Source organism: Gossypium hirsutum, chromosome A02, assembly GCF_007990345.1.
Source record: "Gossypium hirsutum isolate 1008001.06 chromosome A02, Gossypium_hirsutum_v2.1, whole genome shotgun sequence".
Taxonomy (NCBI): domain Eukaryota; kingdom Viridiplantae; phylum Streptophyta; class Magnoliopsida; order Malvales; family Malvaceae; genus Gossypium; species Gossypium hirsutum.
Window position 1 is genome coordinate 3,437,075 of NC_053425.1, and position 121,611 is coordinate 3,558,685.

General features: G+C 31.9%; 7 protein-coding genes, 1 long non-coding RNA gene and 2 pseudogenes across 8 annotated transcripts; 2 read left to right on the forward strand and 8 right to left on the reverse strand.

The window, feature by feature from the left end:
* Positions 1–6,858: 6,858 nt before the first annotated feature.
* Positions 6,859–10,171, reverse strand: LOC107957058 (probable glutathione S-transferase). Its single transcript, XM_016892486.2, has 2 exons — positions 9,648–10,171; positions 6,859–7,459 (listed from the first exon to the last, which is right to left on the reverse strand). Exons 1-2 carry the CDS (start codon positions 9,954–9,956, stop codon positions 7,097–7,099), a joined length of 672 nt encoding a protein of 223 aa, XP_016747975.2. The 5' UTR covers positions 9,957–10,171; the 3' UTR covers positions 6,859–7,096.
* A 1,969-nt stretch (positions 10,172–12,140) lies between these two features.
* Positions 12,141–16,238, reverse strand: LOC107957059 (probable glutathione S-transferase; annotated as a pseudogene).
* Positions 16,239–18,004: 1,766 nt separating this feature from the next.
* LOC107957060 (glutathione transferase GST 23) lies at positions 18,005–19,278 on the reverse strand. The gene is made up of 2 exons (XM_016892487.2): positions 18,821–19,278; positions 18,005–18,474 (listed from the first exon to the last, which is right to left on the reverse strand). The coding sequence occupies exons 1-2, from the start codon at positions 19,127–19,129 to the stop codon at positions 18,154–18,156; spliced, it is 630 nt and encodes a 209-aa protein (XP_016747976.2). The 5' UTR covers positions 19,130–19,278; the 3' UTR covers positions 18,005–18,153.
* Positions 19,279–21,719: 2,441 nt separating this feature from the next.
* On the reverse strand, positions 21,720–22,518 carry LOC107957056 (non-specific lipid-transfer protein 1). The gene is made up of 2 exons (XM_016892485.2): positions 22,105–22,518; positions 21,720–21,984 (listed from the first exon to the last, which is right to left on the reverse strand). Exons 1-2 carry the CDS (start codon positions 22,437–22,439, stop codon positions 21,975–21,977), a joined length of 345 nt encoding a protein of 114 aa, XP_016747974.1. The 5' UTR covers positions 22,440–22,518; the 3' UTR covers positions 21,720–21,974.
* Positions 22,519–26,591: 4,073 nt separating this feature from the next.
* Positions 26,592–29,187, reverse strand: LOC107957055 (PHD finger protein ING1). The gene is made up of 7 exons (XM_016892484.2): positions 28,996–29,187; positions 28,773–28,844; positions 28,393–28,580; positions 27,623–27,686; positions 27,409–27,505; positions 27,068–27,227; positions 26,592–26,968 (listed from the first exon to the last, which is right to left on the reverse strand). Exons 1-7 carry the CDS (start codon positions 29,024–29,026, stop codon positions 26,858–26,860), a joined length of 723 nt encoding a protein of 240 aa, XP_016747973.1. The 5' UTR covers positions 29,027–29,187; the 3' UTR covers positions 26,592–26,857.
* Positions 29,188–31,305: 2,118 nt separating this feature from the next.
* Positions 31,306–34,951, forward strand: LOC107960471 (beta-glucuronosyltransferase GlcAT14A). The gene is made up of 4 exons (XM_016896815.2): positions 31,306–32,158; positions 32,262–32,337; positions 32,597–32,712; positions 34,177–34,951. Exons 1-4 carry the CDS (start codon positions 31,561–31,563, stop codon positions 34,689–34,691), a joined length of 1,305 nt encoding a protein of 434 aa, XP_016752304.2. The 5' UTR covers positions 31,306–31,560; the 3' UTR covers positions 34,692–34,951.
* A 361-nt stretch (positions 34,952–35,312) lies between these two features.
* Positions 35,313–39,334, reverse strand: LOC107957054 (protein PAM71-homolog, chloroplastic). The gene is made up of 10 exons (XM_016892483.2): positions 39,004–39,334; positions 37,979–38,135; positions 37,582–37,765; positions 37,156–37,203; positions 36,926–37,022; positions 36,196–36,359; positions 36,055–36,120; positions 35,903–35,953; positions 35,702–35,806; positions 35,313–35,607 (listed from the first exon to the last, which is right to left on the reverse strand). Exons 1-10 carry the CDS (start codon positions 39,125–39,127, stop codon positions 35,542–35,544), a joined length of 1,062 nt encoding a protein of 353 aa, XP_016747972.2. The 5' UTR covers positions 39,128–39,334; the 3' UTR covers positions 35,313–35,541.
* Positions 39,335–68,388: 29,054 nt separating this feature from the next.
* LOC107961140 (uncharacterized) lies at positions 68,389–69,230 on the reverse strand. The gene is made up of 2 exons (XR_001701192.2): positions 68,870–69,230; positions 68,389–68,756 (listed from the first exon to the last, which is right to left on the reverse strand). It is a non-coding gene; the product is annotated as an uncharacterized lncRNA (long non-coding RNA).
* Positions 69,231–84,865: 15,635 nt separating this feature from the next.
* Positions 84,866–85,898, forward strand: LOC107957053 (glycine-rich protein 23). The gene has a single exon (XM_016892482.2). The coding sequence runs from the start codon at positions 84,910–84,912 to the stop codon at positions 85,642–85,644; it is 735 nt and encodes a 244-aa protein (XP_016747971.2). The 5' UTR covers positions 84,866–84,909; the 3' UTR covers positions 85,645–85,898.
* A 2,696-nt stretch (positions 85,899–88,594) lies between these two features.
* LOC107957052 (probable leucine-rich repeat receptor-like protein kinase At2g33170) lies at positions 88,595–102,507 on the reverse strand (annotated as a pseudogene).
* Between the last annotated feature and the right edge of the window lie 19,104 nt (positions 102,508–121,611).

A 121,611-nucleotide genomic window follows, 5' to 3' on the forward strand; every position in this document is an offset into this window, starting at 1 on the left:
TTACTTATCTTATATAACACATGAACACATAATTAAAAAATCATAAAATGTAAATTTATTTATAAAAGTTAAAAAATTATGATGAAGTATACGTGGATTGTCATGTGAGTTGCCTTGTTTAAATTTTTAACGGTTTAGTCAGTGTTTCTGTTAAAAATTCAATTTGACTATGTTTAAAAGATTGATGATCAAATTCGACTCTTTTCAAAAAAATTTAAGCCAAAAAAAGAGAAATTGACAAAAATTGTAGGCCCCTAAAAGTTAGAATTTGTCATTAAGACTTTTTTATACAAAGATGAAGTACTATAAAAGATTTTATATAATAATATAAGGTAATGTCATACATGATGCAATATAAGGTAAGGTAATGTCATGCATGATGCATCTTTATTAATTGCTTTTTTTCGTTTTTAGAAATAAATTCGTGGTTGGTTGGTTGAATTGATTAGGTCATTAGTTCGTCGATTTGATAAGTTCGATAAAGATATAATAAGAAATTCATAAAAAAGAATAATTAAGAAATCCAATTCAACTGTCAATTTAATTGATTTTTTAACCGGTTCAATCGGTTCGATGTCTTTTTTCGAACCTATATTCCAACCTGTTTCTAGTCCAACCGAACAATCCAATCTAATTTAAAAACAAGTAAAAACCCCATATATAATTTTGAACTCCATATATAATTGAATATATATGTTTTTTTTATAATTAATGTATCATATATATTTATTTTACCGGTGTGCTGATTTGATGATTAGAGTGTTCACTGTCTCAGATGTGCTCTGGGTTCGAGTCACGCTAATCGCGCTACTGTTAGGACTTTGCTCTCCTCTTATAATTCACCAAAAAAAGGTAATTCATCTTTAATGTTTTACAAACGGATCATCATGTCGAGGGAGCATTTAACTATAAAATCAAACCGTGCTACTGTGTCGATATGTAATAAGTGAAAAATATTTTAGGATTGTTTTAGAACTAACTACTACTTAAATTATTCGAAAATTCTATTTTATTATATATTATATGTGTATGTATGCTAACATATATAATAAACAAAAATAAAATAAGATTACTTCTTTTTTCATGTTTCTTACTCGATGAATTTAGTAATAATTCGGTTTTTCGTAGTGTCGGAAAGTGAAATATCGACACTTTATTTTCGTAAATTAAACTCGTAAATTTCATTATTAAATCACGCCCAACAATTTTGGGACCTTGAGAATTTTATTTTATTTTATTTTTTTAACTTTTGAAATTGGCATGTTAAATAGTTGTTTCTTCATGTGGGAGACGCTCAAAGTGGTAAAGGCAAGGAGCAAGCTTGTGCTTGGGACAGCAACTTGGGGAAGATTTCGGTAAGTTTCCCTTGAAATTTACACACTTACTAGTTTCCTTAATTGCCAGGTTGAAGTAAACTAGTTGGTGACTCAAGTTGTCTGAATTTTATGAATAAACTGTGAATTAGCTGCTGTTGATTTTCGTTATGTAGCAAATAAAACGTGCTAGAAATTTGAAGAAATGGTTGTCCAAAATGACTGTTGTTTTCATGATATATCATGTCTGACATATGAAGAAATGATTGCCTAAAATGGATGCTGTTTCCAGAATTTATTATGTCTGACATTTGAAGAAATGGTTGTCCAAAATGACTGTTGTTTTTATAATTTATTATCAAAGCTCACCACCAACTCAGTCAGTGGCCTAAAATTTTGGGCATATCAGCAGATGAATTTGTTTCAGTAAAATTGTTGAATGGTTAGCTAAAATCATGATTTAATATCTGATTGTGATTTTGCTTTTGAGTTATCCTATTTTTTAGCTAAAGTTGTTTTAATTTCAGCCTATATAAAGGATGTAAATCAGTGAATAAAATTTGTCTCGAGTTCTTATTTCTCATTGAGTCTCTTGTATACAATTCAATCTTCCTATTTAGTCTAACATTTATTATGTCTGACATATGAAGAAATGGTTGTCTAAAATGGCTGTTGTTTCCAGAATTTAAATTTTAAATTAAAAGTTTGAATTAATCAAATTATTCAGATCAACTTGAATAAAAAATTAAATTTTTCGGTTTAATTTGAATATGAACTTGAATATGAATTACAAAATTCGAGTTATCTGAAAATCTAAATGAGAAAATACAAAATTACGTCATTTTGATAAATATTTACTTTCTCTAAAGTTAAAAACCAAAACTATTAAGTTAAAAAGTAAAAGTACGTTGTTTTGATAAATGTTTATCCATCAGCCTTATTTTCCTTCTCAAACCCCCCACTTTCCCTTTTTTCCTTTACGCAAAATTAACTTAAAAGTTTGTACTTCGTCTACTAGTTAAATGATCGGTCTGTGTAAACGCCATATTGTGTATAAATAATATGATTCGTTAATTCAACTCGATTCGACTCAATTTGAAAAAAAAATAAAAATTGAATTGGGTTGCTAAAATAAGATTCGTCAACTCGACTAACTTGAAATTTTTTTACTCGATTGAATGCTAACCTCTACTAGTAAGTTTGATGAAAATTGAGGGAAAAATTTTGATGATTGTTAGTTGTTGAGTGAGCTGTCGTGGTATGCAAACCCCATGCTGTCCGACCATGACTTATTGTTATGAAAATAATGTCCTGCTACTGGAGTTGATTAAATATTAATGTCCTAAGCTACAATTAGAAGATGTCATAATGTTGTATCGTGATTAAAATGTGAGTATTTATGTTGTCTTAAAACATTATCTAAAGTGGATTAATTACCATAATTTAAACAGTCTTAATAATGAAATTGTGATATCTTAAAGCTGTAAATTGAGAGGAGTTTATCGTACTTTGATGCCGTGGTTAAAATGTATAACTCTGGGAGTAAATCGAGTTTTATTTGTGGGATGACATGTTATTTTAGAAGTACAAATTGAGTGTTGCTAATGGTGAGTTCTTTCAGTTTTTATTGATTTATGTGTAATGTTTAATTGAATTTTTGAGTTTACAGGTCGGGAATTTGAAGATAAATATGTGACAACCAGTTGGTATGATTACAAATGTGATATGAAAGGCTCATATTCTATTATTATAAGTTAACATGTTAAACTGCTTACGAACTTTTAATTTTTATTTATGTCCTTACATAATTTATGTTTTGTTATAGTATTAGTTATAAAAATGTCACTGAGTTGATTACTTAGTGTAGAAGGCCCAAAATTGCCTGGCCCAATTTCAACTACCAAACCCTAAATCAAAAAAAGCCCAATTGCCCATTAAGTTAAATTAGGGTTTCAGAAAAGCTAAAACCCTAGCCACCTGTTCCACCGCCAAGCTCACCTCAGCACCGCCCATGTCAGCCACCTAACTCCAGCAAGTTGCACCTGCAAAAAAATTGAAACGGAAAGGACAGAAATTAATAAAAAAAAACCATGTACATGGCTATAGAAGCCAAATCGAAAATCAATGTAAGGGGGGATTGGATTGAATACAAAGAGATTGATTTTAGCATTCCAATAATAAAGAAACAACGAGCAGTTGAAGAGAAAAAGAAAAACAAGTCACAAACAACCTAAGGTTTATTGTTTTTGTTTCTCTTCTTCCTTTTTTATTATTTTTTCTTTCTTTTCAAAATTAAATATATACCTATATTTCTCTTTTTAAAACTATTTATCTATATAAAAATATATTAAAAAGGGAGAGAAGAAGAAAACTTATCTTTTTTGCTCGGAAAACATGACTTTTGGCCTTCCTACCGCTGCATACGGTGGCGTCGACGCCGACGAACGACGGTCGAAGCGGTGGCCGATGGCCGGAAACCTAGGCCGGCGATGCCCTGCTGCAGAGAAAAAGGGAGCTCTCCCTTTTGTTTTATTTAGAAGAATGAGGAGGAATGAAGATTTTAAAAAAAACTTAGCTTTTATACCCTTTTAAAATGACGTAGTTTTGGGTTTGAGGTTCAGACGTCAAAACGACGTCGTTTTGAGCCTTAACCCGTGACCCGACCCGCTCCAAGCCTAGGATCCGCGTGTTTCTAAAAAAGGGGGTATTTATTTTTTAGGTCCTTCCACTTTTTTATAGTTTTGAAATTAAATTTTTCATTATTTCTAATTTTACCCTAAAATTTATTTTCGTCTTCATTTTGGTCCTATGTGGTGTTGCGTGTTTTAGAGAGAGGGTTTATTGCCTGATTGGGTCCCTCCTTTTTGTTTGCACATTCGAAATGGTCCTTTCCTTCTTCATTTATTTTCAAATTGTCCCCGAACTTTCATTTTAGGTTCGATTTAGTCCTTTTTTTATTTTTTTTAATATTTGAATTAAATTAATTGGTTTAATGTTATTATATTTACTATTATTATTTTACTATTATTATATAATATATTTTTATTATCATAATTTTTATTATTTTACTATTATAACTTAACGTATTATTATTACTATTATTTTTATTTTTATTACCATTATTATTATTATACTTGTATTTATATTTATTTTATTCTAATACCATTATTGTTATTACTTCTATTATTTTTTTAACTATTATTATTTATATATATATTATTATTATTTGTATCATTGTTATTATTACTGTTATTAATATACTTATTATTGCTATTATTATTTTTATTATTGTTACTATTTTATTTTTTACTTTTATTATTAATATTATTATTATTATCATCTTATTTTATTACTATTATCATTGTTGTAATTACTATTACTAGTATTATTATTTTTTTAACTATTATTATTATTGGTGGTAGTATCATTACTATTATTATTTTATTTTATTTTATTTCATTTTTTTTACTTATACGTCATTATCATTTCTATTATTTCTTTTTATATCTATATACCTCATGTCTTTAAGTACATTTATTTCATCTTACCCCATCATTTTATTATTTATTGATCCATACCCCTATTATATTTGTTATTAATATTAGTATATGTTTCATTACATATGTATATATCTTTTAATATATATATATGTATATATTTATGTAATATTATTAATAGTTGTTTTTTTAACATTATTAATATTTCTAATATGTATATACTATGTAAATATTTTAATATTATATTATGTATAAATTTTTTATATATACTACGCATATATATCTTTTAATATTGTACTATTATTATTATGTATATATATATTTCTTTTATATAGTTCTTATTACTTCTATTATTACGTATGTACCTTAATAAATATATGTATGTACTTTTATATCATTATTATCGTTTTCGTTATCATTGTCATTTTATTTTGCCATTTTTTATATTTATTTATTTATTTATTTGCTTGCGTATTCGATTATTTCATTTTCCTCACGTATGTGTTTACATTTATATGATACTTAGCCTCGTTATTGTTTCATCTTTTATAATTGCTCATATTATTGTTTTTGACACTATCACACCTATCATCATGTTATTATACATATTAATACCCTAATTTGCTTTATGTTTTACTATAAATCACGTTTTTTACTCAATATATTAAAACAATTCTTTCATAAAAGCAATATCCTGTATTCGGTAATTCGAGATAATCGTGCCCTAACTTACTAGGTTCCGATTTTTCTCATCTAACCTAAATAACGGAATATTCTTTTAAATCATAATGCGAATCTTAAGAATGCTTATTTTCGGAGATACAAGGTGTGGTGCCCTAACTTACCTGGTATGACATTTTAATACCTCGAAATAAGAGCTTTTGCAAATAAAGGCAATGTTCGGTGTTCGAAAATTCGAGGAAACGTTCCCTAATTTACGGGGTTTCGATTTTCCTCGTTCACCCTAGCTAACCGAATATCTTTTTGAAAAGTAGTTAAAATACACGGATTCTTAAGTAAAAGGCAAGCTCATTCTCAAAAGTTCGAGATGTTGTGTCCTAACTCACTGGATATGACATTTTGTTGCTTCGAGACGAGAAGGTCTTTAACGTTCAAATGTTTTTTTACAAAAAGAATGCTAGTATTTCAAAGTATTTTAAGTTTTCAATTTTCGACACTAAGACGCTAATTAACCAACTAGGTACCAATTTTTGGGCATATCGAGGGTGCTAATCCTTCCTCGTGCGTAATTGACTCCCGAACTCATTTTCTGATTTTCGTAGACCAAAAATTATCGTTTTAGTAAGTCTTAACTTTTATTAAAATGATTAATTTGAGGTGACCCGATCACACCTCATCAAAAAGGATTGGTGGCGACTCCTCTATTTGTTTTCATTTTCAAAATCTAAGTTGATTCTCCCGTTTTCAAAAAAATGGTTACGACACTTAGCATTCAGTTTGCTTTCCGTGCGCAGGTTAAATTCAATTGTGTGCACTCATTGTTATCAACATCTAGCAGAAAATCTTGCACTCAGCGAGTTGGTGAAATTCTTGCTATTTTGGTTGGCATGTACCTATAGGTTTTTATGGTATATTAAGTTTAGTTAGAGAATTATTTCATACTTTGACAGATCTTATAAATAGACAAGTTAATTAATGACTTTGAATTATCTTACTATAAACAAGGAATCGCTCGAAAATTAATTAATGACTTTGAATTATTATTTTATTAAATAATTGAATTTCGAGGTGAAATTTTATTAATACATCATCGTGGTTTCATAAGGATAAGTTAATTAAATTATTTTGTTCATAGATTTTAATCAGTAAAGTTGTCATGAGTTTAATGAAATTAGAATTGGGCTGAGAAAATAATTTAGTTAGTTTAATTAATTAAAAGAATAAATAATATTTTGTGCAAAAAAAAATATTTATTGGACTAAAAATTATATGAGTTGGTTTAAAGACAAAACAACACATATAATTGACTTGATAAATGAAAAGGCCCAAATAGACCTGATATAGGAGGGAAGGGATGCAAACCAGTATGGACCCATTGAACTGGATTTTTATTATTTTTTAATCTTGATGATTTATTTAAACGAACCAAACAGACCAATCGAAACTATTAGACCAACAAATCGATAACTTGATCGGTTCGAATTTTGAAAACTTTGGATAAATAACATAAGTGTTCAAATACTCTCAAATATTGGATTACATCTTCAACCTTATGTGGAACATTTAACACTTCCATGGGAGAAAATGCAATCAATGTTCCAAACCCTAATTCGATTTTGATGTCAATAACATCTCTTTACGACGCTTCAAGTAAGCAACTATCTTATCAGTATCAGGCAAGTTGTCTTTGATTATAGGGACTGATTTGAAATTTTGAATCCACGAGCTCACTTGAGGGAATTTGTGTGGCTCAAAGACTTTAAGCCCTGCTGTGTCTTCGAAAACCCCGAGCCAGTGAGCAACCATGCAAAATGCAATGTCCACCATGTTTATCTCGTCTCCACCGAAGAATTTTTTCCCTCCGATCAGTGCATGTTCTTCCATGGCTTCCAGCATTTCCAACCACTCATTCACTACTGCCTGTTGTTCTTCACCTTCGGTTTGATAAAGCTTTGCGATTATAGGATTCTGTTTTAAACAGAGATTCTAGTATCAGCCATCAAAATTTATGTACAATACAAAATTTCAAACTACAAAGAGCTAGAATCTTAATTTCAAATAGGTTAAAATATGTTACAAGTCCTTGTATTCTCTGTATGTTTGCAATTTAGTCTTCCTATTTTTTATTTCAAGAAACTTAATCCCACTACTGTTAAATTTAAAAAGGGTTAAATCACTTTATGGGTCTGGAACTTAGCAACTACTCCCACATTGGGGCTTGAACTTTTTTTGTTCAAATTAGTCCTTGAATTTGGCGATTGTTCTCACGGTATGGCCTAAACTATTTTTTGTTCAAGTTAATCCCTAAACTTAACTATTATTCTCACATTGAGGTCTGAACTTTTTTTTGGTCCAAGTTAGACATTGTTTGATAAACCACTAAAAAATTTTAATCAATTAAAAATTAACATTTTCAATGATTAATATTTTACACACGTTTAATAATCCAATAGAATTTTTTCAATAAAAAAGTGTGAAAATGATGAGTAAATAAAAATTAATTATCACTTAATGGAGAATATTTTCAATTAACTTAATTTTATTTTATTTATTTTAATACTATGTTATCCTATAAAAACTTAATGTTTAAAAATATAAAAAGACAAAAATATCTATATAATCTTATAAGTTACTTAGCAAATTAAATATTTTTTTAGCAAATTAAATATTTTTTTAGTAATTTCCTAAATTGGGATATGATTGGTGGGTGACACCGACTCAGTAAAAAGCTTAATAAATAACTAGAAATTATATCACACACGTATGCATGTGAAAACTACAAATTTCGAACGCAAATGTATGTTTAAAAAATAACGTACAATAAATATTGAAACATATGATTTGAAACTAATTAAAAACAACATATGAAATATAAATGGTGTTAAAATGAAAAAAATAAACTAACGTTGTTTATCGTTTTTTTGTCCTCAATCTTGAGTCAGTGTCGAGTTAACTTGTTATATCAACTCAGTTAAAAGCTTTATTAATATTAACTATATATACAACTGGCGGGGGTAATAAAGCGTGCATAATAAAATAAAAATGTATAAAAATATCAAAATAAAACTTTACTTGAATGGTAAATTAAAAACTTTAATGATACAATTGGCATGGGTTTAATTCCTACCATTTTTTAAAGTGACAAGACTAAAATAACCTTGAATAATATTACTTATTTTAATTACGTAAAGGCCTTCTCGTAATTTCATAGCCAAGTTGGTGCCCGGTTGACTTGTGACACCAACTTAGTCAATGCTTTATTAATATTGGAAATCCAATCACATGCGTATGCGTGTGGAAACCACAAATTTAGTACACAAATATGTGTTTAAAAATAACATACAATAAATAATAAAATGTATAGGTTGACACTAATTAATAATAGTAACACTTAAAATATGTAAGATATTAAAATGAAAAAAAAATAGATTAAAATTGTTTATGATGGTGTTGACATCAATCTTGAGTCGGTACCGAATTAAGTTGAGACACCAGTTCAGTCAAATATATATATAATTGATTGGGGTAAAAAAGTGTGCATAATACAAATTGAAATGTTCAAAAATATTAAAATAATACTATAGTTGAGTGATAAATTAAAAGTTTTTCTAACTCAATTGACCCGTTTTCAATTCCCATAATATGTATTTTTTATTAATTTTTTTAAATAGAAAAACTAAATTATCCTCAAATATATAAATTATTTTAATTATAAAAAATTATTTTCGTATTTTTTCTAATTTAGTTGGTACCACGCTTATCAAGTCAATAGAACACTTCAAAAATAATATTGACTATTTATTCAAAAAAATTGACTATTGATATAGATAAATAAATATAAATAAAAAATTAATAAATGGGAAAATCACCATATGCATCAATAAATAAATAAAAAAAGGTTTAATTCCAAAATTAGGATCTAAACTATGTCAATTTTCTCATTTTTACTACATAAATTTTTTGGTAAAAATTATGCTTACACTATTAAATTTGTTATATTTTATCTAAAAAGTGTACGATGCCAATAAAATTAACCGTTTAAATATCATTTTTGCAAAAAAAAACTCTTAGACACCTAAGTGGTAAATACGATATAGTTTGAGGGTTAATTTTGTATTTAAGCCAAAAAAAAAAAAAGAAAAGAAGAGGATTTTACCTTGTCATCGGCAAATTTGATCCAAAACAGAGCAACGGCTCTGTCATAGGGATTAGCCGGCAGCAAGGGATTTTGCGGCCAAATTTCATCGATATATCGAAGGATGACGGTGGATTCGTAGATCGGTTTTCCGTCATGAACGAGCACCGGGACTTTCTTATGAATTGGATTATATTGAAGAAGCAAAGGACTTTTGTTGGAGAGATCTTCTTCGATGTATTCGTAAGGTATGCCTTTGAGTTTCAGAGCCCAAATTACTTTGTAAACGTACGGACTAAGCCAAGCTCCGAATAGTTTCACGACCGCCATGGTTGGGAGATTAGTCGATTTTCTGGTAGATCCTGAGAGCGGTGAGCGTAAATTTATAATAAGATTAGTAGTCAAAGCTTTGATTAAGGTAAAGATGAAGTGTTAATAAAAGGAATTAAGCAAAGGTGGATAGAAATACTTTTATATAATAATATAAAGTAATGTCATGCATGATGCAACTTTATTACTTGGTTTTTGTAATTTGAATAAATATTTTTAGAATACGTGTTTAAATCGGTCAGGTCATTAATTTATCGATTTGATAAATGTAATTGTTCAATAAAAATAAAATAAATTCATCAAAAATATTTTAAAAATTCAGTTCAATTCTCAATTCAATTAACTTTTTAATCGGTTTAAGTTGTTCAATACTCTTCTTCAAACAAATAAATTTGACCAACCGGTTTGATTCATATATATTTCCTTAAAAATATGTTTTTTTCTTATATGGTTAATGTCTCATATATATTTGTTTGGTAAATTATAAAAATAGTTATTTTTGTTCGCCTCATATTATATTTTAGTCAGCTATGTTTGAAATATTACATTATAGTCACTTACATTATAGTTTTGATACGAAACGGTCACTCTGTCGTTAACCTCCGTTACCTCTCTAACAACAATCCTATGTGGCAATCCGGATGGGTTCTAAATGCCGACTTGGATGTCTCACTGGGACGAGAATAGGTTTTTAATTAATTACACCTTGAATTGGAAAAGAAAAACTGTTCGTCTCCTTTTTCTTTTAGTTTTATTTTCCATTTTGACCGAAAAACTATTCTTATCCCAGTTAGATATCCAAATTGGCATTTAGAACCCATCCGGATTGCCACATAAGATTGTTGTTAGGGAAGTAACTGAGCTTAACGGCAGAGTAACTACTATGTAACAAAACAATAACATAAGTGACTAAAACGTAACATTTTAAACATAATCAACAAAAATGTAATCTGGGACAAACGAAAATAACTATTTTTATAGTTTATCCATATTTGTTTTGCCATTTGTAAAGATGATTTGTGATTATTCTTTTCAATAATACCATTTTTAAAATTTTAACTCGAAATCTCTTCTCAAAAGTAGAATATAACTTACTATTACACTTAATGATTAGATAAGATAAATTTTTAAATACAAAAATGATAAAAATATATATATAAACATTGTTGTATATCATGATTAGTGAATATAATATATTATATCTTTTAGGTATTTAAAATTATCTAATTTAAATATAACCTAAACTCTATCTAGTATGTTCGATGTTTTACGTAAGCAAACATGTCATCATGTTTGATTCCAAGAACTTGCTAGAAATTTTTGAGTCATTGTGAATATATTTATACACTAATAGTAATTATATCTTATGCGTATGAAAATCATAAATTTAAAATACATATGTGGGAGACTTTAGATGGTCTGCTTCTTTATCACAAGCGAGAACTTGATAAAATAACGATATTCATTGATAGTCTAAACACGGGCAATTGATAATATCAAAGTCTTCAAATTTTAAAGCGTATTGAATAATGGAGGTTAAGACATGTTCCTAATGAAGAGAATAAATATGCACATTTCCTAGCTAAAATAGCTTTAGACAAGAATGAAGGTGTTCAGGTTTTCGATGAAGCTCTTGGGGAGCTCATACTAATTTAAAATGTTTGATTTGGTAATTTGATTTCGTTTTCATAACTAATTGAATTGATAGTATTTAGTCATTCTCGTGACTTATTCTTAACTAAGGTCGTTTATTTTGAAGTGATCATATTTTTACAATAGTTATTTTTTTTTTGTGATAAAAAAAATTACATCAAATTTCCTTGAAGAAAAGCTTGGCTACTTTGATCACGTTGCAACATCGCTAAGACTGCATCAGGAGGGTTCTCGTAAATCTGTAAACTTATCTTCCATTCTAGACTCATCTTTGCCAAGCAATTGGCCACTGAATTAGCTTCTCTAGGAACATACCTTATCCACCACTGCCCTTCAGATTCTAAAATTCGTTTAACTCTCCTAAGCATTGTAACTCCTGAGTCGTCCCCCCACGCTCTTGTAGGGCTTTGACCACCTCCGGATTATCAATTTGAACTATTCTTTATTTTATGTCTAACTATTGTAAAACATATGTAATAAATAAGTATTTTCCTCGTGTTCTTACACTAATAACCAAAAGAGACATTATTATTTTATCCCACATCACTTAGATAAGGGTTTTGAACTTTGTTTAACTATTATTTAACACTTCCATGGGAGAAAATACAATCAATGTTCCAAACCCTAATTCGATTTTGATGTCAACAACATCTCCCTACGACGGTTCAACAAAGCTAACATCTTATCAGTATCAGGCAAGTTGTCTTTGATTACAGGGACTGATTTGAAATTTTGGATCCACGAGCTCACTCGAGGGAACTTGTGTGGCTCAAAGATTTTAAGCCCTGCAAAGTCTTCGATAAGCCCGAGCCAGTGAGCAACCATGCAAAATGCAATGTCCACCATGTTTATCTCGTCTCCGCCAAAGAATTTTTTCCCTCCGATCAGCGCATGTTCTTCCATTGCTTCCAACATTTCCAACCACTCATTCACTACCGCTTGTTGTTCTTCACCTTCGGTTCGATAAAGCTTTGAGAGTAAAAGGACTCTATTTTAAGCAGAGATTCTAGTATCTGCCATCAAAAGTTATTTACCATAAAAAAATCCAAACTAAAAAGTGTTAAAATCTTAATTTCAACTAGGTTAAAATATGCTATAAGTCCTTGTATGCTTTGTATATTTGCAATGTAGTCCTATTTTTTATTTCAATAAATTTAATCCCACTACCGTTAAAGTTAAAAAGGGTTAAATCACTTTACGGGGCTAAAACTTAGTAACTACTCCCACATTGGGGCCTGAACTCTTTTTTTGTTCAAATTAGTTCTTGAACTTGGTGACTGTTCTCGCGATATGGCCTGAATTATTTTTTGTTTAAGTTAATCCCTGAACTTGACAATTATTCCAACATTAAAGCTTAGATTTTTTTTGTCCAAGTTAAACATTGTTTGATAATATTTTCAATGATTAATATTTTACATAAGTTTGATACTCCAATAGAATTTTCTATAAAAAAGTGTGGAAAATGATGAGTAAAGAAAATCTAATTATAACTTCATGGAAAATATTTTCAATGAACTCAATTTTATTTTATTTATTTTAATATTTTGTTATCCTATAAAAACTTAATGTTTAAAAAACTTGATTTTGGTTTAGAATAAAGTAAAATGTTTAAAAATTAATTATAACATGTAAACTATAATTTTATATAATTCAAAATCTATATTTATAAAAAAAATCTAATTTTATTCCATAATTAATTTTAATTAATGTATCAAACAAATTTTATAACTTAAATTCCGCACTTCAATTTTCAATAATAACCCTTATTTTTTCAATACTTAATTTTCCAATTTATCAAACAACACCTTAATCCTTAATATTTCCTTAAAACCCTAATGCTCAAGCCTAGTTCAAGCACTAACATGAGATCAATTACCAAGTTTAGGGATTAACTTGAACAAAAAAAAGTCCATACCCCAATGTAGGAACAATTACCTAGTTCAAGCCTTAACATGTGAACAATTGCCAAGTTTATAGATTAATTTGGACAAAAAAAAGTTGAAACCCCAATGTGAGAATTATTGTCAAGTTCATGCCTCAAATTATGATTTAACCCATTTAAAAATGTAAATATAACCGTAAACACAATTAACTCTTTATGTTAAATTCGAGTTCATAACTCCATTTTTTTTGGTTATATGACTATTAAATGAGTAACTTTTTTTTTATTTAAAAATATCGCACCAACAAATTTAACAAAAAAAATTAACTGTGTTAACAATTAAATATAAATTTTGATATATAAAAAGTAGAGAAATTAAATTCTTGGAAATAAAAATAGATGACTAAATTCTAAATATATGAAGAATATGGGACTTAAGAGTGTATTTTAACTTTTCAACTATCATTAACTATTTAATACTAGATTATAATAAAATTGTCTATCATTTTGTTGTCCTCGATCTTGAGTCAATGTCGAGTTAACTTGTGACATCAACTCAATTAAGGGTATTATTATTAACTATATATAACTGGTGGAGATAATAAATCGTGCATAATAAAATAAAAATGTATAAAAAATATTAAAATAAAACTTTAGTTGAATGGTAATTTAAAAACTTTAAGAATGCAATTGGCATGGGTTTGATACCTACCATGTTCATTTTTTTTAATGAAAATATTAAAATACCTTCGAATAATATTACTTATTTTAATTACATTAAAGCCTTCCCGTAATTTTCTAACCGAGTTGGTGCCCCGTTGACTTGTGACACCAACTTAATCAGGTGCTTTATTAATACTAGAAATCCTATCACACACTTATGCATATGGAAACAACAAATTTAGAATACAGATGTGTATTTAAAAATAACATACAATATATAATAAAATGTATAAGTTGATACAAATATTAATAATAACACGTAAAATATGTAAGATATTAAAATTTTAAAAAATAGATTAAAATTGTTTATCGTGATATTGTAATCAATCTTGAGTTATGTCGAGTTAAGTTAAAACACCAGTTCGATCAAATACATTAATATATGTACTAGAAATCCTCTCTATATATAATTGGTTGGGGTAATAAAGCATGCATAATAAAAATTAAAATGTAAAAAATATTAAAATAGTACTTTAATCGAGTGATAAATTAAAAGTTTTTCTAACCTAGTTGACTCGTTTTCAATTCCCCCATATGCATTTTTATTAATTTTTAAAATAAAAAGACTAAATTACCCTCAAATAAAATACATTATTTTAATTATAAAAAAACATCTCCGTAATTTTTCTAATTTAATTGGTGCCACCTAGACCTGTTCATGGGTTAGGCTATTAGCTCAGGCTCGAAGTCCCACTTGAAATTTGAGAGGGTTTGGACAAAAATATTAGGTTCGAAAAAAATTAAACCGGTTTAAAATATGAGTTGGGCTCGAGCTTGAACATTCAAAGACCCAATCCCAATCTGTTTTAAGTTTATAATACTTTATATTATGTTATTTTTATATATTATATAATTTAGAACACTTTAAAAAATAAGCCTATACTAAATATATAATACTATTATAATGTAAACATTAAAATAATGTTAAAATCACTATATAAAAAAATTTAAATAAATAAAAAATATAAAAAATTATTAATATTAAAATAAAATAAAATAAATATACTTTTTTAAAAAAAATTAAAATTAATATGGGTGAGCCTAAAATGGGTTTAGATTAGTTTATTGCAAACATAGGTGAGTTTGGGCAAAATTTTAAGCTTATATTTTGATTTAGACAAACATAATGTATGTTAATATCACGTTTATACTCAATTCGAACCCGACCTAACCCAAGAGCACATCTAGTGCCACCCTTATCAACTCAATACAACACTTAATAAATAATATTCACTATTGATATAAATAAATAAATATAAATATAAAAAATCAATAAATGGGAAATTCTTCATATGCATCAAATAAATAGAAAAAGGTTTAACTGCAAAATTAGTGTCTAAACTAGGTCAATTTTCTCAATTTAAGTACATAAATTTTTTGGTCAGAAATATGCTTAAACTATTATTTTCGTTACATTTTATCTAAAAAAGTGTACGATGCCAATAAAACATGGTGCTATATTTTTTTTGGTAAAATAGGATAAAATTAACCGTTTAAATATCATTTTTATAAAAAAAAACTATTAGGCACCTAAGTGATAAATACGATATAGTCTGAGGGTTAACTTTGTATTTAAGCCAAAAAAGAAAAGAAGAGGATTTTACCTTGTCATCGGCAAATTTGATCCAAAATAGAGCAACGGCTCTGTCATAGGGATCAGCAGGCAGCAAGGGATTTTGCGGCCAAATCTCATCGATATATCGAAGGATGACGGTGGATTCACAGATCGGTTTGCCGTCGTGAAGGAGTACTGGGATCTTCTTATGAACTGGATTATATTGAAGAAGCAAAGACTCTTGTTGGAGAGATCTTCGATGTATTCGTAAGGTATGCCTTTGAGTTTCAAAGCCCAAATTACTCTGTAAACGTACGGACTAAGCCAAGTTCCGAACAATTTCACGACCGCCATGGTTGGGAGATTAGTCGATTTTCTGGTAGATTCTGAGACCGGAGAGTGTAAATTTATAGTAGGATTAGTAGTCAAAGCTTTGAGTAAGGTAAAGATGAAGTGTTAATAAAAGGAATTAAAGAGAGTACATAAAAATATTTGTATATAATAATATAAGGTAATGTCATGCATGATGCAACTTTATTACTTGGTTTTTGTAATTTGAATAAATATTTTGAGAATCGGATTGGTAGTCGTATCAGTCAGGTTATTAACTCATCGATCTGACAAATTCGATTAGTTCGATAAAAAAAATAATAATAACTTCATTAAAAATATTTACAAAAATCTAGTTCAACCGTAAATTCAACTAATTTTTTTAACTAATTCAATCGATTTAATACTTTTCTTCGAATAGATATCCTAACTTATTTCCAATCCAATCAATCAATTCGATTATTAGTTTTTGATTCAATAAATTGATCGATTGTGACAACATTAAAAATATATCTACATATTTTATTTTGCGTTTTGAATTTTGTATATTTACCGCCTAATTTCAAATAGAAATATAAATATGAATTATTATATATGTCTTTTCTTGTATAGTTAATGTATCATATATATTTAATTTACAATTTATGAACATTGTTTATGGAAGAAGGTATCATTTCTCCCGTTTATGGTTACTCTTTCTAACAACATCATATTTAAAATTTTAACCTGAATTTTCTTCTTAAAAATACAATATAACCTACTATTACACTTAAAATTATTAAAAACAATATATATAAAAATATATTGTCGTAATCATGATTACATGAATATAATATATTATTTTTTATGGTATTTAAAATTATCTAATTTAAATAGAACCTAATCTCTATCTAGTATGTTTAAAATAGTTTATCTTTGATGTTTTACCTAAGCAAACATTTGTGATCATGTTGTGGAAGCACTTCTTTGATTCCAACAACTTATTAATATTTATTTATGAAAAAAAAATTAAAATTTGTTTTACTCAACGGTGGTGTCAGCCTCCGGCCATCAATCCTTTCTTTCTTATTCTCATTCATTACACATGACTTCTCTCTTTTCAGTTTGCAGATCTATTTTGGATGTATCTTTATTGTTTTCACAAGTTGTGATGGACAGATGACGGTGTCTGTCATTTGCTAAAACTTCATCGGCCACCAGTGCCTCTTCGTCAACTTATTACTATGTTTAGGAGTATTTCATAATAATAAATGATTTCACGAGTTGATTTGGCCCATGTTGTCACGAGTTTTATAAGTCTTCAGTTTTAGAATTTTTTTCTACTCTTGTAACACGTTTTTTAGTCTTGCTTATGCATATAATCTTAGTTTTACAAGTGATTTTAGGGATGATTTTGTTGTCGTCCTCTCTAGTTTGGTGAATGCTCGATTCTTTTTTCAATTTTTCTCGCTGCTTTGGGCCATCCGGGGCTGATTTCCTTATCGTATTAAGTGCTTGCAACCACTCCAAATATGTCGTACTTGAATTGTGACAAAACCAATTGCCAACGTGTTATAATGTTCTATTGATGATGATACTAAAGTCTTTGTTGTGTTGATAGAACTTGTCTTTCACTATCTTTAAAATTTTTATATTTTCATTTTTCAAAAATCATATTTAAAATTTCAACCAATCACATTTCTTTAATTTTTTTCATTTTCTAAAAACAAAAACAAAAACAAAAATGAAAATGAAAATGTTCTTTATTTCTTGAACAAGAAGGAACCTAATCCTTTTAGGATTTGATGCTACCTCTCCGAATAACATCCTTTCAAAAACTAAAGCAATTTAATTTCTTATTTTTTTTGCCAATTGAGTCTTACCTCGATTGGCATTGGTATTTTTACCAGTATAAGAGGACATAAATTTGAGTGCGCTGAAGCGTATTATTCTCTTATTTAAGAGTTAAGAAAAGACTATGAGTAGTTCTAAGTATTGTATCAAAAAGAACAGATAATACACAAGCTTACTATCATTCAATGGGCTCTTTTGGTTTTGAATTCTCCTTGGAATCATTAATGAGTTGCTGGTGACATTTCCCTTTGACACCTTAAGTAAGCAAGCATGGCATCAAGGTCAGGGAGATCTTCTTTGATGACAGGAACTTGCTTGAAATTTTTGAGCCATACATGCAAACGATGGAGCTTATGAGCTTCAAGCAGTTTCTCCCCTTCCAACCAATGACCAAGTCCCAACACTATATCCAACATGTTAATGTTGTCCCCTCCAAAGAATTTCTGGTCTCCCAGTGCTTTTTCTTCTATAATTTTCAGCATCTCCAAGCTATCTTGTTCTGCTTTATGTTGCCCTTCACCAACCATCCACATTGATGGACCCTGTAAAGATCCCCAAGGAAAGGGAAAACATTTTCCAAGTTAGAAAAAAGGCTTCGCCTTGCTAATTCAATGTGAAAAAAGAAAACCCTTCTGGACAAAAAATGGCTTATAAATCAATTCATCAATAATTTAAAGTTTTGAATTAGATAAATTTTAGGCCCGTTTAATAGATTTAAGGCTAGCCTAAAATTTTACCTAAACCTAATTCGGATAAAAAAACTAAAATTTAAGTCCGACCGGCCCATATTAATTTTGTTATGTTATTGAAACCGAACCATTGCGGAACGATGTAACTGCATCTATAACTAATGAAAAATTTACAAAAACAATTAAAAAAAATACGTACCTTAGCTTCAGCATACTTTATCCAAAACCGAAGCATGGCTCTCTCATAAGGATCAGTTGGCAGCAAAGGATTATGCGGCCATATCTCTTCAATGTATTCAATAATAACAATTGACTCGTAAATGGGTTTCCCACCATGAAAGAAAACTGGTACCTTCTTGTGAATGGGATTATATTGAAGAAGCAAAGCACTCTTGTTGCAGAGATCTTCTTCTATATAGTCGAAGGATATGCCTTTCAATTTCAATGCCCATTTGACTCTGTAAGTGTAAGGGCTTACCCATGTGCCAACCAGCTTTACTTCACCCATGTTTGAGGTTCGAACACTGAGATCTATGGAGTTTTTTTTTTTTTAAAGCTTGGACCAATAACTTGAAAGGGGAAAGAGTACAATTGAAAATTGGGTTCATTGATAGCTCCTGTCGAATAAAGTCAACAATAAATTCAAACTTGGTGGCTGAACCAATCTTTGATTGGGTGGATGTAGGGATTTTGAAATAAAAATAAAGAGTAAACTATTAAAATAATTATTTTTGTTTATTTTATGTTACATTTTAGTTATTTATGTTTAAAATATTATGTTTTAGTCAGTTATGTTATCGTATTGTAACATTTTGTCATGAAACCGTTAATTGTCATTAATGGTGTAACGGTAAGCTGACGTGGCACCTTAAATCATTATTTCAAACAAAAATTTTAAGTTAATTTATACAATCAATCTTTATATTTTTTTTTATTTTGAGCAATTCTTTTCTTTTATTTTTTTTTAAGTTTCCTTTTTTACTCACCCAATAAATCTTAAAGAGCTTACTTTCTATTAGGAGTCCGATTCAGTTTGATTTTAAATTTAATTGAAATCTAATATGATTATCGAATATTAAAATGTTTCTTTTTGAGTTTTAGTAATACATAAAAAGATAAATATAATAAAATATTTAGAATTTAGAATAATTATGGGCAAATTATCCTGTTAAGCATTCTAAAATTAAGTCGTTCTTATTTTACTCACCTAATTTTTTTAGTCACCAAATTGGTCAAATTAGTCACTCCATTGTTAAATTTAATGGAATGGTTTTCCCCTTTTTTTTATTTCTTTTTCTTTAATTTTTCTTTCTTTCTTTCTTATTTTTTTTTCATCTTCTCCCTCCTAACTTAGAAACCCTAGCCATCGTTTCTCTTAAAAATGTTGCCACTTCCTTCGTTCAACCATCGTTGATGAGCGTTGTCATGTAAATGAATGATGACGAGGAACGCTTCTTTCTCCTTATTTTCCTTCTCCTTTCTTCTCCTTACCCATAGCCATCACTTCTCGCTGTCGCTATTGCAATTGTCCAAAGTCAACCTGTTGAGTCAAAACCACCAAAGTAAAGTCCAAAGCATCTACTTCAAATCTATAGGATCAGATCTCTAAAAAAACCCTAAAAACTTGTGAGGTTACTTCTAAAACTTTAGAATTTTTGTGCTTTGATCTCCTAATTCTGCCATTAACATGACTTGATTTTTAAATGTCCTTTTACTTTGAGCTTGCTGGCAATGGTTCGACAGAAGCAGCGACAACATCTTTAAGGGTGGTGATGGCTAGGGTTCCTTGGTTAAAAGGAAGAAAATAAAAAAGAGAGAGAAGAGAGAGAATAATGGAAAAAAATAGAAAAATTTTAAAAAATAAAATAAAAACTTAATTTAACAGTTGAGCCACCAATTTGATCAATTTCTTTAACAAAAGTAATCAAATTAACCAAAAATATTTGGAGTGATCAAAATAAGAATAATCTAATTTTAGATTGATTAGTGAGGTAGTTTACCCTATAATTAGGGATACATTAACGATAAATTTTAATGTATTTAATTTATTGAATGCTAATGATGTTTTTTCAATATATAGAGGCGAAGCCAAATACACTGCAAAAACCCTCGTCAAAAAATATGGCGATGCTTTTCTTTAAGAAATGCCTCTAATGTTTAGAAGGTTTTTTTTTTCCATTAAAATAGTAGCATTCTCAAGTCGGGATGGCAATGGTGAGCAAGGCGGGGGCGAATATTGCTAAATTCACCACCGGCCCACAGTTGGAATGTTTTGCTCCACTATGAATGTATAATATTGAAAATCACTACTACCTCCATGAATGTCGAACACATCCATCCCCACCCCCCCTCGCTTCGCTTTAATTTAATTTTTAGTATTTATTTTTACTATTTTCAATCTTTTTAAAATAAAAAATGCAAACATAATTCTTCAAAAAATATTTAAATATAAAATATATAGTGTTTTTTCTATATTACATTAATACTTTTTTACCCTTGTAATAGTTTATAAGTACCTCATTCCTTTTATCGAGCATAATGACACGAATCGAGCTTTAACGAGTTCTAATATGCAACGTCAAGCAATTCCGCTTTCTCATTTCGAGAAGTGCATTATTGGAACTGGGTTGGAACACCAAGTGGCTCTAGATTCAAGAGTTCCTGCTACAGAGAGAAAGATCATTTCTATCGATACTGACAATATTATTTTATCGGGCAATAGAGATGCTGTAGGCATTCCATTAGTTATGTATCAACGTTCCAACAAAAATACTTGTATGTATCAAAATGCTCGGATTCAGCTGGATAAATGCATTAAAAAGGTTAAATGATAATTTCATATAGTTAAGTAGGTCAGGGTGGGACAATTAATTACCATAACCGCACTATACTCACTATCCAAAAGAAAAAATCTAACTCACCCCATCCCGTATCTACTTTTCAGACAAAAATCCACTCCATTTTAAACTAATCGGAGATTTTTGGATTCTATCTGTTTGAATTATTTGAAGTTTAAATAAATTTCCATAAATTCTTTGACTTCCCTTTTATCAATCTACATTAAATTTAATAGGGGTCAATATTAAAACATATTAATCTGATTGACAAAGCATAAACTTTAATTCATTAAAACATTAAAATAGCCAATACATAGAGGATATAAAATTAGAGCCAACATGCAGGGACCAAAACATAAAACAAAATAAACAAAGCCTCACTACACTAAAGTGGAGACTAATTTTGGATTTTGAAAATTCCATCCCAAAATCCTTATTCATTCTTCTTCTTCTTCTTCTTTTTAATCATATATTTTATCTCCTGCAAGCTGCTGCAAAACCCTCTCTTCATCCATCTCACTTCACACTGTAACATATTTCAAAAACAAAAAAGGATAATATTAGCACTGATAGTATATTAGAGGGATTAAAACTGTAAATAAACCAATAAATAAAAGGTAAAAGGAAAGGGATGTAAGTTTAGTACTTTTTGCAGTTAGTGGAAGTGCTGATCTTGTAAGGGATGTTGACACTACATTTGGCTGGGAGGGTCTCAGCCAAGTTGCCTTTAATTTTGACAGCCTTAGCGGCAGCTTGCAAGCACCCACACACGGTTTGGCGGTCAGGGGTGGTTCGAGCCATGTTGTTCAGGGACCGGATCCCGTCGCAGCAAGCCTTCGGCACGTTCCCTCCGTTCTGCAAGTATGATAAGCAACCGGCCACTTTGCTTGTCACATCGCCGCATGTTATGGTGGTTGTGGCAATGGGCTCAACCACCAACATGCACAACACTAGAGCACAAACTAGCTTAAGAGCAGCCATGGGGTTTTCGATAGAAGAGACAATGAAGCTTTTTTGGTCACTGGAGAAGTGTTTTGAAAGGTGATGAGTTTCAATAGCGAAAGGCTTGGGGGGTTTATATAGATGGAGAGTTGGAACGATACAGCTTAATAGGTGAAATTGTGGTTTTGGTCCTTCTAATATGTTGAAATTTGGATTTAAGCCATTACCATTTTTTTTATAACTAAGGTATCCTCTATATCTGTATTACAGTCCATAGAGTTTATTACTTTCGGGGTTCGTGGCTACCCCTCCTAACAATATTGTCTTCAAGTAGTGGTGAATCTTGGCATTAAGTTTAGGGGCCTAACTAGATTTTTTAAAAACTTCGAGGGTTTTAGTGAGAATTTTCAAAAAAATTTTGTAAAGTCTAACTGAATTTTTTAAATATTTTCAAAGGGTTAATAATAATTTTAAAATTTTTTAGGGAGCCTAATTAAAATTTTCAAAAAATTTGAGGGGGGAGGCCTTTGTCTCCGAGGTTTGAACCCAATGTTCCCCTTATGAGTGCAATGTGCCTTATTATTGCACTCAATAATTTGGTATAATTTAACTACTTTAATAATATAATTAGTTAATCCGAAAAATGAACACAATTAACTACTTTAACCAAAATGCAAACATGAATTTTTTTAAAAACACCAATTCCGACCACATTGACATAATTTAACCAAAATTGGTGTTTTTCAGAAAAATCTGCATTAACATTGGAATAATTAATATTAATGACATTATAAAAGCAAAATCATTAAATTATGCTAAACTATAGGGACTAAATCTTTGAAATGAAACACAGAAAAGGAACCAAATAATAATTTGACCAACTTAATTAAATAGGTGTTAGTTGGTAGTTGGGGTTTAATTGAAATTGAGTTATTGCATCAAACTTCTCTTATGGTTTCCATTCTCTGCATGCAGCTTTGATTACAGAGCTGACATATGATCTTCAATGTCCATTAATAGGATAGTAATGACAAATATCCTTGTTTTTTTCTTCTTCTCTTCTTATTTTTTAAAATACCCAAACAACCATACAAACCTTATATTGGAATGAGGTATGTAATTTCAGTTTAAATTCTAAGCTCAATTGGTATAAGTATTTTTATCAATACAAGTAGATTAGATTCGAATATGCTGAAGCGCATTATCCTCCTATTTATAGATTAGGAAGGGGCTATGAGTAGTTATAGGTATTGTGTCAAAAAGAATAAATATGACTAGAATCTATAAAAAATTGTTAAAAAATAATTAAGGTAGCTAATATCGTATTGATGGGTATATGTGTAGTATTTTATATTTATCGATGTTTTTAAATATTTTTCATATACATGTGTATTTATATAATTTAAATTTTAGTTTTTTTTATAAATTATATATACATTTAAATATTTTTCACATGTATATTTATCGATAATTTTTAGTTCCTTAATAAATTATATATTATATATACATGCAAATATATCTTAATTGCATCTATATAAATATATTTATATGTAAATATAAGTTTTAAAACTATTAATTAAGTTCAATAATTTAATTTAATAATTTTTAATTTTAAATATAATTATAGAAAAATGAAAATGAGTAAGATTAAAAATTTTAAAAATGGGTTTAAAATATTAAAATTTTGCACTAACAACTACAAGCCAATATGCACCGGTACAAATTGAAACACACCAAACAGGATAGTAAAGGTAAATTTGTACTTTATCCCCCTTAAAAATGATAAAATTTGTACTATAGCAAAAATTACAATTTAATTTCTATCACCTAAAAAAATGTTCTAGTTTCCCTTGACACCACAACGGGTCAAAACACACTGAAATGACAGAAATACATGAAATTTTGATCGGAACTAAACATAGAATATTTTATATCATTTTAAGATTGAAATAGTACGTATCAACCAATACGATTGATACTGATTATCATGGTTCAAACTCTAAACAAAGTATCAACGAACAGAAACAAAGTTAGAAATTTTTTTAAAAGGATCGGGTTTGAATTATAATTTTTTAAGAGTGTTAAATATAATTTTAATATTGTATATGCATGGTTTAATTTGCATGAAGATAGAGTTTATTTCTTCGATGCTTGGAAAGGGTCATAGATTTCAGAGCATAGAGATAAATATGGGGCACCAATTCACTTCCCAAGATGTGATGGTAGTTTTTGTTTATATTATGCATCATAACTCATCATACACAATTTTATTGGAATTTTTTTTATAAATGTCATGATTTTGTTTTTAAATCTGATTTGATTTAATTCTAAATTTAATCGAGATTTAAAATATAAAAAAAATATTCTTCCCTGAAATAGTTAGGAGAAAGGGATATATTAAAGTCATAATTGAATTTAACTATAAAAGTGCAGTGAATATGTTAAATGATTTGCTAAGGTCATCATCAATAATCTTAATTTGAAGAATAAAGGAGGAATGCAGACGTAGTTAGACTGTCAAATTTCAACATGTGTTTCGTGAAGTAAATAAAATAACTGATTACATAACTAAATCTTGTTTTAAGAATAAATATAATCTCGAAATTATTGATTTCCTTATGTTTGATATTAGACAACTTCTTTGAGACTTCCATTTTATTACGTGTGTATATTTACTATATAAATAATATAAAATGATAAAAATACATTTAAAATAATGTAATTTATATTATAAAGCGATGGTGTTTTCGTCTTTTCTCAAAATAATACAAAATATATACCAAATATAGAATTATGAGTGTTCCTTTTTTTGGACTCTTTCTTTTATGTAAAGTACAAAAGTCAACAAAATGGGAAAGGCAATGGGAAATGGGTAATGGCAGGCGTGTGGAGTGTGGACCCAAAACAGTGATGGGTGAACAAACCCCCGATTTCCCATAGACTGAGCATCGATGCCGACGCCGACGCTATTCATAGACGATGACACGTGTTGCAGTACTAAATTCTCCATTTATTTCGATATTTATTTAGATATTATAAGATGAAATTCTTTCTCTTTCCATGGAATTTGGGTTGAGATTCAGCTTTTATCTAATCTCTTAACAAAATTTATAAAAATCTCTTTTTTTAAATTTTTTTATCCAATTTTATATATTTTATTTAGATAATTTTTATTTTTACACTGTTTTATAATATGAATATGTACTTACTTTTACACATTTTTAAGTATTTTACTTGAGAAATTATTTTATGAATCTTCCCGTCATACCATTTATAGTTCATTTCTAATTATTTAATGACATTTCAACAATTTTTTTCATGTCATTTATATATAATTTTAATAATTTTTTTATCTAGAATCTCAAACCCAAAATATTAAACTACAAACCTAAAACATAAACTCGAACATTAAACCCTAAGCCTTGAACCTTTGAATCTAAAACCTAAACTTTGAACCAAAATCCCAAAACCCAAAACCTCAAGATTTAAGGTTTAATATTCACGGTTCAAGTTCGATATTCAGGATAAAAGAATTACAAAAATTATGTGTCAATAAAATAAAAAAATTGTTGAAATGTCATTAGATAATTGAAAAAAGACCATGTATGATGTGGTGAGAAAGGTCAATTAAATAATTTCTCGTTATACTGAGATGATGTTACGGGCCAATCGAATACCATTACAAAAATATTCTTTTACATATAAATTAAGTTATATTTTTACAAAAGTATTTTTATCTTTTTTATATAACAAATCAATAAAATCATAATGAGATTTAAACTCACAAAATTATATATAATAAACAATTAACTTTACCATTATAACCAAAACATCAAGTAATTTTTATATGAAATTTTAATAAATATATTTATTACATCATGATGTGTTATAAATCTAGTTTTATTTAATTTCGTAAAAAAAAACATTATTTAATATTTCCATGCAGGTTGGGAGTAAGAAAATTTTTCTTTTTCTTCAAGTTAGGTTTGAATATTAGAATTTTAAATAAAATAAAGTTTAAAATGATGTTGAAACAATATTTATAACAACTTATTTAAACCCTACATACGATAATATTAAACACGATACGATTACACGATATAAACTTTACGAAAAAAAATAACTAAAATGCGACAAAATTAAAAATAAAAACAAAAACATAAATATAATATGAATGTCTCAAAATCTATATAATATGAAACAAAATAAAATTAATTAGCCAAAAACATCTTACACTTAGAAATCTTCAATACAGATCAAAGCTCTAAACAAATTACAGTAATTCATTTACAGGCAAAAAGCTTTTAAACAAAATGGTAGAAAAGCATCCTAGTAGCTAACATATATCATCAAACACAAGTTCCTAATGCAAGCAAACGTTACATTTTGCAGTAAGGCTGCCCAAATACACTATCACAGGCTTCTCCATAAGAAAAAAAGATAATAAACATTCAAAATTATCTGCCTTTACGACGATTTTTCACGGCCGCACAATCCGGACAATACCATTTCCCTTTCGGTTGTTCTTTCAGACCGACACAGCCAAAGTGGAACCACTCTATCTTGCACTGTTAAAAGGGGGAAAGAGAGTTTTCATCAGATCAAAATTAGGAAGTGAAATCGGAAATAGTATCGGAGAAAGATATGTAAGGGACTTGGTTACGTACATTGGGGTTATCACATGCTACCATCTCTCCATAGCTAACTTGGTTGCACAAACAGTACGTCGGCTCATTAGGATCCACCGGCAAGTCTAATTCCACACCAGTTGGATTTGCTGCTGATGCTGCCACTTCTGTTGCCGCAGCTGCTGTTGCTAGACGTGTTCTACAGAAATACGTAACTCCGATGATATCATGTATCTAGTGAAACATTTTGCATATAGATGTAATAGAAGGAAGTAACAGTCGAAATTAAAGGAGCATTCCTTGAAGCATGAATCCAAAATGGATGACCATTGAACAACATAAAAGGAAATCTAATGAGCTAATGTATAATAGGTGCATACTTTTTACGCCCTCCTCTTCCACTTTCACCAGACCTTCCGGATTTAGTGGTAGCATCGGGAGTTTGAGTAGGCGATGCAGTAGCAGTATTCTCTCTTTCTGTTGAAAAAAAAAAAACATAATTAGAGTACGGTTTAAATATGCATTACAGAAGAGAGGCTTAAAGTAACAAAGGCTACGTTAAATAGGGGTGGAAGCAGAAAATTAACAACATACCACGCCGTAGCTCTTCACCAGACTTTTTCAAGTAGTGATCAAGTTGTTGTATATGTGAATCCACCTGAAACGTGATTACATCAAGCACGGAACAACTAATAAGGCTCGAACCTAGTTCCATCCAGCATTGAAATCTTAATATGCTTGGTGTCACAAATTTGACAACTCCAAACATATATGAACAACCTAAGATAATAACAAATACTTTCTTCATGAATAGGAGAACCATCCACCATTTTATTGATATGATTTTGCATTTGCAACTCTTAGATCACTAGTTCATGAAACAGGGTAGGAAGAGGAAACACCGAATCATGGATACTATTACCCTCAAAAACACACTCATTCAGAATATTGTAGGTAAAAGTATCATGAAGGACTTTGTATTAGTCAACTAGCATTTTGCCCCCTCTACTAAAAAAATGGGTAAAGTAGTCCTCGTACATTAGATCAAAAAGCAAATCGGTCATTTTTGTTAAAATTTTCATCCATTATACTGTTAAAACTGACATTATTGATGAAATAACCGGACACTGACATATGGTGTGCCACATATACAATATGTTGACATATTGAGACCCATTTTTAAAAGTAAAAATGGATAAAATATTTTACAAAAGGACTAGTTTGCTATTTGATCTAAGGCACTAACTTACTGAGTAGAGGGGGCAAAATGCAATTACCTGTCTCAGTGATAGCCATAGCATATGAATCGGATAACAAAGTGCAGGGATCAAACATCAAAGTTCAAAGGGAAAAAGCCAACGCACCAAATCATATGCTTGAATTGCCAGGGCAACCTTTTCATCTGCAATCCTAACACTATGCTTTTGTTCATCAAGTGCTTCTTCGGAGAATCTAAGAAGCGAAGTATCAGGCGTAATGTTGCCAGCCCTCAAGCCTCGTTTCATATCCTCTATTTCTTGTTCACATCGTTGTTCATTTTGCCTAACAATTTCTGCTCATATCAATCAACAAAACAGATAGTATTTTACAACCAAATGAAATAGGATTTCACTTCATTGCATTCATTGGCTTTAAATTCAATATCTCCAAAGTTATCTGTTCAAATTAGATAGTTAACAACTTGAATTTATAACATTTTCAAATAAACCCCCAAAAAGATTAAAATTAGGGTTTAAAGGAATACCTTGCAAACTTTTGTCAAGATCACGCATCAAAGCATATTTTTTCTGAAGAATATTGGGCAATGCTTCCAAGTCTGTAAAATTTCAATATGTCATAAATCGTAGCGGAAAATCCTTAATTAGGGCTCCTTTTTTTCTTCTCAAATTTAGACTATAAAAGATAGGAATAAAATGCGAAAGAAATTAATTTAGAAAAAAATTTGACAAGGAGAAAGGAGAAATTACCTGCTTGAAATTCATCAATGAAGAAGGACATTTTAGGAATTTAGTTTTTTTTTTTTTTTAATTTTTGCAATTGAATTTCGATGGGTAGTTTTGCTGATACGTTCCCGCCACTGCTAAAACAAACGAACTAGAAGCCTTAAGAAAAGCTGAAATTGGGTTACTTTTATATGCCGAATGACGTATTTAGCCTTCACTTTTCAGATACCTTGGAATGAACCTTGATTTATTGTTCTAGTTAAATTCTGCCATTAGTCCCTGTACTTCAAAAAATTTACGGATTTAGTCTATATACTATAATTTGGTCATTTTTAGTCCTTGCACTTTTAAATTTTTCTAAATTCCAGTCCTTACTAAACGATAACCGTTAAATTCATTATGCTAAACTCTGCTATTTCTAAAATTTGATGTGGCAAAAAAATTATTATGTGTAATGTCATGTCAACCTGTTATTTTCACATATTATTAATTAAAAATATAGTTTATGGATTAATGACGGTCATTTGTGCCAAGATCAGAATTTCAAATTTTGAAAAATATAAGGTCTTAGAAAAATTCAATCAGAGAATATGAACTAAATTTACAATTGTTTGCATAGTTCAAGACCAACAATTGAATCTAACCAAATAGATTTAATCGCTACTGTTTAGGTTAGGACTAAAATTTTAAAATTCATAAAGTATAGGGACTACAATTTACCAATTCAAAAAGTACATGGACTAAAAAGATATGCTAATTTGGAACAAGGCATGCATGATGAGAATTAGATTCCAGTGAAAGTTGGCTCCCTGTGGGTGCCTAAGATTGAGATGTATGTATTAAAAAAGGTTAGTATTTGGCATAAAAACATTTCTAGTTAAAAAGATGAGATAATTCTCTAAACACTCTTAAACGGGGTCATTGCCAATAGTAGAATGGTGGAGTTACGCTTAATTCATCAACTTCTATATTGCCATATCCCAATATCTTAGGATGAAATTGTTGATCGCATGACCAAAACTGCTACTACTAGATTCATAAGTTTACAACTATTTGAAGAATCTCCAATATCTGATCGCAATCATGCTTTTACACTTCTTTAGTTTTATGCTTAATGTTGTAATCGTTTAGTATTGTTATTTTCTACTGAAAAACAAAGAAGTTGAACTGATTGTTGTAAATCGGAGAAATATAAGTTCCTTCAAAAGCAAGTAAAATCTAAGAGATGTAAGGCACAAGAAAGATAAGATCTCTTGACATAAATTTATATGGGGAGACCTTTCAATTCCTTTCATTTCTTGGTTAGCTATACAAGATAGGCCCCAACTAAAAGTAGGCTAATTTCCTAAGGTTATCATGTGGATCATGTCCGTTGATTATGCAATGTAAACGGTTGGTTCGGTTAATATCCAAATTAAATTATTCAAAATGTAAAAATATTTAATCGTTAATCAAATCAAATTTTTTTTAAATACATTAACTGAACCAAAATATTTTGGTTAATTCGGTTAGTTAACCTAATTACTCAAAATTTATATGTTTTTTTATATTTTGATTAAAATAAGTATAAAATATATAAAAAATACATTGCTAATGTTCGTTTTTTTACTAGTTTAAAAAACTTTAAATGGTGGTGAAAATAAAAAATAAGACATTAGAAACACTATATAAATCTTGAAAGTTAACAACCAAACAAAAAGTTAATAATTATATATAATATATATTATTTATTTCGGTTAATTGGTTAATTATGTTAAATATTTGATTTCAAACTGAATTAACCGATAACCGAAATTTTAAAAAATTATTAATTGACCTTCAACCAAACTAAATTCAACCACTGTCCGATTGACCGAATTAGTTCGATTCGGTCGATTAATTCGATTTTAACCAAACTATGAACGTCCCTAGAATAGAAATAAAGCATTGGGTCGAACTCTTCTTTGGTGTTAAGTTAATAGCTATGAATAGTCATCAACTCTCCTAAAAGGGTAGAAAAATGTGACCTATTATGAGACATACAATGCATTATAGGCATATAATCATTATGCTTTAATCGGGTTATTCTATTCCATCTCTTAGAACAAAAAGAACTTAAATCAAAATACTTACCAGCATGTCAATACATTTATACAAAACTTTTACCCCAAGCATACACAATAAAACTGTAGACAGTCAAGTGAAATTCAATCCACGGAATATACGAATTCTTGTCGGAAAATATGAAGTTGGGTGTGGTGAAAATCTTTGCCTCCTACAATCATGTGCTTTGACTTTTTAAAACAAATTGGGGTTGTTTTGCAATTTAGTTAGAAGAATTGTCAAAGTATGTGAATTTGTTGAGGGTATGGAGGGCAATTTTTTTGTAATAACTTATTCCCAAAAAATAGAAAAAAAAAGTTGTAAAATTACATTTTTACACCTTGCATTTGAATAATACTTAACCATGGTGAATGATGGACAGGCAGCCAAACAGGGTCTTATTACTTATGGTAAAAAAAAAAGAAAAAGGACCGCTCCATTAACCCAACAAAAATAGATTTCAAAAGATAGCTACCAAAACTCAAAACCGCTGCCGCCACCGCCACAATGCATAACAACCACCAACAAACGCCGCCGGCATCGCCGTATAATTCTAACGCCGCTTCGACAACCACCGCTTCAAAAGACAACTCCAAAGCTACCGTTTGTATAATCTTAGCCACCTCTTTTTTTTCCTTCCTCTTTATCATCGCCCTCCCTTCCACTAGCCCAATTCGACCCTTAACCATAATCCGACCCGATCCTGCTCTTTTCCCCAATCAACCCATTTCCCTAACCGAGATCCCTTCCGCACCCACCCCTCCTTCCATTTCTTACTTCATATCAGGATCCGCCGGTGATTCGGCTCGGATCCTCCGGCTACTCTTAGCTTCTTATCACCCGAGAAACCATTACCTTCTTCACCTTGATCTATCTGCTTCGCAAACCGAGCGTGACCGGTTGGCCATTACGATCCAAGCGATACCCATTTTTAAAGCCGCTCAAAACGTCGATGTTGTAGGGAAATCAGATTATGCTTACCCTAGAGGGCCATCGGCAATCTCTTCTACTCTTCACGGTGCCTCGATTTTGCTACGTTTAGCTTCGGATTGGAATTGGTTTATCTCCCTCAATGCCGGCGATTACCCGCTTGCTACTCAAGATGGTAATTTTAAAAATAATAATAATTTTTTTTTGGGGGGGGATTTAATTCTCTGGGTTTTGTCTTTTGATTGATCTTCTTTTCTGGGTTTTTGTTGATTTTGCAGATATTCTTCACATCTTGTCTTACTTACCTAACGATCTCAACTTTGTGAATCACACAAATTATATTGGCTGGAAAGAGTATGTTAACTTCATTTCCATTTCTTTACTTTTGCAAAATGCACATTTATATACAAAATCAAATTAGTATCGTTGTTAGAATTGGTGTTTCACATCAGTCATTTGTTCATTTTTAGTAATCAAATTATGATTTTGCCTTTAGAAAGCAACTTCATTGCATTTTAAGCAATTTCCTTTGCTGGTTATTAGATTGATGTGGTTTAAGGTGATGCATGTTGTCTAATATTTAATTTTATGTTTCGGGGTTTCATTTATTTAGGTCCAAGAAATTGAAACCGATAATTGTCGATACGGGGCTTTATCTTTTGGAAAAGGAAGAGATATTTTATGCTACTCAGAAGCGGGAACTGCCGACTGCTTTCAAGTTGTTTTCAGGTATGTGTTCGTACGTTTTTGGTTAATTCCTGCTCTTTATTCTTTTCATAATGTTTTAGGTAAATTGATGTTGCTAAATAAGGGAGCAAATATGAAATGTATGTGTATTCTGAGCTTCTTAATTATTGGATTAGATGATATCAATAAACAAAGATAGCATAGATTTAGATTGGTGGACCCTGCAATTTCTGAGTTGATTAAGAATGTGATTTGAATATATAGGTTTATATATTTGTGTGAGATCATAGATTTGCATAGTTTGTGTGAATGCAGTCGTCATTATGCTATTTCTTGATGGAATTAGAGTCACTGAGTGTATGGTGCTATACTGTATAGGTTCAAAATCTTATATCACCTATTAGAGGTACTACTAGAATGTTGTTTGTGGAGCATGCAACTCAATAGGACCAATCAGCTTGAAACCAACTCTTACTTCTCTGCATCATCTTATAGTTATTCTTCTAATTACTGTCTTGGAGATGTGACGAACATCAATTCATTTAGTATAAGCTGGTGTTTTCGTTTTTCTTGCAAGTTTAGGAGTATAATTTGACAGAGCAAGTGCAATGAGCATGTGTGTTCAGAATATCAAGTTAGGCCATAGATAATACCTAGTAAGTTAATGGTGGTTCCTCATGGTGTTAAGGATGCATGCAGGAATAGAATTTCATATGGAATGCATTAATTCAATCCATTTTCATAAAGGCTATATAGTTTAAAGAAACAGAGGGAGGAAGGAGAGATAGTCCAGTTTAGCATCGTCTGTGGTTTACATTTATTTCAAAGAACAGAAATTTTGTAGAAATAAAGCTGAATTTTTTTTTTGAAGCCTTTATTTCTGAACATGGATATCCTCGTTGCCGTTCTATAAAGTCCTGTCCAACCTTCTGCTTTGTGTAGTTGGTTGAAATTATTATGGACTGCTCAAATAATACTGCTAGCAACATTTTTTTTTATTGATTGTAAATACTCTTCTATTAAGTTAAATCGCAGTAAATACTCTTTTAATGTAGTGTGGCCTGAGCTAAATGCATAAAGTAAGGCAGTTTTGTCAGTGTTCTGGGGAACTGTGAAGATGGATTCACTAGTGAATGGCCTTATGTGCTATTTACCCACTAGCTCCATCATGCATGTTATGGATTGAAACCATTTCTCAATTATGCATGATTAAAGTTATAGTAAGTTTGTCGTGGGTGTCCCTTTTCTTTGGAGAATATCTCTATTGATGAAATGCTCATGTGGAACATTTCTATAAGGATCATTATTCTAGACAACTGCTACAACATAAAGTTCCTCATTTTGCCAAGAGTTACTTTTTAATGGCCAATTAGCTCCCTGAAGATTACTTACTTTCTTAATTATATACTGTTGCAGCCATGGGAGGTATTATAAGCCATTTGTTTTACTGAGATTTTTTTTTCCAGCAAGTTGTGAAATAAAACTAGAGATCTGGTCTTTTTGCAGGTTCTTCGTTTACGATGTTAACTCGTAGTTTTGTTGAGTTCTGCATCCTTGGTACCGACAATCTTCCGAGGACTTTGCTCATGTATTTTACAAACACGCCTTATTCCTACTCCAATTATTTCCCTACTGTCCTTTGTAACTCTGACCAGTACAAGAAAACTGTGATAAACCATAACCTACAGCATGTAGCCTTCAACAAAACCATTTCAACAAAGCCTCTCTCACTCAAGCCTGAAGAATTCGATGCTATGATTCAGAGTGGAGCTGCTTTTGCGACACATTTCCAGTTTGACAGTCCAGTACTCGACCGTATCGACCGAGAAATTTTGAAACGCAGCCCCGGAAAAGTTGTACCAGGTGGATGGTGCTTAGGTGAGCCTGCCAATGACACATGTTCAGTTTGGGGAGATGCCAGTATCTTGAGGCCTGGTCCAGGAGCAAAAAGGCTCAAAAAGCGAATTGTTGACTTACTTGCAGATGATAAGTATCGATCCATGCAATGTCGAGATGAATGATGTAATGGATCAATCTACATGGAGATATATGAAATTGGGGAAACAAAGAGGTAACTGATGCGGATCACTCTTAAAATTTGGCCCTTACATTCTTTATAGGAGTACTAAAATTTTATCAAGCATCTAGTTGTACCATGATTGTTGTAAAGTAAAAGTTATAATTCATTTGTTCTTGTACTCGACATTTTTTATCAGCTTTAGAATGTAGTTTCTATGGTTAACATGATGGGATTCTATTTATATGGTTTAATTCTGTGTGCTATGCCCCATTCTTTGGAACTTTGAATATTTTCAATGTTTACCACTCTTTTGATATCTTACTTCTAAGCAAGGCTTGTATAAGGGGGACGGGGAAGGGGATGATATGGTTTGAATCGTGTCATTTAAGTGTTGTTATTATTTTAATTTTTTTTAAATTATGTCACATTAATGTTTTTAATAGTAAATGAAAGAACTCGTTTGCTCTTATAATAACCTAACTCGAGATTAATTTTGGATTTAATTGAGATAAAATTGAACATCAGAAATTTTGGACCGACAAAAACGTCAAGTCCATAGTTCATGTTAATTATTATTATTCATTAAAAAACAAACAAACAAACAAATATTGAAGGAAGAAAATTGTAGCAAAAACATGTCAATCATGTCTTCAATATTTAGCTAAAAGCTACAAAGAAATCATGTAAGTCCACATATAATTCTAAATACAATAAACCGTTCTAAGAACTAACATGGCAGCCTCTTAATACCCCTAACTGCAACATTTTGCCCTAATTGTTTTCTCAGCATTTTATCACAACATTTGCGCCGGAAATTAGCCCGACATTTGCTCTATGTTCTGTATAATCAATCAGAAAACTCCAAAAAATGTGGCCACTGCAAACACAAGAAAAAGCGCTCCGCCCAAATAACCAACCTGATCGAACATACAGCAGTTCCTTAGTAAGTCAAAATGCATGTACCTGAATATGTCCGTATTACTATAACACGATGGAAGTTTCGGGTCTTACCAGTTTCTCAGAAATATAGTTGGCAAGAAATGCTCCTCCGAGAATTGCAATTGATGTTGCAAGTAGGTGTCCGGCAATGGCTCCACTTGCCACACCCCATGGTGACTGTAGAGACAAGGTAGCCAAGACCGTTGAACTATTCTGATTTAGAAATATATATATACGTATAGAAAATAAGAAACGAAGTTAGTGAAGTTGCACCTGTGCGGCGCCAAGCGCGATTGTTGCAAGCATTGAACGGTCTCCCCATTCCTAAAAGTTATAGTAAAGTTATAAATCAGGAGTTATCGAAAACAACCAAAAGTACAGCCTTTTGTTTCGGAGAGAGAAAAAGAGGATAATGAGATGCTTACAGCGAAGAACACAAGGCTGAATGACTTCCAGACAATTTCGAGTGGATTCGAGAGTTGTTTTGATGCCTGAATACGTTAAAAATAGAAGTCTCTATTAGCTTTTTCTTTTAATAAAATAAGACATGTGAAGCAGCCGATTACCTTTTCTTTCACGAGTTCCTCAGCTTCAGCAAACTCATCAAGTTCAGGGCCTCCCTCAGCACCTTTCTTTGCTGCCGTCGGTGGAATGTCCCATGCATCTTTTATAGATTTTAAGCCAAAGAACACGAGAAGAGCTATTGCTGCATATTCTCCGAGCGGCAAGGCTGCACAATAAATGAAAAGCATTAATGTGCACATCAGAAACTTTACAATAGATACATTCATTACGAAAAATATATAGATTCAAGGGTAAACAAACTTGATAATACATCATGAATATCTTGGGCTCAAGGAAACAGTAGGGTTCTATGTTTCTCTAATTCCTTATTTTGTTTGATGTGCCCTTGTCCAGCACATATTCAAACATAGGTATAGGAATACAATCCTCGAAGGACTGCCCGAATACACGGATAAACTTAGTGTTAGAGACACATACCATAATCCAACACTCACGCTTAAGCCTAAGTAACGAAGGTGTAACGTGTTAGACAATTTAGCATAGAACTATTACATGCCAATGGCTAAACAGTTGGTTGAACTAAATCAAATTCAAATGAATGTTTATATCTATCAAAAGGCTAAAAAGAAAGTCGGCACATATTGCAGTGTTAATACTACTTCTATGTAGAAGCCAATATGCTCATAATCGCACTTCTTAAATCATCGAAAACAGCAATTCTCATTAGAAATTCTTGACGAGACAAGGGAGATGTGAGGAGTAGGAACTTACTGGTTTGGAATTGAGCAGGGACTGACTGAAAGATCCGTCCGATTATTACTGACAAGATTGTCATAAGAGAAAGAGCACCCATCGAGCCCAACAGAACCTTTCCAATGATTTAATAAATGTCAAGAAAATAGATTTAGTCCAAGAAAGAAAAAGCGTTCAGTAATACCATAAAACTGAAATTAATGAATGAATGGAAGCACGCATAGATAAGCATTTAGGAGAGAAAATACCAATCCTTTCTCGTATTGCATGGCCAAGAGTGCAGCGATGAAAAACGTCTGGTCAAGAGATGAAAAACATAACTTGAATATCAGGCAAAGGTTTCAAAAAGCACAATCAAACGCGTATGAAAAGAACAAAGATTTATATTCAAAAGTATATGTTCAAAAGAAGAGTCAGATCCATTCAATCAACATAAAAATGAAATGGAGTAATAGGCCTCGAAAAAGGACAGAGAGACAGGACAACAAATATTTATCTATAAAATAATCATAAGCCTTATTCAAACTTATCGGCTTTTGCAACATGATCTTTCCACCTCAATCCATCATTAGTTAGGATCATTCTCGGAATGTTTCAAAACATCGGACCATAGCACTAATGAGCAGCGATTAACAGGTGAAAATACATGAAGTTATTTACGACAAATGTGTTACCTTGTCTCCGATTTCAGAAACAAAGATCAATGTGAAAGCAGCCGTGAAGCCTGATTTTGCTATTGCTGCTAAGAGTGATGCAGGTCCACCTTTTGCAAAGGCAATTAGTGACAATACTAAAGTACATCCCAATAGCACACCAGCAACGGAAAGAGGGTAAGGAATTTGACTCGGAGGCTTCAAACTGCAAAAATGAATAGTATTAGATGATATATAAGACATCAAACTAGAACCTCACTTCATCGTAAATTTATGAGCACTTCGGTGCATATATGTTGTTACGTGAAAAAAGCTATGCATCTATTGAACCACGAGGAAAAACCACAATAGAACTATAGAGAAACCGAAATGCTGTTTGAAAAGTCCAAAATACTAGCATCTACCGGACATCACTTACGCTTCTGATGAACTGTCACTGCGCGGGCCCTTCACAATACTTTGGTCTTCTCTTTCATCCTTATCTTCATAGCCCCCGGATCCAATACCTACATTGGATGCTCGTGTTCTAAACGTGCTGCACGTTGAACTCAACCTTGATATTTTTCTACATTGTACTAGAAAAAAAAGTTGCAGAACAAGTTAACAAATGCTGCTGTGTCTAACAAAACCGGATTAGAATCAGTATCGTGTACGGACATAAATATGAATGCACAAAGAGTAAAACAGTAGTAAAACTGAACAGAAATCAAAACTATGTAGAGCAAGCTGATAAACAGGACATGATTCGGTTACCATAATATCAAGCCAAAGAAACTGCTAAGAGCATTTTGATCCTTAAATCTAATCTTATAATCAAAATTCAAACTCCAGTAACATAAACTTCAAACAAAGGCATCCCGAGTGCAATGCAATAAAACAATAGCCTAAGAGAAGGGGTCGTAGATGTTGAGACTGAACCCCGGATTTGCAGACTTGTTGAGGTGACTGCATAAACTAACTAATCTAAGCTCTGGGATTGCCGGAAAACAATCTTTGGATTGCTCACTTACTAAATAAATACAATACAGAGTTCCTTTCCAAAGTTTTTTTTTTCACAAATTCATAAAAATTTGGAAGATTATCATCGGTCGAAACTCGAATATAACCCGAATTCATCTCTCACCTTTAACTCAAAAACACAATCAGAGACCACACAAAATTCCAGTCTATTTATGCATAACTTTAAAACTGGTTCATTTAACTCCCACTTAGCTCCAAAATTAAAACCTCAAAAACACCAGCTAAATTCATACCCTGGTTTCATCTAACAGTTAATTTCACTAATAATAAACACCCTTCCAAATCTATTCAATAAAAATGAACCCTAAAATTCAACTTAATTCATAAAAATAAAGCCACCCAAAAAGATTCCATGAATCCCATCACAAAAAAAAATGTAAAATTCACCAAAAAAAAGGGAAGAAGATAGAGAAAAAAACTTACATGAAGGAGAAATGGGTAGTCTTGAAACACTGTCAAAAGATGGAAATGAATCCACAACAACCAATAAAGGAAGTTTCCTTCTTGAAATCACTGGGGGTCTATGATGGATAACCAATCTCTGCATTTTAAATAGTTAGAAAAAAAAACTAAGTAAATTAAAGTATATATATATAAAATTTGCCTTCTACAAGTTCATTTCATCTCTTTGTTCTAATTCTTGAATACAATGAAGTACAAGAAAGTATCTTTTGGGGCCTTTTTTTTTTTTTGAAGAATCTGGAGCGAAGAGAGTTGATGATAGAGATTGAAAAAAAAAGAACAGTTGTTTGCCTGGTTAGAAAGCTTTGGTTTTATGCCACGTGTGTTTTTGTGTTAGATAAAAGGGTAAATTTCCCAGCAGGTCACTTTAAAATAGCATTATTTTTATTTTGGTCACTCTAATTTTTTTTATCAACTTAGTCACTCTAATTAAGATGATTGCTCGAATCGGTCACTGTCGTAAAAAAATCCGTTAATTTACTAACGGATTACTGACATGATATTTTTTTTAAATTTTAAATAAAATTAGGATCTCTTTATAACGTATTTTTAGTAAAACAATGAGCACATTTTTTTATATTTTAAAAATTATTTTTAAAATTTTCAATTAAATATGTTTATTTTAGTTTTTTTTTTGAGAAAATGAAATAAATATTTATTTTTTAAACCAAACAGAACATAAGGGCTTTAGATCTATTATTTTTCTTATTGATTAATTGCATTTAATGTACTTAAAATATAGATTAATATAGATTAATATTGTACAGCCCATTTGCCCGGGCCCAAGAAAGAAATAAAAGGCCCAGCACCCTGGCCCAACAGCCAAGCCCACATCAGACTAGGGTTTCAGAAACTGAAACCCTAGTATCCCACTTGCCGCTGCTCTCTGTCAGCCGCACGTCCCATCGCCATCTACCGCCACCAACTCCACCATCAGCCCCTGCAACAAAGAAGCAAACACGCAAGCAGCAATAACAGAGAAAAGTAGAAGCAAAATCAGTTATAAAGAGGCCGAATATCATCTTTATAGGCTCTCTCCGATTTTTGTAAAAAAAAAAACACTTATTGGCAGAAAGAAATGAAATAAAAAAAAGGTTGATTACAGTGCATCTCTTTCTTATTTTTTGTTTACGTTCCTTTTTTATTTTATTTTATTTTGTTTCTTTTTCTACAAAGATTTCAAAAGCAAAACAAAACGAAGGGAAGAGAGTTTTACCTGATTTCGGCGGAGGTGAGAAGGAAGAACTGAAAGGTCTCTTCCGATTTCGGCCCTTTTCGCCAGGATTTTGGCTTTTCTAACTCCGGATATGAACCCAACTCGAAAAGAGGGGTAAAATAGGCCTTTTTGGACTTTTCCGGCCACCGCAGACGGTGGCACCATCGCCGACGGCCGGTTACTGGCGCGGTGGCCGACGGTCGGACCTTAGGCATGAGGCCGGACTGCCCAAAAGGGCTTGAGAGAGTTTTTGAGTTTCTTTTTTAAGAAAAGTGAAGAAAATGAGAAATCTGAAAAAAAATTTGATTTTTATAGCGCCTGGAAACGACGCCGTTTTGGCCAGCTTCATCTGGCCCCAAAACGACGTCGCTTTACTCCCTAGCCCGCGCGTCGACCCGACCCAACTCAGGGGATCCGCGTGTTTTCTATCAAGGGGTTATTTGTGATTTAGGCCCTTCCGCATTTTCGATTTGATTCAATTTAGTCCTTTTACGACTTTTCTTCATTTTTTAATTTGGATCGAAGATTTTTCCCGTTTTTTTATTTGGTCCTCAATTTGTTGGACCCCTGGGGAGGGGACGCTTGGCCTGAAATTGGGTTTATTTCCCATTAGGTCCTTCGCCCTTTCGCGCCTTTCCATTTTGGTCCTTATTTGCGCATTTATTTACTGTACAAATGCCCTTAAATTTTTTTATCCCAATTGGGTCCATTTCGTTATTATTATTATTATTTGTACTTATATATTTTTTTTATATATTACTATTATTATACCATTAGTTTAATATTATTGTTGTATTTTATTTTATATTCGCTTATTTAAATTTTGAATATATTTGTCCTATTGTTATTAATATTATATTTAGTTATATATCTATATATCTTATTATATATATCCATATATCTTAATATATATATGTGCATATATGTACATTTCTCTTTATAAACATTTTTTAGCTTATATATACATATACGTGCACACATTCTTATAACTTTATCTATATATATATATATATATATGCATTTATACATACTTATATTTTATATTTATAATTTATCTATACATCTATATATATACCTATATACATACTTTTCTTTTTCTTTTTCTCACGAATATACATATATATACTTAAATTTTTTATAACTTCTATATACATATACATGTAGATATTTATATTTTTATATCTCCTAATACATATATATCTTTCATATTTTCGTAATTCTATGTATATACATACATATGCATATTTCCCTTAAATATACATGTACATATACATGTTCATATTTTATAATTTTCATCTATTTTCCTTTATTGTTTTGTATGATCATTTACTATGTATTTATATGTCTATTTTTTATGCTTCAGTTTATTTATTTATTTATTTGCTATGGAATGTATGATTTATTTATTATTCGTTTTGTTCATTTTTTTATTTACATAATCATGTTTATTATTCCGCCATGCACATGAATATCATATTTTAAAAAAGGGAAATATTTCCAAATAAGGCGATATTTTGCGTTTGGAAATTCGAGGAACGTGCCCTAAGGTACTGAGTTTCGATTTCTCGTTCGACCAAATAGCTAAATATCCTTTTAAAAACTTTTCAAAAATAAGGCAATGTTTTGCGTTTGGAAATTCGAGGAACGTGCCCTAAGGTACTGGGTTTCGATTTCTCGTTTAACCAAATTGTCAAATATCCTATTGAATTTAAACTCATTCCATTCGAATTTTTTTTAAAAAAAGGATCGTATTTTAAATTTCTTTAAAGTTTTCAATCTTCGACATTAAGACATTAACTAATCAACTAGGTACCAATTCTGGGCGTTACGAGGGTGCTAATCCTTCCTCGTACGTAACCGACTCCCGAACCCGTTTTCTAAATTTCGTAGACCAAACTTGTTGTTTTAATAAAATTAAATTGTTTATTAAAAACAACCGCTTTTAAAGGTGACCCGATCACACCTTATCAAAAAAGATTGGTGGCGACTCCCATTTCCCGTTTCATTTTTCAAAACCCAAGTCGACCCCGTTTCAAACAAAAAATGGTGTCAACAAATATTTTTAATTTGATCCTTAAATTTCAAATTCTTCTTATTGAATGCTTAAACTAAAGTATCATTCCAATCAAGTCTTTCCATTAATCTTGCCCTCTCCCCTTTGTATTGTTTTCATAAAAAAATTAATATTTTTATACTTAAAAAATAATACAAAATTATTTTAACACTAAAAAAATTATAATTTAACTTTTTATCTTAGGTCCCAAAAGTTCTTGCTTCATGTCCGAGTATAGCCTAAACTTTTTAGTTAAATGTCAATTTGGATTTAAAATGACTCTTTTTCTAAACACATGTGAAGAATAAATTTTAGAACATGTTTGTTAGGACCTTAGTTGTTTTTGTGTCTGAAGTTGTTCCACATGTCCGAACATTACTTTAAACTGCAAGTTTGATCATTATGTTTAGACAGATCTTTCGATAACAATATGGACATGCTTTCAAGACAACTAAGTACAATATAAAGTTGGCATTTTTTTTTACTTTGATCTTCATAATGTGTTACACAATTGGCAAATGATCCTCAAGCCATGTTTTAGGTTATCATTAATGTTGTTGATCGAATTTGGGTAAAGAAAAGAAGAACAAATCGAACTTGGAGACCAAACTTACCTATTTTACTTGAAGGGACAATTATTGAAGATTGTTCAAGAGATAAATTCAACCATGAGTTTTACCTTATCAAAACTACTTGGAGAAGTTGTCGATTTTTAGCCTATAAATAGGCTACATTGTCGCATATCCTTGGTGTGCTTGTGGAGCTTTTGGTTGTTTATTTGCTTATCTTTGTTTTGTGTTTTTACGTTCTTGTGTGAAGCTCTCATTGGAAAGCAAAATCTTATTGTAAGTGAGGTTATTTGTGGCGAGTATTTGTAACAATTGGGTTCATTATTGGGTTTGCAATTACTTATTTAGGTAAGGGTAGATTAGACTAAAGCCAATAGGTGATCCAGATAATTTTTGAATAAAATCATTCACTAAGTGAGGGTTTGCATAGTAGAAATGGTGAATTCGAGTTGCGTTAATAAATCTCTTGTGTCTATTTCTCTTCTCTTATTTGTTGATTGCCTTTGTTCTATCCACACCTCTATTCAAACATATGTCTGAACATCAAATTGGACAGAAAGTAATTCGAGACTCTAACAATTGTTATCAAAGCTTGACTTCAGACATATTTAAAAGGGATCTTGAGCTATGATTTGCAATAATGAAGTCTAAGAAGAAATATTGTTATATCTCACGTCTACCTATGGTGATTAAAGCATTAAATTCAAACAATGACAGTGATGTTCCTAGCAACAACCTACAGGATGCATTCAGTCATATGTTGAAGAACATGAAAGCACTGTGTCAATTGAATAAGCCCTTAAGGGAAGAAATTATCATTTTCAGAGGAGAAAAAGAAAGGGTCAAAACCGTGCTCAAAAAGAAAAATGATGTGATTTTTTTATTTGGAAAAGGTTAACGAGATGCTTGATGAAACAATCAAAGAAAATGATAAGATGATTGTTAAAATGGATGTAACTTTGAATCCAAACGAGAAAAAGTTAAATGATGTCAAAGCCACTCTCAAGAAATATGAAAACCAAAATGATGATATCTCTGATGTTGGGAGATTGGAACCTGGTTGTAATGAACATGTTAAGAAACTTATATCTCCCACGAATTTTATTAAATCTAAAGAGATGGTTACTACTTCTCCCTTTGAGACAGGTAAAAAGATGAATAGAAAACATGTTTATACTATTGTGGAAAGGCCAGACAAATTAGATCTCGTTGTTACAAGCTAATGAAAAATCAAATGTGGAGACAAACAAGTCTTGTTCAATGTAATGTTGTAACATTGATCAGAACATCACCTAGGCAGCATCATATATGTGGCAAGAAGGAAGGTAAACACATATGCTTTTATTGTGGGGGAAAAAAAGGGCACATCAAACCTCACTGTGTTTAAAAGGATTCAATATTAGAAGTTCATATCAGAATGGAACAAGAAGACCACAAAAAAAAAAATGGGTGAGAAAAGATCGATCACATTTGAGCTATGAAGATCAACAAGTTATTGATGCTCATGTCAAGCATAAGGTTACAACTTAAGTGGATCATATTGAGAATATTTCAAAGATCAAACATACTTCATTTTGTGGAGAAGGTACTTGTTGTTCCACAAGCTACAATCTCTATTGTTGAAGATGTAGCACCTCATCCCCTTAAATAAATTTGAAGCAAATGAGCAAGGGGAGGATAGAGTGAGGGGGGAGTAAGTTTGTTGATTTTGATATGGTTTGGTTTATGTTTATGCTAATTATGGTTTATGCATTTGGGATGATTTAACTTGGGGGTTGTTTTTATTTAGCAAACATTCGAATTTGATGATTGGAAGTACATGTAGATAAATTTCTATTCATGGTTTGAGGCTCATTAGTACTATTTTGGAAGAAGAGGTTGAGCTGAAACATACACGGATGTTCAAAATCCTATTCAACCAGAGACTGGAACAGAATAGAACTGACAAGGGGAGTCTTTTGGCCTTTTGACAAAAAGGGGGAGATAAGTTGATAATTTGCTGGTTTATTGATGATTATTACTACCAATTTTTTGTTGTTGTTGTCATCATCATCATCGTTTTACTATTTCCATTTTTGTTGTTGCTTTGAAGTTTTCTTTCCTTGATATCTTTATTTTATGCATGGTGAAAGGTAAAGTTGTTTTAGTCATTTGCCGATAAATTTTGTCAAAAATCCAAAGTGAGAGATTGTTAAGAGCTTAGTTTTTTTTTCTCCTCAACCAAAATAAGAGTTTAGTTGTCCTAGTCTATGAAGTTGCTCCTCATGTTCGAACATTTCTTTAAACTGCAATTTTGATCACCATGTTCATTCTTATGTTTAAACAGTTGTTTGGACAAACTTTTGGTGTATCGATACAACTATGACAGAACAATATTCCTCCCCTATTTTAACTTGTTTCGACCCTCAGAGACATTTAATCGATCTCAATCACCTCCAAACACTTAAAAATTGTTTTAAAACTCTTAATGAAGAATTTAATCAATTGAAGTAGCTTTATAAGAATGGATTCATGTTCGATTTTCACTTTGAATTCAAGGTATAAGTTAATCTAAATTGCCCTGACAACAAATATCGTATCTCACATTCAAAGTATAATATTCTTATCAAACGTAGCATCAATATTATAAAAAAAAATGCATATACTCACATACAACACACTAACTTCTTAGGCTCTTATGCTATATATGATCCTTCTTATTGTATTCTCGATGGCTTCTTATTTACAGCATGTAGTGCCTCCCCCTCCGCTTGGTGGGCCATATGTGCTAGGAGGGTCATAATACCCAAGAATCTTTCGTCCTACATGCAAATATCATCATCATTAATATTATTAGCATGGTTTGGATTAATTTATTATTTATTAATTTAAATTATAGTATAAAAATTTAAAAATTATAATTTGTTCAATTTTTTTATACTTTTCGTATATTTAGAATTAATCTCTATACTTTTATTTTTAAGAATTTAGTTTCTCTATTTTCAAATTTAAAAATTTATATCCATTTGTTAACAATGTTAGAATTCTTTTGTGTTGGTGTGACATTTTGAAAAAAATAAAATACACTTGGTATTGACGTAACAAAAAAATAATATTTTAGGACCTGAATTTAATAAAGAATTTTAACAGTGTTAACATTCTTAAAAATTCATATAATCATTTTAATTAGAATAAAGTATTTAGATTAACTAATAACATTATAAAACTTGACGTAACGTATTAAGCCAAATTTAAAGTATATAGATTAAGTCTCAAATGTAAGCGAAATATAAGGATTAAATTAAAATTTAACTACTCTTAAAATCTAAAAAGTAGAAGGATTGAAATTGAAATTTACCCATAATATTCTCAATATGGAAGGCTTTAAAACTTTCCTTTTATATATAATTATTCATATGTAGGGATAACAAAACGATTTTTCTTATATTACTATATATTATAAAAATTTAAATTTTAATTAGAATATATTAAAAGAAAATTTATTTAAAATATATTAAAAAAAAGTTAAAATGTTCTTAAGTAAATTAAATCTAAATTCAACTCAACACGACATAGAGACAGAACGTTATTGGAGCTAGAGAGTCTTGTTCCACCTAACCCTAATTTTAGAAAAAGAGCCTCTAACTCTATTTTTTTTTTGAAAATTTTTATTAATCACTAAAATTTTGAAAGTTCTATAATTATTGAATCGGAGGCGACCATAGTGAGTGTTGGCCGGCGGTCCATCCTTAAAATGTAAAATTTCACTTTTGACTCTTTAAATTTTACAAGACTTTAATTTGAAAAATAGTAAAATTTTGCATTCTGACTTTTTAAAAATGATAAAATTTTGATTTAATTTTTTAAAAAACTATAAAGATATAAACTATTAAAAGATGAAATTGCATTTCAACTCTCATAAAATTATACAACTTAATTCTGACCTATCAACATAAAAACAATAGAAAAATGAAGAAGAAGAAGAAGAAAATTTCAGAGACCCTAGCTATAACATATAAGAAGAACTAACCGAGATTGGAAGGTTTGAGAATCAAATCGTGAGGGGTAACAATGGCGGCAGCAAATGAGATGAGGACCATCATGGCTATGAACAGCAGCATCATCTTCGCCTGTGTTAAACCCATTTTTAAGGCCGAATTCTGATAGTAAATGAAATCTTCAAATGAATGGAAAATTGGCAATAGGATGATGATGGAGAAGAATGGGATTTTGTAGCATAGTATTTATAGACTGATATGTTTAAAGCCATGAGTTCCATTACATGATAATTAATTAATAAAAGACTGCTGAAAATTTGAAATTTAAAGTCACAGCCTACTCGATGTTGAAAGGTTTACTGAAAAAAGAGTGAAGAATTCAATCGATGACTGGGTCTTGGGGTTAGTTACTCACTTGTCCTACCTATGACGTATCTTGTATGTGTATTATTTGCAAAGGGAAAAAAAAATGAAATATAATATTCTTATATTTAATGTTTTAATAACCACATCGATTATCGAATCGATCAAATGATCGATTTTTAGTTTGATTAGTTTGATTCATGATTAAATAATAACTAATTAAATTTATAAAATCAGTTCAATTGATCATTCTTTTGTCTTAATTTTTAGTGTTTTTACGGATTTCAAACAGTTTGCTTATAAGTCGATTTAACTTTTTTTGTTTGGTTGAAATATTGATTGATTTTCACTCCAATCAACTTGTCTAATTGATTTGATCGAATTCCAATCACAATGCTTACATTCATTTTAGAATGCACAAATTGTTTCTAACGTATTTGTTTTTAATCCCAATAGCTAAGAAGGACAGTTAGTATCAACGTTGTTGAAACCGAATCAATTGGCACACCAATTCGGGGAAAAAAGTTAAACTTATTAATTTATTTAATCAATTCAGTCAAATCGAAAATTAGTAATATGACCAATTCAACCACCTTTTCAGCTGTAGAAACATTGATTAGCACATACAAATCCATTGATTTAACAACAATAATAATAACATACACCGTCACCAACAAATGTTAAGTACATGTAGTAGTAAAACATATTACACTCCAAAAAAAAAGGTGTTTAAATTTTAGAAACAATCTTATTAGAAGGGATAATTACGGATATCAAACATGTACAATAAAATAGACATCCTCGCACAACAATTACTAAATAATTATATGTTTATTAAAATATGGATGACATGTAAAATTAGTTAGATTTCATAATCGGGTGTATTATAAAAAAATGAAGGTAAATGTGATTAATTCAAAAATGCTTTGTCAAAAATATCTAAAAATAATAATAAGTTGAAAAAATTGAAGAAAATAATGGTTTCATCTTATTGTTGAATCCGTAAAAATAATATTAATTTAAGCTTTTTATCTTTTGTATTGTAGTAATTATAAAACGATTCCCCAAAACAGCCAAAATTCTAATATTTGTTGTAAAAATATACGGTTAATACTTTATTATACTAGAAAGACACGCGGTAGGATGTGACGCCACCTGTAAAATTAACATTTTACTAATCAATCTCCGCAATTAAAGGTGACTAAAACTTGATTCAGATTCGAAAAAAATTTAAATTTTGAGTTAATTGAATTGGGTTATTCGAATGATTCAAGACAACTCAAATAAGTAATTCGAGTTTCGAGTTCGAACCAAGTTAAATTTTACAATTCAAATAACAGATTAGTGTAAATACTCTTTGATCCTTATCAAGTTTGAAAATTAATACATTGGTCTCTCTCAACAAAAATTACAAAATTATTCAAAATAAATTTTAAATTTCAAAATATTTATAAAAATCCCAAATTTTATATGTTTTCAAAAAATTCTAAAAAAATCTAAAATATATATAAAAAAAGTTAAAACATTAGAAATTCTCCGGAATAATAATTTTGGGGACTTAAATAAGTTAATTAATGATTCAAGTTATTATATTAAAATATATTTTTTATTTTGCTTTGAAAAAGTTTCAAAATATATATGGTTTTAAATTTATTTGCTCTAGCTAACATAGAATTAGTTATATTGTAATAAGATTTTAATTCGACATGTTTAATTTTTTAATTTAACTCAAACAATTTCATTCGATTCAACTCGAATTTCATTTCACTCGACTCAATTCGAAATTTTTTTAAATTAAATTAGTAAGATAAAATAGGATTTATCGACTCAATTAAATCGAAATTATTTCACTCGATTCCATCTAACACTTATCCGTAACCTCAACCCAACGTTTAGAAAGTTTGAAAAGTGAAGCAAGTGAACCTTAAACCTCTGGCCATGAGGGTATTTAAAGGGATTCTTAAAAACAATTCGATTTAAGCCCGACATAATTAACATTTCACCGACCAACCTCTATTGAACAAGTGTTTCACGAAAGGATCTCAAAATCTAGCTCCATCGTTGACGTAGCTTCCTACCCGTAATGTTCTATCATTAGTGCATCCATTCCAGATCTTTCGATGCATCCTTCGTTTTCTAAAATGTCACCAACATGCACAAAACAATGCAACTTTCCACCTGTCAAACCCTTTGCAGCATAATTCATATGTTTTACTCTTTGTTTGTGGTAGTTGTTCGGAAGGTCTTGAAGCAAGTCATTTTATAATCTATAGACCACCCTTCACTAAGAACGACCAATATACAAACTCTCCTTGACTGAGGACCGTTTGAGACGATCCCTTGCCTAAGATTGTCTATAGGAACCCTCCTCGTATCCTAGTGGAATTAACTTAAAGATGATTCGCTATGCACCTTTATAAAAACTATTGAGAGACCACTTAATGTGTACCTTCTATAGGGATCACTGAGACATAACAACATCATAAAGTCTCAAGTGAGAGAATGTCAAAGTAGGACTACACAATACACTATATGACTTGACAACTAACATATAATGACCTTGCCACCTAGCTGACCACACCATCTTACTTACCTCTTGTATTGTCAACTACCTGACAAGAAGTGACCCCCTATATCTACCCCAGAGAACGAGTGACGGGAGATCTTTCCTGTCCAAAAAAAACCTAAGTGGTAGCTTAGTCTCCTATTTCTCGTTCTCCTTCCCTTGAATACCTAGTAAAGACAAAAGGCATATATTGATCAATACCTTTTATTATCAGTGCCTAATGTAACACGACTGTGGTTGTTGCAGAGAAATGAGGCTCAGCACTCTTTGACTTTTGTTCATTTGGTCAACAGTATGCTCAAAACCCTAATTCATGGCACATCTAAGAACTAAGAAGGAAATTCATTACACCTGGTTTTGTTCTTTTTTCAACTGTTGTAGGCCAATTTTGGCCCCTTTATATTAAACTCCAAAACCCTTCATACTAAACCCCAAAACCTAACACATTAAACTAAAACCCAACAAATTAAACCCAATTTCACCCAAACCCAAATAGCCCACTAAAGCTTAACCCAAAACTAAACCTAATTACCTAGCCCAAGCCCAATACCCATTATACAAAATTTTTTTGAAACCCTAATCTACCCTAGCCGCCTCTGCCCTTTGACCAACTCTCTGACTCCTCTGTCACCACCCACTCCTTCACCGGCCATGCCTACAGCACACCACTGACGTCAGCCCTCTACTGCTTCCAACCACTACCAACTTGCACCTGCAGAGAGAAGAAATAATCATCAACTAACACTTGTAAATGGTTATAAAAACCAAATGGAAATTCTTTGTAGGGTTTTTTTTTCGGCAACTCTAAAAAATATATACAAAGAAAAGCATTCGATTTTTAAGCAAAAAAGATAGCGATTCCATCAATATTCAAGAGAATATCACCAAATCAAACACAAAATCAGAGAAACAGAGAACAAAAATCGAAATCAAAGAACGAAGGTGATTTCTTTTTTTTTTATATATTTTCGAATAAATTATTTTCTTTTTTTCTTTTCCTACTTATAACCATATACATATATATATTATATCATTTAGCTTAAAAATAAAAATAAAAAAATTTACCTTTTTCGGCCACCGTACACGGTTGCCGGCGCCGGCGCTGGCGACGGTCCGACGACCGGACCGGTGACCGGTCCACCACCGGGAATCCCTTCCCCCTTCCCCCTTCCCCCTCCCTTCTCTCTTCTTTCTCTCTTCTTCTTTTTTTTTTTCTTTCTCTCCTCACCAAATGATTTTTTTGTCAAATTTTGGCCTTATATAGCCCCCCAAAACGACGTCGTTTTGGGGGCTGCTCTTTAACTCCAAAACGACGTCGTTTTAAGCCTACCTGACCCGACCCGATCCAAACCCGCATAGGATCCTCGTGTTTTTAATTAAAGGGGAAATTGCGCGCGCGGTCCTTCCGCATTTTTGGTGTTTTATGTAACGCCCCAATTTTCGGGAATTCTGTGAATGTTGGCATAAGTTTAATTATGTTAGTGGGCCTCTAGAAAGCCAAGCTTAAGATAAAACCCGACAATTTTAGTTAATTTTTGTTCCATAAGAAAAAGGGGGTGAAATTATGAAATAGAACCTATGTGAAAATGTTTGAAAATGCTATAGGCTAAATTGAAGTGGCCAAATAAATAGGAGGATTTGCATGTCAAACCTCCCATTTTACATGAAGTGGCCAGCCATCATGTTGTTGTAGACAATATGAGCACTTGATATCCATAATTTATAGTACAAATTGATACAAATTGATAATGGGTTAGGTAAATGTTTCATGATAATGGATTAGGTAAATATTCCATGATAATGGGTTAGGTAAATGTTCCATGATAATGGTTTAGGTAAATGTTCCATGATGGGAATTTCATTTCTTTTGTATTAAAGAATTAAATGGATGAAATATGAAATTTTATTAAAAAAAAGGGGTGAAAAGAACAAAGTTTTGTCCATCTTTGTTCATCATAGCCTAAAGTTAGAGAAGAGAAAGGAGAGGAGAAAGCTCTTGAATGTTCGGTCACTTGGGGAAGAAAATTGAAGGTAAGTTCATGGTAGTATGCTTCTATCTTGATGTTCATGAGTTCTTCTTGATTCTACCTTAACTCTTGAAGCATATTTTGGTTTTTAGTTGTGTTGTGAGCATTTAGTCATGAATTAAAATGAAGGAAATGGTTGTTGTTTCATGTTCTTTTGATGAAAAATGGAAGATAGGTGAAGTTGAGCCAAACAAATGAGCATGCATATGCCTTAGATGCTAAGGGGAAAAATCGGCTAACATGTTGTGCTTTAAAATGATGAAATGGAGATTATACTTAAGTAAAATCATAGATATGTGATGATTGATTGGTGATATACATGTTTAAATAACAAGCATGCAAGTTAGGTGTGAAAGAGTGATTTGGTAATAAATCTGCTTGGGACAGCAACAGTAACGTGACTTTGGAAAATCACCATAAATTGTGAGAGATGAGTTAGAAGCTGCATAAATTATGTAATTAAATCTTAATGAGTCTAGTTTCAAATGGAATAAGCGAGAACATATTTTGAATTCTTTACAATGAGAAATTTGATTCGTAATGAAGAGTGGTCAGATTAGTCAAACAGTGAAACATGGGAAACTTTAAGAAAAATCTGGTATTGATTGGCCATACCAAAAATTCTGAAAATTTTATGGATAGAAGATATATGAGTCTATTTTCAGGGAAAATTAACTGCACTTGATTTGAAGTTTCGTAGCTCCAGTTATAAATAATTTAATTTAGTGACTGTTGCTTAGGAAGACAGCTTGTAGTGAAATTATGATTATGTGGTAAACATTGACAAAAATTTGTTAATGAGTTGCTTATTGATTTCTTATAAGCTTACTATGATCTGTAGGTGTGGTTGGCCGAATATTGTAAGGGGTTAATACGTAGTTTGTATTTGAATAGTTAGATTAACGTGTTAGTAATCCAATTGTAGGCGGTTCGCGTGTGGATCTCGTCAGCATATCGTCGCAAACAGGTGTGTAACTAACACCCTCTTTCTTAGTCTGGATCGGCAAAAGTCGAAAAGCCGAAATGCCGAAAACCGGTATTTTGTAGATTTGCGAGTGTGCAAATGCTTGTGAGGTAAATCGATTAATGTTTTCGGTAAGCTGCAAAATTTGGACTGCAAAGTGCATGATTTCTGTGCCCTTGATATTTTGGGGCTTAATGGGCCAAAATTAGAATGATGGGCCAACGGACCCAATTCGGTAAGAACCCTCGGTACGTGATTCTGTTAGTACGTGAAAAGTAGGAATATCCATGAAAAACCATAAAATAGATAAATTACTGAAATACCTTTAAAAGTGGAAAATTTACAGTTTTACCCCTAGAAGATAAATTACCAAAATACCCCTAGGGTTAAATTGACCTAAATGCATGTTTGACTGTTGTTATTTACTGCATGCCATGTTGTTATTATCTGATGCATGGGATTGGGATATTGACGGAGGAAGTACTGAAAGTGGCTTGTCCACGTACTGGAGGCTTTGCCTCAATTTACTGTTAACTGAGCAGCAAGGCTGCAACTGTGGAGTGTTGGGCTGGGTGGGTTGAGCTATTCCCCACATGGAGTGTAGGGCTGGTACGGGTGGAGTGTAGTGGTTGGTGGGTTGAGTAGTCTCCCCAAATGGGCTTGCATATGTTATTGACGTTGCATGTATTTTGAAATGGGCCTATGGGCCATACTGTTATCTGAATAAAGGGCTAAGGCCCAGTTTATTGTAATCTGAAAAGGGCTCTGGTCCAGTAACACAGCTACCTGAATGGGCTTAGGCCCAATAGGCTTGAGCTGACTTGGGCTTTGAATGGGTTTTCCTTACACACTGAGTTTCCCCAAACTCACCCCTTCTTTAACTTTGCAGGTGAGCCTTGATGTGGGTGACTTGGAGCCGGAGGGGATTCAGAGTGACCATGGTGAATACTTTTGGGTTTAAAAAAGGGACTGGTTTTCTTAAGTTATTTTTAATTGCTATTTAATTTTTGGGTTGTAATAAGACCATTTTAACTTTATTTTCTTCTTTGATTTTTCTGGGATTATATTATTAAAAACAACTTTAAATTGATGGATACTAATTCAAATGGGCTAGACTTAGGGCGTGATTTCAAAATGATACTTGTTTTTTTAAAAATAACACGACGTCACGAATATTCGATTTACCAAAGATAATCACTCAAAGAAATTTCAACTTGTTATAACCAAGTGTGGCAATGGATGTGGGCATGTCTAGGATTGGATCCAATCGGAGAGCTTGGTACTTAAGCAGCCTTCATGGCTCACATTCTCTGTTATAGATACCTACCTGGTGCCCAGCTTCCATTCACTTGGTTAGTTTGACAAAAGTTGGCTTTTTAAAACACTAAAAAGGGAACATGGGTTTTTGACTTCAAAGTGGCACGCCAGATTCGGCCTTAACGACTGGGCTAGGTTTGGGGTGCTACATTTAGTGGTATCAGAGCCTAGGTTGCAACAACTCGGCTGTGGATCGGGTCCAAAAAGGGTTTTCAAAACTTTATGCCAAAAAAAGGGTATTTTTGGAAAAACCTGACTTTTGAAAATTTCCTGTTTAAAAGAGATAATCTCCGAACTTGTTTTTTTTTAACACAAATGTTTGGAAAATGGATTTCAAAAAGTCTAAATCTTTTGAGTTTATCTGGAAACTGATGAGGTGGCACACTGAATCCCCGGCACCAAGGCTGTAAGTACTATTCTGTTTTATATACTGAACTATAGTTAGTACTAAACCTTAGAGATAGTACTATAGATAATATAGCGTAAAGGCTACAAAACTGAGACTGTAGGATAAACTAAGCCCTAGGAAACTGAAACTATAGCTAGACTTCGATTCTGCGAAAACAAACTCTGAACTACTGTCTAATTCATAAAACATCTGTAATAAACATTAGAATATTAATTGATGTATAAAAATTCGTAATCAAGATAATACGATATGAGTACAAGAGGCCGTGGACGGAGCTGAGGAAGTGCTCGAGCGAGATCTTTATCTTCGAGACATATACCGGTGGTGGATGCACCGATACCACCGGCAACAGAGGTAGAGTCTCATGACCGCGGTGCCGAGGATGATGCCATGTCACAGGCAATGCTTCGTGTTCTAGAAAGGGTTGTCGGGGCAAGTACAGGCAATAGAGTTCGGGGATCTATTTCTGAACGACTTCGGGCTAACGGAGCGGAGATCTTTAAGGGCGTGTTTGGTATAGCCCTGAATGTGGCGAAATATTGGTTGGAGGCCACAGAACGGATTATGGACAACTTGGACTGCTCTGAGGAGATTGTGAGTGGGGTATCTGTACTAAGTCCTTTGGGTCACTCGGTTAGGGTAGACAAACTGTATAGGGATGTACCCTTGGAAACTCAAGGTAAGATTTTCCCTGGAGATCTGATGGAGTTACCGTTAGGGTAGACAAACTGGCTTATTAAGCATAAAGCGACTCTGGATTGTGCTGCTAAACGAGTGGTGTTAAGGACCACAAAGGATGAGGAGGTTATGGTGATAGGTGAGCGAATGAATTATTTGTCCAATGTGGTGTCGGCATTAAGAGCCGAAAAGTGGATTCGGAAAAGTTATGAGGTCTATTTGGCATTTGTAAGTCAGTCAGAAGAGGAGGGACTGACAGTGGATAAGGTTAGGACCGTAAAAGAGTTCCAAGATGTTTTTCCGGATGAGCTTCTAGGATTGCCTCCGAACCGAGAATTTGAGTTTGGAATAGATTTGTTGCCTGGAACGGCACCTGTGTCCATTGCACTGTATAGGATGGCACCGAAGGAGTTAGTGGAGTTAAAGGCTCAGATTCAAGAGTTATTGGATAGGGGCTTCATTAGGCCAAGCGTGTCTCCATAGGGAGCATCGGTGCTATTTGTGAAGAAAAAGGACGGGACAATGTGCATGTGCATCGATTACCGCCAGTTGAACAAACTGACGATAAAGAACAAATACCCTCTGCCAAGGATTGATAATTTATTTGACCAACTTAGAGACCAACTTAGAGGAGCTTCGGTATTTTCCAAGATTGACCTTCGATCTGGATACTATCAGTTAAGGGTCAAGGAGGCGGATATCCATAAGACGTCATTCAGGACTCGGTATGGTCATTACGAGTTTCTGGTTATGCCATTTGGATTGACGAATGCTCCTGCAGCATTTATGGATCTGATGAATCGTGTGTTCCAACCATTTTTTGATCAGTTCGTAGTCGTCTTTATTAACGATATCCTGGTATATTCTGAAACTGAAGCGAAACATGATGAGCATCTCCGTATAGTGCTGCAAGTGTTAAGGGAGAAGGAACTCTTTGTGAAGTTCAGCAAGTCTGAACTTTGGTTGAGGGAGGTAACCTTCTTAGGACATGCGGTCTCTGCTGAGGGGATTAAAGTGGACCCTCGAAAAATTAAAGCAATTTTGGAGTGGAAGCCGCCTAGGTCAATACGGAGTTTCCTAGGGTTGGCAGGATACTACAGAATGTTTATGGAAGGTTTTTCTGTGATGGCAGCACCTCTGACAAAACTCATAAGGAAAGGAGTACCGTTTGTATGGACTGAGAAGTAGCAGGAAGCTTTTGAGAAGTTGAAGAAAGTTCTAACTGAAGCACCTGTGTTGATTCAGCCGGAGTCTGGGAAGGATTTTAGTGTGTACAGTGACGCATCATACGTGGGTTTGGGCTGCGTGTTAATGCAAGAGGGTAAGGTGGTTGCATATGCATCACGACAGCTTAAGCCTCATGAGGGGAACTATCCGACTCATGATTTAGAGTTGGCAGCAATGATATTCGCACTTAAGATTTGGAGACATTACTTGTACGGAGAAAGGTGTATTATATACACTGACCATAAGAGTCTTAAGTATTTGTTGACTCAGAAAGAGCTGAACCTTAGGCAAAGGAGATGGATTGAGTTGCTTAAGGATTATGACTGTTCGATCGAGTATCACCCAGGCAAGGCTAATGTGGTAGCCGATGCTTTAAGTCGTAGAACCGTATCTGATCTGAGATCAATGTTTGCTCGTTTGAGTCTGTATGATGATGGTAGTTTATTGGCTGAATTGCAAGTAAGGCCAACCTGGGTGGACCAGATTAAGGAAAAGCAGTTGGAAGATGAGTCTTTGGTTGCTCGTTTTCAACAAGTTAAGGAAGGAGAAACTTCTGAGTTCGGTTTAAATGGTGATGGAGTTCTGTGTTTCCGAGGAAGAATTTGTATTCTGAAGGATTCTGACTTGAGACAGTCAATATTGAAGGAAGCTCATGGGGGACTTTGTGCCATGCATCCTGGAGGGAATAAGTTGTATCACGACTTGCGAGAACTGTATTGGTGGCCTGGGCTTAAACGAGAAGTAACGGAGTTCGTGGGGAAATGTCTGACATGCCAGCAAGTGAAAGCTGAACATCAATATCCTTCTGGATTACTGCAACCAGTGAAAATTCCATTGTAGAAGTGGGAGAGAGTCACTATGGACTTTGTGAGTGGGCTACCTTTGACACCCACCAAGAAAGATTCTGTGTGGGTAGTGGTGGATAGGTTAACAAAATCTGCCCATTTCATACCAGTTCGTATTGATTACTCCCTGCAAAAGTTGGCTAGGTTGTATGTGGCAGAGATAGTGCGACTACATGGAGTGCCAGTGTCGATTATTTCCGACCGAGACCCTAGGTTTACGTCTCGATTCTGGAAGAAGTTGTAGGTGGCATTGGGTACACGTTTGGATTTCAGTACTGCCTTTCACCCACAGACAGATGGACAGTCGGAGAGGGTTATTCAGATTTTGGAGGATATGTTAAGGGGTTGTATCATCAATTTTCGTGAGAGTTGGGAGGACTACTTGCCATTGGGGGAGTTTGCATACAATAACAGCTACCAAGCAAGTATTCAGATGGCTCCATATGAGGCACTTTATGGGCGGAGATGTCGTACGCCTACGTATTGGACAGAGTTGGGTGAATGACAAGTGCTTGAACCGGAGATGGTGGCAGATACTGAAAGTAAGGTTAAGTTGATAAGAGATCAATTAAAGGAGGCATCTGATAGACAGAAGTCGTATGCGGACCTAAAGCGCAAAGAGATAGAGTTCACGGTTGGGGATATGGTTTTCTTAAAGGTTTCACCTTGGAAGAAGATCTTGAGATTCGACAATAAAGGCAAATTGAGTCCGCGATTTATAGGGCCTTATCGAGTTCTTAAGCGGGTAGGGCCAGTAGCGTATCAGTTAGAATTACCACCAGAGTTAGACAGAATCCATGACGTTTTTCATGTGTCTATGTTAAGACGATATCGATCAGATCCCTCACATGTTGTACCAGTGAAGAAGATTGAAGTAAGGACTGATTTGACCTTTGAGGAAGAACCTATACAAATTTTAGATCGAGAGGTTAAAGTTCTAAGAAGGAAGTCGGTTCCGTTGGTAAAAGTACTGTGGCGTAATCATGGAAGGGAAGAAGCTACTTGGGAATCAGAAGAGACTATGCGTCAACAATACCCTCAACTATTTGGATCAGGTAAATTTCGAGGCCAAAATTTCTTTAAGTGGGGTAGAGTTGTAACGCCCCAATTTTTGGGAATTCTGTGAATGTTGGCATAAGTTTAATTATGTTAGTGGGCCTCTAGAAAGCCAAGCTTAAGATAGAACCCGACAATTTTAGTTAATTTTTGTTCCATAAGAAAAAAGGGGGTGAAATTATGAAATAGAACCTATGTGAAAATGTTTGAAAATGCTATAGGCTAAATTGAAGTGGCCAAATAAATAGGAGTGCAAAATAGGAGGATTTGCATGACAAACCTCCCATTTTACATGAAGTGGCCAGCCATCATGTTGTTGTAAACAATATGAGCACTTGATATCCATAATTTATGGTACAAATTGATACAAATTGATAATGGGTTAGGTAAATGTTTCATGATAATGGATTAGGTAAATATTCTATTATAATGGGTTAGGTAAATGTTCCATGATAATGGTTTAGGTAAATGTTCCATGATGAGAATTTCATGTCTTTTGTATTAAAGAATTAAATGGATGAAATATGACATTTTATTAAAAAAAAGGGGGTGAAAAGAACAAAGTTTTGTCCATCTTTGTTCATCATCGCCTAAAGTTAGAGAAGAGAAAGGAGAGGAGAAAGCTCTTGAATGTTCGGTCACTTGGGGAAGAAAATTGAAGGTAAGTTCATGGTAGTTTACTTCTATCTTGATGTTCATGAGTTCTTCTTGATTCTACCTTAACTCTTGAAGCATATTTTGGTTTTTAGTTGTGTTGTGAGCATTTAGTCATGAATTAAAATGAAGGAAATGATTGTTGTTTCATGTTCTTTTGATGAAAAATGGAAGATAGGTGAAGTTGAGCCAAACAAATGAGGATGCATATGCCTTAGATGCTAAGGGGAAAAATCGGCTAACATGTTGTGCTTTGAAATGATGAAATGGAGATTATACTTAAGTAAAATCATAGATATGTGATGATTGATTGGTGATATACATGTTTAAATAACAAGCATGCAAGTTAGGTGTGAAAGAGTGATTTGGTAATAAATCTGCTTGGGACAGCAGCAGTAACGTGACTTTGGAAAATCACCATAAATTGTGGGAGATGAGTTAGAAGCTGCATAAATTATGTAATTAAATCTTAATAAGTCTAGTTTTAAATGGAATAAACGAGAACATATTTTGAATTCTTTACAATGAGAAATTTGATTCGTAATGAAAAGTGGTCAGATTAGTCAAACAGTGAAACATGGGAAACTTTAAGAAAAATCTGGTATTGATTGGCCATGTAAAAAATTCTGAAAATTTTATGGATAGAAGATATATGAGTCTATTTTCAGGGAAAATTAACGGCACTTGATTTGGAGTTTCGTAGCTCCAGTTATAAATAATTTAGTGACTGTTGCTCAGGAAGACAGCTTGCAGTGAAATTATGATTATGTGGTAAACATTGACAAAAATTTGTTAATGAGTTGCTTATTGATTTCTTATAAGTTTACTATGATCTGTAGGTGTGGTTGGCCGAATATTGTAAGGGGTTAATACGTAGTTTGTGTTTGAATAGTTAGATTAACGTGTTAGTAATCCAATTGTAGGCGGTTCGTGTGTGGATCTCGTCAGCATATCGTCGCAAACAGGTGTGTAACTAACACCCTCTTTCTTAGTCTGGATCGGCAAAAGTCGAAAAGCCGAAATGTCGAAAACCGGTATTTTGTAGATTTGCGAGTGTGCGAATACTCGTGAGGTAAATCGATTAATGTTTTTGGTAAGCTGCAAAATTTGGACTGCAAAGTGCATGATTTCTGTGCCCTTGATATTTTTGGGCTTAATGGGCCAATACTAGAATGATGGGCCAACTGACCCAATTCGGTAAGAACCCTCGGTACGTGATTCTGTTAGTACGTGAAAAGTAAGAATATGCATGAAAAACCATAAAATAGATAAATTACTGAAATACCTTTAAAAGTGGAAAATTTACAGTTTTACCCCTAGAAGATAAATTACCGAAATACCCCTAGGGTTAAATTGATTTAAATGCATATTTGACTGTTGTTATTTACTGCATGCTATGTTGTTATTATTTGATGCATGGGATTGGGATATTGACGGAGGAAGTACTGAAAGTAGCTTGTCCACGTACTGGAGGCTTTGCCTCAATTTACTGTTAACTGAGCAGCAAGGCTGCAACTGTGGAGTGTTGGGCTGGGTGGGTTGAGCTATTCCCCACATGGAGTGTAGGGCTGGTACGGGTGGAGTGTAGTGGTTGGTGGGTTGAGTAGTCTCCCCAAATGGGCTTACATATGTTATTGATGTTGCATGTATTTTGAAATGGGCCTATAGGCCATACTGTTATCTGAATAAAGGGCTAAGGCCCAGTTTATTGTAATCTGAAAAGGGCTCTAGTCCAGTAACACTGTTACCTGAATGGGCTTAGGCCCAATAGGCTTGAGCTGACTTGGGCTTTGAATGGATTTTCCTTACACACTGAGTTTCCCCAAACTCACCCCTTTTATTTTCATCCACGCAGGAAATCCCCAACCATAGTGGGCTTGGAGCTGTGAGGGAATTCGGAGTGGCCACCCGTTTTGAAAGTTTGATTTTCTTCTGGTGAACTGGACATCCTTTTATTTACGTTTGAAGTTTTGGGTTTTTAAATGTAATAAGGCCGCTTAATTATTTTTGATGGTTTTAATATGTATTACTAAGATAGGTATTACTTATTTTAACTGTTGAAATTGGATAGCTTTAGGGCGCGTTTTCAAAAATAACAATTGATTTCAAAATAACACGACAACAAACAAAGCTTCCGCAATGAAAGTATTTTCCAAAATTAATCACTTTTCCTAAAAATGACTTAATCAAATCAGTTTTCTAGAAATATCCATGACGTTAAGGTGTGGCAATGGTGGTATGCATGTCTAGGATTGGATCCGAAGGGAGCTTGGTACTTAAGCAGTCCGATGGACTCACCACCTCTTTTCCGGTTTTCTACCTGGTGCACAGCTTCCATTCACTTTAACCTATAATGAAATTATCTTTTAAAACATTAAGTAAGTTTTTCTGGACCAACAATATAAAATGTTTTAAACGCTTCAATGTGGCATGTCGGATCTGGTCATAACGTCTGGGCCGGGTTTGGGGTGTTACATTTTAAATCAAGTTTATATTTATTTATAAATTGGCCTTGAAATTCGTTATGGTTCTCAAATTGATCCCCCATGATGCGCACCGTTTTAAAGGCGTTGGAAAATTGCTCTTTTGGCCCTCACTGTTTTCATGCGTGTTCTAATAAGCCCTTCCTTTTTTTTATTTGCAAATCCACCCCAGAATTCTGTTGTTAATTTTTTTAATCCTTTTTTGTTTATTCTCACTTCTTTTATATTAGATTAAGTTTTTATTATATATTGCTATTTTTTATATTATTACTATTATCATTATTATTATTTTATATTATTATTATGTTATATTTAGTATTATTTTTTAATATTACATTTTTTACTATTATATTACTATTATCTTTGTTATTTTCTCTATTAATATTTATTACTCTATTTTTAACATTATTATTATATTATATTTTTTTATATCTTATTATTATTGCTAGTATTATTATTATTATATACAATATTAGTGTATGTTATATTATATATATACTTATACATGGTATTATTTTTAATCACTTTATTTTAATATTTTTATTATATTATATTTGTTTTTTTGTTATTATTACTATATTTATTATTAGTATTAATGATAGTGTATATTTTATATGTAAATGTATATATTATGTTTTTTAATACTATATTTTTTAATACCCTATATATTGTGTATATTCTTAATACTATATAGTGTATGTATTTTCTTAATAACTATATTATATGTATATATATACTATGTACGTATTTTTAATATCGTTATGTATTTTTTTAATACATATATATAGGTACATATTTATGTGACCTTATTAATAGATGTTTCCAACATTATAATTACGTATGTATATATTATGTAAATATTTTAACATTATATTATTTATGCATTTTTATATATTATGTATATATATACCTTTTTAGTGTTGTATTTTTATCATGTATATATTTCTAATACCATATTATATTTTTGCATATTATCATGTATATATATTTTTCATACTAGTTATACATATTTTTACTACTTTATGTATATTTCAAATATTATATATTAAGTATTTCTAATATCCTTATTATTTATACCCATATACGTACGCATCTATGTAGCTTCTTAATAAATTCATTTATATTGTTATCATTTCTAATGTATATGTATATATCATATATGTGTTATATATATCATGTATATATTTTCAATATTATTAGTTATACTTTTTATATACTATTCTATGTACATATTTCCATATCATCTTATATATATTCTTAAATACTATTATATGTGTATGTATATTTTTAATACCATATTGTGTATATATTATTATTACATTTATTTTATTCCTACTATATTTATTATTAATATTATTACATATATTTTATTATTCTTACATACATATTTTATATATAGTATTATTTTCGTACCTCATTTTATTTATTATTATACCTATTATTTTCAGTATTATCACTTATTGTATTATTTTAATATTATATATACATTTTTCATATATGTCACGTACATATATTGTTTAATATTTATTTTACATATATATGTATATATTGTATATATATTTTAACATTACTAACTATATTTTATTATCTTAGGCATATATTTCAAACACTGTATATAGTATATTTCTAACATTATCACTATTCATATATATATATTACGTACATACTCTTAATATCATTATTGTGTATATATATTCGTTGTTTCCATTTCATATTTAATTCTAGCATTACGTGTAATATCGCATATATCTTTATTGTTTTTAAAATCATTATCACATTTATTATTTGCTTCAATATATTTCTAGTTCTTTCATTCATTTATTTTTATCAATATTGCTTTGCATTACTAAAAAATAATATTCGTGTTTTCTAATCAATTTTAATAAATAAGATAATGTACTGATTTAACATTAAGCCATAGATTTCATCGCTATGTTGGATGAAATTTGCCAGCTCGTGTTAAAAACGGAACACCCTTCCAAAAACTGAAAAACTAAAATTTATCGTCTTTTCAATCGGATCACTATTAAATTTCAAATTGAGTTAGTATTTTTGAAAATCAAGACAACACGTGTTTAACAAGATACCAATTTTGGGCATTGCGAGGGTGCTAATACCTTTCTCGCGCGTAACCGACTCCCGAACCCTAATTTTTCTCCGAATTTTGACGTAGACCTAAACTCGGCCTTTTTGTTATTCACAAATAAATTTTTCTTTGAAAAAGAGGATTCATTAGGTGTCCGATCACACCTAAGAAAAAGATCGGTGGCGACTCTCTTTTATTTCGAAATCAAACATCGGTCTTTAAACTTTCAATCAAACACCCTAATTAGCGACTAAGCTAAAAAAATTTTACGTCGCTACATCAACTATTATCAATTGAAAAACAAGAGAATATATTAGTTTAATTTTGATTTTCATCCCTTTTTTATAAAAATTGAAAATTTAACCCTTTTACGTTAATTGACAATCATTGTAGTTTACGAAAAATGAGAAGGTAATCAAATTGAATAAGTGTTAAATCACTAGAAAATTAGCACTTGAATAACATATACGTAGGAAATTAATAAAATTCAATAATACAACAAATTTACATGTAAGAAATTAAAAAAAATTAATAGTTCAATTTTTTTATTTACTAGTAATTGGATTTATTTCTCAATTTTCATAAAAAATATTTCATTAAAGTTTCAATTACTATGTAATTACATTAAATTTATAATATTAACTAAAATAATACAAAAAAATTAACAAATTAAAAAGAAATCCCCCAAATCTAAGTAATCCATCTGTCGAAACCATTTTTATTTTGAAAAACGGAGGTCAACTTTAAAACAAAAATGGAGTCACCACCAATCCTTTTTGTTTAGGTGTGATCGGGTCACCTTGTGATCGATCATTTTAATAAAGTATTTCGGTTTATTAAAACAACGTTTTTGGTCTAAGAAAAACTAGAAAACAGATTCGGGAGTCAGTTACACGCGAGAAAGGATTTGCACCCTCGCAACGCCCAAAATTGGTACCGTATTGATCAATTAACGTCCTAATATTGAAAATTTGAAAGAGATTTTAAAATACAATTCCTTTAAAACGTTTGGATAACTAAAATTGGATATTGAGATTCTCTCGCTTAGAAGGAATAAAATATCATATCCAGCACGATAGGACACAACATTTCAAACCCTCGATACAAGACCATCTTATAATTTCCAAAACTCATGCATTTGAAATTTCAAAAGGATACTTGGCTATCTGGTCAAACGGTAAGTCGAAACCCAGCACGATTGGGCACGATTTCTCGAATTTCCAAACACAAAATATTGCCTCTTTTTAATTTAAGAAAACATGGACGAAATTTCAAAAGGATATTCAGTTATTCGGTTGAACGAAAAATCGAAACCCAGCACGGTAGGGCACGATTTCTCGAATTTCTAAACACGAAATATTTTCTTATTTTGAGAGTTTTTTTTTAAAATGAGGATGATTATAAAAGCGATCTAAAGTATATAAAATAATTTTAAAAAAATAGTATCCATTCAAGATAAAATAATATATAAAACTCTTTAAAAATAATATATAAACAATTCAAAATATATAATGTGTAAAAAAAGTTTGAAATATATAATATATGAAAATATTAAAGTAAATAATGTATAAAAATTTGAAATGAGCATTATATAAAAGTTAAAATAGATAATAACAAAAAAGTAAAAAAATAGATAAATAAATAGAATGTTAATAACAAGAGTGAAAAACATATATAAGAAAAATAATAATGAAAATAATATTAGTATATAAATAGAAATAAAAATATAATAAATAGAAATATAATAATAGTAGAAATATAAATAGATAAATAAAAATAGTATTAGAATAACAAAATAAATAGAAATAGAAACATAAAAACAAAGCCCTCTTAGCAAAATGGAGATGGCACTTTATGATAGATAAAAATGCGATGTGGTATAAAGTGATTTTTGCAAAGTATGGTTCTAATGTGGCCCGATGGAGATTCAGTGCGAATAATTTAAAAGATATGTCAAAGGTGTGGAGAGGAATTGTTGAGAATTCATTGGATGCTAGAGTGGTACGATGGTTAGGGGATAAAAATTTTAGTTGGAAGATTGGGAATGGAAAGACCACGTTATTTTGGGAGGATAAATGGTGCGGTAAGGACCCATTAAAAGTGGATTTCCCTAGGCTTTTTCGTTTAGCTAAACTCAAATATGCTTCAGTGTTTGATTATTCATCAAACTATGGTTTTAGCAATGTAAATTGGGAAGATATTTTCGTCAGACCTCTTTTGGATAGGGAGATGGGGATCCTTAGCCGGCTTATCGATAGGGTGAGTTGTGTTGTTCTGGTTCCGGAGGTGGAGGATAGGATTTTATGGGATCATGAAAAGGATGGCGAGTTCTTAGTAAAGCAATTATCCAAGCTTCTGAGTAAGGGTGAGGGGGAGGGGCCAGTCTTTGTCTTCGATAAAATATGGAAGCTAAAAGTTCCTCCACGGGTGCGGAGTTTTCTTTGGTTATTGGCCATTGATAGAGTCCCTATGAAAGGTTTTCTAATTAAAAGGGGGGTGAAGATTCATGACAGCTTGAACGTGTGCCCGTGGTGCAATAGGGAGCTGGAGAGGGCGGATCATGTATTTTTTAATTGTAATTTTATTGCAGGATTCTGGAAGAGAATATTCAACTGGTGGGACATCGAATGGTTAGCGGTTAGCAACTTTGAGGAATTTTATATGCTATGTTTCAAGGCGAAGATTATTGGTTCTTGTAAAAGTTTGTGGCTAACTTCAATCGCTGCATCTTGTTGGTCGATTTGGTTAGCAAGAAATGAGATTATATTTGATAATAAAGTGTTGACAATGGACACTTTGATTTTCCATTCCAAAATGAGGGCTTTACTATGGGTAAGGGCTGCTACTGAAGAGTGCAGGTTTCAAGAGAGATTATGGTGGTTATGTCTGTATAGATGTGGATTATCTAATTCAGGGTCAGCTGGCTGGCGCTCTCCTCCACTTGGATGCTTGAAATTTGATGTAAGTGGTGCTGCTCTTGAGGGTGAATCTGGCGTTGGAGGGGTAATGAGAGACGAGGAAGGTATTGTTAGAGCTCTATTCTCGGGTCCGAGTGTTGCTTGTGATACGGAGTCTACTGAATTGGAAGCAATTATCATAGCTATGGATGTTTTTAATGACATAGGATGGAAGGCTTCATGCTCTCTAATTATTGAGATGGGGTCGAGGAAGGTTTTTAATTGGATCTTAGAGAAATCAAGTAGACCTTGGTCGCAATATTCTGTTTTTGCAGAAATTGATAGGAGGGCCTGTGCTGGAAAGTTAACATTTTTTTTTTGCTGAGGAGGGTGGAAATGAAATGGCAGATGCCTTAGCTTCTACTGGTATGAGTAGACCTTGTTTGTTTAAGGCTTGGTGGTGAGTTTGGTCTATGAATATTGTGAGCTTTTCAAGGTTTGTTCTCACGGTGACAGGTATGCAAAGGAAGACGCTGCTGGAGGTTTGTTACTGCTGATATGTTTTGATCAGATACTGTTATAGGTTTTTTGGAATTGAGTAATGTTTCTTGATGTTTTTGGTTTAGGTGATGTGTCCGGCTGTTTGGGTATGATCTGATTGTAAAAGCTTTGTTGCATTTGTCAGTGTTGCCTGACTATGTGCTTATGTACTCTTTTACTGAGCGAAAAAAAAATAATAGCAATAATATATTAAATTAGTTAATTTGATAATAAAATAGCGAAAATAAAAAAAAAGATTAAATCGAACCTTAAAGCAAAATTCTGGGGCAAATCAGAAATAAATAAAAGAAATGGACCAATTTGAACGTGCGAATAACAAGGAGGAACCAAAAGGGAAATAATCCCCACCCTCCAAAACACACAGCTTCAAGGAAGACCAAAACGTAGTCAAAACAAATTTTAGGGCCAAAGTTAAGAATAATGAAAACTTAATTGCAAAACAAATAAAAAAACAGAAGAGCTAAAAGCAATCGGACGAATTTAGAAAAAAACAAAGAAATTGAAATGAAATGGAAAAGAAAATAATTCAATTCCAATAGAAATAGGAAAAGAGAATAATTTAATTCCAAATTGGAGTAAGAATACCAAAAGTCCTATAAAAAATAATTGGTTCCCTTTCAAAGAACAAAATACTCCTATTTATATACACGGGGTTTACTAAAAATAGCTTAAATAATTTAATAATAAAATAAAATAAAATTCATATCTTCCTATTTTTAGCCATTTACCAAGTCAACGAATTTTGATAACTCCTTGGCTTTCTCCATCTTTTTTATTTGGCCACAATTTAATGATTGTCTTTCAATTTAGCCATTTTTTAACTTGTTTCCGACTGATTACATCCTTTGACTTTCGTTATTATTTTTTTGGGGCCCAGACCAAAATGCCTATTACACCATTGACTCAAATTAAAGAAAAGTATCACCCATGAGCCATTTATCTTCTATAGTTAGCCAACTATACATACCCACTTTTGATTGTTTCATAGAGTTCCCATGAAGAGACTAACCCAAATGAACAACTTCACATGCATTTTTTTCATTGCAATCAAGTTATCCACTACCGACAATAGTGAATAATCTCTTCATTATAAGTATTTTCCGAAAAGGTAATTGATCATAAAATATGTTTCATTTCTATGAACAAGAATCAAAATCTCTATTACATGGTGAAGAGATAAAATGTAATCACCATACCACTACCAACCTCCTTACATTTGTTTAGTTTCTAGTTTTACTAGTAGTAAGAATTGGGGAAATTTTTCTTAGAAATACTTTGCATTTTTTATGATTTTTTTTTCATGACTCAATAAATACAACACGTAAATTAAACCTATCGTATTAATCATATTTAAATATTTATTGTATTTTTTTCTAATATAATATTAAAGGAGGAAGATAAGATCATATGGTTTAAATCCGTATTAAATAGAAGTTTAACAAAAGGTTTGATCATCATCTCCTATAATCATCTCATATAAGTAAAGACATGTAAGAATAAAATTTTGGGGACAAAAAGTCAACGCATTGACGCAATATGGTAAAGATATCTGTTCATTTGATAAATATTGTATGGTGAAAGGAATTTATGGTTTCAACACTGCCTTTGTCTTCGACATTTATTAAGAAAATTTTCCAAACAACATAGATGATCTTTTTCCCCAACAGATCAATGTCTTTATCATTTACAGCATGGATAGCTTCCCCCTCCATTACGACCAGCATATGCAGTGGGAGTGCCATAATACTTTGCTAATAGCTTCCTTCCTACATGCAAATTATATCCACAAATTTAGAATTTAGTTTCTATACTTTTATTTCGAGAAATTCGATCATTCTATTTTTGAGATTTCAAAATTCAAGTTAAACTGATAACTAACCGAGATTGGAAGGTTTGATGATAAAATCCTGAGGGGCAACAGCAGCTGCAGCAGATCAGATGAGGACCATCATAGCTATGAACAGCAGCACTATCTTTGCCTGAGTTAAAGCCATTTTAAGGCCAAATGCTAATAGTAACCCAAATCTTCAAATTGTATGGAGAATGGCAATAGGATGATGATGGACAACAATGGGGTTTTGTAGCTTACTATTTATAGACTGATATTGATTACAACCATGAGCTCCATAAGATGAGAATTAATTATCCATGACTGCTGAAATGTCAAGATCTGAAATTTAAAATTTAAAGTCAGTCTATTCGGTATGGGAGGGATTTGCTAAAAAGAGTAAAGTATTCAATCAACGACTGGGTCTTAGGGCTAGTTGCTAAGATTATTCTTTGTATATCGTTATAGAAAAATATGTTAAATTATGGTTTTCGTCCTTGTACTATATTTGATTTGGAAATTTAGTCCCTCACTTTAATGTATAGGTATAGGACGGATTATAAACAATGGTTAAAATACTACAAGAAAGCAAAAGAGTGAAAAGGATACTACCTTAAGAGTAGTATCCCTTCTGAACAAATTGGCAGTAATTACAACACTAGTGCCACGTGCATCCAAGCTCGTTACTATTAGACTACATTGAGGAAAAACTTTGATCAACCAATATGATAATACTAAAGGGTTTAAAAGATCCTTCTGCTTCGGTGATGCACAAAACCAATTAACATATGGTCCAATCTTTTTCTTATCATCTTAGAAACTAAAATAAAATATATTAGAATTAAACAACGAAAAGAAACTAAAATTAAAATTAGGGAAACCACCGCGACTTTTAAAAAAAGCACAACAGACTATCACCAGTATTACTTTCAAAGAAAGTAGAATGAATTTTTATTTATATACATGCTTTCACTGGTTGTACCTAGAGGATCTCGTCTGTTGTGACCCATGAGAACAAGTTAAATACAATTTAACACGTGATGTGATGTTGAAAAATATATGAAAATTAAACCTATAAATTAAATACAATTTGTTTTCTCTCCCTTTTTTATTTAGGGTCCATTTCCTTGTATTTATAAGGTATGGTCCTTTGATTTAATGTGCTAGATATAAATAAGTCTCATGTATGTCAACACGTATCTTCTTCTAAAATCAACACGTGTCGTCCTTACATGAGTTCACCAACATGTTGAAGAATTGCATGTTAGTGAAGCTCATAGATGAACTGCATAGCATGAGAACTACATAATCATAAGCAAGAATATGTCGGGTTGATCTTAACCAAATAGTGGGTCAGATCAAGACGGATGATGGCTATCACTATAACATAATTCATAAACGAAAAACCTAATTTCATCTAAGAAAAATAATAAATACAAGAAGGATTGAATAGCAAATAGAAAAGGTTTAAAATTTCTAAAGTTAGTTGTTCATTTCACGTCTTATTTATTTTTATTTTTATTTGTAAATCTCAATTATTGATCAAACAAATTAAAAATATTTCTTTAAAACTTGCAAAAATCACAATGAACCCAAATCAAAATACATACGAAACTATTTGAGTTTGACTAAATACGGTCAAAATTAAAAAAAAAACCCCTTCAAAATTGCGTATATGATGTTGAAAATAATTTAAATTTTATGTGTTTTTTTAAATAATTATTTTAAAAAATATTTTACTGTACTTTATACGACACTTGTCAAACTCTTATTCTATTTGTGATATCTAAAAACTTCACTATCCGATATTTTCCTTTAAAATATACCTTTATTATGTATCAAAAAATTATATATTCTCTTGTTTTTTATGATAATTATTTGGCTACGCAAAGAAATGATACGATAAATAGAATATAAATACATATTTTTTTAATCATACCATTATGATAAAATATACAAAATATAAGATATTGAAATATAGTTAAAAATAAAAAAATTATTATTAATAAGTTATACTAAATATGAAAGGAATATATAATCATATTAAAATATTAAAAAAATCAAATTATTCGGTTATTAAAAAAAGTTGGTATTCAATCTCAACGCTTATAAGATTCTGTTCCTTCAATTTTTTTAATATATATAAAAATTCGATTCGCCCGACAAACAAAAATGAAAAATAAAAATTTTATTTTTAATATTTAGAATTTAATCATTCTATTTTTATTTTAAAAAATTTTCTTATATTTTTATATTTAAAAAATACTTAAAAATTCAGGTTTAATTATTAAAATTATACTTTAAGATTAGGTTAGTGTAATATTTTAAAATTTATAAAATATTAATTTAATAGTTATGTAACAAAAAATATGTCATTGTAATCAAGGTTTTTAGAATTAGACTAATAGACAAACCGGTCAAATCACCGATTTACTGATTCGATCAATTTGTACAGTTCGATTGATTCATGGGGTTTAATTAAATAAATTATTAAAAATTCATAAAAATAAAAAATATTTAAAAAGGTTATTCAACTAATTTTGTATACATAATTACCTTTGTTCCAATTTAATAATAAAACAAAGGAATGTGTTATAGGTGAAAAGAAATCATATTTGTTTAGAAATAATGCAGATAACATGAATTTAGTAGGACAATATTGCATGATTTTACCTTATAAAATTATTTCCATAATCATAATAAACACATCAATTTCATATTAAACAAATTTTTTTTAAATGATTTTTTTATCGAAACTTTTTTCACAAATTTTGTTTATTTTCATTTTAAATTTATTATATTTAATAAAATGACTATTTCAGTTTGTTTTTGAGATATTAGTAGTGGTTTTGATTATGTTATGTATGAAACATGGGGCATTTTATCTGTCACAAATCAATGTACTTTTATAAGATGTCAATGGATTTGTGGATGATAGCAGTCAAATATCTCCAAAGGCTGGTAAATCAACTAGAATTAAGTAATGATATAATAATTAAACACTAGCTAATTTGTAATACTATAATTCAACCTTTGAAACAGATAATTAAAATGAATCTTTGTTCCATCCTATCACTATCTGCATTGCATTGCATTCACTTGAAAATCTGTCATCCATCTGTTGCTTAATGCTCATTATAACGCCCCAATTTTCGGGAATCCTGTGAATGTTGGCATAGATTTAATTATGTTAGTGGGCCTCTAGAAAGCCCAAACTTAAGATAGAACCCGACAATTTTAGTTAATTTTTGTTCCATAAGAAAAAGGGGGTGAAATTATGAAATAGAACCTATGTGAAAATGTTTAAAAATGCTATAGGCTAAATTGAAATGGCCAAATAAATAGGAGTGCAAAATAGGAGGATTTGCATGACAAACCTCCCATTTTACATGAAGTGGTCAGCCATCATGTTGTTGTAGACAAAATGTACACTTGATATCCATAATTTATGGTACAAATTGATACAAATTGATAATAGGTTAGGTAAATGTTCCATGATAATGGGTTAGGTAAATGTTTCATGATAATGGGTTAGGTAAATGTTTTATGATAAGAATTTCATGTCTTTTGTATTAAAGAATTAAATGGATGAAATATGAAGTTTTATTAAAAGAAAAAGGGGTGAAAAGAACAAAGTTTTGTCCATCTTTGTTCATCATAGCCTAAAGTTAGAGAGGAGAAAGGAGAGGAGAAAGCTCTTGAATGTTCGGTCACTTGGGGAAGAAAATTGAAGGTAAGTTCATGGTAATTTGCTTCTATCTTGATGTTCATGAGTTCTTCTTGATTCTACCTTAACTCTTGAAGTATATTTTGATTTTTAGTTGTGTTGTGAGCATTTAGTCATGAATTAAAATGAAGGAAATGGTTGTTGTTTCATGTTCTTTTGATGAAAAATGGAAGATAGGTGAAGTTGAGCCAAACAAATGAGCATGCATGTGCCTTAGATGTTAAAGGGAAAAATCAGCTAACATGTTGTGCTTTAAAATGATGAAATGGAGATTATACTTAAGTAAAATCATAGATATGTGATGATTAATTGGTGATATACATGTTTAAATAACAAGCATGCAAGTTAGGTGTGAAAGAGTGATTTGGTAATAAATCTGCTTGGGACAGCAGCAGTAACGTGACTTTGGAAAATCACCATAAATTGTGGGAGATGAGTTAGAAGCTGCATAAATTATGTAATTAAAGCTTAATTAGTCTAGTTTCAAATGGAATAAACTAGAACATATTTTGAATTCTTTAGAATGAGAAATTTGATTCGTAATGAAGAGTGGTCAGATTAGTCAAACAGTGAAACATGCGAAACTTTGAGAAAAATTTGGTATTGATTGGCCAAACCAAAAATTCTGAAAATTTTATGGATATAAGATATATGAGTCTATTTTCAGGGAAAATTAACGGCACTTGATTTGGAGTTTCGTAGCTCTAGTTATAAATGATTTAGTGACTGTTGTTCAGGAAGACAGCTTGCAGTGAAATTATGATTATGTGGTAAACATTGACAAAAATTTGTTAATGAGTTGCTTATTGATTTCTTATAAGCTTACTATGATCTGTAGGTGTGGTTGGCCGAATATTGTAAGGGGTTAATACGTAATTTGTATTTGAATAGTTAGATTAACGTGTTAGTAATCCAATTGTAGGCGATTCGTGTGTGGATCTCGTCAGCATATCGTCGCAAACAGGTGTGTAACTAACACCCTCTTTCTTAGTCTAGATCGGTAAAAGTCGAAAATCCGAAATGCCGAAAACCGATATTTTGTAAATTTGCGAGTGTGCGAATGCTCGTGAGGTAAATCGATTAATGTTTTGGTAAGCTGCAATGTTTGGACTGCAAAGTGCATGATTTCTGTGCCCTCGATATTTTTGGGCTTAATGGGCCAAAATTGGAATGATGGGCAACGGGCCCAATTCGGCAAGAACCCTCGGTACGTGATTTTGTAGTACGTGAAAGGTAGAAATATGCATGAAAAACCCTAAAATAGATAAATTACTGAAATACCTTTAAAAGTAGAAAATTTATAGTTTTACCCTTAGGAGATAAATTACCAAAATACCCCTAGGGTTAAATTGACCTAAATGCATGTTTGACTGTTGTTATTTATTGCATGCCATGTTGTTATTATCTGATGCATGGGACTGGGATATTGACGGAGGAAGTACTGAAAGTGGCTTGTCCACGTACTGGAGGCTTTGCCTCAATTTACTGTTAACTGAGCAGCAAGGCTGCAACTATGGAGTGTTGGGCTGGGTGGGTTGAGCTATTCCCCACATGGAGTGTATGGCTGGTGCAGGTGGAGTGTAGTGGTTGGTGGGTTGAGTAGTCTCCCCAAATGGGCTTGCATATGTTTACTGATGTTGCATGTATTTTGAAATGGGCCTATGGGCCATACTGTTATCTGAATAAAGGGCTAAGGCCCAGTTTATTGTAATCTGAAAAGGGCTCTGGCCCAGTACCACTGTTACCTGAATGGGCTTAGGCCCAATAGGCTTGAGCTGACTTGGGCTTTGAATGGGTTTTTCCTTACACACTGAGTTTCCCCAAACTCACCCCTTTTATTTTCATCCACGTAGGAAATCCCCAACCATAGTGGGCTTGGAGCTGTGAGGGAATTCGGAGTGGCCACCCGTTCTGAAAGTTTGATTTTCTTCTGGTGAACTGGACATCCTTTTATTTACATTTGAAGTTTTGGGTTTTTTAAATGTAATAAGGCCGCTTAATTATTTTTGATGGTTTTAATATGTATTACTAAGATAGGTATTACTTATTTTAACTGTTGAAATTGGATAGCTTTAGGGCGCGTTTTCAAAAACAACAGTTGATTTCAAAATAACACGACAACAAGCAAAACTTCCGCAATGAAAGTATTTTCCAAAATTAATCACTTTTCCTAAAAATGACTTAATCAAATCGGTTTCCTAGAAATATCCATGACGTTAAGGTGTGGCAATGGCGGTATACATGTCTAGGATTGGATCCGAAGGGAGCTTGGTACTTAAGCAGTCCGATGGACTCACCACCTCTTTTCCGGTTTCCTACCTGGTGCACAACTTCCATTCACTTTAACCTATAATGAAATTATCTTTTAAAACACTAAGTAAGTTTTTCTGGATCAACAATAGAAAATATTTTGAATGCTTCGATGTGGCATGTCGGATCCGGTCATAACGTCTGGGCCGGGTTTGGGGTACTACACTCATTCTGTCTGCCATGCTTTGCTAACCATGATTGCTTTCTTTCAAGACCTAACAGTCGCGCAAAGTTTACAAATGAGGCTGTTTGGTCGATGTGGGTGGCCCGAAATGTGGCCATGTTTGAAGGGAAAATGATAGACATTGTAGCCAGCAATGTTTGTATTAGCTCGAATCAACTTCTAATGGTTATGGAAAATATTCGTGTACATATGACTGAAATATTCTTAAAATAATTAGAGTTTAATTAGAAAAAAATTCGATTTATGCGAAAACATGTTGCAATGTTCCGAATCACCTCATCACGATGTCATTCGTCGTTGTGACATCGGGAGTATTTCTAATTTAATATAATTAACCAACTCAAATTGACTTAGTGGTGTAGACGCTAATTGAATTGAATAAAAAATTAATAAGTAGTTAAAATCAATATAATTATTAATTTCTTCAATTAAATATTGGTTTATAATTCAACTTAGACAAAGCTTGTATTAGAGTTGTGTGACCGGAATCCTGTTTGATCCGGCCTGAAAATGTTGAGATGCAACTCACTTCTTAAATAAATAAAACAGAGAGGGCCCGAGGCCATAGCCCGCTATAAATCCTGATCCAAGTTGAATCCGTATAGGACTATACTTCTTCTATTAAACATTGATTATAACATGGTTGTTTAACCCTTAAAATATGTGTAGTCAAAAACCTCTTGTATTGTGGTTTTTTCAACATTATTGAGTTTCTCCTCATCTACCCATGTTTTTCCCGATAAGGGTTTTTCACATAAAATCTACATGTTTTTATTTTTCTTTCTTATTGTTTTGCGATTATTCCTACTGCCATTAACAACGTAAAATATAATAGCCTCATAGATATTAAATAATAATAATTATACAAAAATTACAACTCCTTTAATTGCATGGAGTAAATTTGTTACTCCTAATTATGTTAATTTTTTTCATACACAATTAAGTAAGTTTATTAAAAAATTTGATCACAAACCTCAATTTTATTTTTGTTGCTTAGCTGAGAAGTCTTCCAATAACTTTATTTGAACTTTGAAACATCAATATCATGTATAATAAATTCAATGATAAAATGAAGGAATGCCATATAGGTGAAATAATGGAGAAAACATGAATTAATTAGTAGGGTAATATTGCATGATTTTAGTTTATAAATTTATTTTCATGGTTATGATAGACAACATAAATTTTATAAACATTTTTTCTTTGCTACTTTTTAAAAATGATTTTTTTATCAAAACATTTTTCACAATTAAATGAATTTCATAGCCTATCATAGTAAGATATTGGAAGAAATTAAAAATAATCTCATAAAACATTATTATTTTTTAATGTCTTGAAAGTTGGAGAGATGGAGTAAAAAAAATACCTATAATATAATTTTCATAAAAAGAAGTAATTTTATTGTTAGATTATATGTATTCGTAAAAGGAAATTCTCCCACAGGAAATATCAAGCCAGGACAAATATTTGCACCATCCCAAGTATCCCAAGAATGCATTAGAGCCCAAGTATTGTAAGCATTTCTAAGTTGGAAAAATTGAATGTTGTATGTATTGTAAGCATCTTCATGTGATGCCTTCTGCCCTTGTACACCAGTGGAAATTACAAGCTATTTTGCAAGAAGGGAAGAAGTAAGAAATTTTATTTAAGGACCTTAAAATAAGATTATAAAATTTGAAGGATTAAAGTTAAGTTTTAAATTAAAAATATTAAAATAAATTATTTTTATTTTTATTTAATTAAAGATTAAATAAGATTAAATTTAATCTTTTCATTTTGGAAAGAAGCTATAAAGTAATTTTTTCCATTGAACATTGAATTTAGAATAATTCAAAATTCAATTGAATTTAGGGTTAGGGTGAAAAGGGTTAAATTCCCTAACAACTCATTTTATTAATGTGTATTTGATTAAAAAATCATAACAATAAATTGTATTGTTGCTAGGTAATTAATTACAAATTGTTATGTGGTAAATGGTAAAATTGTTTTGTTGTAATTAGCAATAAGAAAATTAAAGTATGTAACGATATTTTAAGGTGGTTGTTAATATTTTAATGTTTAATAACAATTTGCTTTATCGGTGTAAATTTTATTAAGAATATGCACCAACAAAACATGTTGTGATTCGTGAGTAGAAATTAAATTACGTAACAACATTTTAAGGATGTTGCTAATATTTTCATATTTAACAATTTATTTTACACAATGACATTTCTCCCAAATCAATCACTACACCAACTCAGCAAAATTATAAAATTTCTAAGTTATTTTACTTTATGTAAAATCAATATAATTATCTATAATTCCTTCTTATGTTGTCCATTATTGATTGAAATTGGTTTAAATGGCTTTCAGAAACAGAGTCAAGATCGGAAAAGTTATTCTATTTTTTTGCTGAAATTGGGAGAAGATCATATCTGTCATTTGGGAAAGCAAAACATATGGGGAACGAAATGGCTTTTGCACTGACAATAGCAAGGGTTAAGCATTCGGATACCTTTAAAGCATGGTGGTGAGAGTGTTGAAGAGAATGGGAGTTGTTTTATTTCTGCAGAGTTGATTTTATTGGCTTTGGTAGAGTTTATTGTGTGCTGCAATTTTTTGAGACTGGAATAGTTTGGATTCTCTATGACCTTTTTTTGTAATTGTTAATGATTGAGAAGACAAAAATTGAAAATTTATCTCCGGTTTAAATTAAAAGAGGTATTAGAATAATAATTATACACAAATTGCAACTCATTTTATTGTATCAAATAACAAATCTTTCTCCACTTCAATTTCTACATAATTATAGTTTAATTTGCCTTTGTTTCTTCCAAATCAATTCTATACATATAATTTCACTGTCATAACCATTTTGTTGAAAAACGGGTATCGACTTGGAGAAAAAACGAAAACAGGAGTCGCCACCAATCTTTTTAGGTGTGATTGGATCACCTTGTAAAAGTGGTTGTTTTTAATGAATGGTTTGATTTATATTGTTGTGGCCGGATCCTACATGCCACATCGAAGCATTCAAAACATTTTATATTGTTGATCCAGAAAAACCTACTTAGTGTTTTAAAAGATAATTTCATTATAGGTTAAAGTGAATGGAAGCTGTGAACCAGGTAGGAAACCGGAAAAGAGGAGGTGAGTCTATCGGACTACTTAAGTACCAAGCTCCCTTCGGATCCAATCCTAGACATGCACACCGCCATTGTCACACCTTAACATCATGTATATTTCTAGGAAACCGATTTGATTAAGTCATTTTAGGAAAAGTGATTAATTTTGGAAAATACTTTCATTGCGGAAGCTTTGCTTGTTGTCGTGTTATTTTGAAATCAATTGTTGTTTTCTTTTTTTGAAAACGCGCCCTAAAGCTATCCAATTTCAACAGTTAAAATAAGTAATACCTATATTAGTAATACATATTAAAACCATCAAAAATAATTAAGTGACCTTATTACATTTAAAAACCCAAACCTTTCAGAACGGGTGGCCACTCCGAATTCCCTCACAACTCCAAGCCTACTATGGTTGGGGATTTCCTGCGTGGATGAAAATAAAAGGGGTGAGTTTGGGGAAACTCAGTGTGTAAGGAAAACCCATTCAAAGCCCAAGTCAGCTCAAGCCTATTGGGCCTAAGCCCATTCAGGTAACAGTGGTACTGGACCAGAGCCCTTTTCAGATTACAATAAACTGGGCCTTAGCCCCTTATTCAGATAACAGTATCGCCTATAGGCCCATTTCAAAATACATGCAACATCAATAACATATGCAAGCCCATTTGGGGAGACTACTCAACCCACCAACCACTACACTCCACCCGTACCAGCCCTACACTCCATGTGGGGAATAGCTCAACCCACCCAGCCCAACACTCCACAGTTGCAGCCTTGCTGCTCAGTTAACAGTAAATTGAGGCAAAGCCTCTAGTACGTGGACAAGCCACTTTCAGTACTTCCTCCGTCAATATCCCAATCCCATGCATCAGATAATAACAACATGGCATGCAGTAAATAACAACAGTCAAACATGCATTTAGGTCAATTTAACCCTAGGGGTATTTCGGTAATTTATCTACTAGGGGTAAAACTGTAAATTTTCCACTTTTAAAGGTATTTCAGTAATTTATCTATTGTAGGGTTTTTCATGCATATTCTTACTTTTCACGTACTAACAGAATCACGTACCGAGGGTTCTTACCGAATTGGGCCCGTTGGCCCATCATTCCAATTTTGGCCCATTAAGCCCAAAAATATCGAGGGCACAGAAATCATGCACTTTGCAGTCCAAATTTTACAGCTTACCAAAAACATTAATCGATTTACCTCACGAGCATTCGCACACTCGCAAATCTACAAAATACCGGTTTTCGGCATTTCGGCTTTTCGACTTTTGCCGATCCAGACTAAGAAAGAGGGTGTTAGTTACACACCTATTTGCGACGATATACTGACGAGATCCACACAAGAAATGCCTACAATTGGATTACTAACACATTAATCTAACATTCAAATACGAACTACGTATAACCCCTTACAATATTCGGCCAACCACACCTACAGATCATAGTAAGCTTATAAGAAATCAATAAGCAACTCATTAACAAATTTTTTGTCAATGTTTACCACATAATCAAAATTTCACTGCAAGCTGTCTTCCTGAGCAACAGTCACTAAATCATTTATAACTGGATCTACGAAACTCAAATCAAGTTCCGTTAATTTTCCCTGAAAATAGACTCATATATCTTCTATCCATAAAATTTTCAGAATTTTTAGTTTATCCAATCAATACCAGATTTTTCTCAAAGTTTCCCATGTTTCACTGTTTGACTAATCTGACCACTCTTCATTACAAATCAAATTTCTCATTGTACAAAATTCAAAATATGTTCTCGTTTATTTCATTTGAAACTAGACTCATTAATCTTTAATTACATAATTTATTCACCTTCTAACTCATCTCTCACAATTTATGGTGATTTTCCAAAGTCACATTACTGCTGCTGTCCCAAGCAGATTTATTACCAAATCACTCTTTCACACATAACTTGCATGCATGTTATTTAAACATGTATATCACCAATCAATCATCACATATCTATGATTTTACTTAAGTATAATCTCCATTTCATCATTTTAAAGCACAACATGTTAGCCGATTTTTCCCTTTAACATCTAAGGCACATGCATGCTCATTTGTTTGGCTCAACTTCACCTATCTTCCATTTTTCATCAAAAGAACATGAAACAACAACCATTTCCTTCATTTTAATTCATGACTAAATGCTCACAACACAACTAAAAACCAAAATATGCTTCAAGAGTTAAGGTAGAATCAAGAAGAACTCATGAACCTCAAAATAAAAGCAAACTACCATGAACTTACCTTCAACTTTCTTCCCCAAGTGACCGAACATTCAAGAGCTTTCTCCTCTCCTTTCTCTTCTCTAACTTTAGGCTATGATGAACAAAGATGGACAAAACTTTGTTCTTTTTACCCCTTTTTCTTTTAATAAAATTTCATATTTCATCTATTTAATTCTTTAATACAAAAGACATGAAATGCCCATCATGGAACATTTACCTAAACCATTATCATGGAACATTTACCTAACCCATTATCAATTTGTACCATGAATTATGGATATCAAGTGCTCATATTGTTTACAATAACATGATGGCTGGCCACCTCATGTAAAATGGGAGGTTTGTCATGCAAATCCTCCTATTTTGCACTCCTATTTATTTGGCCACTTCCATTTAGCCTATAGCATTTTTAAACATTTTCACATAGGTTCTATTTCATAATTTCACCCCCTTTTTCTTATGGAACAAAAATTAACTGAAATTATCGGGTTCTATCTTAAGCTTGGGCCTTTTAGAGGCCCACTAACATAATTAAACTTATGCCAACATTCACAGAATTCCCGAAAATTGGGGTGTTACATTAATAATACATTAAAATATAATAATAAAATACTGACAGTGGTAGTGATAATATATGAGTAATACATAATAGAAAGAATATAAAAATACAATAATAATTGTAATAATATAAATAATAACGTATATGTATGTATAATAATAGTAATACAAAGAAGTAATAATAATAATAATATAAATGATAATATGTACGTAAAAATCATAATAGTTAGAGATAAAAGATAATGGAAGTAGTAATAATAATGGTATTAAAATAAAATACATATAGATATAAGTACAATAATAATAATGGTAATAAAAAATAAAAGTAATAGTAATAATAGCACGTTAAGTTATAAAAATTGTGATAAGAAAAACATGAATAGTAAAATAATAATAGTAATAATGTTAATAAAGATACGAAATGATAATAAATAAAAATGCCAATGAAAATAATAATAAAAAAGCAATAGTAGAATAGTAATGTTCATGCGTAAATATAAAGATAGGTATAATACATAAAATATAAACATAAATATAAAGAGATAAATAAAATTAGATAAGACGAATATAAATTAGGATATAATAGCAATAATAGCAATAATAATAAATATTGATAATAAACAATAATAAAAGGAATAAAAATAATAGTAATAATAAGAATATTTAATAATAGTAATGATAACAACAATATAATATATACATGAAAAATACTAATAATAGCGCAAATAATAACAAAAATAATAAAATTAACTAATTTAATAGTAAAATAGTTAAATAATAAAAAAGGGATTAAATTGAGCACTGAAACAAATTATTAAGTACAAATTTAGATAAACAAAAAAAATTATTGCAAACTGAATTAAAAGTGGAAGGACTTATTTGGCAAATAACCCACTATAGCAAAAACGCGTGGATCTCAAGTAAGGCGGGTCGGGTCGCACAGGTATGGAATAAAACGGCGTCATTTTGGGTGTTTAAGGCCAGTCCCAAAACGACGTCGTTTTGGTGGCCTATATAAACCCCAAAATTTTTTTAGGTTCATTTCTTCTCCTCTTTAAAAAAAATTTATTTTCTTCCTTTTTTGTTCTCTGCAAGGGCCATTGCTCCTGCGAGGTTTCAGTCCGGTCGCCACCGTGGACCACCGTCGTCGCCGCCGTCGCCGGCCACCCCACGTGGTGGTCGGATTTTCGAAGGTACGTTTTTTGCTTTTTTTATTTTTTTTATGTCCTTATGATATATTGTATGTAGAGGTAAGCAAATTCGAAAATAAAATAAAAAGGAAAAAAAATAAATAGAAAGAAAATAATAATAATGTAATATCACCTTTTGTTTTAGATTTTGATTCTTGATATTTCAATTTTTATTTTCCTATTTCTTTGGTGTTGCTTGGATCTCTGCTTTCTTTTGTGCTTAGATCTAAAAATTGTCAAATACTTTTTTTTTTGTATTTGCTCCAAAAAAAAATTCTTCTTTCCTTACATTGAGATTGTGGCTTTATATAACCTTTTACAACTTGTTCTTTTTTTTTAATTTATTTGTCTTTTCCATTGCAGGCAAGTGGAGCAAATGGGGGTGGGTGGCCAACTATGGAGTGGGTTATGGTGGCAGACAGTAGGGCGGCACACCTAGAAATTTTTTTTTGGGTATTGGGCTAGGGTTAGGTATTAAGTTGGGCCAAAATTGGGCCTCAACATTCACCATTAACTTTTAATAAACAATTAAGTAAACTTGATGTTAGAATTGTATGATCCGAATCTTGAGTTGAAAAGTTCGAGGTGCAACTTATTTCTTCTATTAGACGTTGATTATAAAAAAGGTTGTTTAACCCTTAAAACGTGTGTAACAGAAGACCTATTGTATTTTGTTGTTTTTCAACATTAGTGAATTTATCCTCCTTTGCCCATAATTTTTCCCGATATGAATTTTCCACCTAAAATCTACATGTTCTTAATTTTCTTTCTTATTAATTTGTGATAATTTCTATTACTATTAACAACGTATAGTATAACCGTTGACATTAATCATTGGATTTAAAAAGTTTGACCCCAAGCCTCAATTTTGCTTGTGTTGCTTGGTTGATAAGTCTTCCAAGAAACATTAATATAATTTATTTTAATAAATTTAATAACAAAATGAAGGAATGTGATAATGAAACAAATCATATTTATTGAGAAATAATGAAAAGAACATGAATCTAGTAGGGCAATATTGCATGATTATACTTTATAAATTTATTTTTATAAGCATAATAAACTCGTAAATTTCATATTGAAATGAACTATTCTTTTCAATATATTTTAACTTTTAATTTTTTATCAAAAACATTTTCAAACACAAATAAAATTCACAAGTTATTATGATAGGATATTGGAAGAAATTAAATATAACATATATGAAAGGAATTGGATTTAAAGTTTGACACTCAAACTCACGATGTTTCTTTCGGGCTTTTAGTGGTTGGGATTCTGTTTAGATTTACAAATGGCTTAGATATTAATACAAGTACTGGAATGATTTATTTCACTGATAGTAGCATTATATATTCATATTCATATAAATAGATTTTATTTTGTACCGAAAAAATAAATGATTTTTGTATTTATGTATGGATTTTCTTTCGTAAGTTCCAGCTATATAGAATCGGAAGGTTACATATCCAACTGGTCTAAACTTTAACGATAAAACTAAGATTTTGAAAACTTTGGATAGAAAAGTTGCACTTACATTCAACTCCACCAATAAAGTCAACGGATTTAGAGAAAAATTATATATTGGATGTTTTTATTTTTATCATTTATTTTATATTTTAGGGTAGATTTTAGTTTAGAATTTAGAGAAAAATTATACATCCGATCTATTTTGAAATCATATCTAATTTTTTTTTATTTTTATCATTTATTTTTTATTTTAGGGTAGATTTTAGGGTTTAAAAAGAAATTATTTTAGAAAATTTTAAATTATTTTTTGTTTGTTTTTATTTTAGATTTATTATACTTAATAAAATGAAAAGTTCCTGTTTCTCTTTTCATTTGCTATTTAAATATATAAATACGTTTTTAAATATATATATATATATTACGATATATTATAATTCATATTTTAAATAATTATCGTATTTATATTTTAATATAAATTTTTAAATTAAATGATTATATTATAATTTATAATACCATATCATGCTTCGAACAAAAGATTATTTTAAAATTCTATTATAGCTTAATTAAAAAATTACCCCCAAATTATACCAGTTTTTCTAAAGTGGTATTTAAACTTTTTTTTTAATCAAATGTGGTACTTAAACTTAACTATTGTTATCCGTTTAACCGCAAAAGTTAACTCTCTTAAGAAAAAAAATTGTCCAATCAAGGGCTTTCACGTAAACATTAATTTAATTTTTTTTCTAAATTTGAAAGGAAAAAGAACACATTATTTTTCTAATTTCTAATTTTATATTAATATTAGTTAAATATAATTATATTAATATAAAAAAAATTCCCTCCTTGTCCCTCTCCTTACCCCTCTCTCGGCTTAATTTAATGATTCATGTGATGCTTAAGCCCCGTAACGGTAATTAAGTTTAAGTACCAATTTAATACAACCGTTATAGTTTAAGGGTAATTTTTCATTTAACCCTATTATCATACTTTCACCTAAAAAAATTTCATAGATGTGATGAATAAGGTATACACTGGTCACAACACAAAAGAAAGTGCAGTTCTTAGATGACACAACATAAAACATCCTTAAATTTTCTCTTCTTTTAACTCACCTAACTCTCTGATCTGATGCCAAATTCAATAAAATTTCCCTTCTCGAGATTGTGGACAGCAATGTGACTGTTTATTTTATTTACTACAAATCGCCTTTATTACGTATCAACTGTCCCCCATATACATATATATAAAGCAATTCCATGCAAAGCTAGCCAGCTAACTTGAGAGAGAGACAAGAGATGTGTAATTTGCGTGTTTTGTTGTTTGTTTTTGTTTTGCTAACTGTGCATGCATGTCATGCACGTAACGTGCCAGGCAATAATGGGCTCAATGGCTCCAAGAAGGAACAAATTATGGAAGCCAATGCACCCAAGGCGGAATCACCCATGGGGAATGGCATTGATGACAAGAAGCACTTTGTTTACGGTGGAGTTGGTGGGTTTGCTGGGGTGGGAGGCTATGCTGGGGTAGCTGGTGGGCTGCCATTGGTTGGTGGTCTTGGTGGGATTGGAAAATTTGGTGGGATTGGTGGTGCAGCTGGAATAGGTGGTTACAAAGGCATTGGTGGTCTAGGGGGTTTAGGCGGTGGAATTGGAGGTCTAGGTGGGTTAGGGGGTGGAACTGGTGGCGGAGGTGGAGGTCTAGGTGGTTTAGGGGGTGGAACCGGTGGCGGAGTTGGAGGTCTAGGCGGTGGGACCGGGGGCGGAGTTGGAGGTCTAGGTGGTGGTGGTTGTCCAGGTACAGGTGGTGTAGGCAGTGGAGGTGGAGGTCTAGGTGGTGGTGGTGGTTGTCCAGATACCGGTGGTGTAGGCGGTGGAGCTGGAGGTATAGGTGGTGGTGGCAGCGGCGGAGCTGGTGGTGGTGTTGGTTATAGCGGAATAGGTGGTATAAGTAGGTTGGCAGGTGGGCATGGACATGGACATGGACTTGGACTTGGCGGTACAACAAGGGGTGGGAATTTGCCACCTCCTTAACAATAACTTAGTAGAATGTTTAAATTTGTGGCTGCTTTGCTTTGATTTTTATTTACTTCGTGTTGCGTAAATAAGAGGCATGTAGGTTAAGTGTTTGACCTTGTGGGTGTCTGTGTAGGGTTGATTGTGTTGTTGTGGTTGAAGACAACATGCATGGCATGGGTGCATGTTACTGCTGCTACCTGTTGCAGTGTTTTATCCTAAGATTCTTAATGTTCTTTTTGTCAATGAAATGGCAGCCAATAGTTCTCCAACCTGGCTCGTAAATCAACTAAAATTAATGAACCATTCCACTAACAGGAATATTTCATTTTAAAACATAGTATAGGAACAATGGAAGTTTTTGAGTATAGGACCCAAAAGAAAAAAAAAAGAAAAAGTAAAGTACTAAATGTTAATTAATGACTTGAATCAATGGAGGTTTATTGTGGAGGTTGGAATTAAATTATATATTTTTATGATGATAAAATTATAATTTCGTTATTTTAATAGTTTATATCTTTATAATTTTTAGAGGATTAAATTAAATTTTTTATCATTTTGGGGGGTTAAAGTGTAATTTTACCATTACTAAATTAAAATTTTATAAATTATAAAAGTTTTAAATAGAAAGTTTTTCATTTTAGGGGAACAGCCCTACCAGTCCCTCCTAAATCTTCCCTTAATTAGGGATAGCCAGGTGAGCATAATATCAAATCTGAGTTGAATTAAGTTAAAAAAAGTTTGAGTTAGTCAAGTTGATGAATCTTATTTTATCATATTAACTCGATATAATTTTTTTATCGAGTCGAGTGAAATGAGATTCAAGTCAAATCGGATTGAATAAATTTGTTCAAATTAAATTAAAATTTTTAAACCGACTATATTGAAATCTTATTGATAATATGACTAAATTCCAAGTTAAAGAAAATAAATACCATGTATGTTTGAAAACTCTCTTAAAACAAAATGAAAGGAAAAAAAAAAGATAATTAGTATGACAAACTTGATTTGATAATTTAGTTGTTTAAAGCATTAAATTTATCGTTTTTATTTATTTTTAAAAATAATTTAGCTTTTTTTAGATTTTTAAAAAAAATTTCAGTAATTTGTAATAATTTTATTTTTATATATATTTATAAAATTTTAGGAAAAATAGTTTATAAATATTTTAATTTTTTATAATTTTTTAAGGGACCTATTTGCATATTTTCGAGACTGTCAATTACCCAATATTTTGACTTTTTTGATAATTTTTTAAGGGACCAATTTGCATTTTTTCGAAACTATCAATTACCCAAGAAATATTTAATAAATTTATTATTCAGAGTTGTAAAATTTAACTCAATTCAAAAAATTGAATTGCTAACCAAACTAGCCATAAATAACTCTTTAAATCCTTAAATTATGAGACACCAAAGGATGATTTTTTTTAGATACAATGGAATCTCAAGCTCTCACACACCTAGATACACTCATTTAAGCAACCATATTGGCACAACTTGTACATCAACTCCACAACCTTGAAGATAATATGAGCACTCTTAACCAATAGATCAGATGGTGATGTTTAAATATTAAAGGATGATATTACAACGTTAACAATCACTAAAATCAAGAAGTGAAGAAAAAGGGATGAATACCGAGATTCCTTAATAATTGCTTGCAAAAAAAAAATTCTGAATCTTAACAGTGAAGGTTCTTTGCAAAAAAAAAATTCAATTCATAATATATCCCAAAACAAGATAAATAGTGAGATTCCCTAAAAAAAAGTTTTTTTCCGGTTTGGTTTCATTTCATTAATTTTCAAATTAATTTTCAATCTATTAATCATTCGCAAGTTAATTTTCACATTTGATATATGAGTCCTACATGAGTTTTACACATTTGAATAGTAATCATTATATTATATATTAATAAATAAAAAAGTAATAGAGTAATATTAACGCAATTTTCTGATATATAGATGGTAGCGACTTTTTTTAAAATACATATATTTTTATCTTATTCAGTCTGTTTTTAACAATAAGATCTTTCAATTGGTGAAGTTTGTTGTACTATAAAGGCTTAATGATAAATTTGGCTACTAATGTTTATATGTTTTGTTAAAATGACCCTAATTGTATTTTTGAGCTTTTTTTTTGCCATCAACCTTTATTCTTTTTCCAAGCTATTTATTCTAACAGATTTGATGAAAGTACCATTAAAAAAAATTAGCGGGGATGATGTGAAATATTTTTAATAAGATTAATTTATTCCTTAGGTAACTCAATAAGATAATTACATGTGAAAAATAATAAAATAAATAAATCATACATGAAATTAAAAAATAACTCTTAATTTAAAGAAAATAAATCGCAATTATCTAAAAAAAGTTTCAAAATGAATGTGTGTTTGTTTATTGAGAGATTTTAAAAAGATAATTAATAAATCAAATCCTTTGTTAAAAAAACAAATTAAAGAAAAAAAAAAGAATAAAACTTGATGGCCAAAAACTGCTCAAAAATACAATCATGGCCATTTTGACAAAACATGTAAACGTTAGTGGCCAAATTTGTCATTAAGCCTACTATAAACAATAAGAACTCTTGGGCTTCTTAATATATCATCAAATCTTGTTAAGATCAGGTATATCATTTATATTTAGGGTTTAAGATTTAACGAAAATATATATTATAGTTGAGGTTAGGTTAAATTTCACTATATCTGAGTAGGTAAGAAAAAAGACCTCTTTACTCCGCCCTGTTATAGATATTACCATCAGACACGAGTATGTTACTTGGATTACACTGTTATAGATATTACCATCAGACACGAGTATGTTACTTGGATTACAATGTGGGTGCCAAATATGAGAATGAATCTTGATACAGGTATTGTTGAATTTGATGTTGATAAGAGCACACAAATTTTTACGTGAAAATCCTTTCGGAAAAAAACCACGACCAGAGAAGAATAAATTTACTAATACAAAAAATTAAATGATATAAGAGGAGTTTCGACTACATATATTTAAAGATTGAAAAACCTTATTCTAATAAATGTCAAACAGAAGTAGTTTCGGCCCTCGGCCTTAAACCCTACACATATCCCCTAGATTTACCATCGTATTATTTCTTTAACAAGGATTCAGAGTACACAACTCTAACAAGTACATATATATTTTTTTAAGTTTTTCAATGCATTTAGAGGGTCCTAAAAAGATTATGTCTTCATAAGGGTGTCCAAGACACGAGTGCTTCAAAAAAAGTAGAGTCAAGAGTAATATAGATTTTACAAGACCTTCATGGAAAAGTTTCCAGCAAAGAAGCTGAAAATCAGGTACAAATCTTTACTACATATGGATGATCATATCCCTAAATCTATATCCGAATAAAAGACAGTAAAACATAGCTTCAACATTTTCAGAGAATCTAATTGATATCAAAATGTTTGAGATACATAGGTATGGAGCAAAATCTGCACAAATGGTGTTACTACATTGTATTGCATTCTATTGTATAATCTTTTTCTTCATGGAAATATGTACAGGTTAAATAATCAGGAAGAATCAGCAGCCAAAAATTATTTCGTCTTGGTTAATGAACATGTGAGTACTCACATAGATTGATGAGAAGAAGAGGTCATGGAGTTGTCGTCGTCATGCCCCTTGGATTCTGAAAGCATCACTATAACTTCACGCATAGACGGTCGATCGAGTGGGGACAAGTTAGTGCATAGTAAAGCAATTTTCAAGACAGTTAGCATGTGATTGACGATGCTTTTATTGTTAAGGTTTAAGCTGTCGTCAAGTATCCCGGAAGTCAATGAGTGGTCACGAACATAATGTCTCACGTGCGTGACGAGATCACCTCCTTGATCCAGTGGCTGTACGGGAGTCTTTCCAGTTAACAACTCCAAAAGAACAACCCCGTAGCTATAGATGTCGCATTTTTCGGTTACCTTCATAGTGTATGCATATTCTGTCATAAACAATGGATATATTTGTCAATAATTTAAAACAATAAAATATTGATAGGACAAATAGATAGAAGGCCGAAGAACTTACCAGGGGCAATGTAGCCATATGATCCAGCGACCACCGACATGGACTTAGATTGGGGCATGTCAATCACTTTTGCCAAACCGAAATCACCAACATGTGCTTCGAATTTTTCATCAAGCAGGATATTATTGGACTTGATATCACGGTGAACGATTTTCGGTTTGCAGTCATGATGTAAATAAGCAAGACCTTCGGCAGCTCCTAGGGCGATCATGAACCGCGTAGGCCATTCTAAGCTACAAGAGCCCCTACCATGAATCAATTCACCCAAACTACCATTTTCCATGTACTCATAAAGAAGCAGATTGGAACCTTGGTGATAACAAAAACCATAAAGCTTCACAATATTTCGATGCCTAATCTTCCCTAGTGTTAGAATTTCTGCCCGGAAACTGTTCTCGATGTTGTTTCCCTCAGCATTTGATGCAAGCCTTTTAACAGCAATCGTTTGTCCAGAATTCATAACGGCTTTATAAACTGTTCCAAAGGCTCCCCGTCCAACAATATAACTCTCATGAAAGTTATTTGTAGCCTCGATTAGATCCTGAAAAGTAAACCCTTCCTTCGGATGAAAGTAAATATCTGAAACCGGAGATGAAGATGATATCTCTTTTTCTTGCGATGGTGCAACGGTTTCAGGTGGACGTCTAATTTGATATATAAGAATTATAATGAGAACAATGGAAACACCACCTACAACACCTGAAATTATGGTTATCATTCTTCCTCGTGTATCCTTATTCACATGTAGCGCCGAAGGAGAAGACGAATCACCATTGCAATCTTGAAGAGGCCTACCACAAAGCCCTTCATTTTCTACAAAGCTGCTTGCAGGCATGTTCTGGAACAACAGGATAGCAGGCAAAGGTCAGCTTAAGTTGTTGTATGAGAAGTTGCATCCCAATAAACTCGATAGGTGCTCAAACGAGCTGGGGATTACACCAGTCAAATTATTATTATCGAGCAGGAGAAATTCCAGTAAATTAAGATTACCAAGCTCAGGTGGTATATTTCCGGTAAGGTGGTTATTGCTGAGGTTCATTGCAATCTGCAAGCTCGAAAGGGAACCTAACTCTTGGGGAATCTCACCAGAAAATAAGTTGCCGCCCATTTGCAGCTCAGTCAAACGCGATAGGTTCCCCAAAGCTGCAGGTATATTTTCAGAGACCTTATTTTCCGAAAGTTTCAGAATCTCGAGCTGAGTAAGGGTCCCGAGCTCGATTGGTAAAGTATCCACAAAGCTGTTATGGCTGAGATCAAGTCGCTGAAGCATTTTGCAGTTAACTATCTCACGAGGAATCTTTCCAGAAAGCAAATTAGATGAGACATTAAAAGTCACAAGTTGGGACAAATTGCCGATTTCCTTAGGCAGATCGGAATTAAATTGATTCTCTGTGTTAGAATTGTGTGACCCAAATTCTAAGAGATTGCTTGCAAGTCAAGTTAAACAAAAATATATTTTCTTTCTAGAAGATTTAGTATTTATTAGTATAATATATTTAGCATTTATTAGTATAGTTTATTTGACTTACTAATTTAGCCTATAAATAGGCTCATTTACAATCTTAGAATTAAGAGACACCCATTAGATTAGAACTCATAACACATTCAGAGAATTTTGTGTTTACATTTGAGGTTTCTTTGTTTTTCGGGTTTTCAGGGTTTAGTTTTTATCTCCATCTTTTGTACTCTTCATTCTTTTGCCATTATAGTAAAATTATCTTTGCCCGTGGTTTTTTATCCTCTTTTGAGGGGTTTTTCCACGTTAAATTTGTGTGTTCATCTTCTCAATTTCTTCTACTATTTTTACTTGTTCGTTGCTTATTCGGGACGATCCTAACAAGTGGTATCAGAGCTAGTTTAACTTTCATAGATCAGCCCGGTCAGAGATGGCAGCAACAAGGTTTGAAATTGAGAAGTTCGATGGTGAGACAAATTTCAATCTGTGGCAAGTTCGGATGACGGCAATTCTAGTTCAAAATGGCTTGAAAAAGGTTGTTACAAGGAAAAAGCCTGAGAATCTAAATCAAACAGAATGGGAAGAGCTTGATGAAAAGGCCTTGTCTGCAATCCAGTTGTGCCTCGCGAATACAGTATTGCAGGAGGTATTGATGGAGAAGACCTCATTTGCCTTGTGGAAAAGGTTAGAAACTCTTTATGCGACTAAGTCTCTGGCTAACCGTTTAGTGTTGAAACAACGTCTATTTACGTTTCGCATGAACGAATGTGAGCTTCTTAAAGATCACATCAGTCAATTCATTACTCTTTTAAATGATTTAAAGAACGTTGAGGTTTATATTGACGATGAAGATCAAGCTATGATATTATTGTGCTCTTTACCCTCATTATACAAGTCTTTCAGGGAGACCCTGATTTATGGTAGAGACAAACTCTCGTTCGAAGATGTGAAGGGTCATTTGTTGAGTAGAGGCAAACTCGACAATGAGTTTGATTTGAATAGCAAAGCAGATAGACAAGCTTCCGTTTTGGTAGCATCAAAGAAACGAGACAAAAGGTGTCGCTATTGCAAAAAGTTAGGTCACGTCAAAGCAGATTGTTATAAACTGCGAAATAAAAGAGCTGCTGAGAGTAACGAGGAAGATGTAGCTGGTGCTAATTTGGTCGATGAAGGCGGTGATGATTTCTTGTTATTGTCAACGAGCGATAACTCCAAGCTTACGTCTGAGTGGATCCTAGATTCAGGATGTTCTTTCCACATGTGTCCCAATAGAGAATGGTTCTCCACATACAGTTCAGTTGAAGGTGGAGTTGTGCACATGGGAAACGATTCATCTAGTAAAATAATCGGTATTGGTACTGTTAAAATTAGGATACACGATGGGACGATTAGGACACTCTCAGATGTCAGGTATGTACCTGATTTATGAAAGAATCTCATCTCCTTGAGTATTTTAGACTTGAAAGGATGCAGAATCAACATCGAGTCGAGCGACATTAAAGTATCTCGTGGAGCTCTCGTTTTGTTAAAAGGTAAAAGAACTGGCAGTCTTTATATTCTGGAAGGTTCTACAGTGACCGGTGAAATCGGACGTCCCTCGTCCGTTACGGAGTCAAAGTCAACTCATTTGAAGCGGAGGCAACTTGGTCATAGGAGGGAAAAAGGTATGATCGTTTCGTTGAAGAGAGGTTCTCTTTTGGATGCAGGTTTTGAAAAGTTAGGGCACTGTATTCGTGAAAATCAGACCCGGGTTAGTTTTGATTTGGCAGTGCACAAGTCGAAGGCTAGAAGTCTTCCAGCTTCTAAGCATAGATTCGACTCAGTTAATTCCCTGCATAGTTCAAGATAGGCCCGTGGCGGGTTTTGGCAAAGATGGCATTGAAAGAATTTGTGTCAAGGTGAAGATTGTTAGAATTGTGTGACCCAAATTCTAAGAGATTGCTTGCAAGTCAAGTTAAACAAAAATATATTTTCTTTCTAGAAGATTTAGTATTTATTAGTATAATATATTTAGCATTTATTAGTATAGTTTATTTGACTTACTAATTTAGCCTATAAATAGGCTCCTTTACAATCTTAGAATTAAGAGACACCCATTAGATTAGAACTCATAACACATTCAGAGAATTTTGTGTTTACGTTTGAGGGTTCTTTGTTTTTCGGGTTTTCGGGGTTTAGTTTTTATCTCCATCTTTTGTACTCTTCATTCTTTTGCCATTATAGTAAAATTATCTTTGCCCGTGGTTTTTTATCCTCTTTTGAGGGGTTTTTCCACGTTAAATTTGTGTGTTCATCTTCTCAATTTCTTCTACTATTTTTACTTGTTCGTTGCTTATTCGGGACGATCCTAACACTCTGCAATATGAAGCCTTTGTAGCTTTTGGCAATTTCCGATCTCTGATGGAACTGGTCTAGTGAAGTTGTTCTGCCCCAATTCAATAGCCGAAAGATTCACCAGTTTGCATAATTCAGAAGGAAAGCTACCATTGAGGCGGTTTCCAACCAGACGAAGTTGTACTAACGTCTTGCAGTTCTTAATCCCGGTTGGGATATCTCCAAGCAGATTATTAGCTCCAAGGTTTAATAAAATAAGGTTAGCACATCGACAAAGATAAAGAGGTATTTTTCCTGTCAGATGGTTGTCCGAAAAATCAACCACCCAAAGTGGGCTGTATACTCCGAGCAGCTGAGGAATGGTACCACTAAGAAAATTGTCAAAAAGCTGCAACTGAACCATTTGAGTCAAATATTGAAAACCATAAGGGATGGGACCTGTGAGATAATTGATCGAAAGGTCAAGCTTCGTCAAGTACCTCAAGCTACTAAGCTCATTTGGTATGACACCAGTAAGCTGATTCTCGAATAGGTGCAATAATCGTAGACCCTTTATCTTCCCGAACTCAGTTGGGATGTCACCCGTCAAATAATTCTCTGAGAAATCAATTTCGGTTGCAAGAGATAAATTCCCTATCTCTCTCGGAATGCTTCCATTTAACTCGTTCCTATAGAGGTACAACTTTTTCAGAAACTTGAGGTTCCCGATCTCCGCAGGTATCTGCCCCACAAGACCATTTGAATACAATGCAAGTGTCTCGAGGCTTGTACAGTTTCCGAGCTCCTTTGGAATAAACCCCGACAACTCATTCTCCCATAAAACCAGATCAGTCATACTTCCGAGCATTCCAAGTTCTTTAGGCAGTTCACCTTCGATATGGTTTTGGGCAAGACCAAGCATTTGCAAGCTTTGACATCCACTTATTTCAGCAGGAAGGCTACCGGAAAATGCATTCTGCTCAGCTCGAAATATTCTCAACTTCCGGAGATTCCCAATAGAGCGAGGCAATGGCCCAGTCAAGTTATTTGTGTATGCCACAAACTCCTCGAGGGAGGACAAATTCCCGAGCTCTTCTGGAAAGGAACCAGAGATTTTATTATTGCATATATTCAAACTGCTCAAATAAGAAAGCCTACCCAATTCAGGGGGAATTGGACCGTTGAATTGGTTATTGTTCAAATAAAGAAAGACCAAAAACGAACAATTTCCTATCTCCTTGGGAATACTTCCGCTGAACTGATTGTAAGACAGATCAAGAAACTTCAAGTGGGTCAACCCACCAATACTGGGGTCCACGGTTCCAGAAAGGTTCATTTTACTCAAATCAACAGACCAAACCACGGGCTCATAGTATGAAGAACAACTGACACCGGTCCATCCACAAGGTGTCTCATCAGTGGACTTCCAGTTCCAAAGATAGTTGTACTCATCACGAAAACCATTCTTAAGCTCCAGTAGCAACTGTCCCTCAGAATTTAACCCATCGGTTATAGTAACCAGTAGAGCAAAAACCGGTAAAAACCTCCAAAATCCAATTTCCAAAAGCCTACTTGATTCAAAATTCTTCAACATTTTAGTAAATGCCATATTCCGTACCCTGCAAAACCGCAATTACTGCAATTACAACCCTAAAGAACAACATAAACACCCATAGCACCCACCAGAAGGATATAACATTTGTACCCATTGGATATACCTTATACTTTGACCACATTCGAAAGGATCTACAAACAGGTTATCAACAAAGTATGCCGACTTCCCAACACACAAGAACAAAAGAAAAAACATAATTTTAGGCAATGGACCAAACCCCTAATCGAGAATGGATCCAAAAGAGAAACATGAACTTTTCGAAAACACATTCATCCATTTTCTAATCATTCCATCAAAACAAACTACCAACTTTAACTTTAGAAATCGAATAACTCTACTAATACTATCATATCAATTCATAAATTTCAACCAGCTATATAAAGAATCGGTATAACGGATTAGAAACCAGTTGAAAACCCACCAAAAATCAACCCAAATTTAAAGATTAAAAACAAAGAAAAGCTGGTAAAGGGGTGAAACATGAAACATAAAAAGCATAGCTCTTCGGTCAATCGATCCCGCAGTACCTTGTAATCGAACTATGAGATAAATAAAAACAGCAACTCCACAAATTTCACTGCAATTCCCTGATGAACACAAAGTGAAAACCACTGCATTTAGTGCTAATACAAACAACAAAACTAAAAAGCAACTCCACAAATTAACTAAATGTAAAAAGATACAAAACAAGATGGTATAAAATTAATTTCTCATCCTTCACCTATTTTTTTCCATTATATAGAGAGATCCATAACACAGCAAACATGCAAAGATTAAACACAGTTCTGCAACATTGCAATACTCACATTCAATTTTTTTTGTTGGAATATTTTCAAATATTTATAGTATCCCAATAACTATAAATGAATGGGTGTAATTAATCAAAAGATAAAACTTTTGGTCATTGGTCAAAAGTTATATCATTTGATTTTTTTTAAAAAAGAATTATAACTATTCAAAAAATATTATTTGAATAGTTACAAAATTAAATGAATAATTATTATTATTTATTTATTCATAAAGACACCTATTGAAAGATGTCTCTATGAAGAGACATGAAAATTCCTATAAATAGGAATGGGATTTCATTTGGAAATCATATCAACAAATTCTAATATTATTTCTTCTCTTCCTTAATTTTCTAATATTATTAGATTATTCTATAAAGTATTGCTGCAGAAATCCTTTGTAGAAATTGAGTTTTTGTTATACATTACTCAGTGCATAGTGGACTATTCTCGTCAGTGCAAAACGCAAATAGTCATTGGCTTCATTGTATCCTCGAGGTTAATTTGCTTGGAACTCGTTTGCACACTGAAGATAAGTGGGGGCGAATATAACCTTAAAGATAGTGGCTTGGTACACGCCTTGGAGCCTGTCCTATTTCTTCTTTTTCTTTTCGAGTTCTGATCGTGTGTTCGAGTTTTTTTTCTTACCGGAGTTTTGTACTAACAATTTTAAGGTTATATTTCATGATGACTACCACAACACATGAAAGTGGAACACTAAGGGAGTTGGCTTCCAACTTTGTTAAACTTGATCATTTTGATGGTGACAATTTTCGACGATGGCAGAAAAAGATGCACTTTTTGTTATCAACTTTGAAGATTGCTTATGTTTTGGATACTCCAAGACCTGAAGAGAATGAAAACGAATCTATTGCTGCAACCCGAGAAAGACAAAAATGGGACAATGCTGATTACATGTGCATGGGCCACATATTGAATGGTTTATCTGATGGTTTGTTCGACACCTACCAAAACGACGTCACCGCTAAAGAATTATGGGACAAATTGGAGGCAAGATACATGACCGAAGATGTTACAAGTAAGAAATTTCTTGTCAGTCGTTTCAATAATTATCAAATGGTTGATGGTCGTTCTGTTATGGAACAATTTCGTGATATTGAAAAGATGCTGAATCAATTTAAGCAATATGATATGAAAATGGATGAAATGATTGTGGTATCCTCCATAATAGACAAACTTCCTCCATCTTGGAAAGACTTTAAAAGAAGTCTAAAACATAAGAAAGAGGAAATATCTCTTGAGGCTTTGGCAAATCATCTTCGTATTGAAGAAGAGTATCGAAAACAAGATCAGAACCTAAGTTCTGAAAATGCCAAAGTACATGTTACGGAGGAAGTACAGACTACTAAACCATTCAAGAGAAAGTTCAATCAAACTGATAGAGCACCTAAGTTCAAAAAGAAACAAAAGGGCTCATGCTATCATTGTGGAAAGCCGGGACATTTTAAGAATGAATGTCGATTTTTAAAGAAGAAATCATCTTCTAAGGCTGATAATAACGAAAAGTTCGTTGCAATGATATCTGAAATTAATATGGCACAAGATGATAATACATGGTGGATTGATACCGGAGCAACCAAACATGTGTGCAAAGACAAAAGCATGTTCACAAAGTTCACACAATGTGAAAATGACAATGTCTTGTACATGGGAAATTCTTCCACCGCAACAATTAAAGGCAAAGGGTCTGTTGAACTACAATTCACTTCTGGAAAGGTTTTAACCTTAAATGATGTATATTATGTACCAGAAGTTAGGAAAATTTAGTGTCTGGAAGTCTGTTGAATAAGTTTGGTTTCAAACTTGTTTTTGAGGCAGATAAGTTTATTTTGTCTAAGGGAGGAATTTTTGTGGGAAAAGGGTATATGTATGAAAGCATGTTCAAACTTAATATTATTAATAAGAATAAAAATACTATTTCTACTTATATGGTTGAATCATTTTGTTTGTGGCATTATAGATTAGGTCTTTTGAATTATAGAAAATTGAATGACATGTATAAATTAGATTTAATTCCTGTTTTAATAATAATATTGAAAAATGCAATACCTGTATGTTGACTAAAATTACAAGATATCCTTTCCCTAAGGTTAAAAGGAAAACAAAATTGCTTGATTTGATACATAGTGATTTATGTGACTTGCATAATACTCCTACATTAGGTGGAAAGAAATATTTTGTTACTTTTATTGATGATTGTTCTAGATATTGTTATGTATATTTATTGCATTCAAAAGATGAAGCGCTTGATAAATTTAAAGTTTATAAATCTGAAGTTGAACTTCAGTGTGAATCATTTATCAAGTGCTTAAGATCGGATAGAGGTGGAGAATACTATAATCCAAGTTATTTTGAACTCACTAGAATTGTCCATCAAGTTTCAGCCCCTTACACACCACAACAAAATGGTGTAGCTGAAAGGAAAAATAGAGTCTTGATTGAAATGGTAAATTCAATGTTATCATATTCAGGTCTTGGACAGGGTTTTTGGGGAGAAGCTGTTCTAACAGCTTGTCATATATTGAATAGAGTTCCTAATAAGGAAACTAAAATAACCCCCTATGAACAATGGAAGAAAAGGAAACCAAACCTTAATTATTTAAAGGTTTGGGGTTGTAGAGCTATTGTAAAAGTTCCAACACCTAAACGTAAAAAGTTAGGTGAAAGAGGAATTGAATGCATATTTATAGGTTATGCACATAATAGCAAGGCATATAGGTTTATAGTAATTGAACCAAATGATTCAATTTCAATTAATACGGTTATTGAATCAAGAGATGCTATTTTTGATGAAAATAGATTTAATTCTATATCAAGACAATTACAACCACAACAATTGATTCATTCTTCAAATGAGAATGAGATTCCATTGAAACAAATTGATAATAATGATGAATCTTGTCAAGAATTAAGAAGAAGTAAGAGGATTAAAAAGGTCAAAGATTTTGGACCAGATTTCATTATGTTTCTTGTAAAAGGAAAAGGTGAAAGTATATGCAATAAGATACCTTATTGTTATAATACCGAATCTGATCATATTACATTTGAAGAAGCAGTGAAATCTCAAGACTCTGCTTTTTGGAAAGAAGCAATAAATGATGAAATGGATTCAATAATGGGAAATCAAACTTGGATCTTAGTTGATCTTCCACCAGGTTCCAAACCAATAGGTTGTAAATGGATCTTCAAAAAGAAAATGAAGGTCCATGGAACCATTGATAAATTTAAAGCAAGGTTGGTAGCAAAAGGTTTTACACAAAGACAAGGTATTGATTACTTTGATACCTATGCTCCAGTAGCAAGAATTGCTACAATTAGACTATTAATATTACTTACCTCTATATATAATTTGGTTGTTCACCAAATGGATGTTAAAACTGCATTTTTAAATGGTGAATTGGAAGAGGAAGTGTACATGGAGCAACCGGAAGGATTTGTTGTTCCAGGACAAGAGCATAAGGTATGTAAGCTTGTTAAATCTTTATATGGGCTTAAACAAGCACCAAAACAATGGCACCAAAAGTTTGACAAGGTTATTTTAGCTAATGGCTATAAAATAAATGAATCCGATAAGTGCATATATAGTAAATTTGATAATGGAAAGGGTGTTATAATTTGCTTATATGTAGATGACATGCTCATTTTTGGCACGGATTTGGAACAAATAGAAAACACAAAGAAATTCTTGTCAAACAACTTTGCTATGAAGGATATGGGTGTAGCAGATGTTATTCTTGGGATTAAAATAACCCGAGATGAAAGCACTATAGCTTTATCACAATCACATTACATTGAAAATGTGCTTAAAAAGTTTGATCTTTTCAACTGTATACCAGCATCTACACCCATGGATCCTCAATTAAAATTAGTATCTAATGCTGGTAGGAAAATTGATCAATTGAAATATGCAAGTCTAATTGGTTGTCTTACGTACATAATGACTTGTACAAGACCAGATATTGCATATGCTATTGGAAAATTGAGTAGATACACAAGTAATCCAAGTAGTTTGCATTGGCAAGCTTTAAATAAAGTACTTAGGTACTTAAAGAAAACTATTAACTATGGATTGTGTTATAATGGATATCCTCCAGTTTTAGAAGGGTATTCGGATACTAGTTAGATTACAAGTTTGGAAGATCATGCATCTACTAGTGGGTGGATCTTCATTCTTGGTGGAGGAGTCATTTTTTGGGGTTCCAAGAAACAAACATGTATTACTGATTCCACCATGGCAGCAGAAATTATTGCATTAGCCGCTGCATCTAAAGAAGCAGAATGGTTAAGAAATTTGCTTTATGATGTACCTTTATGGCTTAAGCCAATTTCACCTATTTCTATCCGTTGTGATAGTGAGGCTACTCTAGCAAAGGCATATAGCCAAGTATATAATGGAAAGTCTAGACACATTGGATTAAGACATAGTTATGTCCGACAATTAATCTCTGATGGAGTGATCACTATTAATTATGTGAGGTCAAGTGAAAATTTGGCAGATCCTTTGACAAAAAGTCTTGCTAGAGATGCAGTAAAAAGGACCTCAAAAGGGATGGGACTCAAGCCTATTAATTAGAGTCACCCATGATGGAAACTCATCATTAGTACATTAACGTCAAGTCTTGAGTTCAATGAGACAAAGTACATCATTAGTATGTGACTGTTAGCACTATAAATAAATCCATCCTAAGATTAAAGTGCTAGGTACTCGTAATGATAAGGGAAGGATGAGTAATGTACTCTTAATGGACCCATAACATAAATATGTTAGAGTGTTATAATTACGGTAACACTTTTGATGGGATCTACCTATGTGAGTGGAAGTGTGGCCGCTTCTAGGAGCTTAAGGGCTTGGCTCTGACAGCACTCATGAAAAGAGGACATAGACACATGGCTATAATAGTGTCCCTAGATACTATGCATTGACTGATGTTGAAATCATTGTGTGAGATGTGTTCAGTTAATCAAATGGAATAGTTGGTTCAAAGCTTAGTCTACCATACAATTTCGATTAACTTTAACATGTTTTCACTAAGTGAAGGTTCAATCGTAAGACACCTTTATTTATGCAAATTAATTTCCAAGAATATCAAAATCTAAATATTTTGAAAATGGGGGGAGATTGTTGGAATATTTTCAAATATTTATAATATCCCAATAACTATAAATGAATGGGTGTAATTAATTAAAAGATAAAACTTTTGGTCATTGGTCAAAAGTTATATCATTTGATCTTTTTTAAAAAAGAATTATAACTATTCAAAAAATATTATTTGAATAGTTACAAAATTAAATGAATAATTATTATTTATTTATTCATAAAGACACCTATTGAAAGATGTCTCTATGAAGAGACATGAAAATTCCTATAAATAGGAATGAGATTTCATTTGGAAATCATATCAACAAATTCTAATATTATTTCTTCTCTTCCTTCATTTTCTAATATTATTAGATTATTTTATAAAGTATTGCTGTAGAAATCCTTTGTAGAAATTGAGTTTTTGTTATACATTACTCAGTGCATAGTGGACTATTCTCGTCAGTGCAAAACGCAAATAGTCATTGGCTTCATTGTATCCTCGAGGTTAATTTGCTTGGAACTCGTTTGCATACTGAAGATAAGTGGGGGCGAATATAACCTTAAAGATAGTGGCTTGATACACGCCTTGGAGCCTGTCCTATTTTTTCTTTTTCTTTTCGAGTCCCGATCGTGTGTTTGAGTTTTTTTTTCTTACCGGAGTTTTGTACTAACATTTTTGGCACACAAAATGGTTTGAAATTTGAATTTAATTTTGAAACATTATTTTATCAGTCAAAAGCAGAATTTTTCTGGGTGTATGTTCAAAATCCATCAAAAGGAAGCATAGTATATTCCCATCCAATATAAAATGAAAAAAGAAAAAAACCTTTACAGTAAACCCCACATACACCTTTCTCCATCAAACTTTGAAAGAAATCTGATATTTCCCAATACAAAAAACAAATCTCATAGACAAAATAAAATTTTCAGTCTTAAGCATATAAACACCATCAAAAAATATATATTCTGGCATGTAAAAGAACATGAAAAAACAGCTAACAGTACTTTTCTGGGATTGAACTTCTTTCCCTCAAAACATCAACTTCAAGCTTTAACAAAGACAGCAAACAAAAACCCACCATTCACAACCATTGCAAAACCATGGGTGAGACCCATTAAAGCATTTAACGGAAGAAAAAGAAAAAAGGTTACTTTTCAGAACTTACTTTATTTATATAAGACACCAAAGCAAACCACCTTTGCTTCTGCTTCTCTGGCATCCGGATTTGGCAGCAATGGTTGATCCATTAAGCAACCAAAAGAACTTTAAAGAAATGGATTTAGCAATGTAGAAATTGGAATAACAAAATAAAAAATTAAATTGGGAGGGTTATTCCATCAAGCACCAAAACAAAAAAATTATGTCAAAACTTTTTCAAAGAGGCAAGAAAAAATCTCAGGAAATTTGGGGTTTTATTGGAATTAATTGTGGCAATTTTGATCTTACAAGGTAGCTACTGCAAAGTATATATATATATATGTATATATATAAGCTTATTTAAAGTACATGAATATTTAAGTACAGGTAAGCAAATCTTTTCTTTTTCTTTTGTGGGTAATTTGATGAATTTTTTTTTCAAAGTTAATTTATGATTATCATATCAATGTCTTAAAAACCAATTTTATTTAGGATAATTATCTTTTAGTTGGTGAATTTTTTTAGGAGAAGTTATTACACTGAAATTTGGTTTTTTTTTTTTGGAAAAAAAGGGTATTTTTTAAAAATTATTTTAATGCAAGGGTTTGGAAAGTATATAAAAGTATTTATTAGGGATGCGATGAAAAAGTCAATAGAGTTTTAGCTCAATTGATATGAGTATTATTGTTAGTGCAGGAAAAATGAGTTCGATGCGTTGAAACGTATTATTTCCCTATTTATGAGTTGGGTAAAGATTACGAGTAGTTGTAAGTATTTGTTCAGAAAAAAATAAATATAATCAGAATTTATAATAAAATTATTAAAAAAAAGAATGTGATGAAATTTTCTAAAATTATTTAATTAAATAAAATATTAATTTCATTAATTTTAATCATTAGAGATTTTTTATTAGCACAAGTAAGTTTATTTTGGTAAACATGTAATTTAATTTATTTATTTATTAAAATAATATTTATTTTAAATAAAAATAGTTAATACATTTATCTCAAATTTAGCATACACTTAAATTAAAATATAGATTAAATTATAATTTAATACTACTTAAATAAATTAAAAATAAATATTTATTTATGATTAGAAAAAGTATTTTATAAGAAAAAAGAAATTTTGTTTTAAAAGTGAATTTGGGGATTAAAAGTTAATATTAGTAGGTTAAAATATTAAATATAAAATTTTATTTTATGTAATTTTATATTTAAAATGTTTATTAAAAATAAAAATATAATTTAAAAATAAAAAATTTATTTGGACAATTTAATCTCTCTCCTTCTTAAAACTAAAATTTTTAATTAATATATTATAAAAATTAATTAAAATAAGTTTTTTTAATAATCTCATTATAGTCTCTGATTATGTCTCTTCTATTTTATCATAATACTTAGAATTATCCGTAGTTCATTCATAATTCATAAGTAATAAAATAATATATTTTAGCGTACTTAAATTCACGTACCCTTCTATTGATAATAATACTAATATCAATAGAACTAAGATTCAACCGGTAATAACCGATTAGATCTTAACTCTATTGATAATATTATTACGACTTAAAACTTAATCAATAATTAGAAAAGCATGAAAAGATGGGACTAAGATGTGGGACCAAAACTTTTTAAGTCTCTAATGATGTGAAATAAAATGTATATATTATGTAGCAGACAAAAGGGATCTACATGGACCGGGCCCACGAAATGGGGTGAGATAGCGGCTTAAGCTGTCCAACCACTTTGCTTTATGTTACATCTTGAAAGCTGAATGTCTGATAACTAATCATGCAATCTTGAAAGCTGAGTTTCATACTTAAATTTATATATATATTAATTACAATAATATGAATAATTTATATTATATAAAATTTTAAAAATATTTATGTATCTTATTTAATAAAAATTTAATCAAATTTTTATTACTATATAATTTTCTTCGATGTAATCTAAGTAAAGAAATTCATTTAAGTTGAAGTGAGTTTTTTTTTTTTAAACGAATGGCTAATCGTCGATAAGTTTTTTATTTTGTTATTCTAATAATATTATCATCAATTAATTTCATGAGAGTAGGAGGAGGGATCTCAATGTTTTTCATTACAGACTTATGTCTTAATGCCCAAGCAGTAAGAAAATTAACACTCTCGGAAAATATAAACAGCTCAAAGCTAATCTCAAAGAATAGTGAAGTTTAATAAGGTTTTTTTGTCTAGGTGCAAGCAGTCTGCATCTTCGCAAACATGTCTATTTCATCAAGTCTCTCTCGGATACAGTGCTCAGATTATTACGACTTTTGTGCAGGCCAAAACTTACCCGACAAGAAATTTTGCTACCTTAGGATTGTTATAGTTATAACCGCTGTTCACGAGACTTTGATCGTCGGCTCCTCTATCATCAAGTCACCAACTTTCTTAACCTTTCGACATTGAATAAACGTCAACCCCTATACATGGTCTTACGACTTTACAAAAACCTATATTTTTAGAAAACAATCACCCAAGCCTAGTCAGTACAACCCCCTTTACGTGGAGGTATCCTTACTCCCGAAGTTACGAAAGGTTACATAAAGACAACAGCGACATCAATTACTTACACTTAAAAATCGTAGGAACAAAAAGATGATGCATATTAAGAGCACTAATGATTTTCTTGACCGCTAAAAGAGAATATAGATTCTTTTTATATAAAGAATAATATTAGAGGGTTATCTAGAAATCAAATTTAGGATTTATATTAATTAAATATTTAAATGTAAATCTTTTATTGATTGAGTTGATTTTAAAATAAAAGATAAAAGAAAAACAACTATTGGGGTAGGCTCATCTCCATTATTATCATACAATTCATGTATGAATTTTAGTTTAGTAGGTAAAAATTGACCATTTTGGTCTTTGTAATATGAGAATAAGAAGAAAAATTGCAATTTCCAAGATTTGTTGGGCAGAGAGATGATTCAGCCTTCATTCTTGATTTTTATAGGATTTTTTATTCAAAAATTTGGAAAAAAAGGTTGTCTACTTCCTCAAGAAACTTGGTTTTGGGACTTCTACATTTCTTAAGGAACAAATAAAGCACAGAAATGGGGTGATTTGGGTTTAAACAGTTTGGATTTTAAGATAAGTGGATTCAAATAATTTTGGGTTTAGGATTTAATTAATTTTGGATTTAAATCTTTTCAATTTCAAGATTATTTTTAATAGATATAGTAATTTTTACTTATATGTCTTATATAGTTTAATTCATGAATTTTAAATAAATTTGATGTCGAGTTATGGGGTATTTTGGATAGACTGATCCCATTACAAGAATTAAGTTTGGATACAGTTTTGATCCAGGCTAATAGTCTGGAGATAGTTCAAGCAATCCAAAACAATACTTTAACAAACTCGAACTCAACTCTAGTCAGGTAAATTCAATAGATGCAACAAAATAAGAAATATCAGGTGATAAGATATGTTCAAAAGGATATCAATCAACAAAGCTAATATGGAAGGGGTTGACACCCCTATAAAATTATTTAAAATTCTCTACAATAACAAAGCTAATAATACTTTTAATCTTATTAATCAAATTTAAATCTCTATAATCTTTATTAAGAAAAAACCCATAATGTCAATATTCCTTAACTCAAAGCACTACTATAGAAATATATATATACATGATGTGTTAGATATATACACATTAATTAAAAGATAGAGCCTATCCCTAAATGATAAATTTAAAAATTTAGAAATTGAAAAAAATATAAAAGATATTTTATTTGTTAATCTTAAAGAATAAATTAAACTTTCATTTTTCTTTAACGCATATTTTTTTTCCATTCAACTTTAAAATCAATTTAATTAGAAGGTATTTTATATATTTTTTAATATTGATCACATGTTAGTATCATAGATTTTATATATAATATATATTATACTGGTTTATTGCCCGGAAATATGGCTAACTTAAATTAGGTCTATTTTATATTGGTTTTAATTCGATTGGTATCAGTTGTTGTCAATATAGAAAGACGTAGGTTCGAGTGCACTCAAACACATTATTCTCCTATTGAAAGGTTAGAGAGAGACTATGAATAATTCTAAACATTGTATAAAAAAACAGATATAATAAAAACCTATAATTTATTAAGTTTAGAAGTAAAAAATAGGAAACCAAGTTCTATTAGCATAGTTCTCTTAATTGCATCTTATAAATAAGTTACTTCGATGCTCATTAGAGAGCATCTTTTCGAATGCTTGTGTGAGAGCTTTCTTTGTAGTTTCTAATCTTATTTGATGTGTATTATGGTACTTGTGTATTCAGGTATTCTTTAGAGTGCACCCATTGATTGTGAGATGTTTGGGGTGAGTAATTGTAATAATTGAGGTTCACTATCGAAGTTGCAATTATCCAATGTTGTAAGGATAGATTAAGCTTTAGACAATAAGTAATTTAGATCGATTGTTAAATAAAATCATTCATTGAAGCTCTATAGGGTAAGATTGTTGAATCCGAATTGCGTTAACAAATATTGCTTATTAATCATTTTATTTGCTTCGCTTGCTTTCAAATCTGTTAATTATACTCGCTTGTTCCAATTTGTGTCGCAACATAAAATAAAACAATTGATCGAACCAAAGACTATTTCTAATTAAATGTGGTTTTGTTTTTTTAACATTAATCTCATTATAAATTCTTATCACATCTGTTATTTTTTATACAATGCCTAAAATTATCTTAACCCCTCTCCAACCCTTAAATAAAAAGATAACACGCTTCAGCACACTCAAACCCACGTCCTTCTACATTAATAACAATACCTACGCCAATTAAATGAAAACTCAATCAACAGATGTGATCCATCTACATAAAAACACATAGAAAATGTTTGTATAATGGAGGTGGTTGAATGACAAATATCTGTTCTTTTTTATATAATGTCTAAAACTATTTATAATCCCTCTTCAAATCTTAAATAAGAAAACAATGCGCTTTAACATACTTAAACCTATATCTTCTTGCACAGATAGCAATACCGATGTTAATTAAATTAAAACTCAATAGACAGATGTGATCCATGGGTTGAATGGCAAATATGTTGATAAGATGGTAAGGTATGTAATGTGTGTGGAGAAAGTTTTGATTTAATATATTTCATGTACAAATTTTCTTCCTCTAATTTTGTGCATATAATATTTTATTTAGTACTTTGGATCTGAAGAGGTTGATTATTGGTCAACACGCTTTATTTTCTTTAATCTTAAAATTTACAAATATTTATGTATCATCACCTAATCTATGAATCGGAGCTGGCATTGGCTAATGTGTTATTATTCCCTTTGGTTGACTACACTTTTTTTTTCTTTAAACAATAAAATTACAATCAATTAAATTAATATAAAAAAATTGTAAATAAATACAACCCTTTTTCCCGTCAATTGTACTCGCCCCTCGTAACTTGTCTCATAGTAGATTTTACCTTGCGAAAAGACGAATACTGGTTAGCCCAACTATACGAACCTTTGATAATTTCTTTCGCATTCCATGCATTCTTTGAAAAATAAAAAATTCTTGATTTTTCAAATACGTCATGTAACTAGATCAAAGAAACCGACCAATGAATCCCAGAAGCGAAATTTTGGCAATTTTACAAATTAGACGAAATACTTTTTATGAATTAGTTATTTGATTTAGTGTTTGTAATGATAAATATTAATGATAGTTATTGGTGTTTATTACTCGGACTTAAGAGGTGAATGTATTTGAAAGGCCCCTGTATTATAGGGATTCGTTCGAATTAGTTTATTTATTATTAAATAAATTAATTAAGTTCCTGTATTATTAAAAAGAATCAAATAAGATCAAAAGGGTCGGGCCTTGGGTATGGCATTTTTAGCTCGAGCCCTGCCTGGCCTAGCCCGAATTCAGTACATGACAAAAATTCTATTTTTTTAAATATTATTTCCTTATTGTTTTCTCCCTATTTTGCTACTATTTTACTATTATGTTGCTACTATTTTGTTGTTATTGTTTGGATATTGTATAAAATTTATTTTATTGTTAATTTTTTTATTATTTTAAACACAATTGTTAATTTTGTTATTATTTTAGAAGCATTTGCTTGTTAAGTTGCATCTATTTTAATGTTATTTAAATATACATATTTTTTAAAATTTATTTTCAATATGTTGAGAAATATTTATTTTGATGCTTTTAGTATTTTTGATAGTTTATATATATTTTAAAATTATATAAAAATAATATAAAAATTAATATGGACAGGCCGGGTCGGGCCCGGGTTTTAACATTTTTATTTGGGTCGGACTTGGGCAAAATTTTAGGCTCATTTTTAGGCCGGCCCGGGCCCGTACCAAGCAAATGGGCCTAAAATTTTAGTTGTGCCCGGCCCGAACTCAGACCGACCCGGCCCATGCACCCTCTAGTTATATATATAATATAATTTGATATTTTTTCTTTATTAAAATTTTAAATATATTTTTAAATTTTCAATAAATTACATTATATGTATAAAAAATATTATAAGTTTAAAAATAAATCTAAGTGAGATAATTTTTTTACACAAATCTATTTTTTGGGTGTATATTTTTACCTAAACTTTTCGAAATTTTGATTTTAGACACCGGAAAAAAAAAACCAGTTACTGCTGCCAACTAATAATTAAGCCGAAAGAAGCAGGCTGGCATTGTTATCTATAATAAATAAATAAATAAAAAGAAGAAAAAAAAGGGAGCATTTAAAACAACATTAAATTTAGATCGGATAAATTTTAAAATTATATATAAATTATGGTTTAATATGTATTTTATACATAAAATTTTGATTTGATTAAATTTTTATAAATTATCGATATAATATCATTTTATGTTTGTATATTTCATACATAAATAATTATATTTATTCAATATAAAAAAATTGATGTATTTATTTATTCAAATATATTTGATTGAAATTACAATTAAAGTTTCATGTATATATTTTACCACGATCAAAGTTTCAATTATATAATCACACTAAATTAAAATTAATGTATTAAACTACACATTAAATCAAAATTCGTGCCATTTATATTTTCTCTCTTCTTTTAAACTCTCAAATAAAGAAAAGCATGTCAAGTTGTCTATTTGGGGCTATCTCTTCATGGGAACTCTATGAAACAAGTAAAAGTGGGTATGGCTAGTGGGCTAACTCTAGAATATACTAGATGGGGATAACTTCTTTTTTTAATTTGGGCCAAAGGGTTACCTAAATTTTGGGTGATTTCCTTTGAATTTGTTGAAATTTTATATTATATTAGTTATTATTATAAATTTAATGTAACTAAATAATATATTTGTTTTTTTTACGCAAAACTTAAAACTAATCATAATTCTTCCTCAATTCATAAATAAAAGGATGATGTGTTTCAAGACACTCAAACCCGCATCTTTCTATATTAATAATAATGCCCATATCAATCAAGCCAAGACTCTATCGACTACTTTTTAATATTCTAATTTATTTGCTTTTATTATCAAAAAAAAAAAAGGCTTGTCAAGTTTTCTATTTGGGTTATCTCTTCATGGGAACTTTATGAAACAAAAGACGTTATGTAACCTCCAAAAACAGAAATTGATCTACAATAACTTGTTTGGCTTTCAAATTTTGGGTTGTTTTCCTCTTAATTAATTAGATTCATTTTTTTAAAAAGTAATCAATTTTTTTGGTACAAGTTGAATAATAACTCCAATGTAAATAATATATAAATAAATAATTTAGAATTAGAATTAAAAATTACAAATAACAATAGACTAATAATTGGATTAAAATAAATTTAAATATAACCTGCATATAATAGAATTTAAACTGAAATAAAATTTGAATAGAACTCGAACTTGGGCCATTAAGATTTTAGACCCTCAACTTTAATATTACTAGTTAAGGTAATAATAGTGAAAACGAGCCATGAAGTTGCGTTTTGAGCTTAATCTTGACCCAATAAAAAGGTCAAAGCGTATTAATCTTAATTTTTTTATCGGATTTAGTTTTGAAAACCAAATGACCTAATCCAAAATAAATATTTTTAAAATTGACTTAAATCAGAAATGATTCAAAAAAATTAAGTTCTGAATTAATTCAATCTAAATTGACCCTAGCCAATAGGAGTTGAGTTCTTGTTAGGACATGTTATGGAGGAGCATAGTTGTTTGGAAGTGCTATTATTAGAAAATCTTTTTAGGGTAGAAATTAAATTATAATTTTTTAATAATTTATATATTTATATTTTTTAAAAAATTAAATAAAAAATTTATTATTTTTAGATGAGGTTGAAGTATAATTTTAATTTTATTAATTTAAAATTTTAAAATTTTTAAAAGACATAAATGAAGAATTTAACCTCTTAGCTACGCTCTTAATTACGAATGAATAAAAAAATCACGGCTTCAACAGCCTTCTCCGCCGTCCAAGGCCCTGAATATAAACCCAAAATCACAGCAAGCCATAGTGACCAAACTGCCACTGCACATCAGTTAGCCACCATTCCTTCGGGACCCCATCAAATTCATTTGTTTAAAAACATCTCTTTTTTAAAAAAAATTAAAAGAAGAAGAAAATAAAAATAAAAAAAATTCTTCTAAAAATAAAAATTCGTTAATTTCATTGAAGGAGTTGAATGTAAGCACAGATTCTACATACAAAGCTTTTAAAATATTAGCTTCTTCGTTAATACAAGTTGTGATTTGTAACTCCATTTTCAAGTGTTTCTAATTTTCCCTTGTTTAGAGCTACCAAAATTTGCCATTTTCATTTTTGATTGTAACTTCTTGGAAAAAAATAAGGCTTCTATCAATAAAATAAATCATTCCAATGCCAGTATCGATACCTAATCCTTCGTAAATTTGAATGTAACTCCTTCTGTCTTACCATTATTTCATCCAATGACTAAAAAATCGAAATAGGCATCTGCAATATATATATATATCGCATATTTGAGTGTTAAATTTCAAACCCAATGATTTTTCACATATCAATTAAAGGTTAGAATCTTTGGTGTCAAAACACAATTTCCTTTCCCTAATTCAACAAAAAAGAAAAATCAAAAAATAAAATACTTTAATGAAATAATTGATTAATTTAAAATTATAAAAAAATATAAAATTTATAAGGATTATATGGTAATAACCTTTTAGTTCTATCGTTAGAACTTCGGAGGCATTAAACAGTAATGGTTAAATCCTTGAAAAAATTACTAACTATTTTAAACCATAATATTTGAGAGAAAAATATTTGATTTTAATATGAAATTTATGTGTTTATTATGATTATGGAAACAAATTTATAAAGTGAAATCATGCAGTATTGCCCTACTAAATTCATGCTCTTTACATTATTTCTCAACAAATATCAATTTTTTCTCTCGCATTCCATCATTTAGTTATTGAATTTGTTAAAATGCACGATAATAATATTTCAAAGTACAAATAAAGTTGTTGGTGGGTTTATCAGCCAAGAAACATAGGCAAAATTGAGGTTGCTGTCAAACTTTTTAAAACTTAATTGTAATAGCTCGTTTTTTACTAGTGTTGGAAATTATGATATCGGAATCTCATTTTCGATGTTTGAGTTAATATTTACAAAAATAATATAAATTTTAATTAAAGTTTGATTTCTTAATTTTACTAATTGAACAGTTAATAAAGATAAAATAAATAAATTGAAAAAGTTGTAAAAAATAATTATTATGGATTTTTAATTAATTGAAGGATCATTTGAGAAATTAAACCATTTTATAGCCAAACGGTGGTGGAGATTAGTTGTAATCCACCAAATTGGTTAATTATGTCTAATTAATTAAAGATTAATTAAAAATAGTTGTGTTTTATGTTCAAATTTCAGCATGTAAGTTGTACTGATTTTATATAAAAACAAAAAATAAAAAAAATACCGAATTTTAAATATAGTGTAGTTTACTATTTGAGTCGGGTTAGCTTACTTTTTAGATTTTATATTTTTGTTTAAATAGCGTATGAGTTTTTGGGCTCAGACATATTCTTTATTAGATTTGAAAAATGTAATTATATTCAAATGTCACATATTCGATTGTGTAACCTTAGTTAAATCAGTTCTAATGTCCATTCCTAACTATTTGATGCAAGTACCCATGATTCCAACTAGCATTTGTAAATAGATTGAGCAGCTTTTTAGGGATTTCATTTGGGTACTTCGGGCAATTAGAAGAAGATAGCTCTTGTTTAATAGAAAGAAGTCTATCAGTCCATTATTAATAGAGGGCTCAGAATTCGACGGTTGAAACAACAAAATATGTTTTTCTTTATAAAATTAAGTGTTCAATTACAATATTGTTTAAATCGGATTAAACCAATTGGTCGAATTGATTGGACCGGAAATCGATTAGTACACCAATCTGAAGATAGTGATTAAATCGTTTGAATCGCGAACCATTTTAAACTGTTATTAAATTGTAAATCGTGAATTGATTTTTACAATTTTTGGATATTTTCATCTTAACCTAATATAAATTGTGTGAAAAAATGGAGCAATCAAAAGAAAACCAGAACAATTTTTATGTTTTTATATTTTGAAAGATTCTCATTATTGGTAAATAAAATGGATGAAGAAAAAGATGTTGATAAATGAAAAGCATTAAGATTTTTTAAAAAAAATGGGATTTTACATTTATTTAAAAAATGCTATTCGGAAATGGGCGATGGTCAAATAGTCAACTTTTAATTAGATATTTAGTTTTTTGATGTTTACGTGACGATTCCCTTAATAATTCTATTAGCACGATTATATTCGATCATGCAAATTCCTTTTGTTTGCTCTCATCAACATTAGCCTCATCAACCTTTATAGCATCATCTTCGTAATTTTAATTTCTTCCAATATCCCATTATAATATGTTATGAATTTGATTTAACGAAGATGATGCTATGAAGGTTGATGAGGCTAATGTTGATGAGAGCAAACAAAAGGAATTTGCTAAGATTGGAAGACATGATCGAATATTATCGTGTTAGTAGAATTATTAAGGGATTCGTCACGTACGCATCAGAAAAATCAAACATTCAATTTAAAATTTGATTATTTGACTTTTCTGTCTTATCGCATCCATTTTCTTTGAATTCTATTTGAATATTGCTCGTGTATAAAATAGAAATTCGTTGATTTGATATATTTCCAATAGATTGTCGCCCACTTGCCAGATAGCATTTTTTAAATAAATGTAAAATTCCATTTTTTTTATCTTAATGCTTTTCATTTATCAACATCTTTTTCTTCATCCATCTTATTTACCTATAATGAAAATCTTTCAAAATATAAAAACATAAAAATTGTTGTGGTTTTCTTTTGATTGTTCAATTTTTTTAGACAATTTAGATTCACTTTAGTATGAAATTTACATGAATATGGAAATCAATTTATAAAGTAAAATCATGCAATATTGCTGATAATACTCTAAAATGACATGTTTTTATATATTAATCATGTGTTTATTTTGAGCTTGAGCCTACTAATTTGAGCTATTTATGTCTTTTTATCTTTTAGGGACTAAATTGGAGGCGAAAAGTAAATTCAAGAGAAAAAGCGTCAATTTGGAGATTAAATGGGCCAATATGCAACGTGGGACAAATATAGTGCCAAAAGTGCGAACATGGAAGGCACAAGGACTTAAAAGCAAATAGAAGAGATTTTATTTTGGAAGACTCTATTTTATTTTATTTTATTTATATTAGGATAATTAATATTAAGATAAATATTAGGATTATTTAATTTTAGGATTTAATTTTAATTATCTTTAATTATCTTTAATTAAATGTATTTATCTTTTAGAATTTAAGTTAAATTAGACTATCTTCCTAGCACTATAAATAGGGGGTGAAGTGACTCTATTTGGGTGTGCATCTTTTCTGTAAACACTCTTCCCCCAAAAGTCTTTTGTTCTTTCCATATTTTTTTTCTTTCAATAAAATTTCTTTTTCCATAATTTTATTTACTTTCCCACCATTATCATGAGCCACTAAAACCTATCTAGCCGAAAGTTGTCAATATTCCCCAAAAAGGATTCTTGAGGCCTAGAATCCGTACTTAGCCTTCTCGCTAACTATTCATCGTTTCTCCGCATTACGGGCTGACGCTTCCGTCTATGGCCCTTAAGAAGTAAGCTTTTCAACGTATGCAAAGGCGGCCGCTTTGTATGTTTTGGAAGGATTACACAGTCGGTTCGTTAACTTACTGCGTCAGAGGTTGGCAAGCCAAAGAGACAAAATGGCGCGGGATTCGCCATTGAGAAGCGTTGATCTAGCATAGATTACTGGCTAGAGTCAGGTTCCCTAAAAATCGTAAGTCTAATCTTTGGAGCTGGCGGTCGTAGGCGTCCTCTTCCACTATAACTGGCTTACTTGAGTCAAGAAGGATCATCTAAAAGCCAAGGATTGAGCCCGAGGCGGAATGAGACAACCGAAGGCTGGAACTTTCCCATAAGAATTTCTTTTCTCTTAAAACTCTCTTTATTATTTTTATTATTTTCGTAATCATAATTTCAGTAAACTTTAAATTCTGTTTTTATTTTATTTTCGCTTCCAAAATCAATTCTTAAATTCTATTTTTTTATTTTTCTAGGAACGCAGGTTTTCTTGGGCACGATTCTGCCCAGGATTTCGAAAAACAAGCATTTGTATAATCCGGTCCCCAAGGATTCGACCCTACTTCCCATTTACTATTTCTTTTTCGCTATTTTACAAGGAATATGATATTTTTGGTGCTCTCAACGACCGCATCAAATTTTGGCGCCATTGCCGGGGATCGGTAACGTACTAATCTTGTTTTTTTTTTTGTTTTTTATGACCAGATTTGCTCCAGGAACTCTTGCGTTTGATTCGGAGATTGAAAAGACTGCAAGAGCTAATCGCAAGGAAACAAAGCTAAGAAAAATGCAGTCAACGGTGGTTAGAACTCAAAGCAATCCACCGCCGAAAATCAGAATCGACGACGAAGCAGAGTCTAGGGTTAACAAAAACCCTATTCAAACTTTTGAAAGTGAAAAAGTAGAAGTCGATTCCCCAGAAGAAGTGCTTAAACTAAGGTTGACGGAAACCCTAATTTAGCACCTCAACCTATGGCTCAGACAATTCGGCAACCGGTCGAAGTGCCGACAGAACAATAGCTACTATGCATCGTGTATCCTACTATGGATAATAATTTTGAATTAAAGTCAAGCTTGATTCAGCTACTGCCAACTTTCTGTGGGTTACAAAATGAAAACCCCCACAAGCATTTAAAAGAATTCCATATGGTTTGTTTGAGTATGAAACCTCAAGGGAAAACTGAGGACCAAATTAAATTGTGCGCTTTCCCTTTTATCCTAGCAAATTCAGCTAGAGAATGGTTATTTTATTTACCTCCTGGATCCATTACAACTTGGGCTGATCTATCTTGCTTATTTCTTAACAGGTTTTTCCCTGCATCGCGTACAGCCGAGTTAAGAAGAGAAATCGTGGGCATAAGGCAAAAAGACGCAGAGACTCTATACGACTATTGTGAGCGATTTAAGAAGTTGTGTGCAAGTTGCCCACAACATGGTATAACGGAACAGTCTTTGCTCCAGTACTTTTATGAAGGCTTGAAACCCATGGAGATGAATATGGTAGATGCCGCAAGTGGAGGAGCGTTAGTCAACATGACTCCACAACAAGCAAGAGACTTAATCTCCACAATGGCTGCAAATTCCCAGCAATTTCGAGCCAATCCTGAACCCCCTAGAAGGGTTCACCAGCTATGTAATTCTACCTTTGAGGATAGACTTGATAGACTTCCTAATATTGTGAATTCCCTTGTTGCAGAAAAAGCAAAATCAGCCCGAGTATATAGAATATATGCTACACCTGAACATACGACTGATGCATGCCCTAATCTGTATGATGATACTATGGCCCATTTAGATGCTGTGGGAAATTTTCCTGGGCCACCACAAAGACGATACGACCCTTACGCCAATACCTACAACCCAGGATGGAGGGACCACCCTAACTTTAGTTATGAGGCTAATCCACGATATAACCAGCCATACCAAAATCGGGCCCCACAACAGCTACAAGATTCAGGTAATTCTCTGGAAACTTTGGTCAATAAATTAGCAGCTAATGTCATTGATTTTCAACAGCAAACTCTTAATTTCCAAAAAGAAACGAAGGCATCTATAAGAGAATTGACCACGTCAATTGAGAAATTGAGTTCTCAAGGGAAGTTGCAGTCGCAAACAGAACCAAACCCAAGATAGAATGCAAATGCAATAACGTTGCGAAGTGGAAAGGTGCTGGAACCAATTCCTGGCAAGAATCTTGGTCAAGAAATCGCCCAGGAAACTCCAAAAAATGACGAACAGATCTGAGCGAAACCCCCACTGCCAAAAATCCAACCTCCATTCCCAGGATGATTAAATTAGTGTCGAAAAAGTAAGGAAGACAAGGAGATCCTCGAAACATTCAGGAATGTTGAGATCAATTTACCACTATTAGATGCCATCAAACAGATTCTGCGGTATGCCAAGTTTCTTAAAGAGCTTTGCACCAACAAACGAAAACTAACAGGTAATGAAAAGGTAAGTGTTGGTGAGAATGTTTCCGCAGTGCTATAGCGAAAAATATCGGTTAAATGCAAAGATAGGGGTATGTTCGCTATTCCATGCAAAATTGACCATTTAGGAATTAAAAAGGCTATGTGCGATTTAGGGGCCTCCATAAATGTAATGTCTTATTCTATTTATGAATCACTTAACGCGAGATTTTTGACAAAGACAGGTGTTATTATTCAATTGGCAGACAGGTCTATCGTGCATTCTGAAGGAGTCCTAGAGGACGTCTTGGTAAAAGTTAATGAACTTAATTTTCCTGCAGATTTCTACGTAATAAAGATAGAGGAGGACAACACTGCTGGATCTTCGGACCTCCTGTTGGGCTGACCCTTCCTTAGTACTGCTAGCACCAAGATCGATGTCCAGAGTGGCACTCTTACAATGGAATTTGATGGGGAGATCGTGAAATTCAATGTTTACGATGCCATTAGCCATCTAAGCGAAATCTTGAGCGTAAACCATGTCGACCTGGTTGACTCATTAGTAGACGAGACTTTTGAGTCAACTTATGAAGACAAATTTGAATATAGATATGATGTTTATGAATTTGTTAATATATTATTGTCCCCATCAGAAACTAAACTTCTACCTTCTGTTGTGCAGGCTCTAGATTTGGAATTGAAACCGCTTCCCGCGCATCTCAAGTATGCATTTTTAGGAAAAGGTAATACCTTACCTATTATAATTTCAAATAAACTCTCTAAACCTGAGGAGGAAAGTTTGATCCAGGTACTAAAGAGTCATAAGGAGGTGATTGGTTGGACCATTGCTGACTTGAAAGGGATAAGCCCTTTGACATGCACCCACAAGATTTACTTGGAGGAGAACAAGAAACCAAGGAGAGAGGCACAAAGACATTTAAAACTGAATATGATGGAGGTGGTAAAAAAAGAAATAATTAAGTTGCTGGATGCTGACATCATCTTCCCCATTTCTGACAGCAGATGGGTAAGTCCGGTACAAGTCGTACCCAAGAAAACGAGCGTGACAGTAATGAAAAATGCTGAGGATGACTTAGTACCGGTCCGAGTGCAGAACGGGTGGCGTGTTTGCATAGATTACAGGAAATTGAACGCTTATACTAGAAAAGATCGTTTTCCTCTTCCTTTTATAGATCAAATACTTAAATGTTTAGCTGATAAAACTCATTTTTGTTGTCTTGATGGATATTCAGGTTTTTTCCAAATCCTTGTTGCGTTAGAGGACCAGGAGAAGGCCACTTTTACATGCTCGTTCAGCACATTTACATACAAGAGGATGCCGTTTGGACTTTACAACGCACCAGCTACCTTCCAGAGATGCATGATGAGTATATTTTCTGAATATGTAGAAAAAATTATTGAAGTTTTTATGGATAATTTTACCGTGTATGGAAACTGTTTTACTGAATGCCTTGAAAACCTTACGATAATTTTGAACAGGTGCATAAAATTTAATCTTGTCTTGAACTATGAAAAGTGTCATTTTATGGTAGACAAAGGTTTGATTCTAGGTCATATAGTCTCATCTAAGGGAATTGAGGTTGATAAGGCCAAAATTGACATTATAAATTCTCTGCCATATCCCTCTACTGTTAGAGAGATACGTTCTTTTCTTGGCCATGCAGGATTTTACAGGCGTTTTATAAAAAACTTCTCAAAAATAGCTGAACCATTGTGCGAGCTATTGCAGAAAGACAAGAAATTTGAGTTTGACCCAAAATGCAAGAAGGCTTTTGATACACTTAAGCAAAAGTTGGTAACCGCCCCTATAGTACAAGCACCAGACTGGAACTATCCCTTTGAAATTATGTGCGATGCAAGCGAACGCAGCGTGGGAGCCGTGTTGGGACAAAAGATAGCCAAGGAGCCTCATGTCATCTGTTACGCCTCAAAGACCCTAGATGCTACACAAAGCAACTACACAACCACATAAAAAGAACTTTTAGCTATTGCATTTGCTTTAGATAAATTTCGATCATATTTACTGGGATCTAAGGTGATTACTTTTTCTGACCATGCAGCTCTTAGGTACTTGATCGCAAAGAATGAAGCAAAGCCAAGGCTCATTAGGTGGATTTTACTACTCCAAGAATTTGACATCGAGATTCGTGACAAAAAGGGGTGTGAAAACATGGTGGCCGACCACTTGAGTAGGATAAAAACTCCGTTTGATGATGATCCCATAAAGGATGAGTTCCCTGACGAAAGTTTATTCTCAACCGAGGCTTACTATTTGTGGTATGCAGACATAGTTAATCTCTTAACCACGGGATCGTTACCCACTGAGTTAGCTCGATCCATAAAAAATAAGCTTAGAGCAAAGCTCGGAATTACATATGAGACAATCCATACTTGTGGAAACATTGCTCAGATCAGATAATACAACGATGTGTTCCAGAAACCGAGGTAACCTCTATCCTTACTTTTTGTCACACAGAAGCTTGTGGAGGTCACTTTGGCCCTAAGTGGACAGCTCACAAGGTATTAGAGTGTGGCCTATATTGGCCTACAATATTTCGCGACGCGTTTACCTTTTGTAAGTCTTGCGATAAATACCAGCATATAGGTAATATCACTATACGAAATCAAATGCCCCTATCCCCGATTCATCTATATGAGATTTTTGATGTATGGGGCATTGATTTCATGGGCCCTTTTATTTCTTTGTTTGGAAACGTATATATATTTCTTGCAGTAGACTGTGTTTCTAAGTGGATAGAAGCAAAGCCTACTCGTAATGATAATGCTAAAACTGTTGTGGAGTTTCTAAAACGAATTATTTTTCCTAGGTTTGGAACACCTCGAGCTTTGATCAATGATCGTGGTACCCACTTTTGCAACAAGGTCATGGAGACACTATTATCAAAATATGGAGTTCATCATCGTATAGTAACAGCCTACCATCCCCAAATGAACAGCTTAGCAGAGGTTTCAAACAAGGAGATCAAGTCAATTTTGGAAAAAACGGTTCGACCCAACCGTAAGGATTGGAGTCTTCGGCTCAATGACGCGCTTTGGGCCTATCGGACGGCGTATAAAGGACCAATTGGCATGACCCCGTATCGACTTGTTTTTGGCAAAGCATGTCATCTACCAGTAGAGTTAGAGCATAAAGCTTATTGGGCTATTCGAAAATGTAACATGGAGTTAGAGCCCGCAGGGAAGGCAAGGAAATTGGACATTCAATAATTGAAGGAAATTCGCAATGATGCCTACGAGAATGCTCGAATTTATAAAGACAAAACAAAGTTGTTTCATGAAAAAAATATAGTTCAGAAGCATTTCTCAGTAGGACAAAGAGTTTTGCTTTATAACTCCGTATTAAAGCTATTCCCAGGTAAGCTTCAATCTCGGTGGCAAGGACCTTTTTATTGTGACTGAAGTATTTACGCATGGCGCAGTTGAAATAGAAAGTGAAGAATCAGGAAAGCGGTTCACAGTCAATGGTCAACGGCTGAAGCCATTTTACGAGAATTTCTAGGCCCACACGGTCGAGAAAATTCAGTTAGAACCACCATAAAACCGTTCAAGGCGTCGAGCTAACGACGTTAAACAAGCGCTTATTGGGAGCAACCCAATCTTTATTTTTATTTTTATTTTTATTTATTATTTTCCTTTATTTTCTTTTATTATTTATTATTTTATTTTATTTTAGTTAAATATTAATAAATTTCTCTTCTTCTATTTAGGTGAAATGGAGCAAAAATACGAAGAAAAAAAAAAGACAGAAAGTGTGCACCAAAACAACCCTATCCATGGTACCAAACAGTTCTATTCCAGCCCATAATGCCATATCTCTGCAGCCAAACACCTCTTTTCAGCAAATAAAACCCCCAAACCTTACATTTTTTCCCCAAATTTCTCCATAACCACCGACTCCTTTCTCCTCCACCACCCACCTTCGATTTATCAGTCACCATGGTGAGAACTCGAAGCCGAACTTCCGTTGCACACGTCACCCACCCCGTCTCCACCTCTTGCCGCTTCGCCATCTTCTTCTCCATCGTGTACGCCAACCGACGGTAACTACATGGGGAGTTTTTCTAAAATTTTTTTTCTCCACCTATTTTTTTTCCTTTTACTTTCACATCGAAGACTATGTGTTTTAAGTGGGGGGAGGGATTCTTCGTTGTTACTGTTATTATCTGCTATTTTTGCTGTCATATTGTTGTTGCTGCTGTTTTGTGCTCGTTTCTGCCCATTTATTTTAAGAATATCTTGCCGCTTTTCATGCCCAAGATTTTACCAAGAATTGCCTACTGTTTGACCTACAAGCATGATTCTTACCTTCTAAGGAAGTTATGATTTTTCCCATAATTGATGCCATCTCCACTGTTTTATTTTTATTAGGCTAAAAACAATTGTGATTAATGGAGTTAACTCTATCTTACTTTTTGTAAAATTGATCAAGTTTAATCTAAAGTGAACACTTAAAATGATTGCATGCTTAATTAATGTTCATGGCTATTAGGTGATTATTGAAACTTGTTCTTGACACTTAAATTTTTTCTTTCCTGAGTTCTCAAGAATTTTAAATATCGTTTAATTTTTAATAAATGTTTTCCATGGTTATGAGTACAGCTTAGATCGTGACTGAGTGAGTAACCGGGGTAGGGTGCTTGGGTTGTCATTCTACTTCGCGTCAAAAGGTTGTTTGGCGTGACAAGTAAAACTCCGCTAGTTGAGTTTATAGGTATGGCTCAAATCGTGACTGACTGAGTTATCGGGGTAGGGTGCTTGGGTTGTCATTCTACTTCGCGTCAAAAGGTTGTGTGACGTGTTGGGTAAAACTCCGCTAACCGGAAATAAATAATTTTAGGAGTATGTTGGGCTGAGTAACCGGGGTGGGGTGTTTGGGTTGTCATCTCTCTTCGCGTCAAAAGGTTTAATATATTCCTAAATAAATAA

Excerpts from the sequence above, each read along its gene's own strand:
- LOC107957058 (XM_016892486.2), bottom strand. The coding sequence starts at position 9,956 with ATGGCGGTCGTGAAACTATTCGGAGCTTGGCTTAGTCCGTACGTTTAC. Across the intron at positions 7,460-9,647 it reads TCAAATTTGCCGATGACAAG|AATCCTATAATCGCAAAGCT; the intron begins GTAAAATCCTCT and ends TGTTTAAAACAG.
- LOC107957060 (XM_016892487.2), bottom strand. The coding sequence starts at position 19,129 with ATGGGTGAAGTAAAGCTGGTTGGCACATGGGTAAGCCCTTACACTTAC. Across the intron at positions 18,475-18,820 it reads TAAAGTATGCTGAAGCTAAG|GGTCCATCAATGTGGATGGT; the intron begins GTACGTATTTTT and ends GGATCTTTACAG.
- LOC107957056 (XM_016892485.2), bottom strand. The coding sequence starts at position 22,439 with ATGGCTGCTCTTAAGCTAGTTTGTGCTCTAGTGTTGTGCATGTTGGTG.
- LOC107957055 (XM_016892484.2), bottom strand. The coding sequence starts at position 29,026 with ATGTCCTTCTTCATTGATGAATTTCAAGCAG. Across the intron at positions 28,581-28,772 it reads TCTTGACAAAAGTTTGCAAG|AAATTGTTAGGCAAAATGAA; the intron begins GTATTCCTTTAA and ends TGATATGAGCAG. Across the intron at positions 27,687-28,392 it reads CAATTCAAGCATATGATTTG|GTGGATTCACATATACAACA; the intron begins GTGCGTTGGCTT and ends ATCACGTTTCAG.
- LOC107960471 (XM_016896815.2), top strand. The coding sequence starts at position 31,561 with ATGCATAACAACCACCAACAAACGCCGCCGGCATCGCCGTATAATTCT. Across the intron at positions 32,159-32,261 it reads CCCGCTTGCTACTCAAGATG|ATATTCTTCACATCTTGTCT; the intron begins GTAATTTTAAAA and ends TTGATTTTGCAG. Across the intron at positions 32,713-34,176 it reads TGCTTTCAAGTTGTTTTCAG|GTTCTTCGTTTACGATGTTA; the intron begins GTATGTGTTCGT and ends GTCTTTTTGCAG.
- LOC107957054 (XM_016892483.2), bottom strand. The coding sequence starts at position 39,127 with ATGCAGAGATTGGTTATCCATCATAGACCCCCAGTGATTTCAAGAAGG. Across the intron at positions 37,766-37,978 it reads AGTGACAGTTCATCAGAAGC|TTTGAAGCCTCCGAGTCAAA; the intron begins GTAAGTGATGTC and ends TCATTTTTGCAG. Across the intron at positions 37,204-37,581 it reads TTTCTGAAATCGGAGACAAG|ACGTTTTTCATCGCTGCACT; the intron begins GTAACACATTTG and ends TCTCTTGACCAG.
- LOC107957053 (XM_016892482.2), top strand. The coding sequence starts at position 84,910 with ATGTGTAATTTGCGTGTTTTGTTGTTTGTTTTTGTTTTGCTAACTGTG.